This window comes from Taurulus bubalis, assembly GCF_910589615.1.
Source record: "Taurulus bubalis genome assembly, chromosome: 16".
Lineage (NCBI taxonomy): Eukaryota > Metazoa > Chordata > Actinopteri > Perciformes > Cottidae > Taurulus > Taurulus bubalis.
The window spans coordinates 3,114,612-3,240,323 of NC_136604.1; the positions used below are offsets into that span (position 1 = coordinate 3,114,612).

The 125,712-nt window shown below is 43.9% G+C and overlaps 3 protein-coding genes across 6 annotated transcripts; 2 read left to right on the forward strand and 1 right to left on the reverse strand.

Annotated features, from left to right (window-relative positions):
* Positions 1–19,397: 19,397 nt before the first annotated feature.
* rxrba (retinoid x receptor, beta a) lies at positions 19,398–36,525 on the forward strand (the record flags this gene model as incomplete). Of its 2 annotated transcripts, none has more annotated exons than XM_079232128.1 (10): positions 19,398–19,413; positions 21,593–21,828; positions 22,664–22,817; positions 22,988–23,167; positions 29,256–29,416; positions 29,621–29,750; positions 30,461–30,593; positions 35,828–35,919; positions 36,065–36,170; positions 36,378–36,525. In XM_079232128.1, 10 exons carry the CDS (start codon positions 19,398–19,400, stop codon positions 36,523–36,525), a joined length of 1,356 nt encoding a protein of 451 aa, XP_079088254.1. The 2 variants fall into 2 exon arrangements, with proteins under 2 accessions (XP_079088254.1, XP_079088255.1); XM_079232129.1 differs by lacking the exon at positions 19,398–19,413 and adding an exon at positions 33,694–33,729 and having other exon boundaries at positions 21,679–21,828.
* Positions 36,526–58,918: 22,393 nt separating this feature from the next.
* On the forward strand, positions 58,919–102,954 carry col11a2 (collagen, type XI, alpha 2; the record flags this gene model as incomplete). The annotated part of the gene is made up of 65 exons (XM_079232026.1): positions 58,919–59,036; positions 69,445–69,606; positions 70,802–71,012; positions 71,234–71,396; positions 71,804–71,926; positions 75,657–76,811; positions 78,117–78,230; positions 79,764–79,979; positions 81,136–81,189; positions 81,474–81,515; positions 81,829–81,891; positions 81,999–82,073; positions 82,762–82,848; positions 83,145–83,201; positions 83,435–83,488; positions 83,652–83,705; positions 83,814–83,867; positions 84,161–84,214; positions 84,925–84,978; positions 85,084–85,128; positions 85,923–85,976; positions 86,571–86,615; positions 86,734–86,787; positions 86,933–86,977; positions 87,774–87,827; positions 87,935–87,979; positions 88,137–88,190; positions 88,324–88,368; positions 88,543–88,596; positions 88,719–88,826; positions 89,220–89,273; positions 89,369–89,422; positions 89,611–89,655; positions 90,836–90,889; positions 91,143–91,187; positions 91,331–91,384; positions 91,594–91,647; positions 92,786–92,839; positions 92,980–93,177; positions 93,315–93,368; positions 93,707–93,814; positions 93,916–94,023; positions 94,126–94,179; positions 94,283–94,336; positions 94,689–94,796; positions 94,943–94,996; positions 95,103–95,156; positions 95,380–95,433; positions 95,553–95,606; positions 95,689–95,796; positions 95,913–95,966; positions 96,122–96,175; positions 96,255–96,308; positions 97,301–97,354; positions 97,646–97,753; positions 97,865–97,918; positions 98,132–98,293; positions 98,387–98,440; positions 98,569–98,604; positions 98,700–98,753; positions 98,847–99,132; positions 99,233–99,345; positions 99,841–99,909; positions 100,073–100,309; positions 100,947–102,954. The coding sequence occupies 65 exons, from the start codon at positions 58,919–58,921 to the stop codon at positions 101,091–101,093; spliced, it is 6,471 nt and encodes a 2,156-aa protein (XP_079088152.1). The 3' UTR covers positions 101,094–102,954.
* An 8,698-nt stretch (positions 102,955–111,652) lies between these two features.
* Positions 111,653–121,655, reverse strand: brd2a (bromodomain containing 2a). Of its 3 annotated transcripts, none has more exons than XM_079231986.1 (12): positions 120,339–121,655; positions 117,402–117,708; positions 116,914–117,051; positions 116,652–116,793; positions 116,330–116,529; positions 115,687–116,214; positions 115,393–115,521; positions 115,115–115,306; positions 114,687–114,949; positions 114,098–114,417; positions 113,856–113,984; positions 111,653–113,566 (listed from the first exon to the last, which is right to left on the reverse strand). In XM_079231986.1, the coding sequence occupies exons 1-12, from the start codon at positions 120,368–120,370 to the stop codon at positions 113,442–113,444; spliced, it is 2,505 nt and encodes an 834-aa protein (XP_079088112.1). In that variant the 5' UTR covers positions 120,371–121,655; the 3' UTR covers positions 111,653–113,441. The 3 variants fall into 3 exon arrangements, with proteins under 3 accessions (XP_079088112.1, XP_079088111.1, XP_079088110.1); XM_079231985.1 differs by having other exon boundaries at positions 111,653–113,569; XM_079231984.1 differs by having other exon boundaries at positions 113,841–113,984.
* Positions 121,656–125,712: the final 4,057 nt, after the last annotated feature.

A 125,712-nucleotide genomic window follows, 5' to 3' on the forward strand; every position in this document is an offset into this window, starting at 1 on the left:
GTACTACATTGTCATGACATTGCACCTTGAACTTTAAGCCTCTTATACCCGGTGCAGGGGATTGTGGGTCAGAACAGCCAGCAAAGCATGCTGGCTTTACACTGCCAAATGTGACCGCATGTGAAAGGACATATCGTATGTTTTGACATACTATGAAGTGGGACCTAATACAAATAGTATGGTTGCATCAGTAATAGTGTTCCAATACAATACTACCATACTATTTAGAATGCCAGAACATGATTTAGTGTTTCTGAACTCATACTACGTCCAATGCAGTTTGCCAAAATAAAACAGGACGTCCCACTGCATCCGGTACCATTCTGCAGTTTGCAGGCCTGCATGCTCTTCTGGCCACAACCCTCTGCACTGCCAGAGGCCAAGGGGCCATGTTCTGAGGAAGTAGTATGTCCCAATGGAATGCATACTGAATGCAACCGTAACTCCTTTGTAAGGGCAGCTGCAGTACGCACTACAAGTCAAAAGAAAAAGTAAGCAATTTGTAACACAAGTCAAAAAGTCCAAAAGTGATGTCTATTCCCAACCACTTTCCCTTGACCTCAATGGAAAATGTCACGAGGTCAAAGAAAGATATGAAAGAGAGTTCATAAGGATTTAGGAAGTGCTCCATAATTATGATGCTGACTTGGGTCTACCGTGATGAAATAACATTGAAGATGGACTACAAACATCTCATATTACACTTCACCGCTCCAGTGACTGCACATACCCAAACGGACAATTCACTCATGGGCAATATCAAACTGGTCAATATCAATATTTCCTATGTGCAATAATGTGAATTTAACTTCTGGGGATGAATGGGACTGATAAAGCCTTATCTTATCTTATCTTATCTTATCTTATCTTATCTTATCTTAAACGTGGACACCTCGGTAAAACATGTACTTCATTCACAAGGTTGGAATTGAAATTGCAAAAGAGAGTACAGGCTACCAGACACAAAGATGTATTTGATAAATATTGTTTTGAAGAATAGGTATATGTGTGTGTTTCTTCATCCTCAGAAATATGTAACATGTAATATGTATTTATGTTGATCATGTATGTTTATAAGGATTTGTTTATTGGCTGTGTTAGTGGCTATATTTATTCATTTTCTTTGTTTTTCTCATTTGGGGTTTTTTAGATTGTCAAAATAAATAAATACAAATAAAATGAAAATGTTTTTCACTGTCCACTTATATTTATCAACATGAATCCCATTAGTTATGATTGTATGAAAATGGGTTTCATGGACGTCATGATCTCCTCTCCTTTCATCGAGGATGCTCCCTAGAGGAGATAAGGAAGAGTCCGACTCCTTGCTGCCTCGTACCGTCACCGTGTTTGACATGAACTGTTATTCCAATGCTTCATAATATCAGTTATCCAGACCTTTTAAAAGTCATATCTGTGTTTCCAGTTCTCTGCTCTATCTTTCTGAGCACTCCTCTTTTTCTTTTAATAAAGAGATTCCAGCTTCGTCCTCTGGAGCCTCGGTCATGGAACGGATTTCAAGTATGAAAATAATTCATGCTGGTTTTGGTCCGTGTGTGAAGTATAATTTATCTGTCGATATGCATGTTGTATCATGAAACAACGTTAGCGAAGCATTAATGAAGCGTGTTTGGGCCTCGGCTATGGAAGAAGCAACTCACACGTATGAGAACACATTTTCATGAGCACCAGTAGACCCATGAGGCAATAGACCCTCAGGCTGAACCCTTTCCTTCTATAGCAGATACATTATAATTCATATACTTCATGCGTGTGAGGCATTATTTAATATTCATGCGTGAATGTTAAACTTAGCAAGAGAGTGCCACCTGCCTCTTTATTCCAAGACAAAGCTGATTCCCTCCTTTGTTGGTGTGAGGCACTTCAATCTGAAACTTTAAAGTAAACGTGTCCCGCCAAAACCACGATGCATGTTTATTTTCCACGGCAGACTTAGAGACACATCATCACTGGCATGACAGATGTCAGATGCACTCCCAGACAGACAAACAGACAGAAATGTGAACCGATCAATATCCCTGTCATTGAGTAAAGTCTACTCCAAGTTCACACGTTCTCGGGGGCGTCTGCAGCCGGCTGCTCATTTTGTCCGGGTGGAACTCCGCTGACCCCTGAGCCACTGCCGGGGATTGTCCTCATGCTAATCAGGAGGGGGAACCAATTCATCGTCGCACAATTCGATTAGACATCTGCATATTGAGCATCTGCACCCCATGAAAATCTGCCAATACCTCGTGTCCCTCCCCCACATGCTCTGGCCCCCCACAGGGGTGGCGCCCCATGACCCCGGGGGCAGGCTGTCCCCGGCCCCCGCCCGCCTCCCCCCGTCTCCCCTCCCGACCCTGTCAGGCCCGGCGACAATACCTGAACCGCCCCAGAGACGGGACGAGTGGAGTTCAAGGTAAACGTCCCTTTCTCTGGTCCGTCTGCGGGCCGCCCTCTGGGGCCCGGTCCGGCCCTCGTCCTCTAATCACATGCACCGCTCTTTTTTTTCATGCTTTTCTCACACACACACACACACACACACACACACACACACACACACACACACTCGTTTTGTTTCATTACAACTGTTTTTTCTTGAGAAGAAAATGCCTGGAAAATGAAGGTTTTCTTTTCTCTGGAGCTTTTTCCATTGTAATCCATGTCGACCCCCGGCTCTTATTCAGAGATCTCTCAGACGATTTCCCTCCTTTTCTTTTTTATCGCTCGTATTGATTCATCAGGTCTTTCAGTGAGAGAGAGAGAGAGAGAGAGAGAGAGAGAGAGAGAGAGAGAGAGAGAGAGAGCATGTCAAGAAGTTTAAAGCAACATTTGTTGAGCTTACACACACAATGTAGTTTTGAGATCTGATGTGATGCCCATGCAATAAGATCTACCAGAGCCTGTTGTTAGAACTGCTGATATATTTGTGTTGTTTAATTTTTTGAAATACAGCATGTTCTTATGTGTGAAGTTTATCATTTCACTAAAGAAAAAGGATTTTTTTTTTACCCATTTTCTGTCTAATGTCTATTTGAAGACACTAATGATAATGATGTTAGGTTGAAGCATCACATGTTTTCACATCTATGTACATTTACATATAAACTACTCTGAATAGCTTATTAAACATTCATATAATCAGCTAGTCGTCAAGTCGTGTTTGTCCTTACAGAGAACTGCAGTCCATCCTGCAGCTCTCAGGTGAGAATGAGACTGAATGCATAATGTAATAGTGCTAAACCAACATTTGCCTAAATGCTAGATTGAAAATGTACTGGGATCATCTCAAATCATTTCTGCATTAGCAAGGATTATGTGTTTAGACTGTAAGAATATTTTCTGCATAATCTTACTGAATAATTCCTTAATGTAAGCGTCTCTGACTGAGTTATGGAGCATGTGAAGCAAAAGCTATAAAAGCAAGACATTGTGTGGTTTTTGGAGCAATAATGAATTTGCTTTTTAGTTTTTCTTTGGCAAAAAAACAGCATGCAGCATCTCAACCAGTTTTCATTCTCAGTTCCTCACACACGGACCCTCGGCCAGGACCCCTGGCCTAATTTAGGTTTAGGCAACACATACTTGGTTTTAGTAAAAGATCGTGGTTTGGGGTAAAATAAGTATGAGACATAGTACACAAGTACTTTATTTAACATACTTACATAGATTCAAATAGGTCAACGTTGACTTTTGGTTTCACGTGGGCCACAAACATCAGTGTCCTGGAGAGATTCCTGTTCGCTTCATCATACGTCAACTAGGAGACAAGGGAGATCGCCGTCTTCAAAACCAATTTCCTCATCGGCCAAACCATGGAATTACAACGTCTGTGTCCGTCACATGATGCGATCGGACCCAAAAAGACTTTTCCCCATAGACTTACATTGTGAAAGAGACAGCGGATCATGTGTTTTGAGTAAAATCAACTTCCCAGTATGAACAATTAAATAGCTTTTTAATTAACTCATGAGTTATTTCCCTGTGATGGACTGCTGTCCACGTGAGGCAGCAGGAACCAAGAGTCTGGGAGGCTAAAGGACATTTTAGTGCGCTTGCTCTATGGGCCACGAGGATGCGGAGGATCCGGGTAATTGTACCCAGCAGTCAACATGTTGTGGCCTTATGCACCAATGTCATAGGAATGAACGGGCCAAGGCTGTGTGCACTTCTCTTCATGCATCCATGGTCTAATATGGAAGTGGTTTACATTGGAGCTACTTGACGTCGGTACTTGACGTTCTTGGAGTGAGACCGGACTTTCATCTCAGACACCCTGCTCTATGGGGGTTGCCTACTGTTGGACCTGATCTAAGCAGTGCCCTCTTATTGAAAGTCTTGTGCTCCATGCAGCGACTGTGGCTAAGCGGTTAGCATGCCCGTCTTTCAATCAGAGGGTTGGTGGTTTGCGCCCCGGACCCGCTAGTCCATGTCGCTGTGTCCTTGAGCAAGACACTTAACCCCTAATTGCTCCCTGTTTCTGTGTCTGCGGTGTACAGAGCAAACATGTACGTTGCTTTGGATAAAAGCGTCAGCTAAATTAACTGTAATGTAGCCAGGTGGAACTGACCTGCTGTCTGTGGCTTCTGGGGGCCACACGGGGCCCTCAAACATCCAGGAACCACATCTGTACTCAACACACACAGAGAGATCGAACCATCTTCCCATCTGTCTCTGGGGTTGACAGCAAACAAGTACATGTTCCTTGTGGGTGAGTTCCTTTAAAGGTGACGCTGTAATGGACTCTTTTGTCTCGTCTTCTTCCCAGAAGGCCTTTTGGCAGAGAACTGGCGTGGACTTGTAACATCCACCTGTTGGCTGTACATTCTCAGAAATATACAGGATAAAAAAAAATAAACACCAATGCTCAAGTCTGACGGTGTGAACGCTTCCAGATTCAAACCTTAAAACACGCGTGCCAAGGGCGATGCGTGTTCCTCCTGCAGGCGTGTTAGTATGTGTGCCGCTGGTCACTTTGAACCTCGTCTCTCGGGTTCTTGGCAGGAAGTGAGCGACAGCAGCTCTCGGTCGTAAAACTGCTTTTTGGTGGCTCTCCCAGAGTGCACTGGGAGGGGAGAAGACAGGAGCGCCTCTGTGTCGCCTCACGGGATGCGAGGAGATCGTCGGGAATGTCAATAATCGCTCGAACCGAGGACGAGCTGCTGCCGGCGCTCGGTGCCACAGAGCCGCCTGAACGGCCATTTCAGAGAAATTAAAATGCAGTTATGGCGCTTCTGTTTCCTAAATAAAGCAAAGATAATGCATGTTGTTTTATGTCTTTACCGTGAAAAAGTAACTTAATAATAGTTATCATGAGGGTAAAACCCACTGTAAACGTTAAATACGATGTGAAAAGGATGAATTCAAAGGTATTTTTTCTACAAGATGTTACATGTCACAAAGGTGTGTATAATGTAAACGCTGTGTTTAAGTATATAAGCAATACAATTTGATATGCTATAAATAGTTAATTGTAATCTTGATAGCACTGTAACATTATGTGCTTTAGATGGTTAGGCCATATCATACAGCTTGTACTTCTCTCACTACTATTTCTCCTTGTCTGCTTACTGACTCTGTGCTCACATGGTTTCATTCACTCCTCCGGTCTTCCCTCCAGGACCTGAGCTGATGTGGTTTTTGTGACAGAATCATTTCTTCTTTTTTTAAATCAACGCAATGTCAGTTTTAATATAACAGAAACTGCTGCTGTTGTTTCTTCAAGAAAAAAGTGTCATAAAACAATCTGATCTGTCAGTCTGAGATCACAGCCAGTTAACACATGTGTTGATTGTGTCATCTGTAGGGGGAGTGATGCATTTAATGTTTCTGTTTTGTTTGGAATAAACAGAGTAAAAAAACTGTAAATTCAGGAAGAGCAGCACCAGACGAACAAAACGGGCCGAGAAAAGAACGCAGAAAATTAAAATAACAGATAACAAATATATACTGTAATACAAATCATGTCTTCCCATCAATTCTTCACAAGCAACATTTTGTGCTATTGGATAAAAATGTACCTTTAACTTGTGTAAAGCAGCTTGGAGCCTGTGGATTCATTTTTCCCATATTTCTTTCAATTAAATCCATTCTCAATCAAATCTTTCAATACAATTAGTGAACACTGTGAGATGTTTGCCTCCACTGGTAAACAGTGAAAAGGGAGAAAAGCAGGTTTTCTCTCAAAAATTAATTGAGTCGTCAAAATGTTTTGTATCTGCTGTGGAACTCGGGCTCAGCGCTCTCCCATCGGGGGATATCTGTAGTTACAACACAATGTTCAAAAGCCTTTGTCCCTCATCCCATTGCTGTGATCTGCGTCTCAGGGCTCGTGGACAAAAGGTGTCAAACGGAGCGCTGGACTTGGCCTGCCACGTCCTGCCGAGGCGGCTCCTAATCCTATTACTGCGGCTGTGGAGGAGTATGGATCCCAGCAACTATTAAAGTCTCAGGGGGCCCTGTGTGTTTACGCCGTGTGTGTGCGCGTGTGTGTGTGTGTGTTCGTGTGTGTGTAATTGCATTGTAAGCGACTCCTTATCCACGTTGTCATAATGTGTTATCCACTGATGCGGCTCAAGGTTTTGCCGTCGTTTTGTGTTTGCTACGGCGCAGGTGGACGTTTCAATCGGCCGGCTGCTGAGCTCAGCACTACTTCAGCCGCCTGGTCCGTCTGGTGGAGCTTCACCTCCAACGGGTCCAGTTGTTTGAGGGTTTGATGGTGCACTGTGGAGAAAAAGGTTATTTTAAGAACAGTTGGAATTCCGTGCAGGAAAAGGACGTAAAAGAAGACCATTTACAGATGTTTTTGTTTCACATTGTGACATGTGACGACTCTGCTGGCATCACGGATGTCACATTGCTTGGATTGCGTCATAGTTTAGGTGCCGTCTTGTATTTACTCGCACAAGGTCAACATGGTTTGTTTGTTGTTGTTGTTGTCCAAATACCAGAACAAGAGTTAAGGCCTTTATACACCGCTTCTGTTTAATTCATGCATTTGTTTTTCCCTTTTTCCAAACTGTTGTTTTTGTCAAGAGCACGTTCACACATATATTACGTGGGGAAAAAGCAACCTAATTTCTTTCTGGAGTGAAGTGGATAGCTCTGAGATTTTGCAATGTGAATAATATACGTTGTGTGGAACGGCCCTTTTCAAAATGTACACTATAGGGTACAACAACACGGAGGCTCTGAGGCCTGAACCAAGAGGACAAACATGGAGCAGATCCACTCCTTCAGTCCTGACCTTTCACAATAAAAGCCCCGGCCCAGAGGGAACTCAAATTCACTTTTATTTAGTAAAAAGGAAACTCAATAAAGTATGGTAGACTACCGTAACTACTGCAAGCTGTTGTTGTGTCCAACAATGTAAATCAGACAGACTACAGATGCTGCTCTGGGTCAACAGGAGGCAACTTGTAAATAAATAGTTTGGATGCAACATGTTTGCAGCCAAGTCGGTTGCATCTTCGTGACGCGCCCGGTGTGTAAAGGCCTTTAGGCTCAAGTCTTAAATATCAAAGCCTGATAAAGATGAATGATACATGAAACTGAAACTGGGTATATAGGACAGATTCTCAAATATTTTGGAAATCTGCTAAATAGTGTCACCACTGTGACGTATAAAGCCATATCTTGAATTTTGCTGATCTTTCAATCTCCGCTCCTCATTATGGATTCTCTGCAGGAAGATAATCAACTCATCAGCCACACTTGAGATATTTTGGAGAAACGGTCGTTCAATGTCATTTTAACAAATTGGGGGAGTGGCTAAGTGAAAAGTGACACTAACCCAGGCGAAAAAATAATATACTTTTGTATATTTTAATATATTAATTTTCAATAGTATATTTCAAATATACTATCAAAGAAGTGTACTATCTGCAAATATATAAAAAGTATACAAAAGTCACGCTTTCACCTATTTTTTCAATTACACTTTTAACACACTTTAAAAAAATGGTACTTGATTTAGATTTGTTCCGTAAAGAATAAATGAATCATTCAATTCATAACTCTATCAGGGGGAATTCTTAAAGGTAAATAAACAGATGTGGTCAGTAATACATAAACCTTACAGAAAGACACGAGCTGAAAGCATCAACTGTCCTTAAATGTGTTTTCCCACAACACCAAGGATTCCCTCTTTTCTCATATTCAGCTCTTTATTAACAAACTTATATGTTTCCACACAATTGACATGTCTTAGCCGTGTAAACACGAGTCAGTGGTTCAGTGGAAGGAAGTAGCTTAATGCCCAGAAGAAACTAGAAGTATGATCAAAAAGTTAGTTATAAGAAGCTTAAAAAAAGTGTTCTCCCATGTTCAACAAATTATTGATTTATTACCCGGCTTATTGTCTGTGAGCGGTTTGGAGCTCAAAATGACCGGAATGAAATGTGGTCGAATGGCCTTTTGTTTGCCCGGGTATCACTTATGTGGCTGAAGTGAGGCCACACAGACGGCCCTCAATGGCCGTACATTGAACAGAGTCAATTGCCTGTCAAATGCAATGTAGGTATGAGGCCTAATGCAGCGCGCCTCCCAAAGCCCGGACATTGTGGGGGCCCCGCTCTGTGAACCCCACAGCCCTCTCCAGCACCCCCTCTTCTCTTTTTCATCCCGCCGCCCCAGTTCAATGTTAATGTCCGCCGGTGTCCGCTCTTCGGACGTCTCCCTCCCGAGAAGAAAGAGTGAAAAAATAGAAAGAAAACCAAAACCTTCCCTCCTTCTTTTCTCACCCCGGCCTCCTCTTGTGTGCTGTCCAGCTGGCTGTGACCCTTGACCCCCTGAACCTCACTCCTGACCCCTGGACCCGTTCCCACGCCACGCCTTTTTGTGTCCACCTCGCCATGGCAACACCTTGGCCACTGCTGCTGCCACGGTAACAGATGGACAGGGGCCTGGAAATAACTTCATTCAGCCCCGCCCGGCGGGGTGAGCACCATTGACAATCTGCCCTGACCCCCCTCCTCCCCTCCCCTGTCTCACACACATCCAAGTGCTTGGACACACACACACACACACACACACACACACACACACACACAGCACCCCCAACCCATCTTTGACACCTCCTGTGCCACATTCTAGCACCCCAATCCCCTTGGACGCATTCCCTCAGCAGGGGCCTCTGGGTATCAGGGCCTGATAGAGTCATTAACACAGAGATCCCAGATCCACCCTGGCACCTACATGGAAGTAAGAATACGTCGCCGTTGTTGGCACAGAAAAGCCTAAAAAGACACCAAGAAGTCACCCGCACATCCCATTTCACACTGCTGGCATTTATGGTCCGGGTTGTAGGAGCACTAACTTCATCACCGCGCCACAATTATCTCCCTGCTTCTTTTATTAGCCCTATTGCTTCTCACATCCTCCAATGAGCAGCGGGGCTGGGGCGTTGTAAAGACACTGAGCCGAGCAGCGGGGGCTTTGTTTGCTAACTCGGAGACAAGCGGAGAAGTGAATAGCATCTCGGAGGAGCTCAATAAGGATGCTCAATAATGAACTGCAACAGTTTTGGTGCTAATCAGTAACTAACCTCCAAACAAGCTTTGTCTCCATCTCGGACGGACAGTGTGAACACATGAAAGCGGGTTAGTGTAATTACTGGTGCTGAATGGGCTGCGTGCGCAGGAGGAGAGGGGTGACACTGTTAAAACTCACTCGTCTTTGTAAAAGGATCCTCCGGGTCCCGTTCTGCCCTCCCTGCAGAGAGCAAACAAACAAGTAAACAAACAAAATGGCGACCGCCGACACAAAGCGGAGATCTTCCATCTCATGCTTGTTAGACTTCACTGAAGCAGAACTTTCATTTTACCATCAGTGGAAAAAGGCCGCTTCTTCTTGAGATAGTTTCATGCAAATGTTTACTTGAAATGTGTGTAGTTGTGTTTAGTTGTTAAACCAACAGGGCTGACAGCAGGTGTGTGTGTGTGTGTGTGTGTGTGTGTGTGTGTGTGTGTGTGTGTGTGTGTGTGTGTGTGTGTGTGTGTGTGTGTGTGTGTGTGTGTGTGTGGGTCATTAAAGACAACTGACCATTGAGGCCAAATCACACAAGCGAAGCCACTTATTCAATTTTTGGGGATTTTGTATCCCATCCTTGCATACCACTATCCTTCCCTCTAGTTTCCCTCCCTCCCTCACCCCTCCCTCCCCTCCTGTGTTCAACACCCCTTCATCCTCCCTCCCTTTCCCCCCTCCCCACTGCCTCTCGCCCAGTTCATTGTACCCAAGGAGATTTTCTCTATTGAGGCCCAGTCTCTTAGGTAACCCCAGCGCTGCATGAAATGAGGAGAGGAAGAGAAAGAGAGAGAGAGAGAGAGAGAGAGAGAGAAAGAGAGAGAGAAAGAGAGAGAGAGAGAGAGGGCGGGGAAAGTGAGAGAGAGAGGTCGAAGGAAATGTAAAGGCAGAGGGAGGGCCGGACAGAAAGGGTAGAAGAAGAAGAGGGAGAAGGACGCAGGATCAGAAGAGGCAGAGGCGGGGAGAGTGAAAGATGGACAAGTGTGGTCAGACGTCGACTGGCATGCAGCGGAAACCCAACCCAGAACCGAGGAGGAAGGCTGGGAGGCGAGGAAGGCTACCACACATGTAAGGATGAGGGACTTTATCACCAGCTTTTTGCAAGTAATTCTTGATCCAGATTTTGGGCCCCAAAGGGTCCAAACACTGGGCTCGACTGCGCTTTTGTCTTCTTGTCTTTTTCTTGTTTTTGTTTTTGTTTGCTTTGATATTAACAGGTGTTCATTTAGGTATTACACCTTTTCATTTGTTGTCGCTTTTGAACAGTACACGTGTTTTTGCAATGGGTCCAGTGGTAGCAGTACCGACTAGAAGTGTAGACCAGATGAGTTTTCGGCCTTGAGGCCTCTTAAGTCCACAGCCTGGGAAAGAGTTTTTGTCAGGAAAGTTGAGAAAACTCTTTTTTGGGGAAATAGATGAAATGCATTTTTAATACATTTTCAACATCTAGCAAAACAAAGTTTGAACTATTACTGTTTCAACAATCATGTCTTATTGGCATTCATGACAGAAAAGTATTTACTTCCATAAAGTACATGAAAGTCAAATGTTTTCCAGTTTACGATGTGAATATAAACACATACTTGTACTTCAGCAATCCGATAGTATTTAAAGGCATTTTCCTTTCCACTTGTTTAATACGTGGTGAGTCTTCTGGCTCTGAACTTTGTTCTGAGCAGAGGCTTGTTGGGAGAGGACTCTGTGAAACGCTGGCATCCTTTGTGGCCATGCTGCTCTGCACCTCAATGGTGGGCACACAGCACATGGGGTTCCCATGAATAGGCCAGGCCTCACCAAAGACCACATCATTTGGATAAAGACGGGCTCCCACAGAAAGAGAAAACACCTCACGGAGCGAATCAGATAAAGAGAAAACGCTGCATACGGCAAATCAGATTAGGGCGAGTCAGAGCTTTACTTTCTCTTTTCCACTTGTTTCCCCCCTCCTCCCCTCCTGCCTCCAACTCAGTTAAATTTACTACTGCTGCAGCGCATGTGTCTCATAATAATGCGCTCTACTGCTGTGCTGAGTTATCATCTCAGGCTTTTGTCTCCTTTGATCCGTGTGACCGTTGGGGGACCCACTTCTTCTTTTGTGCAGGGTCACATCGCAGGCTCCTTTTGGACGGGGCCTGCCCCCGGGTGGTGACCCCTCCGTTCATCATGGTGTCACCCACACAGAGGACAAGCATGAGTTAGAGCTTTCTCCCTCTCTCCTTTCTCTTCCTTCTTTCTCCTGGCCTTCCCGCTCATTCCTCTGTTCCAGTCTGACCATCCTTTCCCCCCCTTGTCCACCCACAGGCGCTGACCTGAGGCGAGCTGGGGGTTCAAACGCGCCGAACTTCAACAGATGGAGGAAGCGATATTAGGATTAACTCACGCCATTCCCTCTCTGACTTTAGTGAATTGAAGCTGGGTCGCCACCGGGCCGTCGACCCTCTCGAGGGCGCGTGAGTATGTGAACGCACCGTTGGACAGGAGCGTGACGGAGGTCCGGAGCTGATTGTCCAAACGCAATTCTTGCGTCTGCCTTTGTGAAACCAGGAGTTGTGCATGGACATCACGCCCCTGACCTCTGAAAAGCAGCGAGCGACGGACCACCGGGGGACGGGATCAAACTCAGAGGCTTTGTGGGTGAGAGGGGCGAGAGACACTGAGAAGACAAACAGAGCGAGGGAGATATTGAATCAGGGAGAGTGTGTGTTTATGTAAATGTAAAGCCTGGAGCAGCTTCTCTTGACAACGCAGACTGGAATTGTTTCAAGTTGAGCCCGTGAAATATGTCAGTTGAAAGCTTTTAGACGGAACGACGAGATGTAAAGCAAACAGTCATTTCTGGTCTTCACGTCCAGCCAGGTGCGTTCCTCTTACAGGACGGATTTACAAGGCATCATTGGCTTGAGAAGTAATGCCACCGAACAGAGGCAGCAGGTGCAGTGATGTATTACACTTTCTCTTTCACACCAAGGGGAGGATGGGAGTTTCTTTTGTCTAGCCGAGAGTTTAGATTGGCTTGATTCTTGTCTATGTTAACTTAAAGGAAGGACCTAATATCCCAACTGTCAATGGTTCATACAGGCCTCTGCAGATCAGGGATGTCCCGTTTCAGAGCGGGTTTAGAGTCTGTTGGTTGGCAGAGAGCGCTGCTCTCGCCGTGTTAAGGACAGTTGAAAGTGTCCGGTTTGCACTTCAGCACCGGCGTCTAGAGAGGGTCTCGCTAAATTTGCAATGGAAAGGCTGAGAGTGACAGAAAAGAATAGTGAATGAGGGGTGTGTGTGTGTGTGTGTGTGTGTGTGTGTGTGTGTGTGTGTGTGTGTGTGTACTTACCCTCTCTGTGTTTGCCCCTGTGAATTTGCCTCTGTGTGCTTTTTTCCCTGTGTTTGACAAAGGTCAGGGGGCCAGACTTGGAAAGAGAAAAGGGAAAATGAGAGAAAGTAAAGGGTTTGAATGAGTTGGTGAGGGAGAGGGGGAGAGACGGTGAGCAGGATGAAAAAGAAGGCAAAGATCTGACAGAGAGCGAGGGGGGGGCGGAGAGGGGGACAAGAGGACATTTTTTGGAGGGAAAAGAAGACCAGGCACCTTGAAATTTGTGTGGCTAAATAGTCCGCTGCTTCACAGCACGAGCGGCGTAAATTGGTGATATTTATAGATTGAAGCTGCAGGAAGCTGCGACTCACTTTGGGAAAAAAATGTATAGAGAAAGAGAAAGAGGGCGAGAGAGAGAGAGAGAGGGTGGGAGGGAGATCAAGAGCGAGGCTGCATTAATATGCTAATGGCCTGAGTGAATGCACAACAGGCCCACTGACCAGGCTAATCACTGGTGGACACACACTGAGGCTAATCCCTAACGCAGCACTCTCACACACACAGTCATACACACACACACACAAACACACACACACACACACGCACACACAAGCAGGGACACACACACATACAGTGCGGGTTCAAATATTTGGATAGCATATATTTTTCTGGCTTTGTCTCTGTATTCCAGCTCATTGGATCTGAAATGAAACACTGAGTATGAGCTTAAAGGGCTGACTTTCAGGTTTAATGTGAGGATGTTTATGTCCATATTGGGAGATTAGTGTGGGAATTATATCCCTTTTTTTAATTGCAGACACCAAATTTGGTGACAATATAGCAGTAGGACGAGCCCAAACATCATCTGTCATACAGTGGCATCACCAGGGGAGATACAACGTGTCTGCTGATGTCTGTGGGCTATACACTTTGGATAAACTGCTATATTGATCGAATAATTAAATTAATATAAGTTTATGTAACCTTTTCACTTATTTGAGTTTGAGGGTAAAGAGAATAATGAGGCAAACAATGTCAATGTGTCATATAGACATGATGATTTATTTCAAATCCTGTGTGCAGGAGTGCAGGGCCAAAATAATCGGGGAACATGTAATAATGAACAATGTCAATGTGTGTGTGTGTGTGTGTGTGTGTGTGTGTGTGTGTGTGTGTGTGTGTGTGTGTGTGTGTGTGTGTGTGTGTGTGTGTGTCTAATCATGCTGTCATATTATAGGTCAAAATTATGCAAAGAATAAAATGTCAAAGAAACAACTTTCAAAAGCAGTTCTGGCGTCTTGGTCTGTGTTTCTTCCTCTGGAGCTGATTGGTGCATGTGGACTTTTAGGAGACAGATGTTTCTGCCTTCTGAGATAGTGGCGGGAAAAGAATACTTAAAAAATACCATGAAGTAAGTGGAACAAGAGTTGTGTTGTTCTATTTCTACATAATTTGTCAGAGACAGAGAGAGAGCAAGCTCAACACTAGCTGGCAGCTGCCACTAGTTTTTGATCTGTTTTGGAGAGGTTCCGCGACAGTTTAACCTTTATTTGTCATTATATGACAAGTTGTTTAACCCTTTAAAAACAGGGTGCGAAAATCCCCCTGCGCCTATTATCAGACAAAAAACAATCAGAATCAGAATCAGAAACCGTTTATTTGCCAGGAATGTTTACACGAACAAGGAATTTTTGTAGGCAGAAGGTTCATACATTAGATATGAGACGTTAGACGAGACAAACAACAATCAACAGACAACAACAACAACAACAACAACAACAACAGTGCAATGATATTTAAATCAAGTATTTGTTTAACAACATATTATCTCCGGAACCACATCGTTGTTTAACTTAATTTAAATTGCTACAATACCGCAACCCTTGTGAGAAGAAACATCTGGTGTGAAACATAATTCAAGTAACATTCCCTTTTAATTTACAAAAACTCCATTTTTGAACCGAACGACACAGTTTTTTGTCTGAAACTCCTTTGAACACCCAAATGCTGTGTTCTATTATGATATGAGTTGCAGATTCTGATTCTTTAGGTCCTAATCTTTCCAAAAAGTCTTATTAGTATGTGGGCTGTTGTTAGGGCACCATGATACAGTTTGAGAAACTCGGTGACCGCTCAAGGAGGCATTTTTGGGGAAATCTTGCTCATATCGTGCTGAATGTTCATAGTTTTGATCAAAAATATCTTTTAAAAGTGATTTTGCAGATATTCATTTTTTTCCCAAGACTTTGCTGAACAAATACATACAATAAACACAAGTATTGGAATCACCTACTTAAAAAGATACGCCAACGGTTTGAGATCCATGAGATATAAATCGGTTTTGAGGATCTAACGAGCAATCTTTATTAGTTTATTATTTATTCACAGAAACATTGAATCAGTTTGACCGAGGGAAAGGTTAAGATTTATAACTTAAGATTTTGACTGAACTCTTACTTTGAACTACAGCGGTGACTTATTACGTTTGACAGAATTGTTTGCAATTATATGTGTATCTATATAAGTATACATACATAAAATACATATTTATAAAGACAATATATATATACAATGATATAGGTTAGGTTACTTTATTTGTATCTGTAGGTAGACTTGGTGAATATGTGGATCTGTATTTCTGTATCTGTTATTTTGAGTGTATGTGTGTGGGTTCACCGTATATTGATGTTCACATGTTCAAGATGCTATTCAGTTATATTAGAGCCTACGTAGGTAACCAATGAAAATGTGCAAAAGACTTGAAGTTCCAAAGAGGGATTCATAAATATTTAGGGGTTTGTTAATATTGCGTAGTATCTCTATTGATATTGTCTTTAATAAGGAATCTGCATGTTGTTTAGTTTGTTGCATACGCCTAATAAATACCAAACTGTGTTTCAAGGCAGTTAATGTATCTTGGGTGTGTCAAAGTTAAATAACTGTTTAATAAGAAAGGGTAAAATACACAAGATAAAAGGACTAAATAAGAGGCACAGACCTTTTATTTGACTACATAGATTCTATTGGAGGCACCGCCAGTTAATTCAGATTTCAGAATAAGAGAGCAACGGTTGTAGGAACCATTATATTAACAGGTCATAGCGCCATCACTTTTAAAACTACCCAGCACCCCGCCCATAGTACTACTACACCTATCAGATTCATATAATACTATATAGCTACATGGGACGGGTGTTACATAAACAAACACAATATATATCAAATGATGTGTATATGTTCATATAAATATATGTATTTATATATTTATAAACACAATATACACTCACCTAAAGGATTATTAAGAACACCTGTTCAATTTCTCATTAATGCAATTATCTAATCAACCAATCACAAGGCAGTTGCTTCAATGCATTTCGGGGTGTGGTCCTGGTCAAGACAATCTCCTGAACTCCAATCTGAATGTCAGAATGGGAAAGAAAGGTGATTTAAGCAATTTTGAGCGTGGCATGGTTGTTGGTGCCAGACGGGCCGGTCTGAGTATTTCACAATCTGCTCAGTTACTGGGATTTTCACGCACAACCATTTCTAGGGTTTACAAAGAATGGTGTGAAAAGGGAAAAACATCCAGTATGCGGCAGTCCTGTGGGCGAAAATGCCTTGTTGGTGCTAGAGGTCAGAGGAGAATGGGCCGACTGATTCAAGCTGATAGAAGAGCAACGTTGACTGAAATAACCACTCGTTACAACCGAGGTATGCAGCAAAGCATTTGTGAAGCCACAACACGCACAACCTTGAGGCGGATGGGCTACAACAGCAGAAGACCCCACCGGGTACCACTCATCCACTACAAATAGGAACAAGAGGCTACAATTTGGAAAAAGTTTAATTTGGAAAGTAGAATATCAAGCTGAACATCTCAAACACCTGCGTAGTTATTTCGATAAAATTGCGCATTTAAACTATTAAACATTTGAAGTATAAGAATTCCCATATCACTGGGGTCCATATGCTTTATGTAATGCCATTCCAGCCCCCTTGAGGGTGATAAAGCATAAACAATCTGATGGAGTTTCCGGCCACAAGAGGTGAAAGTAGAACCTCCTTGAACCTCCTCCTATTAGCCATTTTTTAAACAACGCAGGTGTGTAAACTGAACACAGACACAGACTTCCATACCTCATCTACATATTATCTACAGACAAAAGAAAATGATCCAGGCAGTGTGTGTACAACTGGGGTGCAAAACTGGCGCAATAATATTCTTGTGTTTTTGATTATTATTGTAATCCATATTCGTGATGCAGAAAGGAAATCTGTAATAATACCTCAAAAGTCTCTGTCTCTAATTGTTAAATGATAAGGAACATGGAAAAAAACAAAATTCATACAAAGTAGGCCTTAATTAAAAAAGCCAAAATAATTACAACAATAATGTCAAATATTTAGATCAAACAAAATAGTGTAAAACACCCTCACGGGACACTTAGCAAGAATGGCAGCACTGTTCTTATTCTTTGATAAAAACTTGTCAACAATGGCTTTTCAATTTCTCTCCAGCGAATCTCTTATTTTAAAACTTCTCACACAGGAGCTGGTGCATTGTCTGCCATAATTCTCTATAATCAATAATATACTATTATGGGATAACAACACTACGACGTTCCATTTCCAGTCACACTCACGGACTCAGCTGAATATGTGTTGCTATGCTGTCAGCATTCTTAAAGTGAATACACATCCGCTCATATGCTGACATACAGTATGCTCATAAACTGTGTATGTGTTTTTGTTTTTTGTAAATCATGCAGATTGTTTTCAAGTTGATGCGGCATGATGAACACAGTAAACATAGAACCAGCATGACGAACACAGTAAACATAGAACCAGCATGATGAACACAGTAAACATAGAACCAGCATGACGAACACAGTAAACATAGAACCAGCATGATGAACACAGTAAACATAGAACCATCTGCTGTCAGCTTGACATAAGTACCTGTGAGTTACTCAACATGGCACAAAAAACGACCCATTTAGCAGAAAGAATGGGATTAAATGTACATGTCTTGCCACAATAGTTGTAATGTGAATGCTGCTGAGGATATACATTGTTAATGTTTTAATTGAGTTCTATAGGATATGAGACAAAACGCTGTCTTGTGTTTACAAGGAATAAAAAGAAGATTTGAGGTGATTGTATTGTACATCTGGTGTATTTCCCATATGCCGTTATAGTATGACTGATGGAAGAATAGAAAATATGTGTTTATATGATTTACAATAAGACGAAGAGATCCTGATATCTTCCATCGCAGCAGAAACACTAGTGCCCTCCAATAACCTTTTCAGCAGATGACTGGCTGAACTTGTCTTGACCTCTTGACCCCTTGCACTGGATGCGTCTGCCTCGCTGACATGTCAGAAGCAACATGACCACACAACCCCTCTTCCACTGCTTAGAGGAACCCGGGCTGCTCGGTTTTGCAGTGATTCTGGGCCAATGTTCAACTGTAAGAGAGCCCTATGCCAAATCCTCCACCATCATCATGTTTTCATCTTTGCAGGGGGAGGGAGGGTTGACTGCGAGGCAAAGCGGGGGGAGACACAGACACACGCGGGGCCTAGTCGCCACATCTTTTCATGCGAAGACGCTGTGCCGCTAAACCGTCAGTAAACCGTATTTATTGTGCACTCAATCTATCTTATGTAACAGGTAGCTATGTGATGGCGAGGAGAACTACATACAGGAGGAACACCAAGTGCTGCACTGGTCTGTTCTCGGCTCTCTAGCTCTCCTCCGGTGCATTGGGCGAACTAGCGGTTAGCTCGCCGGCTAGCTTAGGCTAAACCTAGTTAGCTAGCGGTTACAGCGCTCGGCTGATACCCAGACATAGCATCATTTTTAACTACATGTAACGTCAAAGGACTGATTGTTTTAAACAGCATGCCGATATATTAAATAATAGCTTGGTGTATAATGGTATTCAAGGGGGGGAGCTAACACAAGCCACTTAGCTGTACGGTAGACACAGGCATATTGCTCGTTAGCTAGTTTAGAGAGCTATGCAATGGCTAACGTTAGCCTGCAAGAACGATGGTTTGTTGCCATCCGTCTGGGTTTTATCTACAGAGTGGAATGGGACGTATTCTTCACTACGTTAAACCTAGTCAACATAGTCATTGTTTGATACCATTATAGTGTTTCATGTGTATTCAATAATACAGTGTTTTTGCTCAGCCAGTGGTTTACCAGCTGACTGCTTTGCAAAGTCCTGTCTGAACGATACATAAAAAGCCCCAAAAATGCATGAAAGACACACATATTTCTATTGACAAGCATACAGACAGCTCATAACGGTGCAGTAGACTGATGGATGCTAGGTTTGTTTTTCAATTGCATGACCAAATGTACATTATCTGTGCCACATCATTTTTTTATTTGAAGCTCTCCCTTGTGTTGGAATTTCAGACCCGTTTTTGGTTTCCAAAAACAACTCGGGCCCGGGCCTCAGTCCGCGGTCTAGAGTTTGGTAGCAGGCCGCAGACGGGAGTACGTCGGTGTGTAGCTGCCAGTCAGCCCCTGTGGCCCGACCACCATCATGGGAGACAGTAGAGGTGAGAAAATAACGGCACGGATTTTGTCATCAACTATGCGACAACATGAATGTCGAGCAAGAATGGCTTTTAAAATCTGATCTTGATTACAGATACAGCTCTACAAATGATCCTCACACGTTTGTTATCATGACTGTAAACTCAGGCCTATGAAAAGATTATGGTGAAACTAAGTTATAGGCCGTTCAAGACTTGAGAATATATAAATACATTATTCAAGCTTTTTAAAACACATGCCTTCCAGCTGGCACAGGTGACTTACTACCCTGTATTGTGCAACCATTCAAACAAAGTCTGTCAGGGTCAGTCCTCCAAATTCTATCCCACCATTTATTACCATGTATGAGAGGCAGTACTGTGTCGTCAATAATGTACAGTTCAAGGGTTTTGTTAAACCCTTGAACTGTACATTATTGTAGACACAGTACTGCCTCGAGTACCTTATTGCTTTTATAATACGGTTACCTGTGACTTTATAAATAGTAATAGTAAGCTCCCTTTCAGCACAAAATAGTTGTAGCCACCAAACGTTGTGTATTGCATTTCAGCAACAGAGAAAATAGTCTATAAAACTGACTGCCTGGTCAGTAAATCTGACACTTACTGACCAGGCCGGTTGGAAGCAGGGTGGAGGATGACACTCGCGTCGGGAAATTACCAACGTAATTATCTCTCACTAGAAATGATCATGATTTTGTGGTCAAACCCTTTTCATTCCTCATCTTAGTTTCCGGTTTTATGCACTCGCTCCCCGCTAACTAGTCTGCTCTCAGAGCGTTATCTGCTCTGCTCTCCTGATGGTGAGCCGTATCAACGTTTTACTGTACAGCAGGAACAGAGACCACAAATACATTATTCACCTTCTCATTCTCATCAAAAGTCATTCCCCCCAAAATATCAAAGTTTACACAAAACATGTTTGGTAACTGTCAAGCTTGAAATGACAACTAACGGTCGCGCAGTTTAAATCTACCTGTTATTTTAAGTGCACTGATATGGAACGCTCTAAATGTAAACAGGCTGTACAGTACTTTGTGGCTGAATAAACTACACCCCATGACTCACTCTCAACCAATCAGAATGCTTGATTTGATCTACCCGTATTATAATTGCCTTTATCCCAAACACCATACAGTAACATGAGAGCAATGTACCAGTGCAACGCTGATAACGAGCAGCACCAGGGCTCTCTGAACCTCTATTCCTACAGCAGCAAGCAATGGAGAACACGGCAGTGTTGGTGCCATACTTAACATTTTACTATGCACATTTACTATGTAAGTCAGTACTTACGCTCTGTGAAATATGTGACAGAGTTGGAGTTGTACCATTGTCGGACATTGTGGGAGACTTATGAGAACACTAAAATAAAACATGTTTGAGATTTATTTTTCTCAGTATTTAAAAAACGTGATTTATTTGTGTTAGGTTGACTTGATAAGTGTTTACATGGTTGTGCAAGCACTGTCTTCTGTGGGCAACAGTAGGTGATTTATGTGAGCATGTGACTGGTTTATTTCCTTCCAGTGTGTTTGAGGCAAGAAAGATAGACTAGATCAGACGACAAACAAGTACGCAGCCCGAGGCAGTGGAAATGCAGCACACAGCCAGCGGAAGAAAGCCATAACAATACGAACCGCAACATAACCAAAGTTAAAGAAATAAAACAATTGGCACCACAAAACCAGATCAAAAGTACGACAGATTCAAGTCACGGAGCAAAAAGAAGTCAGATGGCGTGAATGCATCCTGAGAAGTGTAGAGAATAATTACTCAACCAAATATTTCCCTTCACTTAGTTTCTTTAGGCGCCACACTCTGGGATGTTAAAAGCAAAGTACATTTTACTGGAATGCTGGGATGCAACAGTTTCTCCTGATGGAAATAAAACACTCAGTTGCAAAAGTCCAGGCTGCTTTAATAGTTATTCTTGTTTAATTAGCAAAAGAAAGATCAATTTATTTGCAAATTATTGGTTGTATATCATCTGTGTCCGCCCATTATTAATTTTTTGCAACAGGTATTAGGTAAATAATTGAATATTATAATTGAATACCAAATAATTGAATTTGTCTTTGATCCTCGTCTCACTTAATAATAAGCTTAGCCATTTTTCACTACATTACTTTTATTAACGATGACATTCGGCCACTTGCTGTTCTCCTTTTCGTCGTGTCAGATTCCCACAGCCCGGACAGTTCGTCTGTCTCCTCCCCTCCATCGGGGCAGCGCTCGCCTCCGCTGGCTCCCTCCGCTGCAGCGTCCATGACCTCCGCGCCTCCCATCAGCACCTCCGGGGTCAACAGCCCCATCAGTAGCATCGGCTCCCCCTTCTCCGTCATCAGCTCTTCACTGGGCTCGCCCTGCCTACCCGGCACGCCCTCGGTGGGCTACGGCCCCATCAGCAGCCCACAGGTAAGGGAGGGCTGTTGTTCCTTGGTGATAGTAATCTGAACATACTATCTCTTCCATGAAGCCGTTTCCCTGTTCTTTCACAGGTCAAATCTAGCCTTTTGGTATTACATTTCAGGCCGGAGAATTCGACAGTTCAAGAATACCTAGAAATTAGCATTAGCAGTCTTAGAGGCAGATATTTTAATAATAATCTCCATTTCAAATACAGCAGAAATTAGAATTTAACATCTTGAAGATGGAAAGCAATACTTTTCTGAAAACACTTGGGGTTTTTGACAATTTCTAAGAATGTACTGATTGTTGAGTGACAGTTAGCAAGTCCTGCTATAATACATTAACAAATCAAATAAATCACACTTTTTAATTTATGCATATCTAAGATTTGAAGATTACGGTCTTTAATTAAATATGTTGTCCTTTCATCACAGATTGTTGATGTATTGGCTGTCACTCTTTCTCTGCCTTTGCTATGGGACTGTACTATTTAGCGACAGATCTTTGTTTCTCTGGTTTTGGCCCCATCTCTCCTTCTCTGTTTGCCTTGATGTTTACATGGTAGTTGTCAGGAGTTTTGTTCTAAACACATTCTCTTATCACCTCTGTTCTTACAAGTTTGTCAGAGGGAAATGAACGCGGCGAGGCAGAGCTTAGAGAGAAGGAAGAACCTACAAAAAGCAAACAAGGGCAACTGCTTTCCTCTCACTCTGAGGTTTTCTGTGTGCTCTTGCTGAGAATTTTGACTTATTACAGAAGTAGAATGAGATTTATGAATTTCATCAACAAAGAAAACTGGTTGTCGTCATTGAGTTCACCTTCTCCTTTGTCGTTCTTTCAGATCAACTCAACAGTGTCCATGTCAGGGCTCCACGCAGTGAGCAGCTCCGATGACGTGAAACCTCCATTGGGCTTGAAGCAGCTGTCTCCCCACAGCCCAGGGCCGATGCTTTCCCAGAAGCGCCTTTGTGCCATCTGCGGAGACAGATCTTCTGGTGACTATCCACCTTAAATACAACTCTTTTCTGCACCTTCCCTTGGAGACAATTTAGAGGCCCTGAGATCCTTAGACATTGAAGCCTTTGCCATTTCTAGCAAATTGTCATTGATCTTGTCTCCTTGCTTTGGCTCTTTTCCTCCCTCCTTCCTTCCCACGCCCTTGCAGGTAAGCACTACGGTGTCTACAGCTGTGAGGGCTGTAAAGGATTCTTCAAGCGCACCGTGCGCAAAGACTTGAGCTACACCTGTCGGGACAGTAAAGACTGTTTGGTGGACAAGAGACAGAGGAACCGCTGCCAGTACTGCCGCTACCAGAAGTGCCTGGCCATGGGCATGAAGAGAGAAGGTGAGCAAGCAGGGGCGACTGTGGCTCAGTATGGAGCAGGGTCGTCCTTCAATCTGAGGATCGGCGGTTCGATGCTCCGCTAGCCCATGTCGATGTGTCCTTGAGCAAGACACGTAACCCTAAATTGCTCCCGTAGCTGCGCCTACGGTGTATGAATGGTTGATAATCTGATGTGGCACCTTCATGGTAGCTCCTCTCATCAGTGTGTGAACGGGTGAATGATGTCATGCAGTGTTAAAGAGCTTTGAGTGGTCAGAAGACTAGAAAAGCGCTGTACAAGTACGGGTCCATTAACCATTCCATGTACTTCAGCACTCCCTGGAGATGGCTGGTTCCTCAGGACCCCTAAATGGATCCCTATCACCATCCAACACACTCAATTATAGATTTGAATGCACTACATGGTGCATTTTCACAAAACGATGATTTGATTTGGGTTTTAAAGTCGCTAAATTATTTGACAAAGCTTTTAAAAAGATTTCTTAACTTTGCTTTTGATTGAGCTGATTGATCAGAACCTCATATTATGTGTTCCTAATCTGGTTCAAGAATATCCAATAGTAACTGAGGGGACAAACATATTGCACTCCTCTTGTAACGCTCCTCAGTGATGATGGTAAACGATGGGGTCATGTCGGTCTCTGGAGCTGCAACAAATTGGTTTCCGTTAACACTGAGTGGGACTGACACTACTAATAAACAGCCCACTACTGATGTGATACCATATGAGAAAATATCATATCAAAACCTTTGGGCCGACAAACTTGGACAAACACAGCGACTGTTTTTGCCAGCCAGAGGCTGCTCAAAACTGGGGACACGACTAGTGTCTCCTTCAGTTTTCTGTCATCCCTTGAACGTCACTTGTATAAAACATAAACGGTATTCATGTTTCTTTTATGGTTTCACTGTAACATTTAAGAACCTTTTTGCTGTTGATTTATATCAAAGCTCCTCATTATATCCATGGTGATTCAGCGTTAAAAATATACCATGAAGGTAAGGTAGGCAACCTGGGCCTGAGGCCCCAAACAGCTATAGATATGTTATGATGATTAGAGGTGAGAAATATGGAATTGCGTTACTATTCTAACTAACTGTACACTAAAATAACTTAAAAACAGGCCCGCAAAGCACTTATAAGTGTGAAACTCAACGATATACTACTGTGTACTTCTACTGAAAAGGAATCATTTGTAGTACTACCTTTACCTGACAATGTGTTGACTCAAAAATAAAAAATATAATGCTTTATTATTCATTAAACTATGTGGAAGCTTGACCTTGAACAGACGTCAACACTAAATGAAAGTGCATTTAGCCAATAACGGATCTCTTTCACTTGAAGTACACATTTCAGTGCGTGGCTCTTACTGTCGTATTAATAGTTTTAGAGCAGACCTTCTTCATCTACCACTGTTAATACCAAAACTCCCAATCAAGAGAAAGCAGAAAAGTGAAGCAAGACCGCGTTTGCCTAGGACCCCCAAATCACTAAATTAGCCCCTGAAGGACACCCAGCTCACTGTTACTCGTGGTCAGAAACATCAGTGAAATACACTTCGTAGAGATCATTTCTAAATTCGCTTGTTTGACAAAACCACCAGTGTTAAAAAGGCTTATGAAGCGTGTTATAAAGAGCATGGCTGTAATTAGCGGTGGCGTTCTGCTGACGGGAACGTTATTATTGTTATAAGTGACTGGGGCAATACTGTCTTGCACCAAAAAAATCGTATCCAAGTTGCGTTTTACTCAGTCAAGCCGGTGAAATACTCTCTGGTTTGATTCAGTTTCCAGTGGTCTGTGCGCTGGTTTTGACTCCACGGAGGTGAAGGAGAGCGTGGGTACAGAGTGAACCGCAGTCACAGAGCGCTGTTCGTTTGTTCAACGTTTATTGAACGCGCCGCTTGTCTAAATTGCCCCAAACTGGACACACGCCCCTCCTTGGGTTCTCAGCAGCACGTCGGCCAATGTGTGAAGTAGATTGGCTGAGCGGTAGTCGAGATATGAGACGGACATGCAGACAGAGATTCCTTTTATAGTTTGATAAAAAGCGTAAACTCCACCGTTAAGTCCCTTTAGCAGATATAAAACTGCTCCTTTTAACTACAGTACCAGTATGTTGGAAATCAAACATCAAACTTGAAAACTCTCATGAAAATGAGTTTACCAGTGCATTTCTAAGTATATCCTCATGATATAGGTAAGAGCTAACTGTACTGCGTTCAGTGCTTTATCACATAAGTTATATATTAAGCACATTACGATGCTACTTATATTTTAGTGTGATGATGAATCCGTTTATGTTTGATAAGTTGTTGAGATGTGTGGCTGTGCTGTTGTTTGTAACGATCACTGTAGTCATGGAGTATTAAGTCAAAAGAGATGAAAGAGACATTGAAGACAGCTGCTGTTTGTGGGAGGCCCTTTCTATGCAAGCTGCCTAAACCCGTAAATCCTGAGCCTAATGTTTTAACTTCACCCGTAACCTTAAAGCTAGGGTTGCTAATCTTAAGAAACTAGCAAGTGTACGCTAGATTTAAAAGAAATGGTCCAACCGAAAACTAACTCCTGTCCAATGACAGTAGCTAGCAGCAATAGCTCCAAAAGTTGCCACACCTAGCAAGAAAATCTGGACCCACGTTGTCAACGCTGACCGCCCGTCCCCTCAGGTCTCCCTCTGATAGAAAAATGTACTCGACACCTGGTGGTAAAATCACTGATCCAGACATGTATTCTGTGCAAATAGGAGCAGAGACAGAATTACACAACATGATATGTGAATATGTGAATCCTGGAGCAGAGAGTTACCTCCTTAAATAAATTAATGACACAATCACAGAAGCTCGTCTTTAGATTACCTTGCATGGTCATAAGAAGGAACACCATGTTCTTCAAACAGAGGCATCCCCAGTCTCATGACTCTATCAGGAGGTCACTTGAAAAGCATACGTATGTTTTAACAGGAAAGTAGGGCAAATGAGAAGCCACAAGCGTTTACACAGTATATGATTAATAAACAGAACATATGATTATTAATATAACCGTGAAACAGTAATTGATTAAGAGTAAATACGTTTTTTCTTCCAACACCCTCCAAAGCCACTCCCCCAACAATGTCACAACGAAGGTAAACAACAAACATGGCTCTTGTGAGGCCTCGAGCCGGTCATTTCCTTCGGGCAGAATGAATGACTGGCCCGGCTTATTACAGTCCTGCAACAACCACAGGGACCCAATTATCTTTCTTTCTTTCTTTCTTTAGTTTTTTGTCAGAGCATTTGATTTGTTGATCACTGTCTGGATGTAATGAGAATTTCAACCAAAAATATCAAAAACGTTTTTAAAGAAGACTACCAACCCTACCTTCTACGTGAGATATGACACCTAATCTATGACGAGTAGTAAATGCATCAGTAAATGTAGCAGGGTTGATATTTTTCAGAGCTTCAGTGATGTTTGTACAACAGGGGATAGACAGAGCGAGAGGTAGAGGGGGAGATGGGGGTGGGTAAGCCTTGTATACACTAACCCCCTTTCCCCCTCTCTTCCTCTTTTTGTTTCCTCTCGTTCTCTCTCTCCCCCCCACCCCTCCTTCTGTAGTGGCCAAGATGAACGACAGATGTAAGGAGAAGAGGGAGGGAGGGGTGTGTGTCTGTGTCTGCATGAGTGAGCGAGAACAGAGAGATATTACTTTGCTAATCGACGAGTAGGAGCTAGTTTTAAATGTCGCTCCATGGTTTGTTGCCAGTGCTCAGAGGTGGACCCGTGCCAGCCTCGAATCACTCCCCCGTGTTTATTTTTTAACCTTTATAGAGCCAGGGAAAGTTTGCAGAGCATGCACACTCCTTTTAATCTTCATCCTATTGTGCTGCAAAGCTTCTTGTTGTTTACTCCCACCTGTAGAGTCACAGTGACGACAGTCGGCCACAGAGCAGTTCCACTTTTGTCCACGGGTGTTAACTTCCATTTTTGAGGATGCTTTGATTTGAAGAAGGATAGATGTTCATTGAATTTCCCACACAGATATTTTTGAAGCGAGTTTTGGCTTCCAAAGTGGCAGCTTTCAGCCACGAGCCGGCTTTCAAAACCTGTGGCCACTGGCACGCCTTTGTCTTTGTTCCGCATTAAACACGACACGGTGAGCATGAAGTCAAGAGTTTATCAATGTCTTTGCGTTGCTTGACATTAAGTGTACCTACTAGGATTCAAACGGAAATAACTTTCTTCAAAGTGTTTCCAGACACGTTATTGATCAAGAATGAATCCTCCACCAAAGAATACACCATGCTTGTTTTTTCTTTTTATTATTTATTATTTATTATTCCGGTTTATTGCCAAGTACGCATACAAGGAATTTGGCGTGATTGGTGCAGAACAATGAACACAAGACAACAAGACGTTATTTAAAAATAGAAAACAATAAACAATTGATATGTGCTGTTTTCACAGTATTTGAATCATAAAGAAGCAATGACATCACTTACAATGGCTGCTCTCCAAGAAATGACGAAAACAGTAAACGTAATTTATTATTTCCCTTCTGGAAAATGTAAATCTGTGAGCCTGTTGGTTAATACAGCCCCGTGTATTTAAACACTGACGGTCTCTGTTGTGTTTAACTATCAGCGTGGATATCTTCCATCGCTCACTTTTGTAATTGGTGAACGCGGAGGCCTCTTGGCCTTTTCTCTCATTCAAATCCATGTTAGTGAACATGTCAGTGATCCTAAACATACAACCAAGATGGTCGGTCCTCATGGTGGGATGTTCTTCATTCAGCAGGCCAGTCGCACAGCCTTAGTCTCTGTCTACTGATGTCTTCACTTCCTGCAATTACCTTTGGTCCCCTACAACTGGGTTGCTGTGTTTTAATATCACTGCATGGGGTAGAATTCATTGGATGTATGTATTTAAACCTGTCTGCAGTAACCTGCAGGGCAGCACATGTGTTGGGGCAAGTGGAACGCCATAACAACGTTATTGTGATGTGTTCCAATGTAGTTTTTGGCAAGAAACTTGAATTGATCCAGTTGTTTGAAGGAGATGTTTTCACAGCATTATAAAATAGATATTAGAGCGGGAGTTATGCCTTGGTTACCTTCTGAACACTGATTAAAGCTACTAATGTTCCCAAAGAAAGTTAGACTGAAGCAAACATTAAAAAAGAAATACAAAACATGTGTTTCCTTTTGAAAGTAACCTCTATACTAAACGATGTCAAGTAAAAAGATAACATTTAATTTATTTTTTTCCGTAAATTTGATTTACTTTTTAAAAAGTCTACGTTTCCCATCTCAAACCAGTAGGTTTGCCTATTGGGACAGAAACACCACAAAACAGAAACACCACAGCCACTTCCCACAGCGCTGAAAAAGGTTAACGTAGCCACGACCAGATTTATTGGACTTCATGAAAATTAGAAACCGACTTGTACTTAATCTGGAGAAGGTATGAAAAGAAAAATGATGTCCTGAAATTAAATCTGGGCAAAATCCCGACAGGGATCAGATTACAATGTTATGTTTTTTTGTAATTCCCTCCTTATTGGTGATTAAAAACAATTAGTTAATAATAATGTTTTTAGTTGTCCATTTCTGCCTTGGCAGTGGGCCTGAAAGTAAAGAAAAGTATGAAAGACAGAATGAGAGACTTTGGATGTATCATGAATTGTACACATCTGTTTCTTTTCTTACACGTTGCTTTTCTTTCTTTCATTTGTGTATCCCATCCTCTCTCTCTTCATCTCCTCTCTCTCCATCCATCCTGTTGTCTGGTGTCCATCCATCCTTCTCATCGTCGTTTGCTCCTCCCCTGCCTCTTGTTCTCTTTCTTTTGCTGTTATTCTCGTCTTAAATGATGTCCTATGATCACGACCATGGCCTGCCTGCCCAAGCCCTTTGCTTCGGTAAATTGTCCATTCCTTTGCTCTGGCACCTTTCCTGCTTCTCTGTTCTTTCATACTGTCCTCCTCTCTCTCACCCTCCCCACACACAACGTATCCTCTCTGCTCTTCTGACTCTTTGTCTCATCCTCCCCGTCTCTTGTCCTTCATTGTTTTTCTCCTGTGCTTCCCCCCGTCCTGCAGCTGTCCAGGAGGAGCGGCAGAGGAACAGGGAACGGGAGGGCGAGGCTGAGTCGACCAGCGTGGTGAACGAGGAGATGCCGGTGGAGAAGATTTTGGAAGCGGAGATGGCCGTGGAGCAGAAAACAGAGCTTCACACAGACGGAGGTTCAGGTGGCAGCTCTGTGAGTAGACTGGATGTGGAAATGATCCACAAGCTCCTCCTTTAACACTATTATTACAATACAATACACATATTGGAACTTATTCTTTACTTCATTCAAGTATATAATCATACTTATATTTGGTCAAAGACTGCAGGATTGTTTTGACAATCGTCCCATTCAGTTGGTACGAATAATACACACCTCTAAATCTGCTTTCTTCAGCCCAACGATCCTGTCACCAACATCTGCCAGGCAGCTGACAAGCAGCTCTTCACCCTGGTGGAGTGGGCGAAGAGGATCCCTCACTTCTCTGAGCTGGCCCTGGACGACCAGGTCATCCTGCTGCGCGCAGGTGAGTCTGCCTCTCGACGCTGAATGGATCAGTGGGGAACGCGCTGACGGGTTCGCCCTTTTTACACCGAGGTTCAGCAACGCTGCCGTTACATGTCGTCCATCTGCCACTGCGGCTGGTGGATTCCAAAACTTATCAGCCACTCGACAGGTTTTATCTTGGCTGGTAAGTGAAGCAAATCTAGCAGCCCTTGGACATTCTCCCAACATTTGGCTGATAGCTGGTGTTGATTTCCAAACCTGGAAGTAACCCCTGTGGTTAGTTTTTCTTTGTAATTCACGGGGGATCTGGTTGGCCCAGCCTTTTGTCCCATTTTAAACATGGAACTAAAAATAGTCTTATCTCTTATCTGGAGGAATCATTTCTAAAGTTTTGGTTCTGCGGTGCGTGAATGTTAGTTACTCCTGATGGGCAGGTGGTACCTTCATGGTAGCTCCTCCCACCAGTGTGTGAATGGGTGAATGATGTCATGTAGTCAGGGTTCTTATGTTCATGGAAAACCTGTAAAAGTCAAGGCATTTTAAAATGGTTATTTCCAGGCCTGGAAAAGTCCTTGAAAAATATAAAATCCCAAAAGTTTAGTAAAAGTCATGTAAATGTGTTATATTCATGTGTTCATGTCGTTCATTTACGCTGAGTTTGAAATACATAAAATGCTTAAAAACTCACATCTGATTTAATTCACTATACACATTGAACGTCTCCAACAGGCTGGAATGAACTCCTGATTGCGTCGTTCTCGCATCGCTCCATCTCCGTGAAGGATGGGATCTTACTGGCCACCGGCCTGCACGTGCACAGGAACAGCGCTCACAGCGCCGGCGTGGGAGCCATCTTTGACAGGTAATACACAGACGCATACGTGCACAAAGAACATCTCTCTGACTGACATGCCACACCAGGGATTTCCCTAGAATTCATAAGTTTGGCCCAACTGGAGAGGACATGCCATCATAAACAATATTAGTGCTTTTTCAAAGACCTTTCTACTCCACTGAGAATAGATCCACAGTAATAGGACCGCCTACCTTAAGCCTAAACTAGATCCACAGTCCCCTCTTGACTTCACCTGGTAAACCCACATCGGTCCTGAGAGCTAGATAAAGAAAGACAGAAAGAAAGAACACTTAGTGACTGGGGTGATACTTTACTGTGTCCTACTGTTTGGTTGCAGCAACTGTGTTCTGCGTTGGCAGTGATTGGCTGAGAGACTTTGCTTCTTTAGTACTGCTTGTAGGGCGACAGCATGGGGTGGCTGGGGACTAATGCTTACCCAGAGACATGCATGTGCACACACAGACACAATACTAACTATTATATCATAAGGCAGTCCCTTAAAATACTTTAAATCATATTAATATGATAGTTTACACCCCATTGTTGTGCAGAATGTTGTGGAGGCCCTGGCAATATATTTTAAGGGACGTCTTCTTTTCTGCTTTTCAAAGAATAATTGTTTTGTGATCTCATCCGGCATAAAGACTCTTGTTGTAAAGTACACTCTTCGCATAAACCAGACTTTTACTGACCATAATATTTAGATGCACAATATTCTAATAATATGTACTTAATAAGCATACGGCAATCACTGCCAGTCTTTATATTATCTGAGGTCACAACGTTCTACAATAAGTTATTCAATAAATAATTTTATAGAAATCCTACTATAGTAGGATTAGAGAAAATCACTATTTCTGACCAAATACCTCAATATTGATATTGCGAAGATATTGTAGGGTTGATTATTTCACAATCTTTAGAAAGTGAGATTTTGGATAAATAATCATCAGTAATGTGGATATAATGGCTAAAAGTCTGAGTTAGAAAAATGAATCACTTTACTGTCCTGCGTCTTTAAAACAAGAACAAGACTAAATGTTTTAACATATTAAGATATTCAAAGTCATAGACAATAACTAATACCGATATATTGCCCAGCCCTCTCTATCTATTTGATTAATGGCCGCCGGTATAAGACAGTCCAGAGTCATTAACAAGTCCATCTAAAACAAGTCGGTTGGTTTGAGATCCTGAAACACTTATTCCATAATCACCAGAAAACCAAACCTGAACATTACTGCCATGCAGCCTCTCCAGCCTTCTGCCCGTTGCATCAACCATCAACTGTTTCCTCCAAAGTCAAGTGTCATGTTTTTGAAATGCCACTAGAAACCAATAATGAGAGAACTGAAATCCTAACATTGTATTGTTATTGATGGGAGAGGTTTAGGACGTGACACCAGAGGTAGATCACATCGACAGGCTTCCTTACGTTATCACATGCTTTGGTTAAAAATAAAAACGTCATCACAATGTGTCAATACACTGTTAATTACACAGTAATTACATTGTTATACGGGATGAACTTGTGCCTAGAAATCAGGTCAGGTTTACAGCAAGCTCATGGCAAACGGCTCACTGATTTCCCTCTGATACTTGTTCCTTTCCTCATAGCGCTGCTCTCTTCTTGCATCGGCGTCCTACTTTGTCAAGCAGGATGTAAAACACAAATGTCTTCCTAGGAAAGCCTAGACTAACGCAACTACTCCAGCTTTTTGTAGAAAACCCAACGACGCGACAGAAAAGGATTTCACAACTAAATTACAAAAGAGAAAACGGAATATTTGACAAACGGGAAAGGTGGGCAGCTACGACCTTTGTCCTTCTGAACAGCACTACTTTACAATCAATGACAAGAATAAAGATAGTAAGCGCCCATCTCTTCCGTTTTAATGTCTTTTCCTGTTCTCTTTTGTTGATTTCTGAGTTAAACTTTTTTTGGTGGTTGTTTGTCGTTTATTTGTTTTCTTAAAGGGACGGTGTTTAGGTGGATTCTATTTGTATAAATGGAATACAATTTCTAGCTATGTTTTCATGAGCGTAGAATCACCTGAAAGTATTTGTTAGCTGAGAATGAGCCCTTCGTATCTACATAGGAGGCGAGTCCTCTTCACCAGGTCTGACATTCATACAGTAGCCCAGAATGGACAAACCCAACACGGCTCAAGAGAGAGCCTTGTGCCATTTTTGTACTCGGACACGCTTGGAAAAGGAAGGAATGAGCCTCTGTTTTTCACACAATAGCCACAGTTAAGTGAAACCTTCTCATCTAGTCATCTTCATGTCTTCAACATGTATTGACGCCGTGTTTTTAAACCCTATTATTGATAGTTTTTCATCATTTAAAAGGAAGGAAAAGGGTTGGTGAATGTTTGGCCAAGATGCGTGTTTGATAGGAATGACTTGAGGTTGTTGCTCAAAGCCTGTGACCGTCCACACTACCTGGGATGGATTTGATTGGCTGTAGCGTACTATGGTCACCATTACACAGACGGATACAGGGACAACCGCGTCGTCATAAAATATATAGATATACATTTCTCCCTTTTGGTTCCTATTTCTTTACGGGACAATTTACAAGGCAAATACAGTGTGGATGCTGGAGCAGACTAAAACATGACAAAACCAGTTACTTTTCATGATGTATGCTTAGCGAGGAACACCTGTTGAGGGTTAATCGTTTTCCTACTGAACATGTGTACTAATGATTTTCTGCTTTAATGCATTTGGCTCATAAGATTTATTATAACCTCCTTTTCTGCTTATTTGAATCCATGTGAATATAGCTTGCCTTGTGTAAGACTACAGTTTATGTCATGAAGCGAACCAAGTGTTTATCAGAGGTACACATATAGAAATATCCGTGTTTGGGTGCAAGTGCACGATAAATCAAACATGAAATATGTGAACAATCCTCATGCATACAGTTCTCTATAACAGTTTGAAAACACATCAAGTACCACTACAGATTGTCACTCTGTGAAATCATATGTAAGCACTGACCATCTGTACAGCTGAAGAGCTCAGAAAACAGTCAGAGTTCTGTTATAACAATGTACCTGTGTAATGACATTGTAATAACACATTGTGATTGAATACACAGGGCGCACAATGCCGAGGTTGGGGCCATATTTGACAGGTAATTACGCCTCCACACAAACACCTTTCTGAAACCCCTCCTCTTGAAACAAACTCAGAACCAAAGCTGGGAGGTTGATGCTCTCGGGCGTCTCCGCAGCTCTGCAGAAGATATGCAAGATATTAGTCTGAACAACAGCCACTGAGAACAGTTTGATCCGATCCCCCAGTAAACGTTATGGTTTAGATGACAAAGAGCAGTACTGTATTTTGAATTAGCACCATGTTTGGTTTGTGGCGTTGACTGCCAAAAGCCTCTTCCAATTGCCTGCAGGGTACTTTTCATCTTTTGTCCATCGTCAAAGCCTTTTTCTTCCCAAACCAAATGCTTGTCGCGCCTTACCAGACCACAAGGAGCAAATCGAAATGTGTGGGCAAGCGTTCCCAGGGCATGAGCAGAGGGACTAGACGCTATGTGACCCCAGTGCAGGCAGGTCCGTGTGTTTGGTGCCCTGCCTTAGCGCTTGGGCCTTTTAGAGGTGGTGTCGGCCCTCTTCTGGGACGACGTACTGATGCTAGGGTGCGTCCCAAACATCACTGCAAACTGTAGAAAAGAACTTCATGTAAATGCACTATATTGTGGGCTTGGTCTGTGAAAATGTCAGTTTCTGATGACGGAGTAGCAAATACACTAATAGCCATCACTCCCCGCGTCTGCATAGTCCTCTCCTCTTTCATCAAAGTCATATTCCAGGCAGCAGAGCACAAGTAGTTACAGTTTTTAAGTTTCACTGACATTTTATATATTATGGCGCTTCACATCTGATGATGCATGATGACTCATTTGATTAAAAATGTATGAATTTGTTGGTAAGTTGGTGTTAACTCTTTTTCTGCCAAGTAAAATGGTCTTTTCTGCTGTTTGCATGCACTTCTCTTGAATAACAAGAAGCCTTTCTTACTTCCTTAGGTTTCAAGATGTGTGAAGCATATAAAAGAATGAATGGATGGCATTTAAAGGCCCCATCCAAAAAAAGATCAAATTAACATTTGTAAATCAAAACTTTGGTTTTCCCACATGACTCCACACTGAACAAGGAATCCAATAACGGAGAAAAGCTCACTAACTACTTACCGAACTGTTCTGGACTGTTGATGCATGTGTTAGTGGAGTACTGAGACTCATGTCCTGCACACGTTGTGTGAGAGTTTGTAAACCAAGGTTTTCATTTGGTTTTGCCCACGTTTACTTCAATTCAAGACATTTTTCCTGTTATTTCCTTCTTCGTTCAGCGAGAGGCATGAGAGAGAAACTTTCTTTAAGAATCCAAAGGTAGCATGGGATGAGTCATGTATATTACAAAAGATTATTCTCTGTGTGAAGCATTCCTTTAAAGTATAAAGTACCGCAACCAAATTCCTATGCATTCTTTACACCTTAGCACAGATGCAGAACCCTTGAATTGTATGAAATAAGGCATTTCCCCCCAAAAAAAGCTGTGAATTTGGTGTCCTTGTAAGAAGATTGGTCTAAAATATGAGTGAGTTCTAGCACCAGGAGAATGAAAGCGTGTTTAGTCCCTGAACCTTGGAGTCATCGGTTAAGATGGTGGAAAGCCTGAAACCTAACAGGAAACTATAACGTTTTTACTCTCCAGCCATAGTAGATTTTCATCATTTGGCCCTTTCACAACACTTTAATAGCAACTAGTGCACTATTGCTAGCACAGTTAATTGCAAACATAACTAATTTAACCCCAATTGTATTAAGTAGAAAAGAAGAAAATGTAATTATCCGCAGCCAGAACTTCCCACTATTTGGTGGCAGCAGTTTGCCTCCCTTGTCAGTTTATCTAGCGTTTGTTGTTTGTTTTCCCCTGTGGAACCTGCAGTCCAGCCATGCTCTATCTAGTTTACACATGAAGCCTTTCCATTGAGACGTAACCGTGAATACAATGTGATGATGGAGTCTGGTCCCACTCTGTTGTTCTTACGATCTTATTCCCCCTTTCTTCCTCTTGTCTTTATTGCTTTCTCGCTCTTTTTTTCTCCTTATCTTCTTCTCCTCTTGTCCCTTTCCCTCGCCTCCTTTCTACTCCCTAATCTGGAATTGTCTCCAACTGGGATCTCCCTCTGCAAATCTCCTCTCCTCTCTGCAGGGTTTTGACCGAGCTCGTGAGCAAGATGAGAGACATGCAGATGGACAAGACGGAGCTCGGCTGCCTTCGAGCCATCATCCTCTTCAACCCAGGTACGTGGACGTGTGGGGTGGAGATTCACGAGGAAAGAATCGCGAAAGACACCAAACGAGTGGACACACCGAGTCTGGAAAGTCTGGAAAATGTGTTAAATTCCCATGTAGGGATAACGTAGATGTTCTCTGTTTCCATCTGTAGATGCCAAGGGTTTGTCCAACCCCAGCGAGGTGGAGCAGCTGAGAGAGAGGGTGTACGCGTCGCTGGAGTCCTACTGCAAACAGAAGTACCCCGATCAGCAGGGCAGGTACGCTGTAACACACAGACTGAAAAAGAACAGGGGAGGTCTGCTCCGACTACTCCCACAGTGGAGGATTAATCCGCTCATAGCTTTAACATGTAGCCCAGAGCAGCTGGTGTGACGCGGGGCTTCCTACCCAGAGTCTTCTTCTGAGATCTCAGTGTTCACGACTTACAGGCCCGTGGTCATTTCTCTGTCTCCTCCGTCGTCCAGGTTTGCAAAGCTCCTCCTCCGGCTCCCAGCGCTGCGCTCCATTGGTCTGAAGTGCCTGGAGCACCTGTTCTTCTTCAAACTGATTGGCGACACGCCCATCGACACCTTCCTGATGGAGATGCTGGAGGCGCCCCACCAGCTCACCTAGAGGACGCCCGGTCCGGTCCGGTCCGGTCCGGATCCGATGCACACCAGGATCGCCAACACGTCACCCCACGTTGGGTCGTTGGGCCTCTCCTGCTGGTTTTACTGTACCGGCTCTGTCTCACACACACACACACACACACACACACACACACATACACACACACACACACACACACACACACACACACACACACACACACACACACACACACACCATCTTATCCCCAAGTTGTTTTCCCACCATAGCGGTTACGACTCAAAGAATACAAGCTCTTTCTACCACACATACAGTTAATGTCCTTATCCTAAATTCTCCTTTTTAGTTTTCCCATTTCACAGTGGGCGTTTTGCTTTGTGTAACTGGTCTACGGCCCTTGTTCTTAACTTTGGTGACTTAGTTACACGGCTAGCCGGTTACTATCTGTCTGGTTTTAGCTTAAAATCAGGTGCATAGGATTTCAATAATTTGTCCATCAAATGATTTCCATTGGTATTGACAGGAGGTGTCCCACAATGGACAGGAAGAGTGAGCGCATCCAATCTCCTATACATTGAACCATTTTAAGCTTTTGTTTGAATAATCATGCAGAAACTTGTTTGAGTTTCTATTCTGAAGTACTGTACTCATGAAATGAGAGCTTTTTTCCAAGGCATTGAGATCCAGGAAAAGGCGAGTGGGAGCACTTTGTTGAACTTTGTTGAACAGACGCTGTCCCTCCCACCCTGATGCGCACAGCGGGCTGTAAGACAACAAGAATGACTTGAATCTTTCCTTTTCTCTATTTGGCAGTTGGTTGGCATTTTAAACAGCTAGAATCTCACAGGAAGTACAGCTTCATGAGAGACAACCTTTTTTTTTGTCTTCTTATCTCCTTGTCCCCCCAAATCCTCCATTTGCTGGTGGTCATTTATGCACTTTTGTGAGTTGTAACTGTATACATGTTCCTGTTTCCTAGAAATGACCATCAATTCTCAGATACCTAAGATGACCTTGAAGGTACTAAATGTATGGTTTTCTTATTATTGCGTCGTCGTCCAATCAGATGTGATGATTTGTGATGGAACTTGCTAAATGACGGGCCGCTTCCTGTACAGATGAACACAGTGGGACTGGTCCGCCCCTCGCTGAGCTGTGTGAGGTCTGCTACCCCCTGTAGATTGAGGTGCGAAAAGCTGCATTTCAAAGATGTAAGATAAAAAAAAGGCCACCTGATATATTCGACAGTGGCAATAATGCAAAATTTCAATTCACCCGTCAATCAATATCAAATTTCCTTCTGCGTCCCACCGCTCATGGATAAATCACCGGCTGCGTCCAGATTGGCAAGCAATGCACCGGTGTTTGAGCTTTGTCGTGTTACTGTGATGCAATAATGTTCTAATTAGTGCTGTACAATGGAAATCCTGCAACTAGTACCTGCAGCTCTGGAAACCTTCATTCAGCGTGCATTGGCTCCATCCTTGCGGCTGTTGTGCAGTAGATGTAAATGGTCCAAAAGAAAAACAGACGCGGCTCCAACAAACGCATTTAAAAGCTCCGTGTTGTTTTTGTTGCCGTCGACTCGACATGAGGCCCGCCTCCTGTGTGAGGTCATCACGTGAAGTTGTTTTTGAGCCCGAGGCCACACCTCTCTGCTGCGTTTGCACCAACTTCTGCCCAAGGTTTTCATTGACAACTGTGACTGAGAATGTTTTTGGGGCTGAATTTGAGCATCGCGGCGAAAAGTCACATGAGGAAATACATAGTAGACTATGAATGAGGCGGTGAGCAATACTTGGTACACACACATTTGTTTTGCTAGTTTTTAATTAATTAGGTGTGTTAAGCCTTCTTATTAGTCAGCACATTTAATAGCAATGGAAATCGTAAATTCTGCAGTATCATTCTACAGGGAAGAGGCACAGCCGTCCTCTATCAGGTGCTAAATAACCGATGTGGTTAGTTTAAGACTGGCACATTTACATCAATGCAAACGGTAGGCAAGTAGGCAGACCAATCAGACAGCCACTCATCCAACAGTCTGCTGGAGATGTAGGATTCCCCCTTTATATCTTTTTATTTTGGTGTTACTTTTTGACGCAGAGTCCCTACCATGAGAAATAAACATCAGCTACGTGTTTCTACATTTCGTCTGTGGCTGATCAGTGTTGGTGCTCCTCCAGACACAGCCAGGGTTTGTGTTTTTTGTATTTTAGAAAGCAGTTAGACCGGTGGAAGCGATGAGAGTAGCTGGTGAGTGTTGGGGTCCGCCAGCTGCTTTGACCCGAATGAGCAACGAGCTTCCTGCCCTGCGGATTGTCCAAATACTCCTTGAGGATCCTCTCCCGCCCCCATGTGATGGGGCTCGGAGGCTGACAGTTAGATGGCCTGTAAGACAGGTGGCTTTGTTTGACATGTCAGCACGGTGGTCTAACCACAAGACTTTGCTGGTGTTGTAGTTTTTCTGCAGTAGAGTCCAGGGGGCTCATTCATCTCCTCATGCAGAGAGAAGTCTGCTGTGAGCTGGTAAAGAAAAGCATGATGCGCTTTGTCTCAGAGACTTGAGCACAAACTGACTTTTGCCCACCAGACTCTGAGGTCTTGTGATCTGCTTTGCTCTGACAGCTTGGCTGTGGAATGAAGTCTGAGAGCAGCCCGCTCCCTGAGGGGCGAGTGGGCTCTATCTCTGCACCGTCACATTTAGCTTCCTCTGCTGAATGTTTAAGCCTGCTGCTGCTACCGTGTTGCTAGCTGGAGATGGGAACGATTACACAATCAGTCGAGTGCTGGAGGGAGGAAGCTACGTACCAGTCACACACTCTGCTGACTGAGCAAATACCAATCAAAGTAAAATATATGCAGCTCGTTTATTCATATTGTGGTAAACGGTTGCAAACTGTGCGTTGTGTTTTAGGTGATGTTTGCATTGGGCGATAGTAATTGGCAGTGAGAAGATTCTGAATTCCCTTCCCTCCAAATGACAGCAGTTGGTTTAAGTTGAGCCATTTCTATGTTTAGTGGGTGATAAGCAGCCAGTGCAGGCTCTGTAGCAGGAAGCTGGTGGTCGGTTGTTTATTTTTGCATTTATTATCGGCTGTATGTGTGGTGACGTGACTCTGTCTGCAGCTACGCCTTTAGACTGGCAGATCCTGTAGCTTTTGGCGGTGCTGAGCGCTAACGTGGTGCCCAGAGGAAAAGGAGCCGGGTGGTGGTGGTGGGGGGGTAATGCTTTATCCCGTCTCCACTGCTTCACCTTGACCTCACCGGGCACTCGGCCGCGTGGGCTGTGCATCGGGACGGCCCTGCAACAGGAATCCTGTGATTCTTGGACTGTTTGAAGAAGAAGAAAAAAAGGATGTGACGCTTTTTCATTGTTGTTCAGAGGGACGAGCATTGGCGAGGAAAGGGATTCAGCCCGGCGCGTCCCTCTTTGCTGCCCTTACTTGACGGCAGAGCAGCGGCCTCCCGTGGCGACCGCCCACAAATGTTTGTGCACTCAAGGCAGACGCATGCTGTGACCTTTTGACTGTGTAGCAGTATATGTTGTCGCCATCTTTGTTACATTTTTAAATGACTCTCTTTCTGAAAATCGATTGATTTGTGAGTGCGTGTGTGTGTGTGTGTGTGTGTGTGTGTGTGTTGCAGGCTGTGACTGAATAATTGATCATCATGTATAGATTAGATATATCGGGGGCGGCAGTTTGACCTATTGACACGGGGCCCGTCCCGCGCTGATCAACGAGGCAGTGCGTGCTCTGCAGCCTTGAAGCCACCACCCTCACTGGTGTATTGATCACTGCCAAATTGTTTGCGGATGTTGCTGTTTTTAAAAATAAAGAAAAAGCCGCAGGGCCACTCGGCCCCGGGGCTTGATGTTGTGATTCTCGTGCCGCCCGCTAAAGAGTGGACGCTAAAGAGGAGCCCGGATGGGAATGGACTGACAGCTCGGGTGGAGAGGGAGGACAGGATCAGTGTGTGACCCCCTCTTGGTGCTCACGCTGTGCATTGGTGCTTCTTTTTTTTTTATGGGGTCCCGTGGGCCTTAAAAGGTCTGCTTTAGTTTCCGAGACACAGGGAAACGCATATGACTGAAAGCCAAACTAGGAGCGATTGATCAGTGGAGTCCCTGCTCTTGTTTCCTGTCGGTGTGTCAGAAGGACTTACGGTCGGTTCCTCACTTTAAGGAGGAAGTTGTCGGTTGGTCAGAGAAAGAGAGAGAGAAGCAGGGGAGGAAGGAAGAGCAGGGACCGACGCACTCGGATCAGGTGTTGATGTGTCGATCAAGAAGAAAAACCCAGTTCCCGGTAGATCTAGAATCTTCCCTCATTGTTTACTCTTCACCTTGAAAAAATAATCTCAGACCGTTTATTTGTCTTGTTTCCCGTCTCCCTCTTCACGGACTGCTATCCACCTTTTTGTTTATTACAAAGTATTAAACAAGTACAATAACTGTAAAATGACGGAATCTGTTGCCCTTGTTTTTGTTTTTAAAGTCCTCTCGTGTCTGTCCTTTGTCCCGTTTGTGTCCCGCTGCATCGCACACATGGAGCCGATGGACCTTTGTGTGCTTCTGGGATTGAAAAAGAAAAATATATATATATATATGAATACTTTTTTCAGTCATTATTTCTGAATCTTGTTTCTCTTTGTTGTATCATGTCTGAGTAAAGGTTTTAATACTGTACATGAAGTATTTTTGTATTGATTATTTTATAATTCAAACTCTGCAAAGGATTTTATTATTCAACTAAGTTCCAAACACACTGGGTTGAAAGTCACACAGCACTCGTTCCCCTAAGGCTCCACTTAAAACACCCGCTCAGTGTCCAGCGTGGGACGGTCCTGGAGGGACGAGGGAGCTCAGTCCAGCAGGACCGCAGGGGCCCCCGTCGCCGCCGGCAGCGCACTGCCACCGCTCCACCTCTAGAGGGAGCACTGACCTCGTCCCAGTTCCACCCACCATGGCCTCCCATCCTCCACTGGAGCTGCTGGCTGCAGAGATTCTCCGCCCCGCCTACCTAACGCGCCCTGGCCAATAAGGATGCAGCAGAACAGAGAGCAGGACCTTTTCATAGGTAAATGTCACCGTGCACCAGGCTCCTATTTCCTCTGCCACATATTTAAATGTGAAGACAGGAATGTGTGTGTGTGTGTTTGTGTTTAGGAGCTGCTGTCGCTCTAGTTCTCCTCTGTCCTGCCACCTCCTTCGGTCTGTCCAGAGCACAGTTCACCATTCAACACAATGAGGACGCACAGCATTTCTGTTCCTGAAAGAGCTTCAATCACTCTGTCATTAAATGTATTTTTATGTCATATTTGAAGCCGGTCAGGCCAGCAGTTAAGAGTTCTGCTAACCAAGAGTATTTAAAGGATTTCACTTCTGGCAGATCCTTGTGCAAGTTGTTTGCCTGGCAGTAATGACGAACACACACCAAGGGGCTCTGAGCAGCTTTTATTGTATACCAGCGTCCCTTTACTCTTTTTTTAGGTATCTAAAAACAACAACCAATGTCTCAATAGTTGACCCGTTAAAATGCCCTGCATGGTTTCCCTGGATCCAGTGTTGTCCGGTTGGGAGACAGACACAGCTGAGCATACAGTATTGTTGTGCTGGTGTGCGGTGGCTGGCCTGAGACCAGCGAGAAGGACGTTAAGCATCACTTTCCATGTTGCAGATGCCCGAGCTGCTCCGGTGGTTCCAGCGGCCGCCAGCAGAGGGCGCTGTTCTGTTCAGGACCATGAAGCGCATGGCAGCCAGCAGCAGCGTCATAGTCAGAGGAGATTATTGGCCCACTGTAAGTTTTGGTTCAGGGAAGTCGTTGGCAACATGCTGACTTAAATGTTAAGTGTTGGATTTAAAAAATAAGACTTCCACCAGCCCAAAAGATGCTTTTATTCAGCTTAAAGATGCCTCTTTAAAAATAATTCTGAGCACAATCACTAAATGCTATGACACGACATGTAGTGATCTCTAAGGAAAGCGTTTAAATATGGTTTATCATTTTGTTTGATGCTCCGTTGTCTCTCCGGCTCTTTACCAGCCTGCCGTCCCCTTCCGTTTCATCTTCCTCAGGTTCCTCCTCATCACAAAACGGTCTCACCTTCTTGTGTTCCCCTCCCTCCTCCTGACTCCCTCCATCCTCTCTGTTAACCTCTCGTCTTCTCTCCCCAGTCTCCTTCTGGCTCTAACTCTCCCTCGCTCCTGTTTCTCGCCCCAAACTCCCTCTCCCCGTGCGGGTGAGGACCGTCTTCATACCTCCAGTTCTTCCCTTTCAATTTCTGCCTCGCAGAATGTTATTACTGCACTGATTAAGAGCCGTGTTTGGGAGTTAGGGTCACCGGCAGCGCTTTGATGGACCCTGTGTGGGTCTTTATATCATGCCTGCTTTAACGATAACAATATATACGCTTTATTTCTATCGTACAATTAATCCTTAAAATGCAACACAAATTCCTCCACGTAAAAGCAAATGATGGCGCTCGATGTTATTAAACCAAAAGAAAGATGCAATGAAATGAGGTACACAAATATATTAAAGATAAAATCATTGTTAAGTTAATACAGCAAAGTGAAAAAAGATTGTGTGCACAGATTTGCATTCCCACCTTTAATTGAAAAATTTAAAAGACGGCAATGAATCTTTAAAATAACTGAATCTGATTTATTCGACACACACACACACACACCAGAGGCGTATTGAGCATGCATACTCTCTAGACAAGTGTTCTCAAATGGGGTACGTGAGATTTTTTTTTGATTTTTTTATTTACAATTAGAATCTATTCAAAAATCCTTAATATATTCAATAAAATATAAGTGTAAATTCATTAACGGAATTATATATTCTATTTTAAATAAGACACTGATGGCACGGATGGCATGGAGAACCGCTGCAAGGTCAAATACTGAAGTGGAGGGCAAGATGTCAGGTGTGTTAAAGGTATAGAGGTAAAGCTCCTGCTGCTTACAAAAACAATGCTGTTGGATTTGAAAAAGTCCGCTTTAATGCATAAACTATTTATTTGTGCTGGAATAGTTTGCCTAAATAAATTTTAAAAAAAAGTCCTGCTGGTTCAAAGCATCCGCTGCTGGCAGCCCTTACTGAGTGTGTATGTGATAAATGGTGAGTGTCATGTCTGATGGTGAGTGTGGACGTTGTTATCCACCTCTATCCCGTCTCTACGGTACACGTTCCTCGTAGGCAGCAGGAGGCGAAGTGCCGCTGCGTCCTGCAGCTCGTTGCCCAGACTGTGGGGACGGGAAGAAACTCTGGAATGACTAGTGACAACATTTAGGGAAGCCAAATTACTGGTCAGCCGCTGTCCCCATGTTCTTTCTGTAATCATATGCTAGCTTCTGGGTACACAGACCAAATGTGAGCCAGGGTACACTTAGATGACTGAGCGCCTCCTGAGCGGAGCTAAATCTGGTGAAACTGGTCCCACGTCAAGTATATATCTCTCTGCTTCAGAGGGCGGCTGCTCTTGCTTTCTAATCAAGGAACATGGGAGATAAGTGAGACTGAGATGTGCTCAAAGCAATGTTTCAGAAGGACACCCATGGTGCCGCTCACAACTGGGCATTTTAAAACTGAAGACCACATTTTATGGTGAATTCTGCATTCCACTTTAAATGTAAAGGTCATAAGCGTGAGGTCTATTTACCTTCCAGAAGACTAAGCTCATTGTTGCTGCCTCTTTGTATGATGACTGATTATGAATTGAGCATTCAACAGCGTAATATTATTCTTATTTATTTACCGTAACTGTGCGTCAGAGACTCAGTTTTGAAGTTTGAGTGGAGGTACTGGTCTCAGAGGGAACCCTCGGTACAGCCATGTCCCGTGGGGACGGAGGCTGGAGCACGAGGGACAAACTGCCACGGCCTTATTCACTGGGGCCTCTTGAGTCGCATGGTCTCCCCTTTACGGACGCGCCCTCAGTCTGGGGCAAAAACCTTGCCGGGTGTTTGCGTACAGTTTAAACGTGTTGCTTTTTCTAGAATGGTGGATTTTAATCTTTTTAGGGATTGCATACATTGTGTTTGACTGAAAAGCTGAGAGTTGTGGATCCAGTGTGTGGACGTTGGTCCCCATGTGTCACAGAGAGACGGTATAAAATGACCTGTTCTGATCCTCCAGGATGATCACAGACTCCTGACACTATGCGACCACAAACTAGAGACCCCGTGCATTCAGAGGAATATCTGTATGCGAGGACTATTGCCATGACGGGTTCTCTGAGTGTTTTCAGGACGGAAGAGCTCGCCAACCGCTGTAAAACGTTTTTTAGATCAAATCAGAGTATGCATCTTCCTTTGGGGTTCTTCAAAGTCCTGGTGTTTTAATGTGGTATTTATTTAAAACTTATTAGACATCAGTGAGCATGGTAATGACCATCATACACTTCCACCTCTGTGTGTCCACTGTTGACCTGCTAAAAATAAATAAAAATATCTCTGTTGTCGTGAGGGGCGGAGTGAAGCAAAAGTCTGTGGAGCACCAGGTATGTAATCTCATCATGTAGAACATGACGGGGGAGAATTAAGGAGCTCTGTCTCTGCCAGGAGCGACCGAGAGAGGACCCAAATGTGTCAGCGAGGAGGAAGAGGAAGAGGAAGAAGCCGAAAGGGAAGAGGGAGGGTTGTACTTTGGTTCTGCAGCCTCACGGTTACGTCTCCCGTGTGCTTTGTTCGTACAGTGATGGACCGCATGTGTCTGAACGGAAATCAATCATTCGTTTTTTTTCGTCTGCGATCTTTTGCGTCCCAGAGACAGCCAAACCTCTGCGTTCGTCTCGTTCAACCGGCTTCTCGCCTCCTCAGTTCCTCTTGAACGCTTTCAGTGCGGCTTCACTAGTTTGTCTGCAAATTATATCTCCCTTACTTTTTGTATATTTATCCACATGGAAGCAGCACAACCACAGTCACGTCGGTGGGGCGGTGAAGCAGCTGCAGCTGGAGCATCTGGGGGTTGAGGGCTTTGCTCAAAGGCACCTCGGTGGTGGCAGTAATGGTAGGTGCTGATCTTGCACTTTCTCCACCCGGACGTGTCCCTCCCCTGTGAGTCTGAGGGTTGAACCGGCCCACAGTCACATGTCCCCCCGTAGAACCACCGTAACTCATGAGGCCGCTTCAAGACCTCAGTGGACCTGCCAGGCGTCCGTTTATTAAAAGAATAAATCAGCAACTCGGATAAAAGAATCCTCAAAAGGAACAGTCTAAAAACCTTTTTATTGCAGCAACAAATTGATCCAAACATAAATGGGAATTAAAATACAAAATAAAATAGTTTGTCCTGTTGTCACCGATACCCGATCCAGCCGTTAGTCGGCATCGGCGTGACCGTGCGTCCCTACTTCTGATGCCGTGATATTATTTAGTCGATCCAGTCTTCAATCAACCTTTTGTTCTTCACTAATCGTCGATTCCTCCAGATCACGTGTGTCAAATTGGACAAGATACTGGTACTGAAACCCAAATGCTGGGCCATTGGTTTGTGAATGTGCAGCCTCTGCATCTGTGTGTGTGTGTGTGTGTGTGTGTGTGTGTGTGTGTGTGTGTGTGTGTGTGTGTGTGTGTGTGTGTGTGGCTGCATGGTGACATAGTGACTAAAGACCCTATATAAATGCAATGAGCGTTGTGTAGCCTGTAGCTCCATCACCAGCATTACATTGTAGGAAAGCATGTTGTGTGAGTGGGTGTGTTTTATTGCGATGCTATTTGGGGCCTGTAGTGTAGTTGACTATATTTAAATGTCTCTTCTCCACAAAGTTTAAACACAGTTGCTTTACTAACTAGAAGACTCCACCATGGCTCTTGTATAGGATTCTATGGGGACGGGTTCGGCCTTGGCCCGTGTTACACCCTTCCACCGAGGTTTATGACATTTGGACCAGTAGTTTTTTTTCCGTAATCCTGCTGAAAAGCAAACGGAAAGCATTGCGGAGGTAATAGTTCTACTTGGATCATTTGAAAGGCTCAAGCGCTCAGTCACCCAACACTGCATATTGGGAAAAATATATTTGGGGCACTTCATTCTAACCTTTCCTCTTCCACGGCTATTACTGCACTTGTTCCGCCCCTCTGTCTACCATCTCCCATCTGCCAGGCGTCTTCTTCTCCCAGCATGCCCCTCTCTCGCTGAGCTCTCATCCCTGCTCGGGTGTAGCTTTGTCTCCATCCCCTCAGTCCCATCTTTCTCACATCCCAGGCTTCTCTCTGCTACTGTACCAGAGCAGGAGGGCCCTGGTCTCAGCAGCTTCCTGTCTCACAAAAGACCCCTCTGTTCCCCCCCTCTGTGTTTCCTCCGCTGCCACCCCACCCCCTTCCTCAACACCCCTGTGGTACATTCCCTCCCTCTCCCCCGGTGCATTCCTCATTGACCTCGGCCGGCTGAGGAGTCCCTCCGTCAGCTCCGGGGTCTCTGAGAGGGGAGCTGAGCCTCCACTGATCTGGAGTCAGTCCAGAGAGTGTGCCTTTAACTATCAGACAGAGTTCACTTTATCACAGTGTACCTCTGGACAACATTGAGCACAGCATGTTCATAATGAAACCATATTTCTAGAACACACCAAGTACCACGGGTTCAAGCTCTTTCAAATATTCACTGCATGGCCGAAAGTGTCCGAAAAACAATCTGTTTATTCGTGACATCATGGAGGTCTGTGTGACGCGTCACAAGATGAGATTTGAGTGCTTTCCAAACCTCATTTTTGGTTTTCAAAAGGATTATTTATAAAACAATTTGTGAGGTTTACAAGTGTGAATGAAATGTATGTATATGGAAGACTAATCTTTTCTTTATTTCAAATGAATTATCTGATTTAATTGATAATAATAATTTAGGATAGGAATATATAAGCATGTTTTGCTTCCACCTATACCTTTTCACTCTTTCTATTTTGTATATTATATAGAATATTGTATTGTAATGATTGACTGAATAAAACACACAAACAAACAAAAGGGATAAATTTTGTTCCGTCTTGACCGAGAGGATTCAAGACTGTTGCTCTCAGTCTGTGTCTCTCTGTGTGTATACAGAAAACAAGCCTATAGCTATATTATAAGCAGATGTGCGTTTTATGTGCTTTTTAATTTATATTTCCAACCTGTATTAATTAGTTTACCCATCCCACTGATACAGAGGTACGTTCACCTCAAACTACACCGCCTCATCATCCACATCGTCTGATGAGTCCTACTGTTACTGCTGACTGCAGCCTCCACCCCCACAATGCACCACGCCGTGGGGAGTGATGAATTCCTTCTAATGCTCATGTATTGTAATGCTGGGCATTTAGTTTTCCTCTCAGAATCCTTATTGTCTTGTTTTTTTAGACCCAAACCCCGACACGGTCCGTTCCTGTCAGAAACAAGTTTCCCTATTTTCCTGAACTTTTATTCAAGTGGACTTTTTCCTAATTATGCATAACTAATTTTCAAAAGGGTCGCTCTGTGCCGGTGTCACATAGCCATCGTGGGACAGACGCCGTGCCGACTCCTCCGGTCGCCTCGGCCTGGACGCCGGAGCTGCTGCTGTTCTTCGTAGCGGTCAGCTGGTCCGGGTACAGCGAGGTGTCGCCCCAACGGCAAAATGACCTCTGCCTCGACCTCTCGCCGTCCAGCTGACTGGTCTCTGTCCCTCCACCGTGACACCGGCTGAATACCTTTAATGCTTCACATACCTGCTGCTCCTCCTCTTTCATCCCTTACGTTGAACCCACAAGACACACTTGTTCTCTGGCAGACTCCTCTCCCTCTGAAAATGCTCAACGAGGAGCTCCTTCTTAACGCCAACAGCACAAGAGTTCAACCTCACCGAGTTGTGTTCTCGAGTCGAGTTCGTTCTGATTCATTTGGCACATTGTTTCTTCACAACTTTTACGCGTAAAGAATGAAGCTGGAACACTGGGAGTGTTCGGTGTTGGGGCGCTTCAGTGCTCCGTGTGTTCTCTGGGTTTGACTGGGTTTTCTTCAGAGCTCTGATTGTCTGCCGCGGTCCAAAGATGAAGATGAGCGGGTCAGGTGAACCAAGAGTCCGTTGGTTCAGATGGACCCGGTGATGGACAGTTTATGTCAAAGACGTATGCCGTCACCCACGGCCAATGACTGATTAATATGGTACGATCCAAAGGAAGTACTCCCACACGTGCACTGCCGTGCTGTGAAGTACCGTTTCAGGACCTTTAAAGCTCCCATGAAGTGTTGAGATGGCAGTTCCCTTCCTTAGTTTGGTGTGTAAACAAGTTAGTAAGGCAGGACTCTACATAGAAAGGGACCTTTTAAGGGAGTTGAAAAGCCAGTTGTCTCAACCCTGACCTGAGCTGTTGAGGATTCCTCATCTCCATGTAGCGGTGTAGATAAAGATGAAGACATTTGTTATATCTTTGAGCCATCTGTTGACGCTGTGACCACAAAGTCCAACCCGCCGTTGTTGCAAACTGTTGAAGGCCTTTCAAGACTCGGAGGATGGATGAACCGTCCGTCAGTCAAACTCCAGAGACGAGCAAAAACATCTTTCCCATGGAGAAAGGCCTTACGGGCAATTACAGTTCCCTCTGTTGTCTATTGGAGCCGCCAAGGTCACCTCTTCGTGTCATCTCTCACACATCTAAGCCCCGCCCCTAGCTGCCCGTAGGATGCTGATTGGTCGAACTCCGGTGGTTCGGGCGCAGACACATTACTTGACGCCTGCCCGGGTGGGTGTTTGTGTGATCCCATGTGGATCAGCCCGACATTCACGCTCGCTTTGCGGGTCAGAACGGTCGTCTCCGCTCCTCGGTTCCGGATGTGTCGTTAATTTGGTCTTGATGCATAAACAGGGAAATATATCACATATATTCGATGATTATAACCAAGGCTACACGCTCACAACACAGAAAGGGTGTTTCTCATTTCATTTGTGAAACCTTTAAACGGCGGTGACCTCTGCACGGTCGTCCATTCTCAGTGGCCCTCAGTGTGCTGCAGTCAGCTGTTGAGCGACGCCGAGGTCCCACCCTGTGATTTAGTCAGTAGGTCAGTTCTGTCCATCCGTCCACCGTTTCCCTCCCCACCTCAGGGTTTTTTTTTCTTCTGGAATCTCCGTGTGTAAATACCGTTTGATCCCACCTCCCTCTCTCTCTCCCTCCCCTCCCCTCCGTCCTCTCCCTCCTTCTTTATCAATGGCCCTCATTCATTCCTCTTACCCTCTGCATGCCTGTGTGCCCCCCACCACCAGCTCTGCCCACCCATCCTCCCCTCACCTCTTTCTCTCTCTCTCTCTATTCATTCCTGTGATTTTTTTCTGCCTGTACCTTTCCACGGACCCCCCCCCCCTCCCAGGCAGCAGTTTCCTCAAACCTTCATCTCTCTCCGCCATCTTTGGCTGCCTTCTTATTGGGGATCGTGGTATTTAGATGCAGATCTAGATGTGGTATTTTCAGGCTTAAGCAATATTTATTGGCATTTATGAGAAGCAAATGGGAATTTCCTGTTCTTGTGGGCACGTCGGGTACAATTTCTAGGTATTTCAGTGTTGGTTAGATATGGATCTTATCTGATTTTATTGTGTTTATTTATGTTTTTAACAAATAAATATAGTGTACATGAAACCTGTTCCTCATATTTGCGACTCGGCGTAGCATATTCTCCGCTTTGTGGTTGGTGCTGTAGCACCGGTCCTTCTAATTGCCTTTCATGAGTCCAGCCATTATGCACCATCTGGGCCAATTACCTTCTAACGGTGAGTAATTGTGCTAATTTGAGCGAATCCTGGAGTTCACCTTCTGCTATTTTTAATGTCAAAGGGTGAGGAAGCCGTCTTCAAACCGAAAAACCCCAAAAAAGAATTGCTAAGTGCTGAAAGCCACTAATGAAGCACGTACACTAGAAAAATGCTGAGAATGAGAGCGAAGGAAACACACACACATTGTGTTTTTTGTTTGAGTTTTTGTAATTTGTTGGAATATGAAAACACTTTTTCCATCATCTGCTGCATGCTCGTGGACAAACTGTCCCTCTGTCACACAAACACACCGCTGTACATCAGTTGGCACGCAAACCTCCAAGCTCACCCCACACAGAAGCACACGCCCACTTAGGTGTACCCTCGCTCTGCCCCTCAGTCACCCCTGGTCCTCCCTCCTCTCTCCTCCCTCCTCCCTCGCCTATTTCGAGGTATGTGGTTAGCTGGGTGTGTTCAGTGGCCAGATTCATAATCACTGACCCTCTCTCTTTCTAAGTTACCATTTTTTATTATTTTTTTACCTGACTCCGCTCACCTCCAGCAGTGTGTATTCATGGCACACACTCTTTGACCCCTAGTGAGCATCAGTCCACTCCCTTTCTCCGTTTCCTCCCAGGCGAGCCCCTGCTCTGATCTATTTCAGGGGGTGTTGTGGCTAGCAGGGTGTGTGTGTGTGTGTGTGTGTGTGTGTGTGTGTGTGTGTGTGTGTGTGTGTGTGTGTGTGTGTGTGTGTGTGTGTGTGTGTGTGTGTGTGTGTGTGTGTGTGTGTGTGTGTGTGTGTGTGTGTGCGTATGCGCAGCCCTGCCCAGTAAAATACAGACTTTCCAAGGAAGTCGGCAATATAATATGGCTGCTTTATTGTAATTACAAGCTTCTCCTTTTGGAAATAGCGCACGGAGAGAGGGAGCTGCCCACAGGCACTTGCTGGGTCCGTCTCTTGCCGACGCCCCTCGTCTCGGCCTCCTCCATCCCTGAAGTCTCTCTGGCTCGCGTTGACCCAGATGTCGCCACGCCAGGCGGCTCTGATGCCGCTGGACACGAGTCAGCCTTTGACATCGCGGCCAGACACTTTATCCCGGTGCAGTCGCACTGGATGGAGTGGCGGAGATGAGTTTGGTGGGTGGCCACGTCTGATGAAGCTTCCCTGCAGGGAAACCTTGTGGTCTCTGGGATCCTATAACCCTGAAACTAGCGCCGAGCAAATTATAAGGCTTTATTAACTCAAACGTGGCTGACGTTGAAGCTTAATGGTGTAATTGAAGGGTTGACATTGACCTGTTCCACCGATTTGTGTCCTGGACCCGACGAGTGGAACCACCTGCCTTTTGATGTCTTCACCCCTGTCATAACGTTTCAGCAGCCTCACCTCTTGGTGGAGTAGTCACTCGGTTTGTTTGAGGATGATGAACTCATGCTGCTGGCGGGGCCATACGTGCAATTCCTGTCCTTTTGGTATTTGTGGTACCCCCATTATGCGGATGCTCAGCAGTTTGTGTGGATTATAGTGTTGCTAAGGCAGGGTGGCTGGGTGCTGCTTCTGGTTAAGGGTGTGGGCGCTCGGGACGCATTGGATCCCAAAACTGCACCAGAAAGCCAAATTCTTCCATCTTGCTTGCTTTAAAAACGCATTGTGTAAGATCTGCAAAACATGAGCGAACATTATCACCAGAATGTGAGGAGGTCTGTGATATATACTGACTTTGGTGCGCTAACCAGCTAGCGCCGGCCCGTCCGGTCTTGGGTTAGGGTCCGGTCTGTCCTCAGTCCAACGTGAGAGGACGAAGACGTCGGGTCCGTGTACGTTTTGATATTCGTCCAGCGCTGGTTAGCGGCAGCAAACTGCAGGCTGATGCAAAACGTAAAGATTATAACATGGCAGTATTATTTTGACCAGCTCTCATGGTTTCAAGAGTTTTCTGTGTATTTTTGCCCTGCTGTTAGTTAGTAGATATATATATATATATATATATATATATATATATATATATATTATATATTATATATATATATATATAATATATATATATATATATATTATATATAATATATATATATATATATTATATATAATATATATATATATATATATTGATCTACTATTGATATACGCACACTACCGTTCAAAAGTTTGGGGTCACTTAAAAATGTCCTTATTTTTCAAAGAAAAGCACTGTTTTTTTCAATGAAGATAACATTAAATTAATCAGAAATACACTATACATTGTTAATGTGTTAAATGACTATTCTAGGTGGAAACATCTGGTTTTTAATGAAATATCTACATAGGTGTATAGAGGCCTATTTCCAGCAACTATCACTCAGTGTTCTAATGGTACATTGTGTTTGCTCATCGCATAGAAGACTAACGGATGATTAGAAAACCCTTGTGCAATTATGTTAGCACAGCTGAAAACAGTTATGCTGGTGAGAGAAGCTTTACAACTGGCCTTCCTATGCATTTCATCACATGTGTGGGTTCCATTATACTCTCAAAATGGCCAGAAAAAGAGAACTTTCATGTGAAACTCACCAGTCTGTTCTTGTTCTTAGAAATGAAGGCAGAGTGGCAAAGAAAAAGCCATTTCTGAGACTGGCCAACAAAAAGAAAAGATTGATATGGGTAAAAGAACACAGACGTTGGACAGAGGAAGATTGGAAAAAGTGTTATGGACAGACGAATCAAAGTGTGAGGTGTTTGGATCACACAGAAGAACATTTGTGAGACGCAAACAGGTGAAAAGATGCTGAAGAGCCTGACGCCATCTGTCAACCATGGTGGAGTAATGTGATGGTCTGGGGCTGCTTTGGTGCTGGTAAAGTGGGAGATGTGTACAAGGTAAAAGGGATTTTAAAGAAGGAAGGCTATCACTCCATTTTGCAACGCCATGCCATACACCTCCACATTATGCAAGAACTATTTAGGGAAGAAGCAGGCAGCTGGTGTGCAGCGCAGCCACCAGATCTCAACCCAGTGAGCTGTGGGAGCAGCTTGACCGTATGGTACCAAGAAGTGCCCATCAAGCCAATCCAACTTGTGGGAGGAGCTTCAGGAAGCGTGGGGGGAAGTTTCTACAGATTACCTCAACAAATTAACAGCTAGAATGCCAAAGGTCTGCAATGCTGGAATTGCTGCAAATGGAGCATTCTTTGACAAATATTTTAAAAAAAACATTATTTCTAACCTTGTCAATGTCTTGACTATATTTTCTGATATATATATATATATATATATATATATATATATATATATATATATATATATATATATATATATAATACATATATATAATACATATATATATATATATATAATACATATATATATATATATAAATAATACATGTACACTGTTGTATTGTAAAAGGATCCCCTGCTGTCCCTCCACGTGAACCGTTCAGCACAGACATGCTTCCTGAAGGCAACACTTCTGACTTAGCCGGTACTTTGTATAATATTAACTGCTGTGCAAAAAGAAAGTGCACTCCTTGTACTAAAGTTTGAGCGTTGAGCCAACTATTGAATACATTAGTCATATGCACACATGACATTTTAACTCTGCATTTAAAAGCATCTTTAGATATTTGGGAGCAGCTTTAGGGTTTAGTGTCTCTCACAAGGACACTTTGACAAGCGGACGGTCGGAGCCAGAGACCCAACTTTACCTGGCGGTTAAAGGACGAGGTCACTTCTACCCGTGACTGTAGTTGTGACATCACAACCCAAAGTCTTGATGCCTGGTGTGCATCTCTCTGTGGGTTGAGCGTTTTTATACTTTCACAGTATTTATATCACCTGGACATGTGTGTATATATATATATATATATATATATATATATATATATATATATATATATATATACATATATATATATATATATATACACATATATATATATATATATATATATATATATATATATATATATATACACACATGTCCGTATGGTACCAAGAAGATGCATATATATATATATATATATATATATATATATATATATGTATATATATATATATATATATATATATATATATGTGTATATATATATATATATGTGTATATGTATATATATATATATATATATATGTGTATATATATATATGTGTATATGTATATATATATATATATATATATATGTGTATATATATATATGTGTATATGTATATATATATATATATATATATATGTGTATATATATATATGTGTATATGTATATATATATATATATATATATATATATATATATATATATATATATGTGTATATATATATATGTGTATATATATATATATATATATATATATATATATGTGTATATATATATATGTGTATATATATATGTGTGTGTGTGTATATATATATATATATATGTGTATATATATATATGTGTATATATATATATATATATATATATATATATATATATAGCACCTGGATTGCTTTGTGGTCAAAAAGACATGGAAATCCCACGTTCTACACCTTTAAGGTGACACACACACTGTCTTGGTTGGCTTAATGAGAGTTGGACATTCAAACTTTCTATTGAAACGTTCTATTTGAGACCACACCTCCTCTTTGGTCTTTACATCATGCCTGCTTTAATGATGACAATATACGCTTTATTTCTATCGCACAATTAATCCTTAAACTGCAACACAAAGTCCTTCACGTAAAAGCAAATGATGGCGCCCGATGTTATTAAACCAAAGAAAGATGCATGCAATGAAATGGGGTACAAAAATATATATAAAAAGATAAAAAATCATTGTTAAGTTAATACAACAAAGTGAAAAAAGATTGTGTGCACATAAACAACTGAATCTGATGTATACGTGACACACACACACGCACACACACGCACACACACACACACACGCACACACACGCACACACTCACTCACACTCTCCATCCATCCCTGAATGCAGCACAAGTGGTGATTACAGTCCTTTCACATGAATCCTGGACTTTAAGTGGATAAAAACTACATGCACACACATGCGATGTCACATACCACAGATGTCTCTTTTTACAGCAAGTGGCCTTTTTCAGAGCACAAGAAGGAACAGATCCAAAGTGATCTTATATGTTCTTTTGACTTTCTATATTCTCCCTGTGGTTTTTTCATATGCAGGCTGCACAAGCCCTATCTGCCTCCTGATGCCTGATGGGTAATTGCTAGATGCAGCAGCCAACCGCTCCCTCTGAGTCTAAGTACATCCAGACTCACCCTATAGTTTCTGATGAGAGGGCACCAGCGTTCTGCTGTCGGCAGCCTCACACGTTACTGCTGAACAGAGATGGAACAGGGCCATCCTGCTTTAAGCGACTCCCTCTTTTCTTTATCTGGAATTTAGCACACATATGTATTCTGGGGACGGCGAGAGGCGGGCATGTTATGAGAACACGGGTCCGAAAATAAATAAATTACACAACGTATTCAAAGGAAAACTAGCCGACACTGGCAGAAACCTGGAGAGGCTCCAGACTGAGGCTTGTGCAGCACGAGAGTTCAACCGCTGTAAAAGATTTCAGCCGTCAGTGGTCAAAATATGATGCTGCTCTCCTTCAATGTGTCCACATTTACATCACAATGCATAATCACTATAATATGTTTATATTAAATGAAAAGCCTGCTAAACCTACTGAAAGACTTCTGCAGCTCTAGAAGATCATCCCACCTCAGGGAAACCTCAATAGATGTTTCTTTAAATGATGTCTTCATTCAGCTAAAACATGATTAAACAGTGGAATTAATTAAAACTACAACTTTTTTTTTTTACTACATTTCTAAAGCTGCTCAACCAAATTGGTATACGGCTCAGTCCACCTTGTGCTCATTAGATCCGCCTGGTTTTAGTCCCCTGATCGGTTCTTGTCACTGTATTTTAGAGCAGCTATCGTGTTGAAGCCACTGATTGTTATTATGGGATGCCTGCCAGTCCTTCGCTGCCCCCCTTAACAGATGTAATGCTACAGGGACCCAGAGGTCTAGTTCCTAATGTGCACTTGTAGCATGGGTGTGTTTAGTCTGCTGTCCCGGTCGGTAAGTGAGCTTCAGAACAGGTGACCCAAATGCATCGTTACATTATTCATCCATTTCGGCCATGATGGCGATGATGCATTTCACAGGAACTTGAACTTTAGTGTGATGAGCTGACGGCAGAAACAAAAGACGCAAGACAACATGTCTGGAATGGTCCAAAGTGTAAACTCCTGGATGTGTAATGTGTAAAGGTTACACTGCAGACACTGTGAGAGCAAAGAGACACTATTCAAAGCAATCAAATCTTATTTTGAAATGTTTAAATCCTATTTTTCACTCTTCATAACCATAGTTTACATTTATAAGACTTTTCTTTTCAACCTATCACGTTTTATTTCTCTGTGACGAATGACAGAATGAATCCTTTGATGAATGAGTGTTTATTTCCATGTCAGGTGTCACATGACCCATCCCTTATGTAATCCATCAGAAACATTAACAACATGCATACAGGAGACATTTCACCACCAGGACGAACCGCTATGACAATGCATGGGAATACATCATCGTTACTTCATAAGCCGGATGGAGGTAAAGACTGGCAGACTGGTCCCTTTAAACGTCTCCGTCTGTAATCCGTCCTTCATCACAATATGTTGGTTTTATTTAATATAAGATAAAGGAAACCAGTACGGTTGGCTCTTTTCTTCCCGTAGAGGTTTTCTTTTTCTTTTGCTACTGAGCCAGAATGACAGTAAAGAGAGTTATGATGGAAATACCACAGAATGCAAACACATCCCCATGGGGGGCAGCGAGCATCAAGGGGTAATTACGGTTAATTGCTGCTTTGTGGATGTGGAGTCTGCATTGAAAGAGAGTGACTAACCGCGGGCTTTAAGACGAGAAACCTTTACGAGGCAGACGGCTGGGCTCAGGGGAGCTTTGACGTGCACGAGATACCGACAGGTGGGGATATGAAAACCTCTTTGAAATTATGAAAGGAATGTCTACTATAGTGTGCTCGACTCGTTTAAAGTCTACGTCTCTGTGGTCTGATGTCGTCTTCAGGATTTGTTTTCCCCCTAAAAGTGAGACATATGCTTCAGACACACATGCTAGAAGTGAACAATGCAATGTGAGACCATGACCAATACTCACAATATTGCCTTTTTGAAGTCACCTTATATTTTGAGTTAGTCCAGTGCGTCTGGATTAATGCTGAGATGGCAGAATCCCCTCTCACACACAGCTGGAGACAGAGGTGCACGTTTTGCTATTTGCTGTCCTTCTAAATATTATACATACAATGAATGAATATTATACTAAATATAATATGCAGTTGCTGTCGAGCCCTGGCCTATAGTCTGATACATACAGGGTATCTCTGTGCCACAGAGCCACACGGTTGGGTCACACATGAAATACATACACCGTATACATTTGTTTTGTGTCGATCACATGCACCATCCTGCTGCCGTACATCCACTCCAAGGTGTTTACAGCTTTGCTCATATCATCCATAGCCTTATTTATTCTATATATACTATATTATATTCCTAAAAACGTGACAAAAATGTCTGGTGACACTAATTTCTGATTTATGGAGTTATACAAAGAGATATATAAAATCCCCTCTGTAAAAACTTCTTTACTCAAAACAACAAAACAAGAATTTTTAACCTGAGTTTGTGCAATGTTCACATTGGAAATGTATTTAATAAGATATTTACATAGTTAATCATATCATTCCCTGGCGCACCTGAGCTGCCGCTGCAAAACAAGGCCACGTGGGGCTGACCAATCAGACCAGAGGAGAGCTCCGAGGACGGGGGGAAAGGGGCGTGGTGAGTTGCGCGGACAGAAGCCTGATTGGCTGGCCGAACTCTCACTCTTCCCCAGCGTGCACAGCGCGGTGAGTCCCGCTGTCCAGAGCGTTCACCTGGACGGCTCCTCTTCACTAAGAACCAAAGACAAGGAAGTGTAGAGGAAGAAAAGGTAAAGAACATCTCTCTGCCCGCCCTCCTCGCGTTGTTTGGAGAGAATCAGACAGAAAAACGGATTCACTCACTCTCTCTCTCAGTGGAAAAGAAAGACGCAATTGTTGTGTGTGAGGTGAACTATTTGTAAAGGTTCATGTGTCATTAAAACAGTCAGCTCACACTCTCAGATGTTGAAGACTGAGTGCGCAATTACGCACGCCCTCTCCCTCTTCTGCCGTTCACTCTCTCTCTCCACACTCTCTCTCTCTCTCTCTCCACACACACACTCTCTCTCTCTCTCACTCTCTCCGTGGGAGTAAGTGTGTAAGTAAAGAAGGGAAGAGGGAAAGAGAGAGAAGGGAGAGAGAGAGCGTGATTCCAGGTCTCTCTCTGCTGCTCTCTCCACTTTGGGTACTCGAGCCCAGTCTGACTCAATGGGGCTTCAGCACTAAGGGGTTAAACGTTAAGATAAAATATATTTATTCACCCCGAAAGCCCCTTTAGTGTTTTAGGTTGTATGCATTAAGACAGACAGCCGTCGGTGACCATCAAGGAAAGTCTCCGGGAGAGAGGCAGTCGCGTCTCAGAGGCGTGCCTTTGTGTGTCTGTTGCCTTGCAGCAGCTTCAGTCGGGTCCCTGTCGTCGGCTGGCTTTCTGCAGAGGATAACTTCCACCATATCCTACATTCACAGCTCCACCACGCCAGCAAACTACTGCAACACTATGGATACTGGAGACTGTCCCTTCCGGAAGAAACGGAGACCATGGCGCATGGACTTCTCATCCTTCGCCTTGGTCGCCGTGGCGCTCGTCGCGTGCCAGACGACCGTGGTCCGGGCAGGTAAGACACGGCCTCCCTTACTTCTAGTTGTGATGTTTATTGTGCGTTTTGCCCCCTTTGGGGAATTATTTTGTTTTTCAGTTTCAAACGTCTTCATCCTTCGCTGTCTGCCTGGTTTCACCGTGCGTAAAACCTCATCCATTGTCGGACCCTTGCGCACCTGACGTGCTTCTTTTTATTTTCGTGGCCAACCATCGCGCCACAATATTAAAAGCCTGCTGACAGGTGTCATCTACTGTGCTAATAGTTCAGCCATCCACGTGTTTTTTTTGTCATTCTGAACAATCTGTCCGATGTTGACTTTTCCAGTTTATCTTTCTATGAAGTTAATTTCATTCCCAAGAATCTCGCTGACCGCGCGCGCTCCTGTGGCCCCTCCCACCCGCAGGGGGCCATGGGGTCGGACGGTGCAGAGCTGCACTAAACATCCCGCTTTTTAAACGTGAACTAGTACTTGTTATTTGTTGTTCTGTGTTGCAACTGGAAGTTGTCCTGTGGTGTTTACCAGTTCAGCTTGTGCACCAGTCCATCACTGCCTGAGTTATGAGGATGTGACAATAAGACCATGGAAAGTCGATTTAGCGTTTTTTTCCCAACACAATATACAAAGACTTATATTATTTTTAATAGTCACGAACAGATTAGTACATTGATAGTGAGAATAATGGTTCACGCGTTAGTTTGTGAGAAGTGATGTCTTTACTCCCGCAGGTGAAGACAAGAGGAGCCCAAAGGAATGATGTGAATGCGCTGCAGTTCGCTGGCTGGCCGCTAGAGGCCTCGTCTTATTTTGAGCACAGAGGATCCATTGATTCACCTGATTGGTTCAGATCTCACACCATGCGTAATGACGCGCGGCACGCCATGGAAATGATCCAATTAAAGATGAATATTCATGTTTTAAGTAAAGCTACTTTTGAGGTTTTAATGAACCTTTTTAAATGATGAATTTGTGTTTTTCTTTGGGACTTTTGAAGCTATGGAAAATGTTTTTTCTAACTATAGTTGATAATATGAGTATGTACATTTTGACCAAAACGAGGGCAGCTTTAGTTTCCACACAGTTTACGCAGTGGGGTTTTGGGGGTTTGTGTTTATGAACGTGCTCTAGAAGCTCCAGCGGACAGGAGGCTCTTTCTTCCTGTCTGAGAGCTGCTGCAGGACAGCTCGGGACCAAGGGGCCTTTTGTGGCATAAATTGCCCTCTCAGTGTATTCTTTGGCCCCGTTTCCAATTTCAGATCGCGAGAGGCGATTGCACCTTCCCGCCGTCTCCCGTGTGTATTTTGGAGGCGGAAGACTGAGACATTTTTTGCTTTCTATGAATAGGTTATTATGCGGCGCAGCACCTCGCAGTGAAAGCGTCCAGTGTGCGTGTCTGTGTGCGCTTTGTACAGTTGTGTTTGTGTATATGCGTGTGTAACCCCCCCAGTGCGGGGTGGAGATGTGTGCTCATGCATGTGAATGTTCCTCTGTGCGCAACACCTCGTGCAGGATGGACTTCTCATCCTGAAGGATTCGTTAGGAGCTGTTCTTTTGCTTATATGACTTCTTCTTTTGTATTAATCTGTGATAATGTCAATAGAAAAAAAGGCAAGAGGCGCTTGCGGACCACTGTGTGCGCGCATGCGCGCTCCTGTGTGCGCACAGATGTTACTGTAAACTATAACAGAGCCCCACCCAAGCAGTGAAAGACCGATTTAGAGAAGAGAGTGGTCAGAATCTTTCATGTTTATTCTCTGTTCCCTGGGAGAATGAAGACTGGAGGAGGAGGAGGGGGACGAGGGGGAGGAGGAGGAGAAGGAAGGGGTGGAGGGGGAGGAGGAGGGGGAGAGGCCTACAGAAGGGCATGAAAGCTGAGTGTTGTTCAAAGGAGGAGGAAAATCAGAGGGCAATATTTTCTTGACATGGATGTTCCTCAACTTCATTTCAAAGCTGAGCGCTCCTCAAAGGGCAGTCTGTCTGGGTTTGGCTAAACACAACTCACCCCTCCTCTCTCTCTCTCTCTCTCTCTCTCCCTCTCTCTCCCTCTCTCTCTCTCCCTCCCTCCCCTCTCTCTCCTGGTGAATAGAGCTACTCTGTGGCTCCTGACAGCTCATTGCTGGACTGTGGTGTTTCAGTCTGGCAGCTTCCACCTTGTCTCTTTGGTTTTCTCTCCTCCGCTTTGTCATCATTTCCCCAGGGGCCCTAGTGGTGATCCAGAGTCAGTGGTGTGGGGTAGTTCCATCGGGCCCCAGTGCATGCTGGGACAGGCCTGCACAGTGGGGTTAGGGTTAGGGTTCTTTCACCCAGAAGACAGCTGTTCGCGCCTCGTGAGAAACGAGAAGTCACGGCTGATTTATTTCTCACGCCACCGCCGTACTTAAGTAACGCCACTCCCGTATTTAATTGAACCCAAACCACAATCCTTTCCTCAAGCTAACCAAGTTGTTTCCTGTGAAGACAGAAGTTTATTGTGTTACAAGCGGAAATTGACACGTGTCGCTGGACTTTTGTAAAACTCCTGAAATAATGAAATCATATCATATGAATGGTTGAATGAGGATGCGAGGCATCATTAGCTGTGCTTATATGTTACAATGGAATGAGTTAGCGCTCTCTCTCTCTCTGTGCACCAGCAGCCATCGTCAGATTCTACTTCATTCGGAGGACTGAGACGAAGAAATGCAGAAATGTAAGATGAAGAGCTGTGAGCGTCACTTGCAGCATCATCCCACCTTGAGGTGGCTGAGATGTGTCAGTTGACTTTTTAAATCACCCATCGGCCGACTTTCCTCTGCAGGATTAGATTGTGTTGCTGCAGGAAGACCTCATACACAAATGTTACCTTCTTCATATTCATATCCAACACTTCCCTGTAATTAGGACTGTTGAAAGGCTGAGATACACAAGAACACAACCACGACGTACTGGGAACTTACAAAACGTACAAAAAAAACCTGTTCCGCAAACTAAAGGAGGTTTCAACGGTGATTTAGGTGTGTGTGTGTGTGTGTGAGTGAGTGTGTGTGTGTGAGTGTGAGTGTGTGTGTATGTGTGTGAGTGAGTGAGTGAGTGAGTGAGTGAGTGAGTGTGTGAGTGTGTGTGTGTGTGTGTGTGTGTGTGTGTGTGTGTGTGTGTGAGTGTGTGTGTGTGTGAGTGTGTGTGTGTGTGTGTGTGTGTGTGTGTGTGTGTGTGTGTGTGTGTGAGTGTGAGTGAGAGTGTGTGTGTATGTGTGTGAGTGAGTGAGTGAGTGAGAGTGAGTGAGTGAGTGAGTGTGTGAGTGTGTGAGTGTGTGAGTGTGTGTGTGTGTGTGTGTGTGTGTGTGTGTGTGTGTGTGTGTGTGTGTGTGTGTGTGAGTGTGTGTGTGTGAGTGTGTGTGTGTGTGTGTGTGTGTGTGTGTGTGTTCAGCAGAGGATGTACAGGCCAGCTGCATGGTGACCGGCTGCTGTGTCACCGTGTTGCATGGAGGATGCAGAGCCTGTCTGCTGATGTGTTACGTTAACGTTCAGCTCTTTTCCGGACGTCTGTCCTTTTGAAAATACTTTGAGATGTTTAAGACGGTTGTTTGACTGCAGTTCTTGTCGCTCTGTTTCATAACTTATCTGGGAATATTGGATGTGGCGAATGCGGCAGTCCCCAATGATGTACTAATATAAGTGGCATGCAGTCTTCCTTTCCTCTTTTCCATCCCTGTTCTCTTCCTGTGTGTCACTCTCGCCTTCTATCCTCTGGCTCGACTCTGAGGCCAAACCCAAGCGTTCAGACACCACGGTTTGCTGACATTAAAGACGTTTTATTAAATATGATATATAGTTGCGTGACGTAAAGACTCTTCCTCACATGACCAACGTACAGTCAGGGAGTGCAGACCGAGCTGAGCTGGGAAGTCTGACTCAGCTGGTGTTCACATACAAGATGCATTGGTTGGCTTCATGAGAGATGAATATTATATAATATCATATTTCTGAATCGTTTCAGCAAGCAAAGGCCCGAACACATTGATCAGTACCAAACCGTGACTTACTTTGTCCGTGTTAAACGCGTTAGCGCCGTCTGGCAGGAAGGACATTGGACAGCGCGCTGCAGGGAGGATGTGTTTGTCGCCCAACCAGGAAGTTAGCATCGCACCTGTGTCCCTCCACTAGGAGCCAATGGGATTCTTCCGCTGGGTTATTGATTGCTGCAGAAAATAAGCTCCGCGGTAAAACAAAAGTTTGGATACCTTTCATCGGCTGGATCCTCTTTAATGATTTATGAAACGGGAACACGATCTGCAGGAGTAGAAAGGCTGTAAAGGCTCCACCGCGGTCACATGACTTCCTGCCACCACTAAGGAGGACCGGCGCTCTAGTGGTGGCGTTTAGGTCTCATTCAGCAGAGGGGTGTTTACTGACAAAACCTTCACATTTCTGAAGCTGCGTGTTAACAACAGACCTTATTTTAGGCATCTAACCAAAAACTAATTCAATAAACACATTGACTTTAAACGAGGGAAAGGCCTCCGGGGTTTTTTAGGACTCGTTCCCGCAGCTCTCAGCTCTCATAATGAACTCGCTCCTCAGTTCCTTTGTTGGGAGAAGTAGCCACAAAGTTTGTGTTTGAGTTGCTGAATTATGTGACTGAGCTCAACTTCCAGATTCATTCTTGATCTCCCGATACCATCCTCTTGTTAACGCTGAACCCCTTGAAGTGGCCTCCTTGGTGGGAGTCATGGCAGGACCCCCCTCCCCTTTAACCCACAGCAGAGCAGCTGGCCGCTCACTGGCACACGGCGTGCCTTCTATGATCAACACCACGCTGACAAACCATAACCCTCACTGTATACCCTTTAAATGATGTACAGTCTAATCACCCCCTTTTTACAGCGTGGGTACTCATAATGGATTCTCTGTCTGCGTACAGAAGGCTTTATAAATAAATCCTAACTACAGAGCACCATGTTGAAAATTGCTACCTGCAGCAGCTCGTACGCCGAGCCGCCGTGGTCAGCCGGGTGGATGACTGGGTTTACTTTACGCCTTCATGTGGGCTTTATATTTAACTTCTTGTAATGTATGATGCTTTCTGGATGTCTTAGGTTCATCTTTTCCCCTCATCTCAGGCCTCTGAATTCTGCTGTGTGTGTGTGTGTGTGTGTGTGTGTGTGTGTGTGTGTGTGTGTGTGTGTGTGTGTGTGTGTGTGTGTGTGTGTGTGTGTGTGTGTGTGTGTGTGTGGCAGAAATTCTTCCATAGTCTTTATTTATTTATTTCGGCAGTACATGTTTTAGCCACAAGAGGGAGCCTGAATATTCTGTTCTGAGAATTGTATTCTACTTATATAATTGAATCTAATATGAAAGGTTAGTGTACATTCTGCTAGTTTAACTTTTACACACAAATTCTCTCTTCTCAGGATTCATAGATAAGCCCTTTTGAGAATATTTTTTTTTTAAATTGACTCCCCAGAAGAAGAGAAAGTCTCGGAAGCCCTGTTAACCTGTGGTCCATATCACACATCCCTCTTGCTGTGTGTCTAACAATGTGGCCGTTGTGTAAAGGGGAGAGGTGAGGGGTCAGCGTGTCAGCTGGAGTGTGTGTCTGGTATTTGGCACAGCTGTACCAAAAGAGGAAACACACACACACACACACACACACACACACACACACACACACACGTGCATAAGCACACACAGAAATCGTTACACAGAGCATCTACGACAGACAGCCCATGAGAGGAAATACAGGTTTTCAGTTGTCACCTCACAAGTCCCTCCTGTGTGTGTGTGTGTGTGTGTGTGTGTGTGTGTGTGTGCGTGTGCGTGTGCGTGTGTGTGTGTGTGTGTGCAAGTTCAGGGTGTCCCAATAGTCTATATACATATTCCTAATATTTAATAACACTTAATTATTCATGTTTCACATTGGCTTCATGAGAAACCCGACAAGCTCCGTCCATGAAGCCACACATGACCAGAGACTCTCTCACTGATGTGTCATGTGTATGCAGGGTCTAATCTGTGTGTGTGTGTGTGTGTGTGTGTGTGTGTGTGTGTGTGTGTGTGTGTGTGTGTGTTCTGTTAGTCAAGTCGTTCCCCCTGTTAGCTGACGGTGTACAGACTGTCTTCATTAGTTCAGTAAGCATTAGCATTGTTTCTGTCACTCCTGTGAGTGTGTGTGTGTTTGCATAGTGTGTGTACACATAAACACCTGCATGGTTGTGTATTTGTGTGTGCCTGTGTCGTGTGCGCATGTGTGTGCGTGTGTGTGTGTGTGTGACATCATGTGGTTCCTTCCGGCCCCTCAGCAGACCTATACTCTCTGTTAACAGTGAACTTAATCTGTTCAGCTCCATCTAGTGGCGGCTGAGGAGAACTGCAGTCATTCAAACGCAGGTTGTAATAAGATGGTCTGCTTGTTTGGGCAGTGGTGGGGGCATCTGTATTCACCTGTATTCACCTGTATTCACCTGTATTCATCTGTATTCACCTGTTACAGGACTCTTTGTACAGCACACAGCATGTTTACTTCAGGTGATTTAGAGATGTACATATTACCTCAACGAAAGGATTACACACTTTGAATTTGAATCTGATTACTGAAGAAATCATGAAGGGTTTAGTAATAAGTCAATTCTGTGTTTCTAAACATCTGGCATGTTGGTGTTTTGGAGATACGAGGTACAGCATCATCAATATACTGTAACAGTATTCAGAGTCACTGCTTTTAAGCACTGCAGACTTAAAACATGAGAAAAACATTATATACTGAAAATATTCAAAGTATACCAACAAGATTTAAAACGTGTAGCTACCAGGGAGAACTGTTTCTGGTCTTAATGGCAGCAGTGTGATTGGCGTTTACCTCAGAAGGCCGCAGCCGCATGCGAGCGCTGATGGTGAAGAAAGAGTGATGGAGTGGGAAGAGGTGAAGAAAGAAAGCAAAGAGAGAGAGTTTGTTCCTCCTGGCTTTCTGTTTTTCTACCTTGTCTAGTTTCATATTTGCCACCCTTCGTCTCGTGGGCTGTGGGTTTTTTTCCTGCGTGCGAGTGTGTACCTCTGCGGCCCGCGTGTTATTTCTGTGGGTGTTTCCGTCGTGATTGTGGTCCTCCAGGCAGGAAGGGCCCCGGCTGCAGATGTGAGCTGGGCGGGCAGCGAGGAACAGAGCGGCACATTGTACGGGACGGACGGGGAGCTGCAATCTGATCCAGCATCCTGCCATCACTGAACCACGCTGTCTACTGTCACTGCCACTCACACACACACACACACACACACACACACACACACACACACACACACACACACACTCCACCTTTGCCTGAACCTCTTTCTCCCTCCTTTCCTCCCTCGCCCTCTTTCTCATTCCCAGCATTCCTGCAAAAGGTTTGACAAGTATGAGGGAAAAGTTTGGGAATTGCACACAAAGCCTGAAATATATCTGTAACTTACTTTTTTGCTGCGGGGATGATCTATTTGTTGGAGTCCAAACCCGTCATCACACCAGTGCCCTCGACAAAAAGGGATTTTTCCATTGATCTATTATTTTCTATCAGAGAGCAAAGAGTTAAAATCTTTTGAGTTGAATGAATGAATGAATGAATATATACTTTATTAATCCCCGAGGGGAAATTTGGTGTCAAAGTAGCAGCAATTTATAGACAAAAATAAGATATAAAAACAACAGGGATGAAAGATATATACAATAATAATAATAATAATAATACATAAAATAAAATAGCTGGGGTGAAAGAAAAAAACAGTATTAATTTAGGAATTAAATTAAACATAAACAGTAGAAGTGCAAAAATGCAAATTATGTATGTGTATATGAAGTGTAGATATAGTTTGTGTTAGAGACCTTATTTCAGACATCTAATCAATGAACCATAAAAAAACTACTGACTTCAAGACAAGGGGAGCAAGTCATTTGTGGCTGTTTTCGGACTCTATTGGCGTCTGGAAAAGAGTGTTGAATTTTAAATGAGGATCTCTACATGTTTTGCCGTGTGCTCTTTCAGTGTAAACATAGCACACAGTTCCTCTCGCCTCCCGACTTACTGCATACGCCCTTCCCTCCCATGTCTTGCTCTCGCTCCACCTCCACTTCCTCCCTCTCTCTCTTGTCTCTGGTGTAGATGGTGGTAATGGGCCGTGGTCTAGACACACTGAGGCAATATTAACGCACCATTTGCTCCGTCTGAATAAATATTACCACCTGTGCTCCTGTGTGACGATAACCTCAACACAAGGGCCCCGGCTGGGCTCGGTGAGGGTTTAGGACAAACACAAGGAAGCTTCACATTACAGCCCGAAATACGTATGTGTATATTATAAAGTATTGTGAGTCTTTGACTGTGGCTCTACATGTCTGACAGACAAGGACCGCTGTGCCTCCTGGTACACTGCTGCTGTACAGGAGTGATGCATGAGCTGTGTCCGTCGCCCTTACAGCTCCTCACTGCACCAGCAGGGGATATGTTCATGTGGTGGTGGGCCCCCGCTTTGAGCTGACGCCCCGCTGTTATACGCTCTGTTGTGCGTTTACAACCAGCTAAGGTGTGCATGATTACATCGTTTCTGCAGAAATCTGATGCTTTTACATTTTTTTGGCAGAGTCTAAAAATGAGAGTATATTAATACTGAATAAAACAATTAAAACATAAGTGTTTCAGGTTGCATGGCGTTATCGTTCCATCAGATTTTTACACAATCACTGTCCCCATGAGTGATTAATGAGTTCAGAGCCGGCTGGAGGAGAACACAGATGAAGATAGCAGAGTGAGGGAGGAGGACTAGAGCTGCACTAATGAAGATGCTGTGTCAGACTTTATACCAACATTTGATTGGGTGTGGTCCGTATGACACTCAGCACATTAATATAGTGTGTAAATAACAAAATAAGCTAATAGGGAAAAATAATTATAATACATGTAGTGTATTTGTGAAAAGAAAGTACATGATAAAATAGCTATAACTTTGTGATTCTGTTTAGGCCAGCAGAGAAGGCTTAGCTGGCCCTGAGGCCCGCCACTGAAAAAAAACACAGTGGAGTAATGTCATGCTATTGTTACCTGAGCTTTTAGTGCACTAAAAACCATCATGGCGGTGACAGCGCCCTAACCCCCCCCCCCCAGAGAAACACTGCTAGCTCTGTCAACCCAGTTTGCCATTGTTCGCACCGTTAGCTGTTAGCGCCGTTAGCTCCCAGCTGCCGCCATGTTTTGGGGCCGCGATGGAGATGCTCTGAATGTTGAATGTAGACTTGTTTCGACTGTTTCAAAACCTTGGCAGAATTTGTGTCGTGCATACGTTTCTTTCCGTCTTGACAGCAGGGCGACACGGCTGCTCGGCATCTTGGGAGAAGTTGCATGGAGACACACTTGTAGCACGTTGGGGTTGTCTTCCCTGGTGAACAACAGAATGAGCGTAAACCCTGGGTTCAGGAACAGGACTGACCTCAGTGTGTGAAAGTGGAGACAGGATGTGAGCCTGGTGGTGTGTGTGTGTGTGTGTGTGTGTGTGTGTGTGTGTGTGTGTGTGTGTGTGTGTGTGTGTGTGTGTGTGTGTGTGTTTCACTTCTGTGCGTCTGTCATGTGAAACTGTGAAATGCTTGTCTATCCTCAAATATTCATTTGACTCAGCACTATCACATCAACCGCCACTTGTTTCCTGATGAACGTGAGCAGAATGGAGGGAACTGTCTGCGCTGCCGCTCTCCACTGAGCCCTACTGTACCTGCTCTGTCACACATGCGGCCTGGACTCTGGCCCACTTGCTCCGACACAGTGCTTCCTTTCTCACGCTGCGCTTGAGCGTACAGTGGCCGCCATTGTGGACGTATAGACCTGTACCTGCTCCTGTGAGGCATTGGTGCGGCAAGATCACTTTTTGGGTCCTCTGTGCAAAGTTAGGTCAGCGAAGATTGACCGCAGTGGGAGATAAAAAAACTGCCCTCTGGTTTTGATCCAGCAACATTGTATAGGAGTTAGCTTTGAACTTTACTGTGATCTCTATCCAGCCTGGAGAATGGCCTTCTGAAACTCGACCTGAATGTATTTAATATCGCGCTCATTTTCAGGTTAATGCTTTTCGTGTTTCTAGTAGAAACGTGTTGGCATACGTTAGTGTTAATACAGTGTATTCTAGTGATCCTGCATGTGACGCAGGAATCACGTGTTTTCTGATTTCGATAAACCACAAAAAACTGACTTGGTTGACTGGTGTCGCTCAAGATGCCCAAATGCCTTCACTTCCCGACACAGCCCCCTTTAAGCCGGCTATAGTGTAACGGATAAACTGTCTCTTTAATCTATTTGAGGTTTTATGCAAAAAAACTGCACCTGTCTTCTCCGTTTAGCTCATGAAGCTTCTGTCGGGTTCGATCTCCATGGATGTAGACATTGCAGATACTCACCTCTAAATCCCAAAACGTAATTCCTCTCCTCTTCCCCAGACCCCGTGGATGTTCTTCGGGCTCTGCAGGTGCCCTCTCTCCCCGAGGGCGTGAAGAAAGTCCCCGGCTTCTGCACGTCCCGCCGCTCCGGCAGCCCCGACCACGCGTACCGCATCACCAAGAAGGCCCAGATCTCCGCCCCCACCAAGCAGCTCTTCTCAGGTAGGCGGAGACCGGACGGGGCCACAGTGATGGACTTGAAGGCGACCATCTATTAGCTGTTTTCTTTCTGCATTTTCATGATGTTTGAGGACAGAACCAGAGAGGACATTATACTACACTACAACCCTTTTAATATTAAATCTCACGTATTGATTTTAGTGAAGGGGCCACATGCTGCCCATTTTGATCTCAACTGGGCCGGACCAGTAAAATCATAGCACAATAACGCATAAATAATGACAATATTTCTCTATGTTTAAATCATTGGTGAAGGTTTTTGGAGGATAAACCCTATTTAAAAGGTATTTCTACAATAAACTAGGAACATAAAGACCAAAAAAAAACTGGTTTACAGAGTGATTTCACAGTAAAGCACCTGACCCCTATTTCTCTGTGTTTTTCCCAAGTAAATATAGAACGTGTCTTAAATCTTCTTTTTCTTTTGTGGTCCGAAACTTGTTTCAGGACCACAAAAGTTGCTTCATATTAATACAAACATTTGTTGTGCGTGTACATATTTCCAGACTTCTTAATGCCCCCGTGTCTCGCGTTACCGCGGCACACTTTAGGACGAGCTCAATATTTGACGTGTTTACGGTGAATTCCAGAGTGCAGAAACCTGTAATCAGGGTTGCAGGTTGCTCCTCGTGTTTGGATGTATTTTAAACTGAGCTCCCTGGAGTCGAGTGAGGCTGTGGTGCCTATAGCTAGATCGCTCCATGGATATAAAGCATAATTATGTGTTGCAGTGGAACTGTGTGGGAGAGCCATAACAAATTAACTTAAGAATACTGTCTGACACCCTGGAGTAAGGAGCAAGAAAGAGAAAGTGCCACTTATGTGGCTAGGAAGAAATCCTTTAAAAGTCAAAGCTGATTTTCAGATCATTTTCTGAGGTTTAGCTGCATTCCCTCTGCAGCTCTGCCCACCTGTTATTATGCGTCCTCATCCTCTCTGCCAGCTTCAGACAGGGACCAACGCTGATATTCTGCCTCAGATCCTCACGCTTTAGGTTCTTTACCCACCTCTCATCCGGTCTTCCTCCCTCAGCCACAACTCGTTCATCAGTCAACTTCCAGTCCAGCTTTTCCAACATGGTTCCTAAAATACCCAAATGCCGGTCTTGCAATGACCCACGTTTGTGATCGAACCCTTTGCTTCTTCCGCCGTCTTTCCTCCCATCCCTCATCGATAGGTCGCTTCCCGGAGAACTTCTCCATCATGGCTCTGGTTAAGGCCCAGGCTGGTCTCCAGGCCTTCCTCCTCTCCATCTACAGCGAGCAGGGCATCCAGCAGCTGGGCATTGAAATGGGACGCTCCCCTGTTTTCCTGTACGAAGACCAGAACGGCAAGCCGGCCCCCGAGGACTACCCGCTGTTCAGAGGCGTCAACCTGGCTGATGGCAAGTCAGTAACCAGCAACAACCAGTTTGTGACTGGTTGAGACGACCCGTCTGGGGTCATGCGTGTGTGTGTGTGTGTGTGTGTGTGTGTGTGTGTGTGTGTGAGTGTGTGAGTGTTGGTTGGAACGCGTATGTGCTTTCGAGGGTTGGTTTGACGCCCTATAAATCAGGCCTGTCGTCACAGCACACATTTATTCGCCTCCGGTTCCTCCTCCCCGTCTCTAGGTGGCATCGCATCGCTATCTCCGTTTCAAAGAAGAATGTGACTCTGCTGCTGGACTGCAAGAAGAAGATGACCCGCGCTCTGCCCCGCGGCAACCACGCAGAGATCGACACCAACGGCATCACGGTGTTCGGAGCCCGTCTGCTCGACGAGGAGGTTTTCCAGGTGAGGACCTGTTGAGGCGTAACGTGACGTGATGTGTGGTCATTGGTTAAGGCTGTGAGTACACAGAAGCACCTTCTAGTCATAACTGGAAGCATTCATTGAGGCGTAACTTGTGAGTAACTTGTAACAGGTTATGAACCAGTCTCTCTTTAATGCCTCTATATGATCTTTATAAGTGAACAAGAACAGATTGACTATTTATATCGAGTTATTCTTAATGCTTGTCTTCTTGCCACCGGGTCAGATTCAGGCAAAATCAGACAAAATCCTGCAGGGTCAGCAGAAACTCCTTCAGCTCACACTCCAGCTGAGACCAGCCTTCCTCCTCCTCCTTCTCCTCCTCCTCCTCCTCCAGGAGCAGAGCGTCCGTTCTCTGTTCATCCAGGTTTTTTTTCATCTTTCCATAGGGAGACATCCAGCAACTGCTGATCGCCTCCAACTCCCAGGCTGCCTATGACTTCTGTGAACACTACAGCCCTGACTGTGACTCCCCGCTGCCCAAGACCCAGGCTCAGGACCCCAACACATACGTGAGTAACTCCACCACAACACGCGTTCATCCACAGACGTATGAAGCCAACATTTGGTCCTCCACCACATAGGAAACTTGTTTCAAAACTTGAACCTTTTTTGTGAATACTTATCCCGTCAGGGTGCAGTCACTAGCCTTTGCATGTCACTCTTTCACCTCTTATGAAGGTTACTGCGTCATGAGTTCACACCAATCCCATAGCTGTCAGACTTCTGAGGAGCGTCTATTACAGAGCGGATAACCTCAGGCGGCCAGCGCTACGCTAACACGCTAGCATTCATGAAATCTGTAGCTCCCATGAAGGAGGCCCGGACTGAATCTGTGGACTCTGTGTTCCTCTTCTGTGGCACGTTTCTAAATGATAGCCGTGTGCATCCTGAAGGAGTTTAGAAATGGAGTTGAGAGAGTTCATCCGGCTGTTATCATGACTGAGACTTAATAGACACTTCTGGGTCAGTTAAATCATGAAAAATCCTCCTGAAAACGAAAGAGAAGTCCTCAGGTTCAGTTTGGGTCATCTGGTGATGTCATCAAAGTGCTGCTCTCCCTCTCTGTCTTCCTCCCGCCTCCCCGTCATCAGCAACAGTTTGTATCCATCCGCTTTCCTCCTCTGCCCGAGGTCACGAAAGGACCAGTAGAGGCCTTCTCCTGCCACACCTTTCCATAGCTGCACCTCTCCATCATTGCACACACAGAAAGGTAGGGGGAAAGAGGATGATACAAGCCAACGTGTCTCTTGTTCAGTACATAAAACTGATGAAGCTAAATTCTGATTGGTGTTTCTGGTTAAATTGAGACATGCATTGGGCATGAAGATGGCTTTAAGGTGGAGCCTCTTTGCTTACTGAGACTGGTCGCGCACACTACACGCATTATAAGCTTCGCCTCCCTTCCTCTGTCAAATGCACACTGATATTTGGGAGCTTGACACCCTTTCCATCCATCCATCCATACGGAGCTCCGGCACCTTGCGTCCCAAACCCCAAACTCATGTGATGCTGTTGAAATGCTTTTTGGATGAATATAAATCAGTGTGGTTTTATTCATTGTCTTCACCCATTGCTCTGTTTTTTCTTTTTTCTGCTGTTTTCTCATTCATTGAGAAGGTCGTCTTGTGTATTTTTGATATAAACACCTTTTAACCGGCAGCACAGACTCCTTCTGATGAACGGAGAATAAAAAAAGCATATCATTTTATTATCACGTCCTTTCGTTTTGTCTCTGTCGCTGTCTATCACCATGTTTTCATTTTTTTTCTGCTTCACCCCACATTCACTCTTCACTCCTACCTTTATTCACCCCTCTGCACATCTTATTCCCCTTGGAAAGCCGCTCTTCATGCATTCCTCGCCTTGCTTTCATGTCGCCACTGCCAACCAGTCCATCCCTCCCATCTTTCAATCCTTCCCCATCTCTCTCAGTACTTTGATGAGGAGCAGGATGACCATGAATACCCCTTTTATTATTAAGAGGAAACAACGGGCGCTCCCCCTCTCCCCGACCTGGGGAACAGGTGAAGAAGGGAGTGTGAGAGAGGGAAGACAGGACGGAGTTAGTGGAAGGGAAGGAGAACGAGAGAGATGTATGACGGCGATAACTGAGGCATGCTTCATGATGTAGGTTGAGCTCGCTAAATAGTTGAGTGTCATCTAAATTGGCATTGCAAATTCCCCGCAATATTAGTTTGAAACATCTACATTTTCACTTGTGGCATTCCACACGCCTCTCTCATCACTCCATACCTCCTTTTGATTTATTCACGTTCCCCCTTCTCCTAAATCCACATTGACATCCCGCACCTCGTTTCCACCGTCTCCGTCACACAGGATTACCTTCGCTCCTCATGATTCATTTGCCTCGTGTCATTTTACATGTTATGTCATATATGTGTGTGTGTTCAGATGTGGCCGAGTGGGAGGGGCACTGGGGTTGGTGTCGGTGCAGCTGTGTTGTCACGCACACCTGCAGAAATATTTTTAGTAGTTTAGTCGCAAAGCAAATAACGAGTCTGACGATTAGTTATTATAATGTCTGATTTTGGTTTGTAAATCTGCCGACATTAGCATTTCAAACCAATGGGCTGCATGATGGTTGGGTGTTTTGTCTATGATGACAAACTGAGCATATGCAAATATAATTTCGCAAAGGTCGCGTGTGTCAGAGTAGCTGACAGAGTTTCTGAAGCAGATCTTGGTCAAATAGTCTTTCAAATGCTTTCCTGCGATTGTTTGAATTTTCTGGCCCTCATCAGTCGTGTCTCCATTCACATACTTTCATGCACATTTCGAAGCATCGCACAGAAAAAAAGATATTTAGTAAATGGTGAAATTCAATAAAACTTCCCCGACTGCGCAAAAAAAAGATTTACGCTCACTAGAGGTGTTTTTTGCCTTCGTTGAAAATGAGTTGATGCGCCAAGCGGGATATGGAAATGCCTTCGCTGAATAAAGGCGACTTGTTTTGTTCCCGGTTCGCAGCCTCTCCTTCTTCTTCTGCTGCTCTGTTCACTGCAGATCACAACCACGCGTAAACGAGCCTTAGCATTAGCATTTAGCAATTAGCATTTCTGTTTGGCGGCATTTCATGAGTTTGTTTAGCGATTGAATGGAAACACGACTATTGTCAACCATTTGCTTCACAGCTGATGAAAAAAACATAAAAACAAAATTTGCAATCCTATTTGACCAGGGCATGGATCTGTATTGTGTTGTTCCTTGCATGATTTCTTCATTGTCTTTGAGGATGTCACCGCATGCTTGTACTTCTAGGTCTGCAGTTTCTACACCAATTTTCCAGTCAACATGTACATCAATGCACGTTTTTTTTGGTCTTGGTATATGCATTCATGGTTGTACCTTTGTGTGGCATGTATGCCACAGCCTGTCTCCTTTCACTTGGGTTCTGTATTGCATATTTGAGGAGTTTCACAGTGCTGGCCGGTTTTTCCGTCACACTTTATTTACCTGGATGACATTTTTGTTTGTTACTTCACAATGTTAATGTGCATGTAACTTCATCATAGCAGCATGAGAAGTAACAATGAATTGTGTACTGTTTTTTGTGTGTGTTTTTGGTTTTATGTGACTAACGTGCATTTGCATGCTTGCCTGGCATGCATGCTACTTCTTTTGTTTGACTAAACAGCAGCAACCTTCTCTGTAGTTGGACTGCTCAGTGTGTCAGTAGCGTGTGTGTGTGTGTGTGTGTGTGTGTGTGTGTGTGTGTGTGTGTGTGTGTGTGTGTGTGTGTGTTCAGCATCAGCTTCACCTGACCAATCATACCCTCAGTGCCTCTGCCCAACTACAGGCTCCAGTTAATTTTAGCGCAAAGATGCTGCTTTGTCATTTAATATTGGGAATGGCATTACTGGAGAGATCAGCAAAAACTCTTGTCAAAATTTGTCAAAGTATGGATTTGGAATTTGTTTTAGTACTGGTGTTTCAGTTGTATTTTTGCTTACCGTTATCAAACTTGTCTTAATCCTCTGCTGTATCCAGTAATGCCTGTACAGTCTCAGTAAATCATCCACGCCTTGGCCATCTTTATGTCATTGTTTCTCAAAACATCCACTCTTGTCTTTCTCTCTCCTTCTGTCCATCCCTTGTTTGTGCTTTTCACCCCCCTCCCAACCCTTCCATGTGTCTTTATATTCCTCAACTCTCTCTTTGTCAACATTCACTTTTACATACTAAACACCATCTCAACCAAACATTAATTGCGGATATTAGAAGAAAGTGCTCAATGGAAAAGCTCCCACCAAATCGACCCCTATCAAACCGAAACCCGCTTCAGCTAAGCCGGCCAAAATTGGATCAAACAAACTAGTAGTTAAGACACCTATGCCCACCAAAGCTCTCAAGTCTTCCACAGCCAAGCCATCCAAAGCAAAGCCCACTGCACTCCAGATCCTCCTGTCGAAGATCAAACCAACAGCAGCAGCTAAATCTAAGCCCACAGCTGCCCCAGCTAAGAATGGTAATGGTAAAGCAGCTGTGGAGAAGAAAGCAAATGGTGCAGCTAAAGTCAACGGCAATGGCAATGGAAAAGCAGCTGTGACAAAAACGAATGGCAATGGCAAAGCTACAGCTGATGCCAAGCCTACAGCTCAGGCCAAGGTGAATGGCAAGGTTGTTGTCGAGAAGAAAGTCAATGGAAATGGAAAATCCTCAGCAGAAAAGAAAGCCAATGGAAAAGCCCCTGTTGTGTCTAAGACTAATGCAAACGGCAATGGCAAAGCTGCAGCAGAGAAGAAGGCCAATGGAAATGGCAAAACTACCATTGAGGTTAAAGAGATTAAAGTCAAAGTTAATGGCAAAGCTGAGAATAAAGTCAACGGTGAGGCTAAGGCTAATGGCAAAGTGGTTACTGTGGTAGAAAAGAAAGTCATTGCTGTAAATCAGGCAAAAATTGAAACCACTAAAAAAGCAAAGACTGAGAGCGTAAAAGTAGAAAAGATAGAAAAGACCGTGGTCACTGCTTCTAAATCAGCTGCCAAAGTAGAAGCCACTAAGGCACCGAAACCCACAAAGACATCAAAAGCCGAACCTACAAAAATGGCAAAGGCAGTGGCCACCAAAGCTCCCACGGCAAAAACTCAAGTAAAGACAGAGGTCACCAAAGTTAAAACTGTGGTCACCAAAGTCCCTCTGGTCAAATCAACCGTGAGCAAAGTTGTGAAGAATGTGATCGAAAAGGTTTTCATCCAGAAGAAAGTAGCTCCGACATCTGCCCCTGTCCGGCCCACTCCACCCAGACCCACCAGATCCAAGTTGCCGGTGGACATTAATGTCAAATCCCTGCACAAGCCGTTCCCTCCCTTTGGCAAGACTGTGCTGAGTGGAGCTGCAGTCGCAGCGAAGAAAAATACCAACGGTTATCAACAGGTACAAAAAGAAGGCCCGTATTTGGGTGTCCAGAGTCGTATGTCCCAACTGTCCCATCTGGTCAGGCCAGGTCTTTCCACCATCCAGGGGCTGCAACAACATGTTTGTGACAGTTCATGTCTTGAATTCCTACCATTATTGTGGGTCTTCGATAGGTTGTCAGCAGATGTTGAGGTAAATCCTTGATGGTGGACAATCTGGTCTCCGGAACGGAAGCTGGTTCATAACAGGCTTGGTGCCTTCTCCTCTGTTTGTATATCATATGATCTTTAACGATCACCCCGACTTCTCCATATGATATGATACAGCTGTGCACATGGAAGCATGGCTAATTGTACAGTTTCATTGTTCTTTACTTCACTTCATGCTCCTACCTTCAAGCTGAAACTGGATCTCAGAAGCTGAATACACTCCGGCACTCCGCCTCTTTCTTTTCGGGGGAAACCATTAACGTACCGGTGTAATGAATGAGCATGGATTTCTATGGCACAAAAACTAAACCTGAGAAAACACAAATACTATCCCGTTGTATACACAAAGAACACAAGCAACCTATTCTGTCTCTCTGTCATTCTCTCTCTTTGTTTTTTTTTGTTTTTAATTACCTGTGTTTTCTCTCGGACAGCTTGTCTCTGGCCATATTTTGTATCAAATATGAATGAAGCAGCCTCACAGAAACTAAAAAGCCAAACGCGAGTATGCTGTCATTAGAGGTTCCATTTCATGACATGATTCAATATGGAGTGATATTGAGAGGTTCATGGTCATTAGTTAGAATGCTTTTCATTGAAGTAACTTGTTTATGTTCTGTGAGGCTGTTGACCGGGTTGTCTCTCTGTTTTCTGGTCTTGGGTGAAACTAGACATCCCAAAGCATCGCGTTACGATGTTTTCCTCTGAAGGGATGGATAGAGGCTCTCAGTCCTACTTCCAATAAGAGCAGACTTCCCCCTTTCATGAATTTTGAGTTTAAAAAGCAAACGTTGTTCAAGGTACAATAAAAAGAAATCTCAGCAAAGTAGTCTCAATGACTCCCTAAATCTTGCGTATGGCAAGATTTATAGTTATTGAGATTCTGAAACTACCTGAAATTTCTTTTGTAAAATGGATCTTTTCAACTTTTAAAGATGTGAGTTGCCAGTAAAAAATATTGTTGGCCACTGGCGACCGCAATTTTATGAAGTGATCCATTTTGTTCCACTTTTAACTCATCACTTACAAGCAGACCTTGAACTAACCGCGCTCTTCCATTCAAATCTGCTTACTTCCTCCCTGCTCCCCAATTCCTGTCAACTCGACCAATCAGGATGTAGACACTGAATATTCCGAGGCTGGCCACACCCTGACAGAGACTGATTATTACTATGAGGAGACGGTGCCAGAGGGTGAGGTGATCGGACAAGAAGAGATCCCTGTACAGGTAAAAAAGAGAATTATACACCGGTTAGTGACACAGATCTAGAGTAGATATGGAAACTGCATTATAGACTGTATATAGATCTCTAGATATATTTGCTTAATTTGCACATTCAAATATAAAAGACAGACATTTACCAATTAGCACACTGACAGAAACCAGAATAAATGACCACCTCCATCACCACAGGAAGAGGACAGTGTAACTCCTGTGTGGTGGTGAGCCCAGTCTTCATTAACGTAACCAAATAGTTTTAGCTCCGCCTCTCTCCTTTCTAACCAAACATCAATGTTTTGTTGGCACCGACGCCAGACATCAGAGAAGAGCTTTTTCAAAGAGAATGCACCACATTCATCTGCTCGTATCATCAAACATTGTTAGGTGGCTCCCTTTTTCCTCTAACAACAAGCTTCCTGTTCTCATCTGAAGATCCTGCGTTGGTCAGGTGGCGATCTTGACATAAGAACAAAAATCTTGAGAAAAAGGGATCCGCATAGGAATATTTGATATGCACTTTTAACCACCGCAACAAAGGGAGATGAATATAATGCATTCTGGTTTGAAAGAAAAAAATCGAGCTGAACTAAAGAACACAGTCGCGGCTCACTTGTCAGCCCTAATCTATCAGAATGAGAGAATGAGTTCCTCACATTTCTGATCTGTTTCTCACAGTTCACTTCTTTTTTTTATTGGCAATAATCCATATTGTCATCCTTACCGTTTTGTTTGTATTAGCTGACTTTGATGACTTTGTTTTGTGTTTTCATTTTTGATGCTGAGAATATTTTTGCTATGTTGTAGGAATGCTTCAGTCATATATTGTATATTTTTGGGACAAATGTACACGTTATTCACTATTGTTTTGGTAGGTTAGGTCGTTTTTACATGAGTAACGGTACAGCATAGTTCCACTGGATTCACATTTGTTTTTCAAACACCCATGGTAAGTGAAATAGAAAATAACATAGTGTTGGCTTTGCATAGCTGCTCGTTTTCACAAAGTGCTTCATCTCAGCTCTGTGTGCTCAGAGACAATAAGCTTTTTTTTTTAAACCGTGTTTACAAAGTCGTGTGATTTCTCCAGGCAAATTTGGAGAAATCATTCGGTTATAGGTCATCGCACACGAGCTGACGAGGACATGCTTTGGTGGAAACAAATAGTATTAAATGCTCAACAATAGATGATTAACAGGAGATTTAAAGTCACAGGATGAACTCGCTTATCTGTAATTGAAATCAGACTGAAGTTACAGCATGAAGGCCTGACAGCGCAGTCTGCCAGATGTCTTTTTGTTTTCTGTCCCTATGTCTCTGTTTATTTGCAAAAGGTAAGACTCACTTATTTCTATATATGCCCCTCTCTTCCACTCCCCATCATTCTATGTTTCTCTTTCCTCCTCCACTAACATTTCCCCATCGTACCAACCTCTCCCTCTTCCTTCCTTCTTCCTCTTGCGTCCGTTTCTTTCCTTTCCTTGATTCTCCCTCTCGTGCCCCTCTATCTGTCCCGTTGCGGCTCTGATCAACCCAACCCAGCCCCAGGTGGAGACAGTGTTGGTGGGAGAGGAGGTAGATGCCACCAAGGCAGGCGGTGTGGGCGAGGAGGCCTTCACCGAGGAGTATGTGACTGGGGACGTGGGCCTTAAGGAATACGACTATTCCTACAGGGACTACAATGAGCCAATGCTGGAGACCGGGGAGGTCGATGCCAACATGGGCCCCGCCCTGTCCGCTGTGACAGACGAGGGAGGCGTAAGTCTTTTTGCATCAGAGGCAAAAAACATAAAGAAAATCGGTTTCAACCAACTCTGATATTATATTTCCTAGTCTTTGTCCAATTGTATTCAATGTCCTCTCAATTGACTTGTTTGAGTTTGCCATGACGTAGGTACATCATTCATGTATGTGTTTGGGACCTTCTTACCCATGGTGGCTAGTTTGAACCCACACGGTGCTGTAGAAAAGCTTGACCTGAAAGCGCTGAGGTGGCGGATTGAAACCAACTGAATGCTCCTCCCCTTGCCCCGCCCCTTTCAGGCGTGGAGGAGAACTATGGCGGCTAAAGCCAGTGTTTGGTTCGTCCATTCTGTGCTACTGTAGAAACACGGTGGACTCCATTGTCAGTTGACCAAAACACAGCAACCAATTCTTAGTTGTAAGTGATTATACACTAATGAAAACATAGTTATGAATATGGTATTGTATTTCTGCTAATAAATCCTTGAGTACTTATCTAGACTTGACCTTAAAAACATCTGTTTCAGCTTTCCACCAAAAGTGTAAATTCAAAATGGCCACCATGCAAGTAGATTCAATGTCATGCTCAATCAGTCACAGAGACCACGGCAATTGAATGCATTTCAAAAACGTGCAGGACCAAGACATAGTCCACACATCAGTGGTTGAAATGGGTTTTATTTTATACGGTGCATTGTGAGGAGCTCAGGAGCCCAGGAGGAATAGCTGTTACCACGGTAGAAGCTATTAGGGATCCTAATATGCAGAACCAATCATTTGAACTATCACACACGCTGCATAAAGAGGCATTTGGATGGCTGCATCCTTTTCTGGGATGACCTTTATGTATGTATTGCTTCATTTAGCGCTGCTTAGCCCAGATGGTTCTCTGTACATAGAAGTAAGGACCAGCAGTTTGGAGAACAACTGACTCATCAGTATTTGGACGAAAGCTTATGCCTTTAACACAAGCAACTCAGGTTTTTATTTCATCATTCTATTTCCTAGCATAGTAGTGTTTGATATAATGTAGCAAACTAACCAAATCTGCATTCTATGGGTGTGTTTGACTTGTTTTCATTGTGCGTGTGTGTGTGTGTGTGTGTGTGTGTGTGTGTATCCCTCTATACTGACTATGCTGTGTTGTTGGCTACATGTGTGTTTTCCTCAGGCCGCCGTCAGAGGCCAGAAGGGAGAGAAAGGAGACCCCGCTGTCTTGGAGCCTGTGAGTTACTAATTGTTTAATTTAATTATGAGCCATCATGAATGTCAGTGACCTAAACTCCTTACAGCTTAGACAACCGGTAGTTCATGGCAGAGACCATGCCCATCCAAAGACTGAATGACGAGTGTCTTGTTCTCGTAGAAACGTCTTTTTCTCCATTCATGTATTGACAAATTGTAGTCTGATTAATGGAGAAATGTCTTGTATTTTTGCACTTTTCTGTTCCTTTTGTCATTGTTTTAAATCATGGCGTAAAATGTTATATTGTATCCTGACTTCTGCAGGGTATGCTGATTGAAGGACCTCCAGGACCTGAGGGAACCTCTGTAAGTAAATGATGGGTATTCCCTTGTTTTCTATCCGAAAGACATTTAACTGACATCTAATTGTATATTAACACTGTAGTTTGCTCATCTTTATTTTCTCAGCTCTGAACTAGTTAAGGTAGTAGTGTAATTAGCTCGTTGCTGGTATCAGATCAGCCCCTTAGCCAGGACACATTGTTCTTTATTGACTGTTACTTTTAGGATATTCCTATGATACACCGTTATCAAACTGCACCTGACACTGATAAAGAAAATGACCGACTCGATGAGTTTGTAATCAGAATTCTTAAGCGCCCTTTCCCGCTTCTTTCAGGGCCCTACTGGCCCCCCCGGCTCCTCTGGACCCCCTGGCTCTGTCGGTGACGCCGGGGAGAGGGTGAGTGTTTCACTTTATCTGAAGAGCGGCAGGTCTGGAGAAACATCAGTGCTCAGACCATTCTAAGACATAGAGGCGTGTTTCCCTTCATCCTCTCCGTCCCGCAGGGCCCTTCTGGTAGAGCTGGTCTGCCTGGAGCTGATGGAGTCCCTGGACCTCCAGGAACCTCAGTCATGCTGCCTGTGAGTCACCCTTACCTGTTGATCCTTTCTTAGACATGGATGCCGTCCGAGTGATGGTTTTTACATTGGCCTTTATTTAATATTTTGTGTAGTTCTGTAAGTTCAGTACACATTCCTGTTATAGTAGCGTCCTAAAACCAGGAAATGAGTCAGCGTTTTTGGACTTGCGGTTCCCTGAAGTCAATGGGTTTTTGTTAGATATCTGAAATAAGTTCTGAGGTTAAGACAACGTAAACAGATTGTAATGTTTGTTCTACGATATGAAATAGTCTGTAAATATCCCACTGTTGAATTTTGAAGCTTTTACGTGTCTTAAAAAAGACGCTTGCTAACAAATGGCTAAATGGGACAAAATGGGACAAAACGTCATCACTACAACACCAGTGTCCCTTTAACTGAGGGGTTAGGTCATCCCTGCAGAACTGTACGGCTTTTCTTTCAATATTTGGGTTCTGGCCACTCAAAGACCAAATGACTGTAGCGGTGATCAGCAAGGAACTGGAGTTACCATCGATAAACTTACCATCACATTTCGATTAGGTTGTCCTTTTTATTTTTAGATATAGTTCAAGTAATTGCTCTGCAGCGGTTTTTGTTGATTGATTATTCAATTCCTCCAACAGTTGCCCCCCACCATTCATCCGGCAAAGCATCCACTCACACGTGTCTTTCTCTCTCCTCTGTGCAGTTCCGTTTCGGTCAGAGTGGAGGAGATAAGGGGCCTTCGGTGTCTGCACAGGAAGCCCAGGCAGCCGCCATCTTGTCTCAGGCCAGGGTGAGTCATCACTTCCCCTTCACATTCCTACCGTGTGGTTATTTTGCCTCAAAGATCCGAACATTAGCCTTCCTTTGCTATTTGTGTGGGAAATAAATACACTTCCCTTTCTGAAGTCAGTACTAGAACACAGGACAAACTATAATGCACAATAACAACAACAAAAACACAGATTTTAGGCATTTAGAATTTAAAATAAGTGTAAAAGGAGATTTTCCTTTTCTTCATGCATCACCATCATTACAAGCAGCCATGTTCCTCCGTGATCATTGATTTTGAGACATCTCTGTCTGCAGATGGCTCTGAAAGGACCTCCTGGACCAATGGGATTCACTGGGCGCTCCGGACCACTGGTATGTTCACCAAGAGTGTGTTGTTGTCATTGCTCACCGTCAGTTTCACAACAAAGGTTTTACCTGTGATTTTTGATCTCATAAATAGGTCTCTTAAATGCAAAAACAGCTTTCATTTTTTCCCTTTCTCATTATTATGGGGCGGATATGAAGGAAGATGATGATGATGATGATGATGATGATGATGATGATGATGATGATGATGATGATGATGATGATTGTGTATGTTTCAGGGAAATCCAGGTAGTAATGGTCTGAGGGGAGAGGCTGGAGACCCCGGTCCTCAGGTAAAAAAAACACAGTCGAACTCGCACACCAAATTCAAATAATTGAATGCAGGTCAAAACATGTGATTAGCTCTTCCTTTCACAGTAGGGCGTCATGTATCAAGTATAATCCGCTCAGATCTATGACAGAAATGTATCACAAGACCTCTTGTTCGTTTTGCAGGGCTCCAGGGGACCCCTGGGTATGATGGGTCCTCCAGGAAAATCAGGAAGAAGAGTGAGTATAAAACATGTTTTTCCTTGTCACAAGCAAGTGGGACAGCTGTGTGTCTCGTGAACAGAAGCACTTCCTAAACGCGCTCCTCCTCTGCTCGCCTCCTAACAGGGCCGTGCTGGTGCTGACGGTGCCAGGGGCATGCCAGGAGAGTCTGGAACTAAGGTAACCTCTCTCTGGAGCCGTTCCTGTACGGGCATCGTCAACATGAACTCTGTTGGCTTGTGACACCTTTTGAAACCCAGTGTGCCAGCTTTGACTTGGTCTTGCTGGCACTATAAAGTCCACTTCGGCTTTCTCAGGCTTTCTATGGTGTCCCAAAACGTCACAAAGCTGCTATGTGCATAACTAAAGTTAAAACTCTGTATCTCAAGCTGTGCACCACTCCCCTTGTGATGCATTGCTTCATCTCCTACAATGCAGTGAAAATACCTTCCTTATCTATTTGTCTCTCGCAGGGCGACCGTGGTTTTGATGGCCTTCCTGGTTTACCCGGCGACAAAGGACACAGGGTGAGTCCAAAATACATATATATATGTGTATATATATATATATATATATATATATATATATATATATATATATATATATATATATATATATATATATATATATATATATATATATATATACATACACACATATACATATATACGGAGGGAGGAAATTGATGCTCTCCTGATTTATCTACAGGCAGTCTGTGCTGTATTTTAGTCAGAGCCTCCTCTCCTTCATTAAGTCGACCAATTATCAATGATGTATACATCTTCTCCCATTTTAGGCTCAATGTAATTGTTTGCTAAAGGAGCAGACGGATTTGTAATTGACGCTTCACTGAGTCACACCCCTCAAAAGCGGACTGGCCAGTTATAGTGTTGTCGGGTCCACAGCTGTCCGGCTCCACTGAGATTTGCTTCCTTTGCAGGCCGGTTCAGTGGCGTTGGAGCTCGTCATAGTTAAACGTTGCGTAATAGTGATCCTCGTTCAGCGGCTTTACAGAAACACGGCTGTTCCTTAACACCATGGTCTCCGGTCTGGATTTCCAGATGTTGTGCTGGTTCAATGTTACAATGTGATCTGTAGCTTTAGCTTTATCTTTATCTTTTCAACCTGTTTTTGCTGTTGAATCACTTCGACATCCTGGATTTATATCCCTTAATACTCATAAGAACTGTAATATGCGCTAAATCCTTTGTGATTCCTTCACTCTTTCACTCCCCAGGGTGACTCAGGACCGCTGGGACCCCCAGGGACTCAAGGCGAGGACGGAGAGCGGGTAGGAAGATATGAGAACGATCATTTGAAATGATTCCAGGCACTGTACTCAAAACCTCTTGTTTCACTCCTTCACGGTTCTTAACCTGGTTCTGTGTGTTTCTAGGGAGACGACGGAGAACTTGGACCCAGGGGTCTCCCAGGTGAATCAGTGAGTGTTTCCATGACAACACCCTCTTTTCATGTCTATGTCTCTGTTATAAAGAGCATCCCAAAATACACCCCTGCGTATCCATTTGAAGCGCTCCTGCACCTGTTATTGCTCACCAGTATAGTAACACTTGAATAGCATAGAAAACTCCTTTCATCTGCATTGATATCTTACATTATATGAATCAACAGGAATTAATGAGTAACAAATCATAACAGAGTTAGAAAATAATCCTTTAATTACAGACAGTGGTCATCGCATTGGGTGCACCTGTATAATACAATGCAATCTAATACAGATATTCTACTTTTTAACGTTCTCTAATGTTTTTTGTTTGTTTACATTGTCCGAATTGTGTGTAGATTTATCTTATTATGTTGAGGCCAATTATGTATTTTCAAATGATTTTCCTCCAGACATTTGAAACCTTACCACTCATTTGTAGCTGTTAGAAATGTATTATATTTTAATTCAGAATAAAGTGGCATCATTATAAAATGGTAAACCCTTTGTTTTATATGGAACTCGTCCATAATGATTTGTTACTAGTATTTGTGCAATTATTGCAACATAATAATCAGTGTGCTGCTACATATCCAGTTGTTGACCTTTGACCTCCCATTAATGTTCATCTTCATTATGATTTATACTAGAACATATTAAAAAGGCTGTTTGAATAATTTTTGGACTGTGAGTACGGACTGATCTTGGCCTGTGTGTGTGTGTGTGTGTGTGTGTGTGTGTGTGTGTGTGTGTGTGTGTGTGTGTGTGTGTGTGTGTGTGTGTGTTTCTAGGGACCTCGTGGTTTGCTCGGACCCAAAGGACCTCCTGGAATCTCTGGACCTCCTGTGAGTAAAACGTATTTCAACCCGCATCGTGCTGCTGTTATTGCAGCTGCATTGTTTTGTCCACTGAGCTCCCACAGCCGTCCTGGGACAACACCCTGTGACCTGATATAGAGACCGGGATGCCCAGGAATCTATAAATGAACGTGTACTGCTCCCTCACTCACCTCAAAAACAACACCACGATGCCCAGGATGTATGCAGCCAAGTCCCAAGTAGCCATCTGACACTCGTATATTTATTTGTCCTCGAGTTGTACTTGCACACTGGTTGAGGTTTGCCTCAAGAGTCCTCCACCGATTTAGCATCGGACTACAACAACATGTCTGAATCACAGTTTTATTTTAAAGGATCGAATGCTACGATGCAGCACATAGTCTTCCTCCTTTGTAAAACCTGGTGCCCACATTCGTTCCCCACAATGCAACTCAACCTCAACAGTTTGGTCAAATATTCAGGTGTATTATGCTAGTAGTTAGCAGCTAATGTTGCTTCGAGCTGCTAACTTCTACCTAACTCCCCACCTCCAGAGTTGTTCATTTCCAACCGACACTACCGTTCATATTTGTCTCTGTTCCTCCTCTTGTTTCTTCTCAGGGTGTACGAGGGAATGACGGGCCCCACGGTCCCAAGGGAAACCTGGTCAGTGTCTCTCTTATCCACCATGCTATCGTGTAACCTCCACTCACTTAAGAATCAGCAGATATTTACGGTATCACATAACTTGTATCTTCCTCATCTGTCCTTTTCTGTGTCTCAGGGTCCCCAAGGAGAGCCAGGACCTCCAGGTCAGCAGGGAACCTCAGGAACTCAGGTGAGCTGCCCACGATCTCAGACTTGAGATATTAACTTCTTTCACTCAGTAATTGTGTGCCGAAGAGCAAAGGCGTGCATGCACTCACACTAAAAGGAAACAGTGATGTTGATATTGTGTATTCACGCATTCATTCATTTTGCAGGGAATGGCCGGACCTCAAGGAGCCCTCGGACCCCCGGGAGAGAAAGTAAGAAAACTAAACGCTTAACGTTAACTTGTCTATATAACAAGGCACAGTTATACGATAGAAGGATTTTACCGGATAGAGATGATAATGAGAAAGCAGGACATCTGGAAAATCTGTGAGGGTGTATTCAACTCTTTATATCCCATTGTGTGGAGAGCATTCTGCATCCTTTGGTTTCTGATATGGAAAGACAGACAGTGGAGTGACACACAATGCACTGATTGAAGGGTGTTGCAAAAGGGAAAACCAGTGGGACACCAGTTTGGGAGAGTCTTGCAGTTGCAGTGTGATGGGAGACGCAGAGCCAGAACCTGTAAAGATCTGTGATAGTTTTATTGTTTGAGATTATGCATGATACATTTGAGTGTAGGGAAGGAAGTGGAGAGAGAGTCTGTAACCACACCTGTACTAACTTCAGTCTTACTCAAAACATTAGATGAGATGAGATGTCTCATAACATGGACTGTATATCATATCTCGTCATTCAGGTGTGTCTGTATCTCTTGTAGACTTTTAAATATACGTTCATTTTATGCAGTACGGTTGTTTGCTTTCTTGCCGATAGTTAGATGAGAAGATTGATACCACGTTCACTATATTCATTTTTCAATTCATTAATTGAAGTTCAGTTAGATTGTAATAACACATCTCCCTCTGTGGGACAGAAAGTGATTCTGAATTGTGCGTTTCTTTTAGCACAACTTACTCCTCTGGTGTTCTTTATGACAGTTGTGTCACTGGTTCAGCTGCAGCGCTCTCTGGACTCTCATTCATGACCACATGTTTTCTCCTCCAGGGTCCCACAGGAAAACCAGGTCTGCCAGGAATGCCTGGAGCCGACGGCCCTCCAGTACGTTCGCCTCTTCCTTTCTTTCTTCGTTTATGTCTGTAAAACTGAATTGAGCTAAATCCACGAGGCTGGATGTCCTTCCTGAGCTCTCTGTCTTTCCTTCTCAGGGTCACCCAGGAAAGGAGGGGCCTTCTGGCACCAAAGGAAACCAGGTGGGTGTCAATCACACACACCCTTCCTTTCCAGAAGAACAGAACAGAAGGAACACATGACATTAAATAGTTTGGTTAACATGCACATTTACAGGAAAGTACTTACTTTAAGGTATTTGTTGTGTTAACCCGTCCTTCTATCTTTGATCCTCTCCAGGGTCCCAACGGTCCCCAGGGTGGTATCGGCTATCCTGGCCCTCGTGGCATCAAGGTCAGTCCAGTATTATTATTTTTTGGACAGTATAAATCACTTTGTGTTGCATGTATAAATAAACTGAACCAACACATGGCTTAAATATTCCTCAGCATGTCATTGTATTGATTATGTGACGCTTTAATTGCAGGGAGGTCAAGGAATCCGTGGACTGAAGGGCCACAAGGGAGAGAAGGTAACAGTTTAATACTTTCACTCACTCAAGGAAGACACAATCACTGTTTCTTAGCAATATGTTTCATTGTTTCATTTTTAGCAATATGTGAAAGGCCATGTTCACAACTTTGTGTAAAAGATCTTGAGTGAAAAAGTAACAAGTTTGTTATATTATTTGACTGTGCGTCTTTAGGGAGAAGATGGTTTCCCTGGAATTAAGGGTGATTTTGGAGTCAAGGGAGAGAGGGTAAGTTGGATTGATGGAGTCACTGGTTGTTTATCAGTTGACTAATACAATGGTTGATGAATGAAGGGTCGATTGACTTATGAATTGTCCCTGTATGTCTTTGCTTTGTCTCCTGCTGACAGGGTGAGCTTGGGGTGTCAGGGCCCAGAGGAGAGGACGGTCCGGAGGGACCTAAGGGTCGCGTCGGACCCCCCGGTGAGCTCGGACCACTTGGACTGGTTGGAGAGAAGGTACGACTGGTTCACTCAAGACACGGTGGCATTTAGCCTTGTGAGACCGGTCACTGATCATCTAGGGAGCATCCTTTCCTGCTTAATGTATTATTCACTGGAGCTCAGGTTTTTTGTTTAGCAAATGCTGATATTTCCCCACAGACGTCCCCTTGTTCATACAAGTAGAGTAAGGCCTCTTTGACAAGACATTAATTAATAGCAGACATGTCGCTGTGCTGCTCTCTTGTGGCTGTATGTGCACACAATGTTAATATGACTATAGCACATCTGGCACAATGTCCGTTAATTCTCATTTACACATTTCTGAATTTCAGCAAATTGTCATTGTTGTGTAGCAGGTTGGTGATGTTGTGACTCATCAGGATTAATGGGGTCCTCTTGTGATTTCAGGGTAAACTTGGTGTGCCTGGACTTCCTGGATATCCCGGCAGACAAGGACTCAAGGTAGGAGAAACACACACACACACATCTTCAGTCGTCCCCACTGACTCGTTTGTTCATCCCTGTGCTGATGCTGAGATGTTGATTTGTTTTTTTAGGGATCTCTTGGATTCCCAGGATTCCCCGGCTCAAACGGCGAGAAGGGAACGAGGGTAAGTCGGCCGTTCTGTGGAAGATGTTTCTTCTCTAGTCAGACTTTTTAAAGCTTTTAGTCATCAACTGTTCAAGGGAGACGATGGAGCGGATTCCCTATCTCTTCCAGATAACCCTGGACCGATCAATCCTGTAGATTAATTTATATAGTCAGTAACGCACAGTTTTTGTTTGTTTGTTTTTTCAGGGTCTTGGTGGAAAATCAGGACCAAGAGGACAAAGAGGACCAACGGTAACATTCCACATTTATTCATTCGTTCTTTGAGTCGGTTTGTAGAACGCTATTCTGCTCCCAGGATGATTGGTGTAGAAGAGTAACTTCTAACCTTGCTGAGTTTCACTGCCTGTTCTAAACCACTGCTGGGTGTGTACACCTGTACATCTCTGCTGGGTGTGTACACCTGTACATCTCTGCTGGGTGTGTACACCTGTACATCTCTGCTGGGTGTGTACACCTGTACATCTCTGCTGGGTGTGTACACCTGTACATCTCTGCTGGGTGTGTACACCTGTACAGAAGTTAAACCAGCGAAGGTCTTCGGGGAGTGTTGAGTTGTTCTCTAAGCACTGGCTGGTTTGGTTGCAGTTTGTCTTCAGTCTTCAATGTTTTAAACGGTCTGAACATCCTCTAAACTGTAAGTGGTCACAACTGTTTTCATGGGACGTCACAACTCTATTGCATGTCTCCAAAAGGATGTAGCTCACCTGGAGCATTTGATTCATGCTTCCAAACCTAGTTATCATGTTACAATGGCCAATGGCACCACAATGAAAAGTTATCTGTTTTTTTCTTCTAAATATCAGTTTTGTTCTATTATTATTATTTGACTCTGATTTCCAGCTGTACGATACAAGAAAGTCAGTGTTTTCTAGCTAAGTACTCTCCATCATGCTTTAAGATTCACATCAGAAGGTTTACTAGTAAAAGTCAATACTGTAAAATACTGTAGTACACATAAAAAAGGATATGACTATTTGCATGTATGCAGTACATTTATTTGCGTAGTCATATGCAATCAACCGAATATTTGTCACAAAATGCCCCAAAAAGTAATCATAAGTGCTGCTGGAATGAGTCCTCAGCGTGTCTGTACTTCGTCTCAGACTACTTTAAGTTTCATAAACGTCTGTTTGCCTATTAGCAAATTTTCTGCAAATATCCTATTGAAAAATCCCACTAGCTTCTGAGATGCCAGGTCAGAAAGACGACGTCAGCCCTGCTGCACTTACTCTTTTGCACACTTGGCAAAGCATGCGCAAAGTGGCCTGAATGAATAAGAAATGAACAGCTAACAAATTATTATTATCTTCCTGTGCAAGAGTTGAGCAAATGAGGAGAAACAGTCATTTAAAACAAGGTGATTGCTTCTGCCTTACGTTCTACTAATTCTGCTTCCTGTTGGAACCACCAGGGCCCCAGAGGCCAGAGAGGACCGAGGGGCTCGACGGGGAAATCCGGAGCAAAGGTTTGTCCACGCAGTGAATTACACAGATTGTGCTGAGAAACTGTGTCCACATAGGTGCTATGTATGTCTTTAATTACTCACAACAATCCTACAATTTGAATTTGACACCAAGCAGTTTCAGTAAAGATAACGATCCTCTGGCTCTCAGTTGGAGTGAAGTCCATTTCAAGAAGCAAAAGACATGAAAGAACAACAGTGTGTGATCCAGAACCTCACTTGTTGTTTACCGTGCTGTTGTTTTGTTGTCTGTCAGGGAACTTCGGGAAGTGACGGCCCTCATGGTCCTCTTGGAGAGAGGGTGAGCGCTCCATTTACATCACAGTGAAAAAAGCATGTCCCGATGTGTAGCTTGCATTCAAACCTGTGCTGTGATTTCTGCAAGACACTGAATGGCTGTATTGGGAATTGTTGTTATTACAACATATGTTGTTGTCTCACCAGGGATTGCCCGGACCTCAGGGAGCCAATGGCTTCCCTGGACCAAAGGGACCTCCGGTAAGAAAATGTGTCCATACCAGTTTCATTGATACCAGATTGCAGCTATACTGTATAGTCAGAGTGGTATCTGTGTATAAGAGAATTTAAGTACTTTCTTCCAACATGGTCTTGGGGTTGATGTTCACTATTGCTTGTGGGGGAAATGAGGGAAAGGTCTCTTAAGTTGGAGATTTAATGAATAAATGACGGTTGATCGATCCTCACAGGGACCACCAGGGAAGGACGGGCTGCCCGGACACCCTGGGCAGAGAGGAGAAGTTGTAAGTTGTTGTTTTTGTTTCATTACACTTTGTCTATTTGTGTCTGGAGATTTCTCCTAAATTCACCAAAAGTTAACATTAGACAATGACTGTGAGCAGCTGGTGCAGCAGTGTCTCCCCTTAAACTTTAAAAACCCACCTATTTGTAGGCCCTTTCCTCAAAACTCAAAAGGGTGTATCTCTGCAACCACTAGGGCTTTTTGAAAACTTTTGGTGTTATAATAAAAGGTATACATGTGAGATTTTGTTCAGATGTGTAAATATCAGTCAATATGTTACTGACACCAGTAACATATAAACTGATAAATATCCGAGTAGTTAAGAGTAAATGAAGATGGCACAGAAAAAAAGGAAAAGGTTTTAGGTCCCCCTAGAAAAAAGGCACTTTCAGGATGTATATGTCTTTGAAATGGTGCAGCTGTAAGGTCCAACTCTAACCCAAATCATCGCTCAATATGTGAACATTCTCTAACGGTTAGAGAATGTTCACATAGTGTATATGATTTGGGTTAGAGTCTAACCCAAATCATATACACTATGTGAACATTCTCTCTGCAAAGGTTGACTTTGATAAAGCGAAGCAGAACAAAGATAGAGAGGGTTTAGTTCAGAGAAGATTCAGGCAAGGACTCCAGAATTTGCATTGGGGCCCATTTGTACACATTTGCACACATTTGCACACATTTTAATTTTCTCACATACCAAACCATATATTTCACTTGTATTTTACTTATGGTGTTCAATACATCCAAATACAGTAGTTTTGGGCATTTTTTCATAAAACAAGCTATGATTTACAGTTTTATATAACAATCCTCAGTCATCCCCTAAGATGGTCCACCGGTTTAGACTGATGAGTGTAAGACTTCTTCTCTGATTCCAGTCACTGCTTTCTTTTAGGACTCCAAAATATACCCAATGAGGATTTGACGCAAATGTCGTAAATGAACTAACATGAGCATTCCTCATGTTAGTTCACGGATGCAGTCACACCGCTTCAGATAATGTCTCACATGTTTTGGTGACACCGTTGGACTCAAAGAGACGTTGTAGTTTGAAGATGCGCTGAACCCATCAAGCCTTCATTAGATATCAATATATTGTAGATTTGTTTGCTCACTGACTCTCTCTCCTCCAGGGTTTCCAAGGTAAAATGGGTCCACCTGGACCTCCTGGAGTCGTTGGACCTCAGGTGAGTTTTTCCAATCATGGTGCAGACTTTTCTCTCCACAGATACGCTGGACCACATCAGTTTCAACTCGTCCTCTTGTCTTTTCTCCCAACGTCTTCTTCCCCTCTGTGCCCTCTCCATCGCCATCTCCATCCTCTCAGGGTTCATCAGGAGAGACCGGCCCAATGGGCGAGCGTGGCCACCCCGGACCCTCAGGTCCACCTGGAGAGCAGGGACTTTCTGGTCCCTCAGGGAAGGAGGGCACCAAGGGAGACCCTGGACCCTCCGGAGGCCCCGGCAAAGACGGACCCCCAGGACTGAGAGGCTTCCCTGGGGAGAGAGGACTTCCTGGAACCCCTGTGAGTATGACCAAGACCAATATAAGAATCTTCATTCTTATATTGGTCACTTTGTTAGCAGTCGACTGACCTCTGGAGAGAAGTGTCTGGTAGAGGTCAACGATCACGGATTCATCCTTTCTTGTCTTTGGTTGCAGGGAGGTGGAGGGCTGAAGGGAAGTGAAGGACCTGCCGGACCTCCTGGACCCGCGGTATGTTTCAACCCAAAACCTAACTCCAACTTATGGAATGAAAATATACATTAATATCTAGCCAGCCCTATACCTGTAAAGTGCTGTAGGATTTAAGTTAGTTTGAGTTAGGTCAATGCAAAATGTGTTTTAATATTTCAAAAATAAGCGATAATGAAATTAGCCCTCCGAGGCAAATTTGTAATTTGAGATTTTGTGCTATACGAAATAAACTTCATTTAATTTAAATTGTTCCACTCTGTAATAACAATATATCTCAGTCCATCCAATTTAAGAATGAAGTATTCATTCACTGAATTCCTGCATGTAACCAGCTGTGTGATGCTGTTCCTCCCTAGGGGTCTCCTGGTGAGAGGGGGCAAGCTGGTACTGCTGGACCGGTTGGACCTCCTGGCAGACCGGGCCCTCAGGGGCCTCCTGGACCATCTGGAGAAAAGGGAGTATTTGTGAGTATTCTGGACATGTTTATCCAATGTGCTGTCGTGCATTTGACCCGACATTTTGAATAAGAGTTAAATATTGATTCTCCTCTTTGTTCTCCTCTAAGGGGGAGAAAGGTCCCATCGGCCCGGCCGGCCGTGATGGAGTGCAGGGAGCCGTGGGTCTGCCGGGTCCTGCCGGATCACCTGGAGTATCCGGAGAGGACGGAGACAAGGCCAGTACCTCTCCATCCCATCTTGTCCTTTGAAGCTTTACCTTATTACTCCCCCCTTTGTTGAGGTCTTGGCTGTAACGTGATGTTTCTTGCTCGGTACAGGGTGAGGTTGGAGAGCATGGGCAGAAGGGCGGCAAGGGAGGAAAAGGAGAACATGTGAGTTCTGATCGCAAAGGATCAGGATGTAATTAGTGAAATTAGTGGAAGTCTATGTATCGCATCACTGCTGTTTTGCTCATTGTTTGTTGTTTGTTGGTAGGGTCCTCCTGGTCCACCCGGGCCCATGGGTCCTGTCGGTCAGCCCGGTCCTGCTGTGAGTACAAAGCAGAACTCTTTGAAGACCAAAGCAGACAGTTTGCAGCCCCTTGCTTGCACTTATTCCTGATTGTATGAACTTGCAGTTGGCTGCATTTGGTGCCAGATGAGTTTTTGTTGGCACTCTTTATTTGTTCAGATAAAGTGTCACTGCTTTCTCTACAAACTCACTTCTTTATTCCAAACCAACTAGGATATAAAACACATAAGAAAGAAATCATATGTTGTATGGATTTAGCTGAGTGGGAACGAACTATCTGGACACAACACGATCACTACCATTCAATCACTAATTAGTATCTATTTATCTCTCATGTCTTTATTTCTGCTCTGCTTCTTCTGCGCTGCAGGGTGCTGATGGAGAGCTTGGACCAAGGGGCCAGCAGGGGCCATTTGGAGCGAAAGGTGACGAAGGAACCAGAGGATTCCCAGGAGCCCCAGGACCCATCGGACTGCAGGTCAAATAAAACCACAATGACTTCTTCATAGGAAGTGTCACTCGAATCGTTATTTTAGGCTTTTATATGAATATTCAGAGGAGGTTAGAGCTCCGTTCTTGTGCTAAGTTGCTCATCTTAACTAAGCGTTCTCCTCTGCTCTGCAGGGACTGCCAGGGCCACCAGGTGAGAAGGGAGAGACCGGAGATGTTGGACCTCTGGTGAGTCTCAAGAACACATGATATCAGTCATAATGACTCAGTGACGTATTTCATCCCAATGAAATCATAAATGATGGCTAAAGCGAGAGCCTCTTTGTGTCTCCAGGGTCCTCCAGGTCCCCCGGGACCCCGTGGCCCCGCCGGACCCAGTGGTGCTGACGTGAGTGACCGCAGCTCCTATTTGTACTTTTGCAACACTCAATAGTAGCATGTCAAAGAATATTCTGCAAAATGATTCCATAAAGTTACTTAAAGTTGTGATCTGACAAGTTCTTGTTGGGTCAGTAAGTAGCTCTTCTTTTTGATGATAATAACCAATTTGATGTGAATTATTTAATCGTTTTGTCTCACTTGTTTTCGTGTGGTTGTTTTTTCTTCTTCAGGGTCCTCAAGGTCCTCCCGGTGGTTTGGGTAATCCTGGACTTATTGGAGAGAAGGTGCAGAGATAAATACATTTATTTTTGCTAACATCAAAGCACTTTTTCCGTATGAGTTTGATGGCGTCCGCAGAAATACAGACTTCCTGAAGCTAGAAGACATATTGTTTGCTCCACAGGGAGAGCCTGGCGAGGGCGGACCACCTGGGATCCTAGGGGAGCCCGGAAAGAAGGTGAGTGGCTGAGCGACTAACCCTCTGCTGACCGGCTCACAGCATCCGTGGGTTACTGAGGGTCCTGTGCTCCTGTCGGCAGGGTCCTCGTGGAGAGCGCGGAGAGAAGGGAGAATCCGGACAACCTGGAACTGCTGGACCTGCTGGAGGACGAGGAGGACCTGGAGATGACGGACCCAAAGGAAACCCTGTATGACACCCGCAATGACACGCACACACAAAGACTGCAGCAGGAACCATTTATCTCTAAATCCTTCTTGTATTGCCATTTATTCAGACGGGTTTTGTATTTGTCTCTAACTTCAGGGTCCTGTTGGTTTCCCTGGTGATCCTGGTCCCCATGGTGAGGTTGGACCCAGAGTGAGTACCCTTTATGGAAAAATACACGTCGCCCCACCGTGTAGGGCTGGGCAATGTATATCTATATTGATATTGTGATATGAGCCCACATATTGTCTTGTGTCTTGTGTGTCTTTACCTGTTTTTTCTAAAGGCTGCATTACGTCTGCTTTCAGGGACTAGATGGCGCCAAGGGAGAGAGAGGAGAAGATGGTGAACAAGGAGAATCCGTAAGTCAACAACGCCGACGTGTGAGTGACGTAAAAGTGCCTCAGTGTTCTCAAGCCGCTCTCTCTGGCTCCTCTTCAGGGCTCCCCCGGACCTTCTGGTGAGAACGGACCTCCCGGCCCCCTTGGAAAGAGGGTAAGAGCCCCATCCTCATTTGATATGCACGGTGGCAACCGTTGAAAGAAATTAACTAGAAAAACAAAACGATGCAGGATGCTTACGAGAAAGCCCAGTCCGTCTCTAGATCGGTCCGCATTAAGAAGAGGACATCAGGATACTGCTCTCAGTAGACATCCTCCTTTTCACGGTGAAACATTTTCATTTATCAAGCTTCAGAGTAAAATCCAGTTCTGAAAAGTGAAGCCAAAGCAGAAGCACCTTAGTCCGATTGTATAGAAGTCTATATAAATGACTCTACTTCTCTTGAGTTATTTCCTCAGTAAACATTGTAAACATGAGTTTATGTCTCAATCTCTAGTTTCAAGTCTTCTTCAATACAGCATGATGTTCATTTAGTAAATTATGGTCATTTAGAGTCAAACAGACTTTAACTCTTTCACAGTGTGTTTACACTTCATCAACGGTTAACTACAACATTTTGTCTTAATTTAGCAATCTCGTTTTTTACTTCTGGTTGCAAAAAAAAAATCAAGATGGCAGTGTCTACAAACCAAAGAGTGACGTCACCGTGACGACCACCACTTCTACTATATTTGTGTGTAACGCTTGTCTTGTACCTGCGGCTGCTTTACATAAAGACTGAGTCTCTGAGAAGATACGTACTTTTATAAAGGAACAGCCTTTTGGTTGAAGGCCTAGAAACCATTAAAAAGAACATTCGAGGTGGAGATCGAGTGAAATTACTATTGCAGAGAGAACCGTTCAGTGTTTGTTGTTCTCATTATATTTGTCTTATTATCCTTTCTATACATTTTTTAGAGCCGTCTCATGTGTTTTTGTTTGTTCATTGGCTTCTTGTTCGGGTTACCCAGCTCTATACTATACAAGCGTTGGCTATGTTAGAACTTGATATGATACAGCCATCTGATTTAACGCTTTTTACCTTTTTGCCTGAAGAAGGCCTTGGACTTTTCTCTTCATGTTATATTATACGTTTTATTTTCCAGGGCCCTGCTGGAACAAGAGGACCAGAAGGACGTCAGGGAGAGAAGGGAACCAAGGTGAGCCCAGAGCTTTGCAGAACCAAGTCTAAAGGCCTGGCAATCAATCCTAAAGTGCTATGAATACATTGACAAGAGGTCACCGTCTCACTTCCTGTTGATGATACTTTCCAGTATTGATCTTAGGATAAAAGACTAACTCTGCTTTTATTCTGAAAAGCATTTGCTACATTTATTCAACCAAAGTTCTTTTGTCCGGCAATTGTGACACATAACTTCTCCGGCTCCGTCGTGGATTGAATCACTTTCATGAACATGTTGAATCATGTTTCTCTCCATCGTCATTGACAGGGAGACTCGGGCGCTGTCGGCGCCCCAGGAAAGACCGGCCCCGTCGGCCTCCAGGGTCAACCAGGAAAACCAGGAACAGAAGGCCTCAGAGGACTCCCGGGATCAGTGGTCAGTAAAGATGTCTATATATTTAATATTCCAGGAGGAACACGTGATATCCATGTATACTCTGTTCCTTGGATGCTTCACCTGCTAAACGTTTTCCTGACCGTGTTTCAGGGTGAACAAGGATCTCCAGGACTTGCTGGACAGAAAGGACCACCTGGACCCCTCGTAAGATGACCTTTTACTTGCATGTCTACATACTTGTAAAGTTAGTTTTGTTCAAATTGCAGTCGGTAAATCCTACTGTCATCTCTCTCTCTCTCTCTCTCTCTCTCTCTCTCTCTCTCTCTCTCTCTATCATCTCCTGTTCTTCATGTTTCTCGTCTCTTATCCACCGCCTGCTCACTGTCTTCCTCTTTTCTTCCTCTTCTCCTCCTGCAGGGACCTCCTGGTTTGCCTGGTCTGCGTGGAGACCCCGGCTCTAAGGGAGAGAAGGGACACCCGGGTCTTATCGGTCTCATTGGGCCCCCAGGAGAGCAGGGAGAGAAGGGAGACCGAGGTTTGCCCGGCCCTCATGGATCCTTTGGATCTAAAGGAGAGTCTGTAAGTCTGACCTCGTCCACTCAACCGCCATCACTCCCATTCATCTGATCACGTGTAAACAACTCTCATGTATGACATCGTGTTGCATCACAGGGAATGTCTGGAGGCTCCGGACCCCTCGGCCCCGCTGGTCCTCCTGGTCTGCCTGTGAGTAACGTTTTATCCCATCATTCGCCGCCTCGCTTCCATATTCCTCCTGGCTCAGTTCCACAGATGTTAGTAGGTACCACAGTAATGGTCACCATCCTTTAACTAAAGCCTCATGTCTTTTACAGGGTCCTCAAGGTGTCAAGGGTGCTAAGGGCTCTTCTGTGAGTATACGTTCAGAGTGTTTGTACCAAAATGAATGAATGAAATGCATCAGCTTGGATCCGATACAGTAATGCGTCTTCCTCTCTGTGTTCAGGGTGGATCTGGTCCAAAGGGAGAGAAGGGTGTACAAGGACCTGCTGGACCTCCTGTAAGTCCTCCACTGGCCTTGAAGCTCCGCTCACTTCGTGCACGACGCTGTTGATTGTCAGATCCTTGATTCAAACGTTCACTTGCTCCCCAGGGCCCAGCAGGCGAGGTCATTCAGCCCCTGCCCATCCAGAGGAGTCCCAAGTCCAAGCGCTCCATCGACGCCAGCCAGATGCTCCCCGACACCAACTCCGACATGCCCGCGTCCGACGCCACTGGCACCGAGTTCCTGATGGGCACCGAAGGCATGGAGGAGATCTTCGGCTCGCTCAACTCGCTGCGACAGGAGATCGAGACCATGCGTTTCCCTCTCGGCACCCAGGACAGCCCGGCCCGCACCTGCCAAGACCTGCACCTCAGCAAGCCGGAGCTCAAAGACGGTACGGCAGTCGACCTAAATATGTGGCTGCCACCTGCTCGGAGGTACGCTCCCTCCATCGGGTTTTCCACCGTGTTTCATCTCTCTGTCGCCCTCTGCAGGAGAATACTGGATTGACCCCAACCAGGGCTGCTCCAGAGACTCCTTCAAGGTCTTCTGTAACTTCACCAGCGGAGCAGAAACCTGCGTGTATCCCAGCAAGAACATCAACACGGTCAGTCCACCGAATCAGCAACTCTGTAAAATCTATTTAAAAATGTTGTGCGTCAACTCTCCCGACACTAACTCCTAAACGTCTGAGTGCAAGTTAAGAAACAGTGTTCGAAATGATGCACTTGGGTGTAGGTGGAGGTTTGCCGTCTCTGGTTGCCCACCTTCTAGAAACGAATTTCTCAATTGCATCGGCATATTTAGATCTCAGGGAGCTGGTCTCTTTGAGTGTTTACAAAGAAAAGAGTTGGAAGGCTGGTGATGCTTTGTCTGAGCTATTTGCCCTGTAAAATATGAGGACCTGAGTCTATATATATATATAGATATATATATATATATATATATATATATCTATATATATATATGTACTGTAATGCAATGTGCTATAACGGTTCAGAAAAAAACACAAGTTGGTGTTTTCCCATACAAGCTGTGTTTATGTATTTGTCCAAAAGTGAACATGGAACTAATTATGTGTCGTGGACAATTCTGGTGGCAGGTGAAGATGAGTTCCTGGGACAGTGAGACTCCAGGATCCTGGTACAGCCAGTTCACCACTGGTAGCAAGGTGAGTACTCCTCTGTGACATGAGGAGTCTTTACTTTACTAAATTACCCTTTATTTAGTTTTGTGACTCATTGTCCCTCCTCGCACCCTTCTTCATCATCCCTTTCCCCTCCATTTGATCCTCCACCTCTTCTCATTGTATTTCCTCCTCCTCCTCCTCCCAGTTCTCCTATGTGGACGCTACCGGTGAGCCTGTGGGCGTGGTCCAGCTGGGCTTCCTGCGTCTCCTCAGCGTCCAGGCCCGCCAGAACCTCACCTACCACTGCCACCGCTCAGTGGCCTGGGCCGACCGCAGCGCCAAGAACAACTACGACCGGGCGCTGCACCTCCAGGGAGCCAACGACGAGAAGCTGAGCTACGAGACCAACCCTTACATCAAGGCCTTGGTCGACGGCTGCTCTGTGAGTTTCAGACCCGCAGAACCCAGAATGATAATAATGATGAAGCTGCTTTACATAACCCATCCGACATCCAGCCAGTGAAGCCAACACGTGTTGTGCCCCACCTCATACATCACATTAAGAACAAAATGACGCCCTTAAGGTAGAACCAGAGGGTCCTCGACAACCTGCTCTAGATATTTACTGATTCACATCTCAGAGTGAATATGTTCTCGGCTCACTCTCTGAGTACACTTACTTAAATCACACACAATATAGGACAACATAATGCTGCAAACCCCAGGAGAAACCACACCACTGTACCTTTAAAGTGTGTGTGCTTCCAGAGCTGTGCTGAACGCTGCCTTGTCACTCCATGTACAGGATGAAATAAAGTATTTAGCTCAAGACTCCTGGTCATTCTGATCTCCTGTCGTCTTCAGATAGCACACAGGGAGATCTGTTTTCACTGGTTTAAAATGGTGAATGATAAGTAAGGTGGCCTGATGCTAAGTTGATAATTCTAGCTCTCTGTCCAAGGTGTTTTTAATGTTCCATGTTATGATGCAGAGTTTAAAGATATGAACATGAAGCTGGCTGACACGTCTCTCTCTCTCTCTCTCTCTCTCTCTCTCTCTCTCTCTTTCTCTCTCTGCAGTATCGTAAGGGCTTTGACAGAACAGTCCTGGAGATCAACACACCACAGGTGGAGCATCTCCCTCTGCGGGATATCAAGGTGTCAGACTTTGGGGAGAGCAACCAGCAGTTTGGCTTTGAAGTGGGACCTGTCTGTTTCCAAGGCTAAAATACACACTACACACACACACACACACACACACACACATCCATGCATCATGCAAAGAAACAACACGTGCAAATACTCACACGCACACACATGCACTTAGAGACACACCTATATATATATTTATATATATATATAAACATAAGAAACATACACGCCCAGTAATTTGTAAATTAACTTGTAAATGATATGAAACACACACACACACACAAACCCACGGACACACACACATTTACACACGCAGATGCTTTTTGTGAGACAAACGCTCACTCTCAAGCGCCTGCCTGGGGAAAGCGGCATCCTCCCAACAATTAATGGATGTCAAAAAAAAGAAAAGCAAAGAGGAGAGAAATGACAAAAACGAACTTGCGGAGAGGAGACCACCGTTTGGGCGCACGACCGCGAGAAAGGAAGAAGAAGAAGAAAGCCCAGGACAGAGTTCTTTGGAGTAAAAAAGTGTTTTCTTGACCAGCAGCGAAAGGGGCCGGCCTGGGAAAGAGAAGCCCCGCCCCCTCTCCGTCATCTCTCCTCCCCACTGTCTCTCTTGTATCTTCCTCTCATCTCGCCCGCTCTACCTCCCCCACCTCTTCTCAAACATAGGTCACACTCGGACACTCTTTCCATTTCTCGTCATCAGCTCCCCCTCTCACGGCCGACAGGAGGCGCTCCGTCAGCTGGAGGGTTTTGGTCCGCCGGCGTCATTCAGAATTGAAAGTTTTGAATGGACTTTCCACCTGTTTTGCACTCGCCAGAGGTCCTCACATCAAACCAAACGAGGAGAAACTAGTCGGCTAGTTCTGTAAGAAATGGAGGAAGGTCCAGTGACTGGTCAGTCGTGTTGTTCCCGTTTCCTTCTTGTCTTGTTTCACTCTTTCCTCCACTAGATGATCTCTCCTCGGCCCCGAGAGCAGCAGACTGTCTCTCTTTGAATTGTTCATTTGTTCCCGCTGCAGCGAGGCGGGAGTGAAGATCCTGGATCAGTGAATTTAAAAGCCATTCCTTTTTGTGAACTGTGCTGAACTTGACGCAAACGTGACTTTTAAAACGGGCTGATGCTTCTTCCTCAGAGGCCACCAGGGTCACGACCACGCACCGGTCCAGTATTTGCTGAGTCACTTTCTGGGTTCTTTGATTGTTGATTTCCATCCAGAATACATTTTCTGATTTTTGCATCCAGGCGCCGAACATCGTCGGGGTTTAAATATGTATATGAGATTCAAAGTTCCCTCCTCCCTTTCCCATACAGCAGTGAATAAAACGCATGCTTTACTGAAAGAAACTGTGTGGCAAGGTGCTAATTATACCAAAGCATAAAACTTTTAGTATCCACTTCGAGTCCTTCATTTTCTTTAGTCTCTTTTACAATTTCATGAAGCTTTTTACTGGGGAAAATGTGCATTACATTCCATTTGTACAGAAATAGTGATATTCTATTGTATTTATTTAAAACAAACAGGGTGCTTTGAGATTGAATAATACACGGACCACCAAATATTCCAGTCAAATGTGGTATGCTCCATTTGTATTTATTTCCTGTAGCTGAACGTGGAGGTCCAGTGAAGCGAGTGACTCGCAGGTTAAACTCAGTGACGGTGCTTCTGTCCAAACTCCTTTTGGAGACCCAAAGAATCTGTGGCCATATCTTATTGTAACATCCCCTCTTAGTGTTTTCAACAACTGTACTGTGCTGTTAACTGTTGCTTCCTCTGTCATGATTAAATGGTGACTCTCCAGTTCTGTCACATGTCCTTGTCGTCGCTGTTTGACTCCTGAGGGTCGGGGTAACACATCCACCGGGTCGGCCCTGCATCGCTCTCTAGCGCGTGACACACGAGGCTCTTCTGACCACGAGAGGGAGGAGAGAGAGGGGAAAGAGGGGGGAGAGGGAGAGAGAGAGGGGAGAGAGGGAGAGAGAGAGGGGAGAGAGGGAGGAGACGGCGCCGTCAGGGTGGGAGGGGCCGGGTGTGAGAGGGAGGAGACGCTCCGCCAGCCACCATGGGGTTAAAAGGGATGAATTTTAGGTCATACTAGGGTTCTGGTTTCATTTTTTTTTTATGTTTTATTGTTTGTCTTTTTTATTGTCATTATTACTATAGCAGGGAAACGGGGCCGCGTGGCTAAACCTAAAAAATGTGTGTCTGCTTCCACGGCGCTGACATTTCAACACAAAACAAAAACATGGTGCTGGAAAGAGAAAAAAAAGTATTATTTTATAATGTGTGTAAGTATTTTTTTTTTTTTTAAATAATTGTCTCTGTAATATATAATCTTTTAAAAAGAGCTGCTTGACTCTTGTTTTATTTCTTCAGTAGTTCCTCATTGGTTAAGAACGTTTTATAGGTTTGAATCATGCTTCTAGGAGATATTATAATAATTATTTCGTCATTAATCTCAAATTCTAATGTCATAATGTGTCTAGTTATTGCTTTATAGATCAGTTATTGTGTTTATGCTGTTAGGACGACTTATGAGTTGATTTGTTTCTTTAGAGATTTCTCCTTTTTTACTGTTTGTTTTATTTTTACGATTTTTTTTCTATTTCTGCACAATCATAAATTGTTATTACTACTATACGTAGCGGTTCCTTCCCCTGTGGATTCCTCGTGCATGAATGCAGATGTTATCGCATCACTTCATGGGTACAGATGTGTGTAGACGCAGTTATTGGACACGCACAAATCATCAAGTCCTGTTTTTCAGACACCTGCACCACCTCTAAACAAAACACAATTATGTGTTTTAATAATTGTGATGATGTAACAACAAATATTCATACTGCAAACAGTAATGACATGTATCAATATATTTACTCACCACACAGGAGAAAAGGTGGCGGATAAAACCAGAAACAATGTTAAAGCCAACAACGCTTGTGTGATGAACACAAGTGTTGATATGCAACACAACTGACATAAAACACACAACAATAACACACTTTTAGTGTTCAAGTATTTATTAGCTGATGATGTAACAATAAACACGCTAAATGTTTAGGAAAGTGTTTTTGGGAGCTCCGAAAAGTTCTCCTTGTTTCCATTCTGAACATCTACAGAGGAACCAAAGGGAAGAGGAACCAAAGGGAAGAGGAACCAAAGTGATGAGGAACCAAAGGGAAGAGGAACCAAAGTGATGAGGAACCAAAGTGATGAGGAACCAAAGGGAAGAGGAACCAAGGTGATGAGGAACCAAAGTGATGTGGAACCAAAGTGATGAGGAACCAAAGTGATGAGGAACCAAAGTGAAGAGGAAGTGAAGAGGAACCAAAGTGATGAGGAACCAAAGTGAAGAGGAAGTGAAGAGGAACCAAAGTGATGAGGAACCAAAGGGAAGAGGAACCAAAGTGATGAGGAACCAAAGGGAAGAGGAACCAAAGTGATGAGGAACCAAAGTGAAGAGGAACCAAAGTGATGAGGAACCAAAGTGAAGAGGAACCAAAGTGATGAGGAACCAAAGTGAAGAGGAAGTGAAGAGGAACCAAAGTGAAGAGGAAGTGAAGAGGAACCAAAGTGAAGAGGAACCAAAGGGAAGAGGAACCAAAGTGAAGAGGAACCAAAGGGAAGAGGAACCAAAGTGAAGAGGAACCAAAGTGATGAGGAACCAAAGTGATGAGGAACCAAAGTGAAGAGGAAGTGAAGAGGAACCAAAGTGAAGAGGAACCAAAGGGAAGAGGAACCAAAGGGAAGAGGAACCAAAGGGAAGAGGAACCAAAGTGATGAGGAACCAAAGTGATGAGGAACCAAAGGGAAGAGGAACCAAAGTGATGAGGAACCAAAGGGAAGAGGAACCAAAGTGATGAGGAACCAAAGTGAAGAGGAAGTGAAGAGGAACCAAAGTGATGAGGAACCAAAAGGAAGAGGAACCAAAGTGAAGAGGAACCAAAGTGATGAGGAACCAAAGGGAAGAGGAACCAAAGTGATGAGGAACCAAAGGGAAGAGGAACCAAAGTGATGAGGAACCAAAGTGATGAGGAACCAAAGTGATGAGGAACCAAAGTGATGAGGAACCAAAGGGAAGAGGAACCAAAGTGATGAGGAACCAAAGTGAAGAGGAAGTGAAGAGGAACCAAAGTGAAGAGGAAGTGAAGAGGAACCAAAGTGAAGAGGAACCAAAGTGAAGAGGAACCAAAGTGAAGAGTAACCAAAGTGAAGAGGAACCAAAGTGAAGAGGAACCAAAGTGAAGAGTAACCAAAGTGAAGAGGAACCAAAGTGAAGAGGAACCAAAGTGATCGGAGTCGATATGAAACCTGGCAGCACACAATTACACCGAATCCCAAACCTGCAGGAGACGAGCAGATGATTCTTATGTGTGTGTGTGTGTGTGTGTGTGTGTGTGTGTGTGTGTGTGTGTGTGTGTGTGTGTGTGTGTGTGTGTGACTCTTCTCACCTGCTCTTTGGCAGCCGTCCTGGTTAGACCCTCCACTCCGGCTTTAGAGGCGCCGTAGTTGGCCTGACCGATGTTTCCCACCTGCAGACGGGAACCAGGAGACAAGGAGATAAGGACACAAGGACACAAGGACACAAGGACACAGGGTCACCGGACAGTTTCATGCAGCAGAGACGTTCAACCAGCCAGCAGATCCAACCCCACTTTGCCTTCACACTGTTTCAGGGCAAACAGCAGCTGGAGGAACTCCTCTCGTGTGCTTTGGGAAACATTCCTGTGGAACTCGGTTTTAAAATGACGACAAGTGTATTTCCATCTCTTTTGGGGTTGGACTCCTTTTATTGGGTCCCGATGATGCTGCCCACGGTAACGATGGATCCTTTGGGTGCTCCACAGGCCACCAGAGCCTGAGCCACAGCCTGGAGGACCAGGAAGGAACCCTGGAGACGCAGGAGGAGAGAGGCCTGAAGGAACGTCTTCACTGAGGTCTGCTCGTCCTCTAAAGTCCAGAGGCAGAGAGGAGGAGCATCACGAGTACGTGACGCTCACGGAACCGTGGAACGTTGCATCAATATTAATTATGGGAGCTGATTAGCAGGTTCTTTTATAATAATAGACACAGCTCTTATCACTGAGTTGTTATTCTGAGCTGTAAAAGCATCCAGACTCACAGGAGAAACGCAGAGCAATTCAAATGCATTTTCTTTGAAGTCACTACTTTAGTTCCCGTCAGGATCCTGAAGGAACAGCGGCTGCATTTTCCCAGCGAGCTGATTGGTCAGAGGCAGCATGACTAAAGCGTGCAGCTCGTTTCAGGAATAGAGGGCTTCATTGTTTCAGAGCGTCCAGGAGGCACTGTCTGGGTAAATCTGATCAGGACAAGGTCAAGCAAGGTCATTTGTTATCCTTTTGATTAGCCCAGAGGTTCAGGCCTAATCATCAGCGTTTTTATTATTATTATACAGATGTATATGGTGTGTATTTGTGGTGTCTCTGCATTGTTGTTCTGCCTCCCTGTTGTGAGTGAATGGAACTGTGTCATCATAAAGAGCTTCATCAGATATCAGCATCACCTTGTGCTTGTCAGTCAGGGTGGAGTCCAGTCGCCAAAGACTTTGCACTATTCGAATATATGCAATTTTAATGAATTATTGTTAAACTCCAAACAAGTCTCTCCTGATTGAATTTACTTTGTTTGTTTAAATGAAGAAGAAAAAAACAGACTGAACTGAGATTGAGCGTGAAGAACATCCTGCAAAGAGTAACATGCCTCACGCTTTTATTTAAATATCACACTAAATGCAACATGGTGAAATATCAAGGAAGCAGAGCCCAGCTGGTCCCAGTGTCCTCTCTGAGACCCTGAGGCCTTAAACCCTGGACCCTCATGTCAGAGGCTGAAACTGAAAATATATGAGTGCATGAGAGGTCATTTAAAATAATCTATTTACTCGTTTTTGTCAAAACAGCGTCATTGAACAAATACAATATTTGATGAATAAATAAATACACATGCTTTAAATGTAAATGTAATAAGCCAGACCTTTTTTTACATTGCCACGCTTCTACTGATAAGCCCGTGTTTAACATCATATCACTATGAATTGTGGGTAATTCCCTTGGGAATCTCTTCTGCAGAAATGTGGACTGAGAGGAAGTGTTCATAAGAAGCCCAACACGTCTGAAAGAGAGGGAGAGGCTGCATCCCAAGTCTCTAAACGGCATCCCTGTTTCCCTCACTTGTGTCCTTTCCTTGCATCTTGGTCCCTCACCAGGGATCCATGGAGAGACGCAAGGAAACCAAGCGAGGAGAGAGGACACAAGGAAATATGTTTTAGACATGAGACGTCCTTTCCTCTGAAGCGTCACGTGAAGCAACGTCTGTTTCTGATGACTGCGGCCGACTGACAGCTGATCACATCTGATCACATCTGATCACAGCTGATCACATCTGATAAGTCAGTCGCTTTAACAGCTGATGGAGTTTGTGTCTGAACACATGATCATCAGAACAGAGTTGTTTTCTGCTCCAGACAGATTTAACGAACACTCTGATAAAAATCCACTTAAAATATTGATTTAAAATGATCGTATAATGTTTTCAGTTGATTTAATAGTGTTAAACTACTACTACTAATAAAGACAGTTATTATCAGTGTCAGAGTGGAGATGTTTTCTCTGTAGTCTGCTACCTGATAAACAAACTGCATTAAGTATTTATACAGTGTGTGGTATTTATACACAGTGTGTGTATTTATACTGTGTTCTGTGTCCTGCTTATACTCGCATGATCGATTTCAACCGGCGGAATGCGCCTTATTTATTTATTATTTATTTACGTCTGTATGTTTTTTAATTCTCATTGTCACATCATTATAAAATAACCCACAATATGATTATGGTTTCTCTTCAAACTGGGATATTTTTTTATGCTCAATGTTTCAGGTTAAATTTAAATTATATAACTCATCAAACCGACACTTAGGAACGATCAGCTTCACGTGACTGAATGAAAGATACATGTTGTAAAAAGAGTTTTAACCAGATGGTGAATCAGAAAACAGATATAATATATAACTTGAGTTTAATCTGTGATCGTCTCTGGTATGAAACTCCAGCGATCAGTCCGCTCAGCTTCAGCGTCCAATCACATAACAGATGAACAGTGAGGGGGCGTGTCCAGCGTTAAAACACTTCCTGGAAGTTCGCGCTCGGAGCAGGCTTCTCGCTCCTCGCTCCTCAGAGCAGAAGAAGAGCTTGCAATTTAGAGACTTGGGATGCACCCAGTGACAGAACTGAACCCTAACTGTGCTGTAGTAACGCAATGGGGCCACCGGGTGGCAGTATACAGCAATTCAATTCCATTTATTTTGTAACCCAAAATCACAAATTACTAATTATCAGAGGTCTTTGCAATATGTACACACGCGACATCCTCTGTCCCGGGACCTCACATCGGATCAGGAAAAAAAACAAAAAAACAGAAGAAAAAACCTTTAACAGGGAGAAAAAGGGAAGACACCTTCGGGAGAGCAACAGAGGAGGATCCTCTATCAGGATTGACAGAAGTACAACAGATGTCATGTGACCAGAATGATCAACGTAACAGAGTTACAGCACATTCACAGCAGCGTTGCTCTCTGGCTGTAGTACCGCGGTGTGGCCACCGGGTGGCAGTGTACGGCAGCGTTGCTCTCTGGCTGTAGTACCGCGATGTGGCCACCGGGTGGCAGTGTACGGCAGCGTTGCTCTCTGGCTGTAGTACCGCGATGTGGCCACCGGGTGGCAGTGTACGGCAGCGTTGCTCTCTGGCTGTAGTAACGCGATGTGGCCACCGGGTGGCAGTGTACGGCAGCGTTGCTCTCTGGCTGTAGTAACGCGATGTGGCCACCGGGTGGCAGTGTACGGCAGCGTTGCTCTCTGGCTGTAGTACCGCGGTGTGGCCACCGGGTGGCAGTGTACGGCAGCGTTGCTCTCTGGCTGTAGTAACGCGATGTGGCCACCGGGTGGCAGTGTACGGCAGCGTTGCTCTCTGGCTGTAGTACCGCGATGTGGCCACCGGGTGGCAGTGTACGGCAGCGTTGCTCTCTGGCCAGCTCTCATTTCTTCATACGAAGCAAACGATTGCTTCCGGTATACACTTTCAAACCGATTACTTTCTTACACTACAACCATTACAGCTTGTAAGGAGGCTACCAACATGTAGAGACATATATGTTCGGTTCTCTAGCAAAACAAACATAACCAAACTGTTCATTAATATTTTGTCTTAACTTAATTGATTTCACTAGTTCAGGGGTCAGCAACCTTCCCCATCCAAAGAGACGTTTTGGCCTGTTTTCCACCAAATAAAATTGGTCTGGAGCCGCAAAAAGCTATTTGATATCACAGCTTATAAAGGTTGCATTACCCGTTATAACAATATCAAACTCTTCAAAAGAGGAGAGAAAATACACCTGCGTGTGTGCATGTGTCGGCCGACTACGAGGTCAATTAAACACAGAACTTTGCAGGCTAACGAGTCCTCCCCTTATCTGTGGAAAATAATTCACGTATATTTACGCCAGAGTTTAAAGAGCACCGAGAACAGAGGAGTTTGGAAACGCTCCCGCGGAGCAGCAGCAAGACTTTGGAGACTTTAGGCTCGTTCCAGATGAGCCAGTTCTGCGCAGAATCGATCGGCGTTGATCGGCGCGCAATGCATGCCGGTTAGATTTGTGTCCGACTTGGTCCCGACTTGCTCTGACGTCATGCACACGTGGTCAACGATACTCTCACGAGACCAAGCCGGCTGTCGATTTCAGAGTCAGTCGCCGCAGTTGCTCTCAAATGACTGCTTGGCCTAGTGCATGATCTCGCCACATCAGAGAGCTGATTGGCTCTTAGATCTGACAGCAAACACCACGTGTTGTAGAAAATCCTTATTTTATGTGTAGTTGTAATACTTAACCCTTGATTATTGACTATTCGTCTCATGTTTCTCCTCTTACCGGTCACTCCACTGCACAATTCATATTTAAACACTCATGCCACATACACTTAACTTTAACTTTAACTTAAACACACACGTCACTTTAACATACACTTACATTAATGTTATCTGTTGTCTGAGCACTTTATCCTTATCTGATTTAGACATCATTGCACTGTTGCTGTCGTTGATTGTTGTTTGTCTCGTCTTTTGTCTAATGTCTAATGTTACGCACCTTCCGCCTAACTAAATTCCTCGTTTGTGCAAACATTCATGGCAATAAACGGTTTCTGATTCTGATTCTTTAATCTAAAAACACATCTTGTGTGGTTGATAATACAAAATCGTATTTTCATAACACATATCTAAACCAGTAGTAATGTATTTCACAGGCAGACATCAAAAGACCAAAGGATGCAGCTACACACTCATTTCTACATAAATATATATATATATTTATAAACACATATAATAAATCCAAACGTGATCTGTAAACTACAAGTAAACAAAAGTTCGGAACTAACAGGAAGTACTTTTTTCCGTGACTTCCTGTGTTTACTTTGAAGGCAGCTGACAACTGTCCGCGGCCGCTGCTCTCTCTGGATTCCAGGCGAGGCGCAGCTCTAAGGAACGAGCCTGTTGTGAAAGTGTATTTAATTCGCTCAGTTTCTGCAGCAGGTGAGGAATCTGCAGCTTGATGCTTGACATCATTTATTGTTTGCTACTTTCTCGCCACAGATCAGCATACAGGTGAGCCAGTCAAAACAAATGACACATCCACGCAGAATTAAACTCTCTATTTTCCTGTGACTCTTCTTTTTCTTATCCATTGACAGTTTACCGAGGGCGGGGCGGGGCTCTGCGAATCATGACGAGCCAGCTGCAGGGAATGGCGCGTGACAGTGACCTAACCGGATGTGACGCACATTTTAGTAAAAAAATATTTAAGACATTAGTATTTTTAGTGGCACAGTATTACCTACAATTTTAAGATAAGAGGTGGTTCATTTGAAAGATGGCCGACTCTGCAAAACATAAAACCAAGATTATTTATTTCCCTGTTATTGTCTAAATGAGGACTGAGGTTAAGAGCTCACAGCTTTTGTTTTATGTATTCATTGAACAAATACAAGATCTACTTATGCATGCATTATCATGATGCATATTGAATCATAACTTACTATTTGATGTGTTTTTATTATGTTGTTTAACTTTATTTCAGAGTAATATTAGAATAAAGTTAAAACTTCTTCGTCACTGTACTCACACGCTGTGTGCAAGGAGCCATCACAGCAGTGAAGAGTTATCATGCTTTTTTATGTGCATCATTGTTGCATTGTTTGTTCCTGTTGCATCCGCTATTTAAAATACTTTACTCATAATTACAAACGCAACAGAGCAAAACTAGCTATCAGCTTTTGATCTTTTTTAGAAGTTTTGAAGACCAGACCCCGAATACATCATATAGAGATAATGCTGGTTATCTTGTTTTGGTGTGGTGTTAAAATGAGATGTTTTTGAAAGAGGAACATTTAAAATTGTAGCTCTGGCCACTGAGACTGGACTTTAGTCTCTTGGAAAGCACATGTGAATCCATTCTGTCACAGCAGGCTCCCTGTGTTCAGTCCTGTGAATCAGCCTCAGACTTTAGTATGTTCCTACATGACAGATGTGGACATAAAATACCCCGCAGTCAGTGGAAACAGGAACTTGTTTCACTTTATTTATGTACAGATGTCCAGAAGAAATAATGGAGTCAAGTACAGAGGCATTTTGATTCCTGACAAAACAGAAAAGTAAGACTGACAACTGAGTATTTAGTTTTACAACTAAAGCCACAAAAGAAAGAAAGAAAGAAAAAGGAAGTTCGACTGCAATTACTGAAGGAAAAACAAACACATGCTCAGAGATTGAGACTATAACATATGTACACTTCTACACTCCTGACAGTTCATCTGTGAATCATTCATACAGAAGACTTCAATTTAAAAGCTTTTGATTACTTTCAGTATTATGAAAAGAAAGTCAAATTCCTTCTAAATAAAGGAAAACATACAATATTCCAATCTCAAAACAACAGACAGCCTCTCAGCTCACTAGAAGGTTGAGTAGCACTGGTATGCCTCACTGCATTACACCAGGGGTTCTCAACCGGATGATGGAACCCAACATTTAAAAAAGCCGCGTTGCTTCTCAGCCGTGTTACCGAGGCCTTTAGGCGACATTGAGACAAAACTCAAGGTCACACAGAAAACACAACTTGGAGCTGCCACAGATCTCAATGCCAAATTGTAATTAAGAAAAAGCTGTTTTGCTTTTTGTGACCCCGTGGTGTTTAGAAGTGATGGCCATGGGAAAAAAATATTTTAAAATGTAAATGTTTAAACTTAAATGTAAACAAAGTTCTGATTCAATTAAAAAAGAAATTATGAAAGAAATAGAAACGCTTCCTTTACTTTTTTTCTTGCAACTTTAGCTGCAAACTGAATCCAAACCGCAGAATAAATAGAAGAGCCAAGATGTTATTTGGGCACAGGTGAGTGGACAAGACACGTCCTCACAATTTATTAGCAGATTGGTCACAAGAAGAAAAAAAAAGCAACAAGTTTACAGAGAAATTGAAATGGATGAGAAGAAAAAAACCAAACAGACGGCACACAGATACACGTTTGTATGAACTGATGTGTAACTAGGTCACATTTCTGTACAGTGGCCAACCCTTTCAAACAAGTACATGAGTACATATGGATGCAGTTAAGTAGTATGCAGATGTTTGTCAGCTCCTCTGTATTGCATGCAGTTTTCTACTGAACCAAGGTGCTTCTGCGTGCAGACTGATTTTCAACGCCTGCGTCAAAATTATGAGGATTTCACACTCGCACATGCAAACGCACACATTCATACGGTCACTTTCCCCTCTACCCTCTTTGTCACTCTAGGAAAAAGAAAAAAGGAAACTAGACAAAACCTAAAACACAGCTCCGCCCGCACCAGTTCCCAGAATGAGGGAATAAATTACTCCATAAAATGCTTCTTTATAAAAGAAAAATAGATATTTATAGAACTGTACACCTTATCTATACGGCATGAAGACAGGGAGCACAGGAAGAAGGGAAATCATCTCCAGAAATAAGACAGATTCTGGCTCTAGCACCCATCTCCCTCCAACGCATGCGTCGCTCTCCTCCCGTCGTCGCAGGAGATGGAGCGTCCCTCGCCAGAGACCGCCAGGACTCTGGTCTCCTCCGTTCCATTCCTGCGCAACCTTTCGGTGTCCAGGACAGGATTGGATGAATGAGCGGAGCGTAGGGAGCCCCATCTCTCGCTCTTGGTTTCACGCTGGTTGCGTCAGACCAGTTCTGCCTAGTGCTGGGCTCGTCCGATCCGTCCCGCGGCTCCATCGTCAGTAGCTCTACTGCAGTCCAGTCCGCTCATGGGAAGAGAAACACCCAGGGCCCCTCACGTGACCCTTTATACACGAGACACCGCCCGCCGCTCAGCCAGAGTCTGAGTCGCTCGTGTCCGAGGAGGAGGAGGAAGAAGACGACGAAGAAGAGTCTGAAGAGGAGCTGCTGGCGCTGAGACGCGACGGCTGTGTGTGCTGCTCAGTCGCTGGTTTCTCTGCTGGCGAAAAGATAAGACGGCTGCTTAGAACACGTCATTGTTTCATATCTCAACAAAATGATACTGCACTTATCTCATAAAATTATATATTTCTATAAAGTGATTCTTTAACACGAAAAATATGTTAGCACAACTGTTGACAATGTAAAAAAGTTTAACACCAGCAACACAGAATACAACGATTTGCAAAAACACTCCAGACATAAGCATCATCGTCCACTGTATTTATGAAAGGCTCCTCAGTTCCTGTTAATATGACGTGAAGACGGACCTTTAGAGGACTTACGTTTGGTCTTCGCAGGCTTCTTCCCAGAGTTGAGCTGCCCGCTGACGTCGATCAGCCTCCTCTCCAGCTCCAGTTGTTTCTCCAGAGTGAGCTCCTCCCGAGATTTGCCAGCAACGTTGTTTTTACTTGCTGCATGGAAACACGAACATAACAGCCATAAGATGGAGGCACTGCACTACTGCACCAAAGGTCTACTAATCCTGAAGGTGAAATGTTTAACTTGCTTAAGGGCCTAAACGTACCATATGGCTTACGAGGCTTCTTCCTCAGACACGTCATGACGTATCTCTCCAGCTCCCGCAGCGTCGAGGGCTTCAGGGTTTCAAAGTCTATCTCGATCTCCTCTGGGTTGGTGTCTCGGAGCGAGGGCTCGCGGGACTGGATGATGTAGACGACGCGGCCCAGCTTCTCACCGGGAAGCTTGTTGATATCCAGGCTGAGTTGGCGCTTCTCGTCGTACGACATGGGCGCCGTCTCCTCCTCCTCGTCCGAGTCGTAATGACTCACGATGGGATCGTGGACCGGCTGAGGCATGCTGAACGTCATGCCGCCCTTTTTGGTTCTGATGGAGGGGGAGACGGTTAAAAGATGCTCACAAAGTGAACATGAGAGCTTCAGAAACAGCAAGCAGACGTCACACAGACTTGTATGGATGATTTACTTTTAATTAGTTTTTTTACTACGAACAATTTCTTTAGAAATCTTAACACATGTAGCAATCTGTCGGACTTTGTGCTCAAAGCCAGGTCTTTTTGTGGGCATCTTTCCCTAAGCAAATAAAGTTTGTACCGTATACAATACCAACACTGTCCAACAGGTGGCAGTACTCACTTGCTCTTGTTGTTTTTCTTGCTTGGAGCCTTCTTGACCGGCACTACAGGACCGGCCGCTGCTCGGTTGTTCTTGGGTTTTGGAGTCTTGGCGATCTTGGGAGCCTTGGGCGGTCTAATGGGGGTCACCTCTTCCTCTATCTTCCGGTGCTTCTCTTTCTCTACTTTCTTCTTCTTTTTCTTGTCCTTCTTCTCCTTCTTTTTCTTGGGTTTGACGATGGGGCCTTGTGAGAGTGCAGTGAGCTGCTCGTGTACAGCTTTGAGCTGACGGGAGGAAGACAGACAGGTGGGTCAGTGGAATACTGAGGGAAGGGTATTGAAGCAATAGCTCATGACAGGCGTTTGGACATCACAGTTATTAACCAATTAAATATTATATTATAAGATGATGCGGCATATTATGTTGAGCGCGTGCCCTGCAGTACAGACCTGCTCCTGCAGCTCTGCCAGCCGGTTGGCCCTCTCCTCCTCAGAGTCGGAGCTAGGGCTGCTCTCGCTCTCCTCACTTTCGCTGCTGAGCTCACTCTCAGAGGACGACGAAGAGGAAGAGGACGACGATGAGGAGCTAGGCGGCACTGGAGCCTCGTCTGGCATCTTAGCAAAGCAGAACTCAAAGACATCCTAAACGGATTAAACAGCAGGTGAGTGAACCAGATAAAGAGCAGTGACGATGTAAAGAGTACTATAGACTTGAATAAGTGCATTACCTGCAGTTTTCTGGCCATGCCCACCACATCATGATCAGGGGGGTTGTACTTGTAGCAGTTTGAGAACATCAATCTAACGTCAGCAGAGAACTGCTGGGCGTCTCGATACTCTCTGCCGTCCATCTTACGCTGAATAGAGAGAGAGAGGGAGATTTGAGATACACACCGAATGTAAATGTTTGAATTAACTTAAGAGAACTAGGCCACACCTTAGAGCAAACCCTCATTCTCCTTCAGAGAAAATATATGTTGACAGCTGTTTTGTGTGTGTGTGTGTGTCCCTAAGACAAATACCTTGATGCTGCTGAGGTCCATGGGCTGCTTAATGATGTCGTGGTAGTCGTGAAGGCCGAGCAACGAGGCGTCGACGGGCTTGTAGAACGGCCAGGCGTACGCTGCATGCTTCTTGGACAGCAGATCCTTCAGGACCCCGTTGCAGTAGCGGAGCTGGGGGTTCAGCTTGCTGCGCCGCACCGGCGGTGCAACCAAGGAATCTGGTAAATCCTTCTTGGGAGGTTTGATGGCTCGGCCACTCACTCCTCTCCTGCTCCCCCCTGCTTTGGTACCCATCATCACTGTTCCACAACCCATCCCCATACCCATGCCCATGCCCATCCCCATGCCCATGCCCATGCCCTGGCTGAGGCCTTGGTTCATCCCCAGCGTGGAGTTGTGGTCCACTCCGAGAGACGTGAGGGTGAGCGGGGAGTCGTGCCCACCGCCCATCCCCAGGCTGATGCCACTGACGCCCATGGTGCTCATGATGGGCATGGCAACAGTGGTTGGCGTGGTTGTGTCTGCTTTCCTCTTCACACCTTTTTTCTGTGGAAGAGAATTGGATGAAGAGGGGGGTTAGTCTATGGTCTTCCTTACCTGTGTAAGACACTCTGAAGACACACTCTGAAGACAGACACAACAGGTTTGTGTAATAAATTACCTTCGTGGTGGGCTGTGTAGGGGGCAGACCAGTAAGGGTAGCGATGCTTTGTTCAGTTGTTAGGATGGGGGGCAGGCTCTTGGTCACGTGTGACTGAGGGGGCGTAGAGAGGATGGAGTCGGGTGTTTCCGGCGTGGGGGGCGAGTACACTGACTGGGATACAGCAGGGACTTGATGAGCTGTTGTCACTCCTCCGGTGACTACAGGGGGGAAAACACATGCATTTAGGAAGATTAAAGGCTTGTATCGTATGTTTGATGAGTGCAGACGTAACATGTCTGGCTGTAGTAGCCTGCTTGCAGCCAGCGCTCGCTTGCATTACCTCTGCCTTTTCTGCCAGGTTTGGCCTGTTTGACCCGCGGAGGAGGGGGAGGCAGCTCGAGTTCCTCCTGGGGCATCTGAGCCACTTTCTGCAGGAAGGCCTTCTCCAGAGACTGAGCCATTAGCACTATGTCATCTGTAGGCTGCAGAGGATAATACATTTTAAATAGCACGATTCCTCTATACTTTTACTAAATTAAAAATACGTTCAGACTTTCTTAAAATTGTGCAGCTGGCAAGAAACGACAAACACAAAATCTTACCTTGTTATAAATGTAGCAATTGGTAAACATGGTGTTGAAGTCCTGCATACACTCACTGGCACTGCGGTAGAAGTTATTTTCTAGTCTCTTCTTAATAGAGCCCATGTCCATGGGATTTTTGATGATCTTATGATAGTCCTGAAGGAAGATAAGCAAAAGTGGTTTGACAACTTGCGTTAGAGGCTACCAAACAGAATAAAATCTGTACTATTGGCAAGTGGCTGGTGTCTACTTTTCCCACACTGGGCTCTTTTTTAACTACTTAATTGTTAGGATGCAAAACCTGACACAGCAGGGTGGAAACGTGATACAATGGTGGATAGTATCTAGGTGTTTTACTAACAAGGACAACGAAACATGCCCTTTGGCGTGTAGAGATCTCATGTTGAAAACCATGTTTCTATAGTTAATTTCATTATATATATATATATATATATATATGGTTGGTCTCTACAAGTTATTTCTAATTGTCTTGTATTCACACTCACAGGCAGGCTGAGCTTGGTGGCATCAACAGGTTCGTGGAAGGGCCAGGCAAAGTGGTGCCTCCACAACGACTTGAGCAGGACTTTCTGTAGGAACTGAAGTTGGTTGGTCATCCTCCCCTGTCGGCTGGGGTCTCTCACCAGGGGATGCGGGGGTCCCGAAGTGGTCATATGACTGAGGGGGGGCATCCCAGGACTCTCAAAGCCCTCATAGAGCAGGGACGGTTTTCTGATGCGTTTTCCAGCTGTGCCAGAACTCTGGTCCATCGTTGTGACTCCCATAATGCCAACCTCAACCCCGAGAAGGGAGCTGTAGAGAGCGATTGAAAGACCAATTAACTAGGTGGCACTTTGAGGTTGTAGAAGTCATGACGAGACCGACACATGGTTAGAATATATATATATATATATATATATATATATATTTCTACAAGTCTCCCATGTAAATGCTAAACCAGGTTTGCCCTTCACATCAACAAAATAAACACATTTTTGACAGCCGTACTTATACTACGTTGTGCATTTATTGTCTAATATGACACTGCCTTTGCAGGAACTGCAACAGAAGACTCATGGCCTCTTGAGTATGGAATATTTAGAGTGTGCTCTTTCCCCATTACTGGCAGCATTAACATTAATGCCATATATATGAAATAGATTATATGCCATCAATCTTGATTAATCCCGATTCCCTACCACACACCCACAAGAGTACAGTACAGAGTAAATCCCCTTTACAAGGCACACAGTCAGCCACGCTCTAGGAGAAGCACGCATTAGTCTGACTTGGAATTTACCCCTGCCAATTCAGCACTCCCAGTCCCAGGAGGACAGGCAGGACTTTCACTTCCTCCTCTGCACATACACCTCACACAGACAGAAGTCCACCCCATTTCAGTGAGGGGAAATTATCCTAAAAGGATGTTTCAGCTGCCAGGTTACAGTACTGACTGGACTATTTTAAAAGAAGTTTATATACAGGGAAGGCCAGCAAGAAAACAGAATAAATGAGGCCTTTGGCCTTGAATCACATCACTGCCCTAAAACCATTAACGTCGCTGTGAAGCAAAAGGAGTTCCTGGTAACTTCTCAGGGGTTAAGCATCCTAAGTCTGGTGTACAAATCCTGTGCAATTTAAACTTCCCAGACTGCAGCTATGAACTACCATGAGATAACAGCATCCTTTCAACCATGTTAAAATTATACAATCCCTCGAGCCCCCGGTTTTACAGCCCAGATCAACACTTTGAGCTGATAAAATGTACACGCCACCCCCAGCCCATTTACTACTTAACCAGAAATGCTACAAAAAAGACAGGATGCCAGACATTCCTCAAAAATATTTGATACCTGACATCAGCTGTACTTCTGTGCCCTAAATATGCACCACTGCAATAACCAAATAAAGCATTACCATCATCAAAACAATACCAGCATGGAACGTTAAGCGTCCACTGCTCCCATTGTCAACAACATGACCTCACCATGTCCCATCTCCACTGGCCAAATTACATTTTGACTGCATAACAAAGTTAGGATAAAAGGGGCAACCTGTAGTCATCTGCTGGAAAGGTTCCTGTCAAACACTTATGATACTTGTGGCACTTATTGGTTTGCTTACACTGCCGCTGTCCTTTTGCAACTTTATATCACCAATAAGAGTCGCTTTTAGACATTGAATCTTACAGAGTTGGAATCATGCTGTAAAATAGTTGTTTGGTGCATCCATGTATCTAGAATGTGCTTTTAGAGGGAGTTTGCACTAATCCCTCCTACTCAAGTACACCTACCACATGTAGTGGCAAATTTAGCTCCGGGGGCAAACTGCATCGTTACATATTAAGTGTACAGACATGGCAATAAACCAAGCAATATAAATAAATATTTACATTTTGACATTAGATATTCGTTTTGGTAAGGCAATCTGTTTTGAATGATACAACTTCTGGAAACACATTTGACAGTTAGTGTACTTTATTATTTTAAAAAAGGGGGAAATAATCATGTACATAACATTATAAACGCTAAACAAAAACATATTTTCATGTTAGCTGTAAATTTGATTTAAAATATAACTAAGCGGTAAATTGGGTATGGGAGCCCAGAAAAAAAAAACAAGGAAATTAATACTTAAGTAACAAACAATTGAACTAAAATGTATTAAATTAACAACCCACAGTGAAAGTTGCTACCGTCACCTAACTTGACTTAGTTTGAGTGACATGAGCTATGTAACCAGGCAACCAACTGAAACACACACAGCTAAAAACCCAGCGCTGCAATATAACGTTGTACCAGTGATCACAACAACCCCGTCCGTCACATGGCTACAATAACAACCGGGCGGACCACGCAGAAACTCGGGGGCAGAAATACCGCTGCCTCCTTCGTGTTATCTGGTGTAACGTAGCTTATTGTCATCAACATCACGGTCTGGATACCCGCCAGTGTATATATATATCGTTATATATGATAACGTATCTGTGCTGTTGACATACCGTATGTCAGGAAATTTATAACACTGTTTACATGACCACCATATGAACAAGAAGCGCCGGTCAAGCTACTGGTAGAGTGGGGAAAGCTTGCATCTGTGACGCTAACGCTAGCAATGCTAACATAACTGCCAGGCAGCGGGAGAGAGCAGCCAACGGCAGAGGCGCTCCGAAGATGGCGCCGGCGTAGTGCGAACAGCAGTCGCAGCTCGTTACAGCTCAAACAAAAAAAAAAATTTAATTTCCTCAACGTGAATTTTGTTCCGACTCGTTTTACCGCCGCGATAGACTTCTTTATGTAGCACATCCACCGTCCATTTCATTCTCCCGCTTGTATTACGGCAAACACAGGCCGGCAGCAACGATATTTTGAATAAAACTCATGAGAAATATTTACAATATTCCCCCTGATGGAAAGCTGAGAGTCGATTTTACCAGTAGATACCTGTCAAGGAGCGGGTTAACAGCCATATCCATCAGGATGGATCCGGATTCTGTTTATAGCTAGACTCAGACCTGGATCGTCTCTGTTCGTCAGCTTTCCGCTCCCCGCCACAGCGAACTCCTTTAATCTGCTTCGTTGAAATGGCGACGATGCGACTACACCCTCGGCTTTATAGACCGAGCGAGCATCCTATTGGCTAGACTACTTCAGACTGTCCACACCCACCAAGTTCCTATTCGCTGTTTAACATGTCCGTAAAAGTCACCACACCCCTAGAAACAGAAACTTCACAGACAAGCTTTTGGGCCAACCTATTCGCATGTTTTTGCTGTCGGTCAAGGAAATTGCACAATACTATTGGCCCAGCCTATTCAGTAATGGAGATATGCGTCTGTAACTGGTTCTTCCATGTAATCCTGTACAAAACGCGAGGGCACCGAAACAACCCCCCTTCTTATCATATTACATTACGTCAACGTGTGCAAAGCGACGGCGGGGATTGGTCAATATACTTGCAACGCGGGCTTTCAGGGCAAATATCAAGAAGCCCATTGGTTCTTCCGAGTCACGTGTGACCCTCACCCCACAAGCTCTCTCGCTTGCTTACCAGCATGTCCGCATTTCTGTCTTTCAGAAGCAGGACACAGCCGCCATCTTTAAGTACTGACACAAGAGTATAATAATAGAAATATCTTCAATATGTCCAGTAAAACACCAAGCAAAACCTACAAAACGCTACATGTTTCGCGTACAAACACAAAATGAATTAAGTAGCGTTCGCCAGGAGCTTAAGAAAGGCCACAATCTGAGAGCATAAAGCCAACCAAGGCCTCCGTGGCTCACTCACACCAAACCAGTAACGTACACGGGTAAAGTACACTTCAATTCGACCTGCAAGTGTGTACAACGACACGTATGTAGACCATTTAGTCAACGGAAGAAAATGCCAGCGGGTTCATAAGTCATCCACTGAATGACACAGCAGTTTTCCTCACTGACCTCAGACTGCATCAAAGTAAATACTACGTTGGCCCAGCCACACTAAAGTTAAACAACACAATCTCACTGACAAAGCTAATTAAAAGTATTAGAAAACCGAAACGAAAAGTAATCTTGTTTTAAGATGCAAACACCATACCTAGCCTTGGTAAGTTTACAAACGAGAATGAACCAAAACTATAAAAACGTGGAATTCCATAACTAGTACATCTTAACAAATACTTCATAATAATCTTTTGAAAGCGACCGACACCGTCTAGAAACCCAACAACCTTACACAATGGTTACCTAACCACATGCGCCCATCCCCCACACCAAGGTTACAAATTCCCCACAATGTCACTCTAATAAACGATGGAAGGTAAAACGGGACCTTTACAACATAAAGTACTACTAAAGTTAAAAAAAAACAACGTAACGCTGTTAAAAACACAACGTCGACTGCGGTTCAAGACGAAATTTAAAATAAAAAAGACAAATAAATAAATAATTCATAAGATACGACATAAAAACCTTGAATTTAAAATAAGTACAAATGTTGACTGGTAAATCCCATAACACTGCGAAACCGTTCTTCAAATATTCTTCTTGTCTTCCACCTCGATACTTTTTAACCAGCACATTTCCCTCAAACATGTCCGCCTTCTTCCCCATTCCCTGTGCCGGGTGGGGGAGGGGAGTCATGTGATGAAATTGGGCTGAGCGGCACTGTTTGTCAAAACTTCGACACGTGGCATTCTGCCAAAACGGACATAAAAAGTGTCCGCGGCGTATCATTCGCCGCAAAAACGTCCATCCAGATACACACCTGGCTCTTTTTTTTTTTTTTTACATAGAGTAAGGCGCAGATTTGGGTGTAAAGTTGGCAAAACATCCAAACAAAGAGCATACTTTCCGCTGGATTTGGTTCGCTCCGATTGGTCTTTCTTGACCACGTGACGAAAAACGATTTAAGTGTTACTTCTCGTGCTATTTCCTAAACTTCCTCTCCTGTAATCCGTGCATGGTCGCGGTAATCCCCTGCACCCCGTGTGTAGTTCCTCAGTTTGTTTCCAAAGGGCTTTAGTAATGTCTCTTTTCTCCAGGTTACGTTTGCCGTCGAGCTCTGTTGTGTTGCGACACACGGCATTGCGCATGCGCCCACCCACCATGAAGACACATCGCCACCGGTGCACGGGGAATGCAAGAGGCTGATCTAAGAGCAGTTTTTTTTTTCTTCGGGCAAATGCGTAGATCCCGCATAGTGTTCCCTGGAAAGGAGGTGGGATCCGGCCGCAGACCCGGCGAGTGGGGGTTTCAAATTAAAGCAGGAAGAAGCAGATAAACACACAGTGTCTTTGTGCGATTCATGCTTTGAATGAAATACACTTTTTGCATATGATAATTATCTATACTTATCTATTTGCTAATTATAATTATCTATCAGGGGATTGAGAACCAAACAGCATAACTTTAGTAGTAAACAGGTTTTTTTCTTCAAAGAATATTGAACATTATTTTTGAGTGATTATGTCATGACAGCTGTCTTGCTCCGGATGTTTGTTTATGTATTTCCTTGCAGCCAGTTCTGTATGTCTCTAACACAAAGCTCTACTTACATTGAAACTTATAGATGAACAATATATATACAAAATGTAAAGTATTCGATTTATGAAGTGAATCCTCCTGCAAATAATTTATTTTATATTTGAAGATCTTTCTGGGCATTGAGATGTTGTGTTTTTTTCTATTATCCCTATCTCTATTTCCATAACATATTATGTTGTTATAAACATACTAAATACATACAAATAAAAATAAACTACCTAAGTAGTGTGACTGTTCCCCAAACCCATAAAACAACTAAATCAACATGAATGGGTGAGCCAATCTCTGCTGATCATTCACCGGTCTGAACTAATGCACAGCATGTCGTGTTACAGGTTGTATGTCTATGTTAACAGGCTCTGACCTGAATATCCAGGGAACAGCCATGCAGGCAGGGGAACTGGAGGCAGGGAGGGGTTGTGGATTACATCAGAATCAGCCTGCTCTGACTCATCAGCGTGCTCTCTCTCTCCCTCCCCCTCTCTCTCTTTCTCTCTCTATCCCTCCTTGTGAGTCCCCTCTCTCTGTTTTTTTTTCCAGCGCCTGGCTGCATAAGCCTGTCACATGACAATCGGTCCAGAAATGGTTGCCAAGGAAGCTCTCTCCTCCACAACCCTGAGTCAGGTTGCCAGAGTTCTACAGATCGACTGCAGCTCTGGGACCACAGATCCGCCTGCTGTCATAAAGAAACTGTAGCAGAATAAATGAGTGCATCGGGCATATATCTGTGTGGCTGTCCCGTTTGCATAACTCTGTGTATCTAGTCCATTCACTTCCTCTCACTACGGCAGCCGAGCCTTCCTTAGCAACAACAGTCCCTTTGTCACCAGATGCAAGCAGCAGTTTCCCCAGGACAGAAGAGCCCTGTGCGTCGAAGGTTTCCTATATGAAGAACTGTCACGTGCGAGCACGTCAGTCACACCAGCACTCACATGATCTCTCCACATGAACACGTTTTGGACATGGAATCACTTTGGCAGCAGCATGCTGATCTTTCGATTCCCAGCTATTTTTAATTTGCCTCCCCATGTGTTATTGTTCGCTTCTCAAAGCCTGTTTTCAAAAACACACCTGTGTTGTTTGCCCTTGTGTTGTTGCTGCAAATATCTATACTTTCTCATGTTTTCCACTTTACCAACATAGTATTATTGAGTTATTTCTCAGAAGAAAAGAAAAAACACATTTCCCAAAAACCAAAAATATCCAAAGAGTATTACAGCAGCAGGACTACATTGGTAGTAGAGCAGCCCTACTTGGTACCAAACAGGGCCGTGTAGTATTAGGCCACATGTAAATAGGGCTGTCACAATATAAGATTTTCACATTACCGGATTATTGTGGTTAAAATGAACAGTTAATCAGACTCTTCCATCTGCACTATCTGCACTTTTTTTTACTACTGTCTTTAATGTCTTTTTATCTTTTTTATATATATCTTGTTTACTGTATATTGTGTGTGAAAAAGTGCACAGAGTTAAGTGAAACCGGAGTCAAATTCCATGAATGTGCAATCTTACATGCCAATTAAAGCTGATTCTGATTCTGATTCTGAAATAATTTACTAGAATGGTATTATTGCAATATGTACAGAAAATAAAACATTAACTATTAATGCATCAGTCAAATTTGTCTTTACCTTTCTTGATCGAGAATTCTGTCTCTTTTTCTGCAAATGAATGACTTAAAATACAAGTGTAGGTTAATAACTGTAAAAGGGTCATTTTAAGAGGATCTGGATTATTTACATAACGTTATTATATTTGTGATATAATATATCGTGTATATATAATGTATTGTGATTAACATGATATCAATATTTGATTTTAAAATATCACGGTTGTCGTCAATACCAGCATGTATTTCAAAATATCAATATACAACGGCCACATTATTCGATACCCCGTTATAATTTGACAAAAGACAACAGTTGATTTGATTTTTTGATTTGAAAAACTTAATTAATCCCCAGTGGGGAAACTCATGTGTCACCAAAAAGTCCGACTCATACAGACAACAACAGACAAAGCTCACAGACAAGAGACAAATGACAAAGAACAAACACCAACAAAAAAAGCCAAATGAAACAAGACACAAGCCATACGATGCAAGACACATGACCGACATCAGATACTAAATCTAAAAATCTAAAAATCTAAAAACCACAACTAAAGGTGTTCATTAAAAATTCTAACTGCTGCCGGTATAAAAGACCTTCTGAGTCGTTCAGTAGACACTTTGGCGTCCTGAATGGCTCACTGAATGAACTTCTGAGTCCTTTAAAAACACAGTGTAGTGGATGGCTTTCAGACCTCTCGTGAGTCCGGGGGAAGGCCAATCACTGAGCCAGCCTTTATGATCATCTTATTGATCCTGTTTTTATCATCCACAGTAATGCCCCCCACCCCAGCAGAGCACAGCATCCCCCTCTCCCATACTGGTGTTTGCATTTTAGTAACACGTGAATTTCTTCCTTCCCCAAAGTAGACATTGCTTGTGTTTGTGTTTGGAGAACGAACCATTTCCTGTGTTGCTTCCTCAGAACCAGAGATGAGCAAATATGTGCCATAAAAAGCCCCAACACTGCAAGAGTGGGTTTATTTATTAATTTATTTGGATCCCCACTAGCCGCCACCAAGGTAGCCCTTACTCTTCCTGGGTCCACAAGTTGACATGACATGTTAAACATGTGTAATTCAAAGTCTAAGAACAAGCGGAACAAAAGAAAACTACAAACATCAACTATAAAACTATACTAATGACAATAATAGCAACAATAACAACAACCCAC

Excerpts from the sequence above, each read along its gene's own strand:
- brd2a (XM_079231984.1), bottom strand. The coding sequence starts at position 120,370 with ATGGATATGGCTGTTAACCCGCTCCTTGACAG. Across the intron at positions 116,215-116,329 it reads CTACACAGCCCACCACGAAG|AAAAAAGGTGTGAAGAGGAA; the intron begins GTAATTTATTAC and ends TCTCTTCCACAG. Across the intron at positions 113,985-114,097 it reads GAAGCCTCGTAAGCCATATG|CAAGTAAAAACAACGTTGCT; the intron begins GTACGTTTAGGC and ends GTTTCCATGCAG.